Source organism: Excalfactoria chinensis, chromosome 2 (genome assembly GCF_039878825.1).
Source record: "Excalfactoria chinensis isolate bCotChi1 chromosome 2, bCotChi1.hap2, whole genome shotgun sequence".
In the NCBI taxonomy this organism is placed as follows: domain Eukaryota; kingdom Metazoa; phylum Chordata; class Aves; order Galliformes; family Phasianidae; genus Excalfactoria; species Excalfactoria chinensis.
This window is the reverse complement of record NC_092826.1, coordinates 139,449,220-139,571,115: the sequence shown is the minus strand read 5'-3', so window position 1 is coordinate 139,571,115 and position 121,896 is coordinate 139,449,220. Positions and strand designations below refer to the sequence as shown.

Genomic DNA, 121,896 nt, shown 5'->3' with positions numbered 1-121,896 from the left:
AAATCGGCCCAAACCATCTTGCTGAGGTGGGGGGAAGTACAGCTCTGCACATCAGTGATCTGCAAAGCACTGTCTTTCAGCACCTCTTACAACACTCAGCATGAAGGAGTTCTGTTGCCACTTGCACCTCATCAACAAGCAACCTGGTACAACACCGCATCCAGCTCAAAGGATATTCCTAAGGCACAAGCACAACAAAAACAAACCCAAATCTGCCCCTTCTTCACCCACAGGATGTGTCAAAATAATGAAATCGATGCCATAAAAAGTGAAGATTTAATGATTATTTCTTTTTAAACCGTGTTAAAGCAGAACACGCAACATCTTTTCCAGGCAGAATGACAAAAACAAGTTCAACTCTCTTGAAGAACAGCAGCTGATGAGTAGTGCAAATTGAACTAAATGAAACAACAAGCCGCAACTATTTATTAAGGAGGCATACAACACAGCTGGTTATTTAAAAGGAATCAACCACGTACGTAATACCCTAATAAATTACACTGGCCATTATTGAGTACAGCACTCTCTCCTTTCTGAGACTCTCACGCACGTAACACAAGCCTTCTCATCGACTTTGGCTGTTGTATCACCAGCAGTTATTTCTTTTAGCATTTAAACACCTAAATCATACTTGCAGATATTGCTGTTGGATCTACTGAACCGATCAGCTCTAAGCCCACCTCCTGCAGTGTGACACCAGCAGCATCAAACTTGCTATTAAATACATGAGTTTGAACAGCAAACAGGTAGAAGATGCTTCAGATGCCACATAGTACATTAAAATACAGACCCCGTTAATCTTTGCCTGTGTCATAAAATAAAAGGAAACTCTTCCCACATACAATGGAAGCAGCCTAATTGTGTGAAAAAACAATGTTCATTAGGTTATCACTGTGCATAAATGGGTGTTTTCAGCTGGTTGTATTTCATACAAGTGTGAAGTAACTTCCAGCTGGCAAGGACTGCGAGTTGACTGCATCCTTCCTAACCCTCTTCTGAGAGACTGCATGCAAATCATTGCCAAACGAGCATTAGAAAGGAAAACAAGCAGAGAGGGATTATAGCTCCACTTCCCCCCATTTCTCCGTGTTGCTCCTAACCCCATCTATTTCTGGTCTCTAAAAGCACAGACAGCACACGTCTTTTTGCACCCCTGATTACAGTATTGCTAACGAAGAAAAATAACGACCTTCCATTTTATATCACTTAAATTGATTGGGAGAGTGATTTTATCTTTTTTCTGGTGGCAGGGAACTGCTTCAGAAATAAACTCAGGCCTGTGGATGGCTGCAGCTAATTTCTGACCAAGCAAGTGGGAGAGAAACAAGGTGCAAAATCCTCTTAACCCACACACTGAATTCAGCCGAAGCTCCTGCTCTGGGTCCGTTCCTCAGCTTTAAGAGGGAGGAAAGCAACCCTGTTAATTCCACGTTTGTCAGCATAGAGAGAAACAAAATTAAGGTCAGGAACACACTTTTCTGGTGTTCCTTGATATCCAATGTTCAAAGCTGCTGGCCACAGCACCTGTGTCTTAAGTAGCCTAGTGCATTTCTTTTTACATAACATTAATTAAACATACACATTCCAAAGTCAACTGCTCCCATACATTCACCAGTGTGCAATATTCATTAATCTTGTCCAATGTCGTGCATGGTTTTTAAGAGTTCAATAATCCTGAAGTAGTTTTTCTGCCTCAGTGACACTAAAAAAATAATGTAGAATACCGTGGCCATAAAGTAGAATCAAATACATCATCAGAGCAGTAACGATACTAAGAGCAAGATCCTCAAAGCACCACTGTTTAGGGTTGCTCCAACGTGCAGCATTAACATCATCACTCCTGAACAGAATAAAACAAAGGCAGAACAGGTAAGAAAATAAGCTTTAAATAATGCATACAGGTTTAAGGTTGGTTGGTTGCATAACCTCTATAGCAGTTCAAACATGACAACAACAACAAACCCCAGCATCCTACATGAAGCCTAGAGCAACAGCTTTTGTGCTGTTAGGTAAATCAGCTCCAAAAGCTGCACTCCCGGGCAGAGTGGAATGAGGTTCGTGGTGGCGGTGAATGCCGACAGCTAATAAAACATCCCATCTAGGAAGAAAAAGCAACAAGAGCAGCTCAGGAACAATTCAATCCGACAAACACTTCTGAAAACAGCCCAACAAGACAAAAAGCACAAGCCCAAAGAGATGAGCCCAGACTGCCTCCCTGCATGTTGCTCCAAGGAAAGTAGAGACAAAGTAGTGCAAACTTCTTAGTGCTGGTTGCTATAAATCCCATCAGATTCATTCAATTTCCATAGGTGTCTGTGGAATCTGAAGAAAAGCAGGGATGCCAAACCTGCTACCAGAAGTGACATCCTAGCTCTAATGCAGGCCCTTCTTTGGAGAAACAGCAAGATCAAATCACAAGAGTCCGAATGCATTTGCAGTGCACAAAAATAACTTAAATTCTATCTTGCATTGGACTCTCAATCTGGGATTTTAAAACATGACAGATCCACTCTGCATTAAAAAAAACACCTAACTTAGCAATAACTGCGACTGGAGAGGGGACTTGGAAGCATCTTGTTTTGTTACGTGGAAGCAGATCTGCTTCACTGCTACTGCTCACTCAAGAAAAGTAAACTGCACAAGTCAGCCTGAGAAAAGAAACCAATTAAATCTCAGTACAGAAACAAAGCTTCACAAACGGGAAGAAAACAATATAAATAAGAAACAAATACAGACTCTGAAATGAAGACACCTCTCTGGGTTAAGCATGAGCTAATAGCCCAAAGCTTTACCCTCATTGAAGTCAGCAAACATGAGTATGATCAGTACCTAAAGCCAGGAGCATTGTTCTTATCCACACCAACAATTCAGTGCAACACGCACATATCCCATGCACTGTGACCCTCTGCAGTGATGGTGCACAGCACGACCAGCCTACCCCAGCTGTTAGCTGCAGTCCAATGCAGCCACACTGTGACTCTTTGTAAACAGTTAATTAAACAGCAGTGGAAAACAGAGGTGAGCATATTGTTATTTACTGCACTCAGAAACAGACTGCTGAAGGCACATGAACTACATTTTGAATCAGTGAAGAACACGTCCCTTGGGAGTAATGATTAATACACAGCAATACAATAAGACGGACCACGCTCTATACACACACTGCTACAACGTGCTTCTGCAGAACTGCAGTTGTTCTGTGAGCAGAAAGGCAGATCAAGGCTTCCCAGCACTGCCTTCCTATCAATACAGTAATCACAATTAAAAACTAGCCATGGACGGAAATACTGCAGACTCCACTTCTCCAGATGTGGGCCAAACCAGCCTATAAACCACTGACATATGGGTAACCATGAACACTATGGAACACAGATGCATCTTCATTTATACCTCTCAATAACTTTCCTTATGCTTAATTCACTTTTCATGCGAGGACTGCTCTCCACAGCCATTCATTACTATAGCAATAGCAAAGAGCCACGGCTGGTTAGTAGTCACACGTAAGAGATGGTGTTGCATTAAGACAATTGTGAAAGCACAAAAACTATTTATGTGCCACAAGAAGAAAACTGGAATTACTTATTCTGCCCTAATTCTCCCCCTGAACACTCACACAAACACAGCACTCCTGATTGTCTAAGCCACACAATAGACACGAGGTAACAGCAGTGCAATATGTGTCTTCCACACAGAAAACAAACCAGTTCAACAGCTTTGGTAACCTAGTCTAAAGCTAACTTTGTGTAAATACCTCGCAAACATCCCTCCCCCCCTAAGAAATCCCCATGTATACGTGTATATTTCTATAATAGCACACATATTTCCTGAGTAAATTGTTAAATCTGATTATTCAGAAGGTTTGGCCAAAGATCCAACTTTACATGACTAAAATTGAACTTTAAATAAACACTGAATAAACACATTAAAATAAATATGGAATGTTCCCATAGGTCTGTAGTATCACAAACACACGCTGTTAACACAGAGCATTTTTTAGTGAAGTGCACACTATGCTGTGTAGTTACTGGTTTATAACCCAGTGAGAAATCAATTAGTCTCATTACTAATCCTGCTGCTTATTCTCAAACATAGTAATAACCCACCTTCCTCAACTGAAAAACAACACAGGAGCATGGATAGCTCAGTGACAGGGTGCTACCCGATTACTGATCACTTTGGTACTGAAAAGAACTACCTAATGGTGCAAAACAAATCAACACCTGAATTAAATGCCTTTCAAATGACTCTGTCCCCCTCTTTTCTGTATGCTAGGTTATATCATTAACACAGGAAGGAGAATTAAGTTCCACCGCACTGGCTTCTCAGGTCATGGCTTGAATCAGAGCTGATATGTAGCTTTGGATAAGCAGACAAGGAAATGCTCAGCTATTGTTTAGTTCTTCTTCGTACAATTCTAATGTAGCAGAAATTGTAACACCAGCAATATCCCCATTGCATTAACACTGGTAAGGGATGCATCTCTCAACACCAGAATCACAGTAACAGAACTGTAGCGCCGATCAATTCTTGTAACCTCCTGGCTTTCTGATAACCTACAGAAAACACTGTCAGTGCAACATAGACCACTTCACCCTTCCCCCTTTATCCTCAGCCTTCTGCCTCCCTTTATTATTATTATCACTATTAGCCGTTATTCCAATATCCTCATGGGTTCCTCAGGTTTTTCTTCCCTGCTTCTTGTGCTGTCATACTCCGTGCTGTCAGATCCTTGTGTGCTTGTGTCTGCAGCACAAAGCTCTTGTGATGTCCCTTCAGCTTCATGCTTCACAGGGTTGCTCGGGGAGGGTTTTGGTAAAGCCATCTGTAATGCACACCATAACGCAGTGCGAGCCCTGCGTGTGGAAGCAGCCAGCTCTCTGATGGCAGCTGCCAGAGCCAGAACATCTGCAACAGAAAAATACATTCTAGGTAAAGCTACTACACAAGCCTGATAATATTAATAGATAGAAAAGCTATCTGAATTCATTTAACACCACTAGTACACAGCATTTTATCAAGAAACAGCTAATCTTGTATAGTTACTGTAACTGTTGAACTCCAACAGCTATTCTTCTCCTGCAACTGATAGATATAGCATCTCACATTAATAGCAACTGTAACTGCATCCAAAATTTACTGGAGTAACTACCCATCATCCCCGCAGTAGAATAATTGAGCCTATTTAACTGATGTTATCATGGGAGACTATCTGCAATGATATTAAGCATGATCAGTAAGTCTACCTACCACGGGGCAGCCAAATGAGCTCCATGCAATCCCTGGTGCCTGTTGCCTACCTGCTGGTGGCAATGACTCCCAGCTGAGCTCTGGCTATGTCATCAGCTTATAGATTTCATTATAGGACAACTACATTTCAGGATGTGACATCATTCAGAAGGTGGTTGACACCCACTTGAGAAAGTAAAACATTTTGACTCTTGATGGTTCAGTTTTCCCTTCTTGCAAGAAGGGCTATCTCAGACATTGCTGGATGCCAAAGAGCCGCACGCTGTCACCTTCACTGCAGTGACACGAATCCAGACACTGCAGAACAGTGCTGAGAAAGGATCTAACAGCAGTGAGGCTGAGGTACATTCCTCTAACAATGACATTGTGAGAGACAAGTGCTTTCTACCAAAAACATCATCTTCTTCCAGTCTGGAACCCAAATACCTAAAGATATCAGCCGTGCAATCATCATATTGAATAGCAGCTTCCAATTGTCCTCAACTCTTGGAAAGGAATGCAGTTCCTCCTAGTCGCATTGGTTTTGAAACATCGGTAATAGACAAAAATCTATGGAAGATCGTGCTGCTATGAACCGAGTGTGTTTCTTCCAATTAACACATCACTTTCAGGAAGCCAGATTTGCTCACCTCGTGGAAAACTGAGTATCTACAACATGCTGGTTTCCACAGCTTTGTATCATGGCTTATTTTCTAACAAGCACTTTCTTACAGCTATTTATAATAGAAAAGAGTTACAGTTTGTTAACTTCCTAGCAATTGATATGCTTTCAGAGTCACCATTAGAAAGCAGATTAATGGCAAATTTGTGAAGCAAGTCATCTAATTAAGAAGCAGTTGTGCTTGGTGACAGTAAAACTGCACATAAGCCTCTAGAGATGAACACATGCAAATTAATCTGGCTTTACTTCAACAGCAATTGGGAATTCAGGAGTGTAATTTCTGGTAGTTCCATGATTGAGTTAATGTGGACACTATGAAGTTGCACAGCATTCATTACTTTATAAGCTGAAAAGGAAGACTAGCCAAACAGCAGAATTAAACTTGTTTAAAAACATGCATATTTTGATTTATTGGACTATTTATTTTTCTATAATATCACCAAGCAGTTTTTATAGTTATATTTTAATTAGGAAGAGAACACTTCAAGGTGTTTGAAGTAGTAAAAGCAATGAAAAAATATCTTAACTTCTTTGCAGAAGATGCAATGAATTATTGCCACCATCTATTTCAAGCTACATATTTTCACAACTAAATCTTCCAAAAAGCTTTTGGAGCTGCAGGTATGGGAAGCACTTACCTTTCTCATTTCTATAGCGCAGCACTCCTTGTCTCTGTGGGTTAACAGCGTTAACAATCTCATCCTTACGCCGTGCCTGCGTTACGTGGATGGCTTCCATGTGGTGTTTCAAGGCAGCAGATACATTACTGTGCACAGGGACACCAAAAAGCATTTCCATTTTCCCTATTAAGGTGAGCATCTACCAGACACATTGAAAACACCAAGGTGACCACGTATTTGCGACTCTCTGTTAAACCAAAACAACAGAAAACAAAGAAGAACCAAAGTATTGAGTCTGGTGCTGTGACTCTGTTCTGGGAGACTCACCCTGGCCTGTTCTCGGAGCTGGTCTGCAATCAGACGATCCACTCGAGATGGGTTGGCAGGGAGATGAGACACAGGAGCGGTATTGGAGCTAGAAAGGCACCTTCCTGGAAAGCTCCTTGCAAGGTCAGCCTCGGTCTGAAGGGGAAATGGAAATAATATTGTAGTCTAAAATTACTATTAAAATCCATGACTTCATTTGCTTAAGAATTTTCAAACACAGTGGAAGAGCTTTGTACCTTTATTTCTGTCTGTGTTTACAACAAAATGTTCCCAAGTATCTCTCTAGGAACATAACCACCTGCTGTAGGATAGGAATACTTCCTTAATTCAGCTCTACTATAGAGGAAATGCTTTTAGGCAGCACTCAAAGCAGCACACCTAAATCACAGTTGTTCTTAAGTAACAGATCTCTAGAAGAGTGAGATTTATAGGGAAGGAAACACAGACTCACTGCCATTGAAGTTCAACACAGCTCTCTGGGAACTGCAGCAGCCAACTGATCAGACAAGCTGGAATTAAATGTGAGTTCCACTGGAGGAAGATTCTGTTGATCATCTTGAGAAATGCATGCGTGCTGAGAAACTTAAAATCTCCTCCCATGCACCTGTTTAAAGGTGAGCTTCACATACACTAATGAGCTGAACAGCACTGTCACAGAGGCCTCAGCACTGTCCTTGAACAGTTCAGACTGTTAGAACAGCTTCTTTTAATCCCTGCCAACCAGTGTCCTCCCAAACAATACCCACAAACAGCAACAAATGCAGCCCTGGCACGTTCCTATCAGGCAGCCAGGATGCAGTCATGCTCTCTGGGGAGAAAGTGTTTTGGCTGCAGGAATGCGAACCATGCGAAGGCAGCTGACTTGCAGGACCAAGAACAGCTTATACTCACTAATGAAGCCATCTGCAGGTGCTGTGCTTAACTACAAAACCCAAGCGTGTAGGCAAAGGAAACCACTAGGAGGAAAGTCAGGTCTCAGGCAAACACAAATGTGCTTGATGAGATGAAGACAAATTCAATCATCCCAAATGGTTTAAGTGAAATCCCAGTCCTGCACTGGCAGGCTGTATTTGTCACAGCAGAACACAGTGTGTTTCCAAGAACACTTTCCAGCAAACCAGAGCAAGAACCACCATCACCTTTCCTCACTCACAGTGCACTCCTTGAGAAGACTGAATGGGCAGGGAGAAATCTTGTTTAAGGGCATTAGTGAGCTAATGAGGCAGGCAGTTCTAGTTAGACCTCCAAAAGGCTACAAAAGAACTGTATGGTTGGTGGCTTGAGAATGGTAAAAAGTCCTAATGAAACAACAACTAATAGCTAATGTTCTTTTATTGACCATATGTGGAAAAAACAGCATCCACAGTAGTAAGCATCACTGGCCAAAGAACTGAAATACCACATGCATTGTAGCAAATATTGCAGGTTAATAGAGAAAAATGTTGTTAGCAGCTCTGAGTGGAAAGAGCCTTAGAAATCAAAGCTGGAAGACACGTATACGGTTTAAAAGCAGCCGTGCCAAACAATACAAACAGTATGTTCAAAGCAGATTTCTTTGGGATGGAAACATCTCCTCAAAAGAAGAGAAATGCCAAAGTACCCATTCCCTGTAAGGTGTTTAAAATGATCACTAGCATTGACATAAAGTTATTCTCAGTGATGCTTTACCTTTTTCCTCTCTTTCTCCAAAGCCCTCCACTGCTCATAACACTCCTCCAGTTGGGTGTGAAGCTCATTAGCAGGTCCACTGCGGCTCCTGGGAGGTCTGCACTTGTTAAATGGCATTGGAAATGTAAAGTATGGGGCAGTTATTTCCCCACAAAACAGATCACCGATGAAGGGATTCAAGTGGTTAAAATCATCGTAATGAAGAAGATCAACGAGTTCTGAGAATGGAAACGGTGAAGGAGGAAAACCGATGTTCTTTACCAATGAAAACAGATGGTGATTAAGTGGAGAAAAGCTGGGAGTTTGCTTAAAATCAGACATGAATGGGAAGGAAGAAAGAAAAGAAGGATTGATAAAATCTGACACGATCCTGCCATTCTGTTCGTGGCTCTTTTGGAGCACATTGAACTGCTGGCAGTTTGGGGTTGCATATCCAAAGTGAGGAATCCAGTTCCTTCTGCTTCTTCTAACATCTTTATTGCTGTTTTCCTGGGTTTGCTTGTTTTGAAACCTGTGGCACATTCCAGGGCCTTCACTTAAAGCATTCTGCTGTGTTAACCAGCTGGATGGAAAATTAACAGGGAACTTACATTGCTGCCACTCCTTACTTATCAAAGAATCATTCTGTGAGTGGCCAAAGGGGTTCATTTGCTTCCGGATGTCTGAGATGAAATTAGAAACTCCCAAATTGTTAGAAGTATTATTTGATATTTGTAACCTTCTATCTTTTCCCAACGGGAGGACTGGGGAGGTCTGTGAGTAATAAGAGGAATGTGTCATAGGATGATGGGGGGAAGAGCCCCCAGATGTGGTTGAAGCTCCAAGTGATGACTGTGTGCTCATAACCACTTCCTTTCCAAACACATCTGATGCATCTGTTGGACTTGCATTTTTCCCATCCAGCCACATGTGTCCACGGTACAACAAGTAATTCCCATTTTGTATATTTTTTACTGACAAATCAAACTCGGACGTTTTATGAGAGCGCTCTCCAGGACTAACGTGTTTCTTACATTCATTATGGTTATTATTATTAAAAACATCCCCTAAAGTAAAGCTCCGATGATCATTTTGCACATGGGTTTCCCGTGGTTTTCCATTTGTCACTGCAGAGCAACTTTCCTTTGTTGGTTGACTGAAAAAAGACAGCGATGGATGAACAGATGGCTGGGATTTCTGAGCAGCTGTAAAGTCTTCATAACTTTTAGAAAAGAAGTGGCTGTTCTGGGACACCTCATCCCAAGAGTCACCAACAGACTGATTAGAAAGACCAGGAGAATGTCTGGTTTGTTCATAAGCATCATTTGTCATCACATTGCCCCTTGCTCTCTCAGTTCTCCAGCACCCTTTCTGAACAACAGTGCCATCTTTAATTCTGTTCTGAGAAGAAGTGCTAAAGCTGGGACCGATTTTTTCAGAGTCTTCATTTAAGCTCAGCTGCTCGTAACTGTTCCAGTGCTGATCACAATCTGCACCTTGAAACACACACCCTACTTGGAGGATGGAATTATTGCTTTCCAAAGAGGAATTTTCAGGATAACCGTTTTTCAGAGCATCAGCAGGCTGAGAGCAGGGATCAGGTGGAGAAAGCCAAGACTTGATCAGATAAGGATCTTCTACACCTCTGTGCAACACCTCCATGTTGTGTGACTGGAGCAGCTGCTCCTGGTAGCAGCTCCGCATGCACGTCAAATCCTCATTGCCTACAGAGTGCTCAGATGAAAGCCCTGAGAATTCACCGTTGTTTGCTAAATCAGAAGCCCACGTTGGTGGAAACAATCTTGAAAGTGAATTCCTGCAACAGAATTAACAAACCTTCAGCAACAGTGCATTTTTAACACTGCAACAGTTCACATCCCAGGGTTACTTTCTCCCCTTGACACATTTCCCTTTACATTCTTGCCTAAGTGTACCCAGCTCTCCTTAAGAGTTTAAGGGGAAGAAATCCCTACTGCAGTTGAGTAAGTGCTAAATGCAACCTGACTGCCACTGTTGTTCTCTAGCTTCTATAGAACACACATTCAGAACTGTCGATTTTATAACTATTTTGCATGCGATGAATAACAGACAACTCTCTATTGATTATTTCTAAACATTCCCCCTCCATCCCACCCCACCACCCCTCCCCAATGCTGTGAGCCAATGGAAGACTGAAACTGCCGCATTCCTAACAGGTTACTTCTAGTTTAATAAAATACAGTTTTCACTTTTCAAGGGCATTTATGAGAAAGACCTTTATCTCTCCATTCTGTGCAATCATTCCCAACTTTTGGGTGACAAAAGGATGTAGAAGTGATACGTAACATAAGAATATTTAGAATGAACTTACCAGTCTGTAGCTGGTTCTGCCTTGTTTGGCTCCTCTAAGATGCTCGACACCAGCCCAACCATATCAGGGCCATTGCCAGAATAAGGAAGATTTATCTGTGCCCTGGAAAGTAACAACAGCAAAAGCATAGATAAGATTTTTTTAACCTGCTAAATAAAACATCCAAAAGGTAAAGCATTAATGTAACCTTTCACTCATATTAGCAGTGTCTCTTGAGTGTGCCAGTTTAATGTATTCTCAGCACATGCATACTAATTTCTTCCCGCATTTGTGAATTCTACAGCCTGAAACTAATAGAAAGCTTCCTTTAGTGTCCCTAATTTCTGGCTTCAATAATAATATTATTGGGATTCAATAATCCCATTTTTATCTGTTGCTTCAGGTGCAAACTGAGACCTTTACAGAGCTGCCTGCAGTGACATTTAACTTCATATCTGAAAGCAATTAAAACTTAACACGCTAATTAAGATGCTATATGTTGCTTCAGCAAACTTCACTCCAACTGTTCCTGTTCAGCCCATTCATTTCTGCCTCCCTGAAGCTCTCTCAGCCCTCCCTGTTGTCAGCTTATCCAAACAATTACACTGCTTGTTTCCCTACAGAATTATCCATGCTGGCATTGCAGATTAACAAAGACCAGGGCTATGAGATAAACAATTAGAACTGTCGCCTTGCTAATCTCCATAATGCAGATTAGTCACTGATGCCTCACTAGCTTTTAAGACCTCTCCACATTTTAACTTCTTTGTAACACTTGCACCTTCCTTAACCTTACAGCATCTCATGAACCTCTGCAGTTCCCTCTTTCCCAACATCAAACTTCCTCCTTCTTATTGTTAATTAATTAATAATAATAATAATAATAATAATATGAGGAACTATCGACTCTCTTGGATATAGAATGATAGAACATCTGAAATCAGAAAGACCCCACAAGGATCATGCAGTCCAACTCCTGGCTCCACAAAGGACTACCCAAACATCAAACCCTATGTCTGAGAGCAGGAGAGAGACCTTCAGAGAGATCTTGACACATTAGAGAGCTAAGCAATCACCAATTACATGAAGTTTAACAAGATCAAGCACTGGATTCTGCACCTGGGATGAGGCAGCCTTGACTCTATTGCAGGCCAGGGGAAAAGAAGCTGGAGAACAGCCCCACAGAAAGGGATCTGGGGGTTCTGGTTGGCAGCAAGTTGAATCTGAGCCACCAGTGTGTCGTAGGGCCAAAAGTGATCCCATTTCTCTCTGTGGGACATCAGACCCAGAACTGCTTGTCAGGTGATGTCCCAGCATGCTCTGTGCTGTGGCCTCACCTTGAGCAGCACTTTGTGCACCATAATGCAAGAAGGACATGAAGCTGTTAGGGAGCACCCAAAGGAGGGTTATGAAGATGGTGAAGGGTCTGGAGGGCAAAAGGAGTGAAGAGCAGCTGAGGGAACAGGGTTTGTTCAGGGCAGGGAAGAAGAGACTGCGGGGAGATCTCATAGCCCTACAGCTGCTCATAGGGAGCAGAGTGGCAGCACTGAGCTCTGCTTTCTGGTGACAGCTACAAGGACAAAGGAACCGTGGAGGTGTGTTGGGGTGGGTCAGGCAGGGATGAAGGAAACGTTCTGTCCCAGAGAGCAGTGGGCACAGCCCCAGGTTGCCAGGGCTCAGGAAACAATTGGGCAGTGCTCTCAGACATAGGATTTGATTTTGGAGTGCTCTGGTGTGGAGCCAGGGGTTGGACTCTATGATCCTTGTGGGTGCCTACCAAGTTGAGATATTTACTGGTTCTAAATAGTAGACAATCCAACACTGGAATTGTTAGCAGCAGCAGCATGGGTAGCAGGAACGGAAAGCTACCATGCCAATCTGCACCAGCCAACCAATCCTATAAACAAGGCAGTATTACATTGCCATCATGTGGTATCAGGAAAAAAAAAGATAGTGGGAAGCTTAATATTAAAGTATGTTTCATGCATTTCTTAAGCTGCAATAATTTCAACATTACAGTTTTAACTGCTGTACGCAATACAGCCATAAAGAATATATTTGAAGGGGAAAATTATATTTGGGGGTGACTGTAGTTTATGTAACTGTGAATAAATTGTTCCCTGTTTCTCACAATGCTTGTGTCATTCGTGACTATCTTTACTCCTTGATAAGGCTCAAAGTAATTATTTAGCATTTTCCAGTAATATAAATACATCAAGATTTCAGTGGTTACTACAGAGGACCTCATAAAAATCCAGTGGAGGACTGAAAAGGTAAAATAGCTTTGATGTTAAGACTGAGAATCCAAAGAAAGTGAAGATGGGAAGTCATTACAATTTAAATGGAAACCCAGCAATCCTCCCCTCTTCAGAAAGCACTTTAAATTAGACTGCTTTAATTGAGGGGGAAACTAAGACTTCCTCTCACAAAAGAACATTGATCTTTTATGCCAAGAAAACACAAACTACGTAATTTTAGCTGACATTTAAGGTCACTTTTTTATGCTTAATACATCGCTCACATTAACACGTGCTGCAAGTCAAAAACGACTTTGCATTCTGCCAGCATCGAGTGCATTACTTCGAGGGCACGTTAAGCAGGCTGGCAGACGTTCAAGAGCAGCACTGCACGCATTGATGCTGTCAGAGGGGTGCTGCTTCTACCTGACCTGCAGCTAACACTGTGCTGCTCACATCCCATGACACTGCACCATCAGCAGCGCCATTGAGAGCTGAAGCACTGAGGGAAGGGAGGCAGGGAAGGAAGGCTTGGCCTTTAAGATCTTTTCACAGTTTTCCCATTTAATTCCCTAAACATTATTCTTACAAACGTTTTAAGTTCATGTATTTATATACACGCACACAACCAGTGTGTATAAACGTACCGTGTTTCGGTGCAGTCTTGGAAAGGAGTTTTGGTGCCAACAACTTCCCCATGTGCTGAGCAGTCACTGTGCAGACAGGAAGATTCTAAAGGAGGTGAAGGGCTGGTAATTGCTCCAAATAATGGGGAAATTAATTGAGTGTCCATTCTTTGTTTCTTGCTATTTACCTGTGTAGAGGAAAGGGGAAAATAAATGTTAGATGTCTGGGATGACAGATGACCCCTGCTGGATCCATGTAAGCACAGGACATTCCTGTAAAGAACCCCTGATAGGCAGGGAGAAACATCTGTAAACTTTACAGAGAAAAACCTGGTTAAGAGAAGTTCCCTTTTCCCCTTCACTCCCCCAAAGCTGCATTAATGGCCCACTGATGTATGAATAGCAGTGCCTGGGGAAAAAAATAAAATGGAAGAAACTCTCAGTTTATATGATGAAATGACTGGAAGTCCCAATGTATTTATACACTAAGATCACTTCTGTGGCTGTGAGACCACCTGGAGGTTGTTTAGGTACCCTCAAATTCATCTGGATGTGTTAGTCAAGGATTTTCAACAAAAACAAGGGCTAAAAATAAAATAAAATACCAAAAAAATACCAAAAAAAGACATAGGGTGCACGGCAGTGCTCTAACAGCCCCTTCCAATAAGCAGCTTTGTCTGTCTGTCCAGCTCTTACTAGGGATAGAGACACAGAAGAGTGCAGCACTGGGAAGTTAATGGAAAAGAGTTAGCAGAGCTGCTGCTAGCACATGTGTGTGTACAGCTGGCAGCAGAAAGAACTCAGGATGCACCGTAAGAACACAGCTTCACCTGAGGTGGTGATGTTCAGAAGCCATACTGGACTCTGGCTACCTGGATGCTGAGGATAGAGAGCAAGATCTCTTCTAAGACTGAGGATAAAATAAACTTCACATCCTCCGTTGTAAACATGGCTGGAGAAGGCACAGCATGCTGGATTCTCCTTGTTTTGGTTTTTTGGGGGTATCTTTTTTACTAGCTTCAAAAAAAATAAAGAAAGAAAATGAGAACTGTTTCATCAGCATGGTCAAATTAGTCCTGGATCAAAATAACCACTTGCTAAATCCCCTTTGGAAACTGCACACAGATCTCAATCATGTACTTCAGATCCTGGAGTGCGTTAAAAACAGAATACAAAAGGAACAAAGCAATGCTGCAGTGACAAGTGTGCCTTGTTTGCAAACATTTAAACTGCTGTACCAAGCTCTCATTCTTCTGCTTCTAAGATAAAAGCAGCATTATTACTTGGAGCTATATTCATAGGGTCAGAATTGCCAACTCTGTGAGACAGCATTTGCTGTTGGAGCAGCATCTCCAAAGCCCTCAACAAGTGAAAAGAAACAAAAGCTTAAGGGAAATTTACACTGTCTGGATGAAGCTGTATGTGTTAAGTCTCTCTAGAGCCACTGACAGGCTTCCTTAAAAAGTCATTGGTAACCTAGAAGAACAAAAACTCAGGGCTGGTCATTACACTACCTCATACCTCATTGGTTTAAAAGAGAAAACAATTTCTCTCTCTCCTCCTACTATTACCCTATAGAGTCTGGACAGATTCTGTAACATTACACAGAAATACGCTATTAATATCTGTGTCAGTAAGCAGATATAAGAATCATTTCCTGTCCCATAGCACAACACTGCTCAGGTGACACAGCAGCTCCTATCTTTGCAGATGAGAAGTGTGGCATCCAAATTATCCCCTACAAAGGGCTGATGAGCAATACATAGGTGTCATTTCAGAAAGCAGAAGCACACCAAGGCCAAAATTGTAGTAATAACTGAGTGGCACCAGCAAATACACTGGGCTCTGGTCTTGCTTAGTCCTTGGGGAATCAACACACTGATAAATTATGCTCCTTGGCTTAAATACAAAATACTTTTGCATAGATTAAAAATAGGATCTGTAACGAATGGATTTGCCTATTATTTTCAGGGCCATTAGTCACTTCTAATACGAGCTGTGCAGGATGATGTGATTAAAGCTCAGCAGAAGAGGTACTTCATGTACCTTAGATACCGCCTCATCTGCTAGCACTTCCAAAACACTGGAGGTTTCTCTTTCTATCTAGTTCAACAAAATTCTTGAAGAACTGGGAAACAAACTCTGATCTGTGCTTTCCATACCAGCTAGGGGCATGCTGCAGTCAAAAAAGGTGTAAAGCAGTGTGCTGTCTCCTACAGCTTGCTTTATTTTCACAGTTCTTTGCTGAATTTCAGAGCCATACCCTCTTTAGTAGGCTCTGCAAAGGAAGGGCTGCCTGCAGAGCCACAGATGTGCTTCATTCAGAACTTCAACCTCAAACCAAATAAAACAATATACAAAATGCTGTCTCCAACAAAACCAAATAGCAACTCCTAACAGTCTCCCCTTGGATTCCTACTTCATTCTTTCCACCCTGCAAGTCATGAGAAACCACTGCTCCCACTAAATTAGACCATATCTAAACCCCCAGATAGGCCATCTCAGCAGATTCTTTTTCTCTCAAAGCATGACAAGATGCAGCTTCAGTACACTTCTGTAAAACAGAAGTATGTACACACTAAGCTCTCTCTCCCTCCAAGCCTAACTGAGCATACTCTTCCCCCTCCCCACTGCTCTTTAACACCATATCTAGCACTGCTATGAAGGCACATAGTGTCTTCAAATGCACACAGAGGGCTTTTAACTTCTGAGAAGCTCAGAGGGGTTAAACAAACTTGAGCATTCCCCAAAAACATTTGATCTAAATCAGGAAAAAAGCCCTTTTACAGCCACTTATCCTAAAACTGGAGGAACATGCTGTTACAGAGAATTGGTTACAGATGCTTTTTATAAACAGCAGTCGAACTTATTTGTGACGCCAGTAAGTGACAGCACTGCACAGTATTAGTACTTCTACACTGAGTGTATTTTCTGATTTATTAGCTAGACAAGCATTTCCTGTTTTTAGGAGCTCCACAGCCCAACTACCATTAAGTACACTCATTGGTTACCGAGGCTTTACGTTTTTGTTTCTCTCTTTTCTGCACTACCACCAAAACTCATTCATTTCACATAGCCAAAGGGTTTTTATCCAAAGTAATTCCCAGCAGTTGTTGTTCACACACAGTGAAGAACAGCCCTTGACAAGAGGCTCCCAGAGTCAGTCTGATTGAGCAAGTGCTGACTGCCCCAAAAGGGCTTAATCTCCTTCACAAGCACAAAGCAATAGTGAAATCTGCTCCAGCTGTAATACAGCATTTTCTCTTCTTTTTGTGTGCGTGTGCTTCTTTTTTTGCTGGCTTCATATGCACATATTCAATATTAGTTATAAGAAGCAACATAAAAGTGTTTGTTTCCTTAAGCAGACTCGCTTTTCAGACCCACCTGAGACTTGTAATGAGCACGTATAGTAGTTGGTTTGACCATGTCCTCCTTAGCAGCACCCAAGATCTCTTCTGTGATGTATGCAGCATTGCCATACAAGCAGAAATTCAGATTCTTAAGGGCAGATTTGACCTATTTAAAAACAATCAGAAAGAAAAGGGAAACAATTATCAGGTCTGTCAATGTCTTATTTGTTAGGCAGAAAACTCATTTGCGAGCACTACAGAATAATTTCCTACAAATCTGTTATTGAAAAGCAGCTTAGATGTGTGACTGTCGCATCGTGGTAAATTCTTAGACTCAAAAGTTTACTCTTCTAAAGTGATCAGATTATGTCAGACAATGCCCACATCCAATGGTGGCTGAATGGAACAACTAAGGATTTACCTAATCTCAAACGCATCCATGAATCTGCTACAACATCTCATTCAGCTCACGGAGAAGTTCCCACTCTTTCCCAAGGCCCTGCTGGAAACAGGCACTAGGAGCAGATGGATTTGTTCACCCACTGCTGACTGTATGTTTCCTTGGGATTCTTACAGCATTTCCATCTCCACGCAGCAGAGAAATGTGCTCAGACTGACAGCAAAGTCTGGCAGAGCTGTTCTGCAGAAGGTCTGCAGGTGCCTCGTGGAAGAGCAGAGCTTGCTGCTCTCACATGAGATGGTACAATAAAGAAGTCATACAGCAAGGAAAGGGGCTGCAGCAACACAACTCCTGGCCCTGCAGAAAGCCCTGTAACCCCTCTAAGTAGGAAGATTTCTCACCCTGTATTTAAGCTAAGCCAGACGGCTCAGCACTGAAGTGATTCAGGTGCATACAATTGCTCCCAGGCCCTTAGTTACACACGAACCCCGGTTTCCTTTCAGAAGAGATGCCTGGTAATATCTCAATACCACCTGCGATGGTTCGTTCAGTCAGTGTGCCTAAGCTGTTAATCTTGATTGAGCTTTTAACCTACTTGTGATTCATTTGCTGTTTTTCTGCCAAAGCAGACGGAATGAAGTGAATGATTTGGCTAATCACTGCACCTGTGGCACAACATAACCGTGTGGGACTCTCACAGGGCTGGTTGATGGCTGAAATCCCAAAGAGTCCATTTGCATCTCAAAACAGGCGCTACTCCGAGCCACAAAAAGCATTCAAAGCAGCGCAGGAGCCACATTAGGGTTCACAACCTGAATGTGCTCGGTTAGAGCTTTGCTAGAAGCGAGACTTTAAAGGAGCGCTGCCCATTTGTGTTTCGTTCAACTGACAGAGAACAAAAGTTTCTCACGGAGCACTTTAACACGACCTCAGCTTTTACACAGCTTTAAGTTGTGGGAGGTTATTTTTATTGTTGTTTTTTTTTTTTTCCCTCTGACATTGCCCCAAAACCACGAGCTGAAAGACCAACAGCCATAACCCAACACCTGATGGCAACAAGTTGTTCTGTTCGCAGGGAAAACCGATGACCCGCTTCATGTTCTCGCCCCATCCCATTTGATAGATGCCCAAAGCTTATCAGCAGAGTGACACGCTTCTAGACCCATATCTAGACCCACATAACCCACCATATCCTACAGAAATGCAATCCCACAACCCTTCATTGCCAGTGTAACATCAGCTCGTCTTCTCACGTTTCAAATCAGCACTTTTTTGTCAGTGTTAACACTACAAACTCCAAATGAACCTTGCCAACAGTGAGCACTACCATCCGCCTATGTACAGCCCTGCAACTAACCCAAAAGTGGCCAAAGTATATTAAAAATAAGATCACAACACATAGATGGCTTCCTTTCAAATACTGGTACTAATACATTCCCAGTGAACCTTTTCATTTATGAATACAAAACTTCAACTAAAGTTGGGAAATATTTGTCCAGATTCATTGGACTATTGGCTATAATTTAACCTCCTAAATGAAGATGCCTCCCCCACAGTGTTTTTAGTTCATTTTAAACAAGCATTTAATTAAGTCACTGACAATTTCAGCATTCTATCCAAAAAAAAAAAAGCCTTTGAAGTTATAAACCAACCGATGGGGCCAAATAGCATTCTTTAAATCAGCAGTACAGAGATTGGTATATGTCACGTATCATTAGAGATCTCTGTAGCTCCGTTCCATTACACTACCAAGATAGAAAGCTGCTTTTCCTACTTGGTCACTTCCCCAGCAATGTGAAATCCAAGCAATAAATAGACGTCTTCAAGTTTGCAGGCTTGAACAAATCAGGTCACAGTGCTGTCCAGCAGCTTTAAATTGTCTCTCAACAGAAATTAATGGGGGGGAACTATTACCTGTTTGTCAGTTTCTCCAAGTTTTTCAGTGTCTTCGAGTACAACAGCAAGAACCCACGAGTTTCCCAACCACTTTGCGAGGCTCACAACACCACCCTCACTAGGAAGCTCTGCAGGTCCACATTAAGAGACGTCTGTGTGTGGATTCTCACGTATTAATCACACGCAACCTCCTGCGAGGCTGAGCACTGCCGGACCGACACAAACGACCGCGCTTCAAACTGCAGCATCGTAGCAACCCGAGCAAACACTACGCTGCAAAAATCGCCTCGCTGGATCGTTTTCCAGCTCCCTTAAGGACACGTACCGCCTCTCCCGACCAACCAACACACACAGGAGCCTCACACGGCGGGGAAAAGCGGCTCCAGCCGAGTCAAGGCTGCACAGCCCCCACCCCCGAGGCGTGCGGCTGTAGGGCAGCAGGAATCCTCCCTTAGCAAGCACAGATTTCACACTGCCAAAGGCCCTGCTGCAGAAGTGAAAGAAACACCGAGCTTACATGTTTGGTCTTCTTGCTTTACAACCAGTCTGTGCCCATAGAACGTCTGATGTCACTGCAGGACCAGTATGTGGAAGTACTATGGGAATTGTAGTTTCCTCAGCTGTGCTGTAGCTGCACAGGATGGGACTCGGGGTCCTCTCCAGCAGCCTCCTTCTCCCAGAGGCTTGCAGGAACTGCTGGCAAATGGAGATTAACTCCTTTAGTTGGGAACTGTTTCTTAAATGGGAAACAAAGCGTTGTGGTTGTTTTAGTAGTTAAGCACCACCTTCTTCCCATAGAAAAAGGAGCTTCTAAGCAACCAGTTTCTGGTGATCGCTTCCCAGCTGTGAGCAGGAAGCACCACCCAGCAAGGAGATATTAATTGCTGCGGGGTGTAACGATGCTCTAATTGAACAAGAGGAGTTCTTATAACAAGCTCGTTGCCTCTTGTACCCCTGGGGGTTTTGTTTTCTCCACGTGGAAAGATAACTCACTTAAATGAGAGTTTCTGGCTCTGTTCACGATGCATCTGACACTTGGGTTCCTATTGGGCTCACTCAGCCCAATCCTAAAATGGTCTGGTTTGAAAAGGCCCACAGTGCTCATCCTGTTCCAGCCCCCTGCTATGTGCAGGTCACCAACCAGCAGCCCAGGCTGCCCAGAGCCACATCCAGCCTGGCCTTGAATGCCTGCAGGGATGGGGCATCCACAGCCTCCTTGGGCAACCTGTTCCAGTGCGTCACCACCCTCGGGGTGATAAACTTCCTCCTCATATCCAACCTTGTTTAAGCTTTAATAGTTTAAATTAAAGAATCCATGTCGACAACAGAAAAGGCTGTCAGAGCCTCTTTCATCTTTAAATGATAATAATAATAAAAGCTATTCTTGTGAGTTGATTGCCATAATACAAAAACAGATGGGTTGCTGGGATGTGTCATCCATCACCAGCCAAGCATTACTGCAAAGTCTTGAGGCTGAAATAAAAGGGGAAGCGTGGCGCCAGCAAGCTGCTAGCAAACCTTTCCAAAAACCTCAGTTTATCCTTCAGCCGACTTAAACCTAAAACCACACACTGCTCATCCTGGATAATAACACTGAGGAAGCTTCCCATGCTCCAAAATCCATCCCACAGAATATAAGAGAGCTCCCATGACAGCTACAAATGTTACAATAGAAAACCCTTCTGAGTTCATGAACAGCTTCATGCAGTCAGACTGAAAACCAGAGGTCTTAAATGGATGATAAATACACATCCATCGGCACAGCAGCAGCCTCATCTCGGCCCCACCGAGCTGTAGGGCTGAGGGGTGGGCGCTGCCCGCCGCCATTTTACCCTCCCCCATCCTCCCTCCCCCTTCCTTTTCCCGCCTCTTCAGCGCGCGTCTCCCTCAGAGCTGTGAGGAGAAGCCGCTGACCGAACGCACGGACAGCTTAAAGCAGCCTCGGATTATTGGTACTTCCCACTAAAAACACGTCTCCCCATCCCCTGCCTCAATGCTGTCCCGGGGTGAACCGTTCTAATTGCTGCAACTGAGAGGAGGGAAAAAAAAAAAGCGTCCCATTGATTTCAGCAGAACCCGGTGATTCCCACAGCTTTGCAGGTTAGAAGAGACTTCGATGCTTACAAAGCTTACGGGTATTAGATGATCTTAGTGGTCTTTTCCAACCTTAATGATTCTAAGATAATTTTTTAGTCAGAAATAACAGCCTGTCCCCTCTTAGCACTCATGGAGCCCCTCCTCACCCTACAGAGCCCAGAATCTTCTTCTGGGGCAGCAGGCAGGAAAAGCACCAAAAAGCAGTGAATTTGTACCATTAAAGTGCCCTATATCCGTGCAGCCATGCTCAGGTGTTTCTTGCAGCCTGAAGTTGGCTGGATATTTCAAAGCAAGCAGTTTGAGAAGGATATGGACAGCCTGCAGTGAGCCAATCCCTTCCTAGAGAGGCATCAGATCACACAGGCAGTGGCAATGAAGAGAAATAAATCCAGTGATTTATTTCTCAATATTTCCTTCTTCGTGCTGAAATCTATTGCTATTAGTCCCATCTCAACCTCTTAGCTTATGCAACCAACGGGGAAGGGCTGTGGTTAAACTCTTTGACTGGCTTCTGCCTGACGGCTTTTCCATTCAGCAGCTGATTTCTTCGTGCTTCGTTCGGCTGTGCCTCCACTGACTGAGATTTAGTGCTGCTTGTCCATAAGGAGCATGCCACTATGAGCGCAACCTGGCACAGCACAGCCGATAAGCTGACCTTCCAGCCCAAAGCAATGGAGCACCGCATTAAACAATGAGGCTGGAAGGAACCGGGATGCTCCCCAGACTTCCCTCCATGCCCCTCATCACCTCCATAAGTGGCCTACTAACCCCCAACACCAACCCAGGACCCAACCCAAAGGTGTGTTTTTTGTGGGGACATACACGTTTATTACCTGCACTCTGAAACAAACAAGCAAAACCCCAACAAAACAGTTGTTAGAAATCCCAAACCCATCAGATCAGCTTGGTGCAATGTAAAACTTCTCCCTGGTCAGCAACCAAACCCTACAACCCCGCCTGTTGTCTGTCCTCACAAGGCAAACAAGAGCTGGTCTCTCAGACAAGTCATTTAAATTACCAACCCAATAAACTTTTAATGAGATATTTCACAGGTTTCATTTCACAGCAAGACGAAGGAGTTTTAAACAACAAAAGCATTTTTCACAGATAATTCCTCTTCGCAGTAACAAAATGCACTCCGGATGGTTGTTTATTACAAGCACACATACAAGTGCTTTTTCAGTCACCTGCTCACTCGCTCATCACCCCCTTCTCACCAGCCATTACCAGATTAAACACAAGGGGTTTATCGCAATATAAAAATAAACTGACCTCCTATAAATTAACACAGGTTGAGGGGGTTAGTGAGCACAGAACCTGCCTGGCTTTGGGGAGCAGAGAGGGCTGCAGTGATTGCGGGAGCAGGAACAAACTGGAAGGCAGAAGAGCAGCAGGAGCGAGGAAATAAAAAGCAGCAAAGCAACAGTGAAGTCTTGGGCTGTTCTGAAAACCCACAGAGGTACGGATGGGTGAGAAAAGCTCAGTTAGGGAATGGCTTTTTCAGCCGTGCTGAAGTCTTCAGGACAGTTCAGATTAGGGTCCATTTACGGTCTGACTGCTTGGTGCACTTAAACGCCCTCACTGGGTGTTACCTTCCTTTGCAACTGCGTAACTAAAACAGCATCAAGAACCTTTCCTCGTGTGTTAACTGAGCACACATTGGGGCACAAACAGCTGAGATGCCAAGAAGCGTTGTTGGTAACTCAATCAGTAACGCCGTGTAACACATAGTAACAGATTGCTCAGCCAAGGACCAGTGCACCCATACAATAGTCAGGGCTGGGAGCGCCCTAAAGCACTGTTAAATATCACTTTCCTCCCTGATACAGTTGTCTGAGTGAATGAAGCACGCGTGGCCAAGGTGAGCAAGGGCAGAGGAGCTCAGCTGCTGCTGCTGGCTCTGAAGCAGGGCACTGGATGGGGACATTTGTGAGTCTGCCCACATTTCTCATCATGGGTGACATATTAAAAGCAGATCCAAAAGCAGAAGGAGGCAATTCCTATTCCTGGACGTAATAAGCAGTCGGAGTGTTGGGAAAGCACAGCCACCCAATCAGCAAGTTTAACGAGCAGCTCAACGCAACAAATAGTTTGCAAAGAACACTTCAGCCTGAGTTCAGATAGCAACGATGTATCCTATTCAAGGACAGTGCAGCATGCTCTCCAATAAAAACCCATAATACCACAGATGGGACGCCAAGAACAGAAGGTTTCAGTGCTTACAGTGGTGAAACCCTAACCCAGCAGCACCTGACATCCCCCCAATGAAAGTGGGGCTGTGCCTCCTGCGTACCCAGCCTTGAAAAGGTCACCCCACAATGTGTAACAGCCGTTTGGTGCCGGATGGCACTACTGCAGTTGAAGGCCATCCCTCATCAAACACCACAAACGGGAGGCAGTCACCTTCCCAGCCCTGTCACAACTAATATCTTCTCAATAAGGCAAGTGTGGACGCGGCGGTTCCTCATTTATTTGCTGGCAGACTTTGGCCACCACTCAGGTATACTCGCAGTGAGCTTCACTTTATCACCCGCTACGTTTAGGCAGAGCGGTTCATTTATATTAGCCAGCCTTAGCAAAGCTATGCCGAGTTCATCTCCTCCAGCCCGGAACTTGCCAGCTGACTTTCCTGATTCAGTCAAGATTTCAGCCCCCTCGGGAACGCTCTCCTGAGGAAGAGGAGCTGAAAACCTCACGGGCACCAAACGCTTGCGAATGACACCCATGTGGTGGGTCCTGGCTGTCAGCTCCTGCCCGACGTAACAGCCTTTGGTAAAGCTGACGCCGTTCATGTAGGCCAGGTTGGATTCCAGCGGAAGGGCTATTCCGGGAGGGAGATCTTTCACACCTTCAGGAATTCCTGGGGAGAGAAAGGAAATGCAATAAGATCTCTGTTATTCTTCCTCTATATTACAAAGCCAGAGGTGGGAAGAAGCAATGCAAAGTCAGGAGCTTGCCGGCACTCTGGTCTAGGTGTTTCCTTCCCTTGGTAACAAGGCAAACACAAGCGGTTTATTACTCCAACACAACCACCAGGACTCCAACCTCTCCAGCTGCCCTCAAAGCAGATAATTGTTGCTTTCATCACAAGGCAGAGCTACAGAGCATCAAACAGGACGTGGCTTTACCTTGCTTATACCTGTGCCTGTGGTAATCCCCAACGTCTTCAACACGGCTTCCAGGGATAATCTCTGCTAGATTTGCTCCTGCCTTTATAACCAGCCTCCAGCCCATCACTTCTGCCCTGGGGTCAGGAGTTAAAAGCAGAGCCCGGTCTGCGTACTGTGTGAGGGAGCCGCTGCTGTGCCCGGCCTGCTCCCCTGGGACCACGGCCCACAAGGACAGGTCGAGGCACGGACTGATGCTGACTTTCCTCCGGATCTTGTACAGCTGCAGGTGTCTCTGCACGGCGCCCAGCACGCTGCTGTCACACTCCAGCAGGATGTGCGGCTCCTCTTCTTCCCTCTCGTGGAGCCTGAAAGAAACCAACACCTACGAGGTCAGAGAAGCCAAACCCTGGATACAACGGAAGGATTTTTACAGTAAGAGTGCTTTAGAACCGGCACAGGCTGCCCACAGAGGCGGTGCTGCCCCCTCCCCACCCCGCACCCCCCAGCCCGGCCACGTTCCGGCCCGGCTCCTCCCCCGCTCTCACCTGTACACGATCAGGTCGTACAGGCAGCGGCCCTGCACGTTGAGCGCATGCGCGTACAGCGCTCGGGGAGGCCCCGCGCTTCCCTCCCCCGCCGCCACCAGCCGCGTCACGTCGTTGGTGAGCAGCCCCTGCAGGAAGACGGCCGCCTCGGCGCCCCGCACGCTCAGCAGCGCCCGGCACAGCGGGAAGCAACGCCAGGCGCCGGCCCCGCTCGCACCGCGTCCCCACAGCCGCCGCAGCCCGGGCAGGCCGGCCGCCGCCCTCACCAACATGGCGGCTGGCTGTCAGAGGGGCCCGCCGGCTGCCGCCGCTTCTGCCGCCATCTTGTGTGCGTGTCGGCGCCACCTCGCGGCGGGGAGGAGTGATGGGCGGCGCGCCCTGCTCTGCCTGGCCACGCCCCCTTCCTGCTGGCCACGCCCCTTCCTGCTGGCCACGCCCCCTTCCTGCTGGCCACGCCCCCTTCCTGCTGGCCACGCCCCCGCAGCAGAGCCCGGAGGGTCCGTGGTGGTGCTGGTGGGAGTGGCAAGAGGGGAAAAAAAGAGTGAAAATGGAAAAGAAACGGGAAGCCTTTGTTTGTATTCTGTGCGCCCCTGAGTCCACCCCAGCACTGCAGCTGGGGGCTGAGAGCGGAGCACGTGGAGAAAATCCATCCCTCCACTGAACTTATGTCTCTCAGTGGAGCGTTGGCTGGCAAGGGTGACAAGACGCAATGCTCCTGGCCAAGCCCTGTCCCAGAGAGGACTTAGAATCATTCAGATTGAAAAAGGCCTCTGAGATCCCACCCCGCCCCACCCCACCATCCCTGCTGCCCACATCCCTCAGTGCCACATCTCCATAGCTCTGGAACACCTCCAGGGATGGTGACCCACCACCTCCCTGGGCAGCCTGTGCCAATGTACTATTACTCTTGTGAGAATAAATTGTTCCTAATATCCAACCTGAACCTCCCCTGGCAGACCGTGAGGCCATCCCCTTTTGTTCTATCACTGTTACCTGGGTTCAGGGACTGACTCCCACCTTGCTACCAACTCCTTTCAGGTCGTAGCTTCCTCCAAACTGAACAATTCCAGTTCCCTCCCCATCGGTCTTGTGCTGCAGACCCTTCACAGCCCCGCTGCCCTTCTCTGGACATGCTCCAATGTCTTTCTTATAGCAGAACTGAGCGCGGCACTTGAGGTGCAGCCCCACCAGAGCTGAGCACAGAGGGACATCCCCCTAAACCTCCTGGGGAACATCACACCCAAGCAGACATGTTCGGATACCTCGGAAACAGCATAGCTGACTTTCTCCATCCTTTCTCTGGGGTGCACGAGCTGTCACCCACAAACTCTCATGAGATACAGTTGTTCAACCCCTTGCCCTGTGCATTAAATGCTCCACTGCCCTGGGCAGCCCATTCCGTGCCCATTGCCCTCTGGCAAAGAACCTTTCCCTCATCCCCACCTGACCCTCCCAATGCAGCTCCACGTGGGATGAAGGCTGCAGGGGTCAGTGCCACAGCAGCACCAAGCTAAGCTCAGTCACCAAAGTGCACTTCACTTTGACATCAACCCGGCAGCCAATAGCAAGGATGAATTCCCCCTATTTCCCAGACTTGCTTGTTTAAGGACACCTTGTTAATTAGCAATTTTTTTATCATGTTTTCTGTAGCACTCAGGCACTTCTGGCTGTTGACCTTCCCCATGGAAGGAAAAGGACTCTTCCAGCAGAGTCCTTTTCTTCTCTGCCTCTTGGTGGGAGCCAATGGAGTCCCGGAGACATCGCAACTGCCTGAGGAATGGAGAGAAATGCACCCAGAGGCTTTGCTGAAGCCACTTGGGACAGCGGTGGTGAGTGACTGTGCCTGTCCATCCGTGGCAGGAGCAGGGACTGAGGTCTGCTAGAAAACCGAGGTGTTAAGACCTGTGGAGACATGGCACTGAGGGACGTGGTTAAGTGGGCAAGATGGGGATAGGTTGTGGTTGGCCTTGGGGATCTCAGTGGTCTTTTCCAACCTGAATGACTCTGTGTTTCTGTGATTCTCTTGCAGGGCAGGCATTCTCAGACGGGTCCCCTCGTTTACTCTCTGCTGCAGCCGTAACTTCTCCCGAAGAAACTCAGCAAAGTTTCTTCACTTTTCAGAGCACAGGCTTTCCTCGGCAGCTTCAGCTCCATGCCTGAAGGAACTGCAGGCAGTGATTCATCAGCGAGACAACACATCCCAAACAACCAGAAGGTCAACTACTTCTTAAGGCAAAAATATTTTGCAGTGATTTATAGCTGTATGTGGGAAAATAGAGGTCTTATATGGCCAAAGCAGGCAAACAATAGATGGGGAAGAATTTCTTCTCATCAACACTCGTCCTCCTTCTCACAGAAACATCACACACTTTGCATACCGTAACAAAATGTAAGTTTTATTCCGTTTTATTAGTAATGGATGTGGGACAGCCGGTTGAAGAGTCGGGCTGATGTTTCGTTCTCTTTTGACCTAACTACAGTCCAGATGTAACATTTACACTGAGAAATACTTAAGAGAGATTCAACCTCATGCTCAAAGATTTTCTAGTACAAATACAGTTAGTACATAAAAAAAACGAACAGAAAGAATATCCCAGAAAACTTCATAACAGCACAGACTGGTTATGGCCTTGAGTTAAGTTCAAGTATTTTCCAGTGGAATGCAATGCAAGCAACAAGGTAATCTGGCTTTTACGTGGGACATTCCTGGCCCTGAATGGTAAGAACAGAAACTCAAGGGCGGGCACTTTATCCAGCAAAGCTTAGTGAGAGAATCAACATTTATGATTAGTTCAGCTACAGAGCTAAACCCGTCTGGAGCGTGAACCAAATGACTAACCTGCAGAAAAGAAAGCAAAGCATTAATTATACTACTGTCATTTCTTCCATGGCTGATGCTGCCCGTCGTCTGCTGGAAATTCCTCGAGCCGCCGGTTTGGTTTGTGGTGGGGCTTTTGCTTGTGGTTATGCATATTTTGCCTTCCTATCCTTTTCCTGCCCAAACAGACACAGTAAAGATGGGATTTCCCTTCCTACCCTGGAAGGGGTCACTGCTGCGGAGACGTCGGTGCCTTGGTGGTGGAGGTGACTCAGTGGAGCACACAACATCCTAACGGCTCCAAAGGGCGAGCAGTGGAAGGAAGGGGGAAGTGAGCAATTCAGTAGATCTAATTGTAATAATAAGCCTCCGTATTTTTAGGGCTATCTGACTCATGCTGGTGGCTGGAGGAACAGGGGCGGCTCCTTCTTGGTATGAGAGGAGTGAATGGGGGCCTGGCAGCCCACCACAAGATTCTGGCATCAAGCAGTCCTGCCAGGAGCGTGCCCTTGTGCTTCGGTCCCTGTCAAAAAGCTTGGAGGAAAGAAAAATGGGAAAGTGAGATCAGCCCTCGTTTGCAAAGCATTTTATGCAAGGAAGTTTTCAAGCCCTCCAGATGAGCAGGGCTGGCTGGGAGGACGGCAGAGCGAGCAGTTACCCTGCCTGATGAGGAGCTGGTATCGAACACCCAAGTGTCTGCCCCGGCTCTAGTGCTCATCAATACTGCAATTATTGACTCCCACTATGGAAAACAGTGTGTGCGTATTAAATGTGCTGGTGACACCAGCCTGGAGGAGGCTGCAAATCTGCTGCAGGACCGCCTGATCGTCCCTCTTGGCACGCTGGATCTGTGGCTTGGAAATGACAGGCTGGTGAACATACAGTTGCTTGGCTTACAGCAGAGCTAAAGGAGATAAGACAGTCTTCAAACACCCCAAATCTTCAGGGAATAATCCCTGGGCTCCGTGTACCTTCACTATAGCACTGCCAGCAGCACCCAGTCCCCCTGCATTGCCCGAGTGGGTGGGTGCCCATATGTAGAACAAGGAGCAGCACGGGCAGATATGTTTGTCCTACCACCATGCTGTGAACTTTTTGAGGCTTTCATGGGAAATTACAAAGCCTTACAAAGCATTCCTGCATGCAGCGTGTGTGTGATGCTACAGACCAGTGGTGCTGTATGATGCACCAAGCCTCCTGTGGGATGCAAACGCCCTTATCCAAAGAGAACAACTCCAGCAGCAAGGGCAGGCAGTGCTCCAGGAAGCGCCTTCTGCAGGATCGGGAACAAGCCTGGAGCTCTCTCCAGACTGTTACTCGAAGCCATAGCGAATATTTGCAGCTGGATACCTCATAGAACATTTCTTTGCATCTTTTAAAACCTACTACTTGCTACCAGCGCTGCTCTCCAGGGGCACTGCACAGCTTTCGTGTTGGCTGGGGAGAACTGGTGCCCTCTAGGCTTCCAGTAACTGATCTCAGGGTCATGAAAAAGAGCCCACCAAGAAGTAACGTGAAAGAAATAGTGGCATGAGGGCTTGTGTGCTGGCATGGCTATGAGGGAGAAGCTCAGCACGGGAATGATGCTGTGTTCTGTAAGGATTTACTTCTTCCTTGTAAAGTTTGATCTGGAAGGCTCTGCCTGCTTTGCCTCCATGACAGTGAATTGCCGCAAGCATCCCAAGAACATCTCAGCTCCAGGAGGAAACCACCCACCAAAGCACATCCAGCACCATTAGGAGCCCTGGAGCTTCTGCAACTGCAAGGAGACTGCCTTAAAATCAAGCAATGCCAACAAAATCTCTCCATAAACCGGGGAAAAACTTCTTACTGCTGCCCTGGTCCTGTCCCTCAGGTCTTCTGCTGAGTCCCATAGCAAGTGTATGGAAACCTGCCCGTTTCCCACTGACACCCCTTCTGGATCCAAGTTTTCCCAGGGGAAGTGGAAGGCTGTAAAATTACCAGAGGGTTGATATCACATTTATATATATATATCTATGCATCTATATTCACACCCACATGTTCATGTGTCCCTATATATACCGACATGTACACACACATGCGCATCGTATACACGCTATGCATAGGTCTGCTGGCTGCCACTATTTATAAGAGTTTGATTAGACAGAAAAACAAATCTGTCGACGCTGATCTTCCCACCTTTAATCAAGTTTAGCACGTGAAGAAGTCGACACCCTTTATGACTTTGTTTTCCTGGTTGCAAAAAGGCACTTTCTGATGATGTGAAGCAGCAGTTTGTTAAAAACACTGTAACTGCAATTGATTCCCATCTGTAGCAAGTGCTACGCAGGCACCAGTACAAGCAGCAACGTCACTGCCAGCTCACGCTGCGCAGTGTTTGTCCGTGTTTGCTTTTAGTTTCAGCTCAGAGTAAAAGATGAAAACCATCAGTGCTGTGCTATGCATGCACCTCCGCTGCCTTCGCTTCCAGTGCTGCCTGCTGTGCACTGAAAAAATCCGGCGAGACGTTAGCTGGGAGCGTGCCGTGAAAGTTCATCGACATATCGGTCACTTTCCTTTCTAATCAAGGGATCGGAAATTAATTCTGATTAAGGATATTTAGTAATGAAAGGCTGTCTGACTGCAGCACTGTGTGTGGGAGCTGCTCTCTGCTTCCATCACAGCGGGCTGTCCAGCCTTGGTGGGATGCAGCGGTCGCTGTCACTCACTGGAGGTTCCCGGCTGGAGAACGTGTTGGAAAGAGGAAGGAAATGTCTTTTGTTAGCGCACTGGAAGACAGTACTACATTGGTCTGAAATTTCTTTTCTCTCTTCCGTAGAAAAAAAAAAAAAAGTGTCTGTGCCCTGTGAAATAAACTCAAGACATACTGAAAACCAGAACCCTACATAACAGCCCACTTACGCTGCCCTTTCTGCTGCCAGACAAGCTATATCCACACAGACGTCTTTCCATCCTTACTGCTGGAGCTGCCTTTCTCCAAGGATGCCTTGGGCTTCGCACTTTGCTTCTCCTGGGCGGTGTTGGCCCTATTCTGTTCTACCACCGTGCCACCCGAGGCAGGGCTGCTGGTCCGCGAGGGCTGCGCGTTGCCCTGGCTGCTGCCATAGCTCTGAAATGCTATGTCCAGCTGCTCCTGGGCCACTCGTAGGTGCTTGTGGAGGGTGGACAAGTCTGCTGGGATGTTCTCATCTGGGCTGGTGCACTGCTGCTCCTGAGCAACGTTAGCCAAGTTCTGCTCGTGAGCCATCAGGCTGTTGGGGATCTTGGTGGACTTCTCCGATTTCACCACCAGGTTGTACTCGGGGGGGCAGGAGATGTTCTTAGGGTATGCGTAGTTGTAGGGGGGCTGCCTGAAGCTGTTGATTTTCCGGTTGCGGATGGCATCTCGGATGGTCCCGAAGCCCAGATGGAACATCTCACACATGTTCAGCAGCAAGCACAGACAGCTCACCACATACATCACCAGCAGGAAGATTGTCTTCTCTGTTGGCCTGGACACAAAGCAATCCACCGTGTGGGGACAAGGCAGTCTGTTGCAGACAAAATAAGCTTCTACCTCAAAACCATAGAGCAAGTACTGCCCTATTAAAAAACAAACTTCAAACGAAGCTCTGGTAAGCAGCTGGAAGACGTAGATTTTCATCAGTCCTTCCTGTTGGATTCGCCTCCTCCCATCGTGCTTTTGCTGCTCTTTGCTCTTGGGCTTGGCTTTGGCTTTCTCACTTTCTGCTGTGTCGTCGGAGATCATGGGCTCCTCTTCATCCGCCTCCATCGCATCCTCCATGTTGCGCACCGCCTGCCAGTTCAAAGCGAACTGCTTCTTCTTCTTGAAGCCCTTGAACTTCTTCTCCTCCTCCGCTGACCGGGCGATCCGGTGGATGGCGTAGCCCAGGTACATGACCGAAGGCGTGGATATCATGATGATCTGGAAGACCCAAAACCTAACGTGTGACAGCGGGGCGAAGGCATCGTAACAGACGTTGTCGCAGCCGGGCTGCTTGGTGTTGCAAGTGAACTTGCTTTGCTCATCAGAGTAGATGGATTCCCCACCGACCGCCGTCAGGACGATGCGGAAGACGATGAGCACGGTGAGCCAGACCTTCCCCACGAAGGTGGAGTGGTTGTGGATCTCTTCTAGCAGGCGGGTGAGAAAGCTCCAGCTCATGTTGGTCATAAGGGCTACTCAGTTATAACCTACAGGAAGAACGGGAAAAAAAAAAACCCACACAGCCGTAAGTTAACACCCCAACACCACGTTTTGTTGCCTGTTTCAAGATGGGAAGATCTCGGCTAACTAATAATGAATATAATACACAAAACGTGCTCAACTTGTGATAGCTGCTCGTTCACATGCCGTGGGCTCAGGCACCCGGGCTGAATGTGGGAGCAGGGGATGCTGCAATGTCTTTCATTACTGAACCTAGAAAAATGCAAAGAATCAAAAAAAAAAAAAAAAGAAAAGAATGGGAATATTTATATTTACAGGCTGATGTCCCTTTCAAGTCCCTTCTGAAAAACAAAGCAAAACAAATGCTTAAATCAAATGCAGACTCTTTTATAAATAAATCTTCAAAAGCTTTCAGAGAAAACCATGCATTCATTAGAAGACCTGGACAGCTGGAGAGGAAGAGGAACCATTTTGTGCTCAGCTTGCCTTGCAGTGGGGTCTCAGCCTGAGCTCCTTGCTGTAACTGGAGCACCTCAGGTATCATTAAAGGCAGGCAGTAATTGTACGGCTGGACTGGCAGACACCTGAGGGTGAGAGCAATGGGGAAAGCAGCTGGACACAAAGGGCATCGTGCTGGGGGACACTGGGCCCCCACCCTTGGGCAGCAGAGAATGGTCTCATCCTTTCTGTGCCCCTGCATCCCTCGTCTGCACCAGGCTCGTAACCTTCAATGAGAGCTCAACCTACAGCAAACCTACCCAAATCCCTGTGCTGCCCCCCAGCCCCTCTCATCTGCAGAGGTAAAAGCCAAGCAGGACAAATCATGCCAGAAGACACAAGTATGATCCTAGCTCAGCTTTGCAGCACTTTTACATGGAGACACCAAATCACACCCCAAGGTTTGCACTGGAGGCTTTGACCCCATGGAGTGGGCTTGGAGTGTGAATAACCACGAGCAACAGCACAGGAGCAAGATATGCAACGTGATTTGCTCTGCTCTCCACGTTTTGCTTTCCTGGAATGTTGTTTTGTTCCTGCTGCTTCTTAGAACGGGTGCCAAGCAGCTCTGGTTTGCAGGGCGCTCGCCTTGCTGCTGCCCTAAGAGGTAACAGTGCGGCCCAAGGCTCAAGATGCAGCGAAATTCTTCCACTGTCGAGGGCTCTTGAGAGCCGGCAGATGGAATTTTCTAACCCTGCTATTTCTAGATCAAACAAATCCTCTGCGAACCCAAACCTCTGAGTCTTCTCACACCAGAGGGGGACTGTGGGAGCACTCTGCAGATGGTGCTGAGGAACCTTCCTGTCCTGCAGCTGGGGAAACTGAGGCAAGGAGAAAGGAAGCAGCACGCCCCAGCTGGGAGGAGAGGTGAGAAGGTCTCCTCTCTCCCCTCAAGTTACCTGCTGAAGCTTTCCATGCTACAGGAACCAGAATCCCCATCTCCTGCCTCAGAAATGATGCCTTGGACCCAACAGTCAGTAATGCTGCTGCAGACACAGTGGTTCAACCACGGAATAATGTGGAAAGTGATCCCCACAGCACTATTCTTTATTTTTTGGAGTAATTTGGTTTAGAATCTATACTTTTAGACTGAATAGAAAGCTTTTTTATGACAAGGGTGGTGAAGCACTGGCACAGGTCACATGCAGAGGTGGTGGAGACACCCAAGGCTTGGGTAGTCAACACAGCCTGGTGGTCTCTGTGCCACCCATCGGCATCCCCGATCAGCTGTAAGCTTCACATTAAGCTTGTTCTTTGTCAGAGAGGGTAGTGACAGGACAGGAGATAATGGCTTTAAACTAAAGGTGGTAGGTTTAGGTTAGATAGTAGGAAAAAATCCTTCATGATGTGGGTGGTGAGGCACTGGCACTGCTGCCCAGAGCTGTGGATGTCCCTCTGGAGGCACTCAAGGCAAGGTGGGATGGGGTTTGGGGCAACCTGGCCTGGTGAGAGGTGTCCGTGCCCATGGGAGGGGCTGGAACTGGATGAGCTTTAAGGTCCTTTCCAACCCAAATTCTGTGATTCTATGATTCCATGGCACAGATCCCACAGCTCAGAGTTACCTCCCAGTGGCAGTTTTGCTGGGGCACTGAGGACCTGACAAAGGCAATGATGGATTTTGGAGCAAATATTCAAGTTCTGACTTAACGTTTGTTAACAAAGCACACACTGATTCCTCCAGGAAGCACATTTCAGACAGGAGCACCTGGCAACATTGGCTTAAACCCTTCACAATCCTCCCGCAACAGGGAGAGAAATCACAAACTAACAGAACAACCAGCAGGCCACTGCTCGGAGTTCACAATCTGTGGATACCAACTACCAGCCACAGGCTGTGCTCGGCCTGCTGCGCACATCTGGACAGGCAGCAACATCTGCAGGAAACAGCCCCCAGCTGCTCCTGCACTGCTGAGACCCTGCTGTGCCTCTGGGCATGACTGCACCTCAGTGGCCACGTTGTGCTCCCGTGTACCCACCCACGCAACAGCAGCTGAAGGAGACAAGGGAAGAATCCTCCTAGCAGCCCACTTGGGCAAGGACTGTGTGGGGCTGCAGCGCGTAGTGGATGGGGTCAGGGGGGTTTGTGTGGCTCAGTTACGTGCAGAGAGATCCCAGGGGGGACCCAGCATCCCCACAGCTTGGAACCCATTCATTCCAGCTGCACACATCAGGCTGACTGGCACTGGGCACCCGCTTCACTTCCAAAGAGCTACAAATAGAAGTTGGGATCTCTCAATGCGACAGCGGCGATCCGAGTGCCTGCGGCTCAGCCTTAGAAGAGTGGAAATCCCACGGAGCCAGCAATTAGCTCTTAGTTCCACCACCAAAAATCCTCTCTGTGCAACTGCAGACACAGCGGTTGGAACTGGGGAAAACTTTAAAACTTCGGTCTACAGGCAGAACGAGGAGAAAGAAAAGAGAAATAGGAAAGAAGTGTATATACCTAGCTAGTTAGACGTCCTTCCTTTCTATTCACTTCCCACCCAGCTGTTTAAACCAAAGGGAAAACAATGGAAAACGTACTCACGGAGACATGGTGCTGCTTGCCCTCCTCCACCAGCATTCCTGCGCCTTGCCCTAGATAAAGTCCTGCCGTGCTCACGCCATGCCCCGCTGGGACGCCGAGCTTCGGGGCAGGATTTAAGGCTCTGCAGACCCCGCCTCTGGGGCAGCCCAGCTCCCACCCCAGCCCCTTTCCTCGCTGGGTGTCCCCAAGCTTTAGGAGAAGGTGCTATATATACCGGGCAGGAAGGAGGCATCGGTTTTTAAATCCAAACAAACCGCCGGGTCTGGTTTTAGGAACGGTGCCTGGAATTTTGCTGCCGAGCTCTTGAGCGGACTGGAAGTAAATTAATAGCATCGACTAGCGGTGCTGGTAACAGATTTGTAAGACAGAGAGCATGACTAATAGGGAACATGTGGAAAACGCATTTTGGCAAAAGCTCCTTGGGTAGAGGGAAAAAAAAAAACAGAAAGAGGCAAGGCTCTGTAGTGAGAAGTGATCTGAAGGTCCCGCCTCGCTGCTTCCCCAGCGCATGGATGGGGACAGCTGGAGAAGAATTTTGGGGTACATTTTAGAGCTCTCTGGTCTCTTTGTGGAAAGAACAAGAATTAATAAGTGTGGGAATGTGCATGAAGCCTAAGGCAAGTGGAGAAGAGCCCCTGTCTCCTTGGGGCATCTCTCGTCCCTGCCCCATCCATGAGGACCCTTACTGTCACCAAGTGGGGACAGGGCTTCAGGCAGCTGCTGGGACAAAGTGGGGAGTTGAGGCAGAAAACCTCCCCAGGAGAGGGAAACAGCAGGAAGGATCAGACCCAGCCTTTGAGGGGTTAAAACACGTGAGGATTCACATTTTGATCAAAGGGGACATACGGTTTATCAGGAACCTTCATCCCAAGAGGATTCTGACCAAGCTGGATATTCCAAAGAGCCCAGTGGGGTGTGGGGTGGCAATTCCTGCTCACTGGAACATCTCAGACAAGCAGCATCAGCACGGAATCAAAAAGACTGGGAAAGATCTAAAAGATCATTGAGTCCAACCATCAACCCATCGGCACTAAGCCCACTAAGCATCTTCTGCACCTCTCCATGTTGGCAAAGCACTCCAGCCAAACCACTGTGTCCACAGATCTGGGTGTACTGTGGTAACAGTCAATTATAAACTAATTACCCTTATGCAGTGCTAAGCTAATTCACTGTTCAGAAGCAGCTGTCTCTGATAGGTAGGTGGAAAAAGCCTCACATTCAGGGAAGTAGAGGTGGACATACCCTTGAGGGATGGCTGTCGCAGTCAGAACAGGTCTGGGGAGGGATCTGGGGGGAAATAAGCTTCTAAAGACATTGAACAGTAATGGCCTGTGCTGAAAAGGCCCACAGTGCTCATCCAGTCCCAACCCCTGCTGTGTGCAGGGTCACCAACCACCAGCCCAGGCTGCCCAGAGCCACATCCAGCCTGGCCTTGAGTGCCTGCAGGGATGGGGCATCCACAGCCTTTCTGGGCAAAATAATCCTGCCTGCATGCTTCAGTGCTTAGCACACCTACAAAGCTCGCACTGCCAAAGGAGCTGGAGGGATACAGAGCTGGTTCCAGAGACTGCCAGATCTGTTGGATCTCCTCCCAGAATTCCTGGACATCTCCCATTGAGACCAGACCAAGAAGGATAAAATACTCAACCCTGCGTGATCCTTCACATCTGGGGACAGCATGGTGTGTCACCTGGCTGTCACCTCCATTCTCCCATCCCACTCCCACCACATTTCACACCTGCCTTTACAGGACTATGAGACCCACCAGACCTGAGGGATGGCTGCCAGCCTCTCCTTCCCACCGCAGGCAGGGGTGAGACCTCCAGCAGCTCCAGCTGTTGCAGGATGGAACTGTGGAGCAGCATTATTGGTTATTTAAAAATAACCAGCTGAGAACAACTTCCAGGCTCTGCAGGAGTGCAGGCAGTGGCTTCGAGATAAAAGACAGCTCAGCACAGTTCCAGTCCCACGGGTCACGCAGCCTCTCCAGACCTTTTGCAGGTTATTTATACACACAGCAGTCTCTTCTGGTGGACGTCTCCTTGGAGCATCCATGCTGCAAACAAGCTGGACATCATCTGCTCTTGCTCCAGGCTCTGGGGACCGCGTGGTTCCCATCACACCGACCCAACCCATCGCCTGGGGAAGGCTGAGCATTTCCTCCTGCCTGCTTTCATTGGCTTTTTTTTACCATTTGAGCAGGTTGTGCAAGGGCCAAAACCTTGGCTGCATGTATCCAGGGTAATAACAGAACGGCAGGGGTATGCACATTTATAAACAGCCCGTGTTTGCTTCCTTCCAAGGCAGACACTGGAGAGCAAACAGAGATTTTCTAGCCATAAATAAATGTTATGGGCTAAAAAAGCAATAGGAACCTTTTCACTTGCTGCGCAGCATCCAGAGCCCTGAGTTTCACTTAGTGCTTGGCATTGAGAACAGAAAACAAAGGGACAGGGGATGGATGCGACAAAAGCCTTCACACTTCTGGCTGCTGGGGGTCACCTCACCGACCTGGCACTAAAGGTATTCCTGACACGGTTCTTTTGACGCCCCATTGAAATGGATGTCATTAATTACATGGCTGTCATTAATTACGGTTCTATCAGGCTTGACATCTTCCTGCTATGTGATGAGTAGCAAACGTAGGTACCACATCCTGCCCAGCCCTGCCCAGCTCTGCACTGCGTTACGCCGAGTTCAGTTTCTCCTCTAATTCTCACCCTCTGGATTTTCATTTGATTTGTTCCAAGACTACACAAAGTGAAGAAATACGTTCAAATAACAAGCTTGCTTATTAAAAAAGAAGATCCATGAAGCAGCATCACTGTTTGGAGACTTATTTTATGGAACCTAGAGAGAAAAAGGGATCTGGAGCTCACGGCTCACAGTGAGCAATGGTGAGAGCCACAGACAGGCTCAGCTCTTGGCTCTGAAAGAGGAGGTGACACTTTAAAACAGAACAGCTAAATGGGGAAAATTAAAAAACAAGAGGGGAAAAAATGGGAAAAAGAAAGAAAAAAAAGAGTCAGGTTTAGATTTCATTCGTGTTTCTGGTTTGTCGGACTGCTCTTTGCTGCCCCACGCCTCCAGCAGAGGCAGGAACAGCGTTCAGCAGAGATCTCTGTCAGATATAAACATGTGCTTCGGGGAAGGGCAACCTCCGTGTCAGCGCTTCCTCCTCTGCTCTGCTTCATTTCTTCCTGCTATTATCTGCATTGTCTTCTGCTGGTCCTGGGCGAGCACTGCTGGGTGTGGAGGAGGAAGATGAAGAGGAGGAAGACGAGGAGGACTGCCCCATGCCTGCTGCCTGACTTACATCCAGCCCAGGTGGTGGGCTCTCACCTGTCCCCTTCCTAGGGGGGTGAAAATTGGTGCTTTCTCAAACACCACCAAGGCCAAAAAGACCACAGTGTTGTCCTCAGTCAGAAGAATCAGAATATTTCTACTCTTATTTAGCAGCATTAGTGATTAATAACTCTGACTTCACCATTTATGCCTTATATCCCACACAAAGTGGGCTTTACAGGCTCATTTTTGACGTAGAATCACAGAATGGGTTGGGTTGGAAGGGACCAATTCCAATCTCTGACACAACAGGAACGTTTCACTCTAGACCAGGATGCTTTGGGTGTTCTCTGAGTTGCTGGACTTATCAGGGCTCACATCGTAGGGATGCAGTCAAAACCTCAACAGTCTCACCATCAAGATGAACAGGCAGGATGAAACATGCCCATGCTAAAATCCGATCTATCACAGAACTCTGTGTGCACAACCCTGTTGCAGATATGGCACGTTACCCCCATCATCATCAGGTTCATTCTTCTGTGCTCTCAGCTCTGCATCCGTTTGGTGGCCAAGGTGGTGATGATGGCAGGGCCTGGTGATCTTAGAGGTCTCTTCCAACCCCAGTGATTCTGTGAGCAGGTACGATGCGTTGAGGGTTGGGCATGGTGACCTCAAAGATCTTTTCCAACCTTTGTGATTCTAAGGGTGGGAGCGGTGGGGATGGGTTGATGGTTGGACCTTAATGACTCGATGATTCTATAATCTCTTCATGTTATAACCTGGATGACAACACTGTGGTGGGTCTCTGCCCCTTGCAAGGACCAAACTGAGACAAAGAGCCCGTGAGGATTTTTGACTGTGTGACGAGAGGATATCTGAAAAGAAGGTGAAGGGTGATTTCTTCAAGGCACTCTGCAAATACAAACCCTTGTTCTCAATCACCAGTAAATTTGGAGCACGGTTTGGCATCAAAGATAAGTCAGAAAACAGAATTTCTATTAAATTTGCTCTGGTTGGTGATCAGAGGAAAAAAGCCAGATGTTAGCAGGATGAAGGATGTTCCTGCTGAAAAACACTGCAATGTTTCCCTGGGATTTCACTGAATCATAACTGCGGAAAGGTAAAAGCACTTCACTTTGAAAATGACAAGAAAAATCCAATAAAGGGAAATAACAATAAGATTTTAATCACAAAGCACAAAAGCCCAGAGGAAGCATTTAAGCTCAGGCTGGAGCACAGAAGCGATTTATTCCAGCCCTTCCCAGCTGCAATTTTCGCTGCAATGGAGACATTCCTCAGACCAATTTTGATGTTGATGAAATCCCATCTTTTTTTTCTGATGGAACCTTTTTATTTCCCTAAAGTTTTCAGGGCTGACATACAGAGAGGTGGCAAGAAATGGACCGCGATGGGGACACTGCCCATTATAGCATTCTTCTCTCCATCTGTTCTCGCTCCAAAACAAGCAGACCCAAGGCAGAGATCTGCTTCAACAGCCAGAGGTCTCTGCAAAGGCCAAAGCGAGCAATTATTCCCTTTATTTGCTTCCCTTTCCTGAAGCAGCCGGAGAAGCAAAGAGGAAAAGAAAAAAAACCCAAACCAACACATTTCCAACCCCACCCGATGTGCTGGGGCCAAACCTGGCGCTCGTGCTGGACCACGTCTCTCCCACCACCCCATCGTATCTCCTGTACCCCCATAACAGGAAGCAATAAAGCTCCCAGCCGGCATTCCCAGCACTGCCGGCGCAGCACTACGAACCTGGCCAGGCTTGACTTGCTGGAGACCTTCCTGAATTTGCAGAACAAATCCCCCAAAAAATCAAAAGAAACCAGAGGAAGTGGATCCCCAGGCAAACAGTGGCCGTGCAACAGTTCACGGCGCATCATCTCCGCCTGTCATCGCCCTCAGCTCCTCCCTTAGCGGTTCACTGAGCAGAGACGCACCGAGAGGAGAAAGGCCAGGGTGCATGGGAAAGATGAGGGAACTCTGGAAAAATTCAAACGGCACCAAAAACGGCCCCGTTTTTGGCTGTTCCAGAGAGCTGTTTTTTCTCCTAACACCTGTTCATGGGCAGGCGTTAAAGGGGAGCCTGGAAAAGCCCCAGGAAGAAGGAGGAGGAATAAGGGAAGCAATGAGCAGAGGTCTGTGCAGTGTCCTGCAGGATGAACCCAACCAGGCTTGGAATCGCAACTCAGCATTAATGGACATCTTAGAGATGGGGGATAAGGACAAAGTCCCAAAGGACATCTGAGAGATTGGAGACAAAGTCCCAGAGCAAGGGCAGAATGATGTGTCCTCTCTGACACCACGCAAGCAGACCAGGACATGCTTTACACACCTCCTCCTGCCTTCCTCACCTCCTCCTGCAGGTACTGAAAATACATCATTTTATTTGTGCATGGTGGGTTGCTGACCGTGAGAGTCTGACTGTTATTTAGCAGCCCCAATCAGAAAAATGATGGTGTTGCCTTCACCACCATATATACCTCTTCTGTTGGACACAGTGTAGGGACAAGTCTCACTGCAACCAAAGCCCCATACTACATATAGCAACTCTCAGGACAGTTCTCCCACCAGGACGTAGCTAGGTCCATATGGACTGGAGCAGCCCTATGTCCCTGCCAGAAAGTGGCAGCAATGAGAAATAGGTACAAAGGCATAAATGCTTCTTCACCACTCCAAAACCAGCTGCAGTTTGCCAAGTGCCAGCATTTACAACACAGAAAAGACATGAATTTTGCATGATGTCCCCCACCAACCTGTGCAGGAATGGGACCCACCTGGATGCAACCTCATGACCCCTTTTCCAGTACTTGTAAGATTTAAACACAGCTGAAACAGAGAACGAATAGAGTGTGGGTCTAAAACATGATCAACGTGGAGACAAACAGGTTGGACGCGCTCTTGCCAACTGTTCATAGATAACAGAGAAAACCAAAAGCAAAGAATAAAGGAAATGTTACTACTATAACAAAACTCCTACCCTTCTGGCCGGGTGTCGGCACGACTGGGGCAGTTTTCTACTCATCCAACCAGGATTTATTGTTGCACCAGTATCGCCAGTAAATATTTAAATGGACACTTAAGTAATTATACACAGAGATACTTAAGCAGTTGTATCTGCATGCAGAAAAGAGAAATATCAGAGAGAGATGCCCATAGGGGCAGTACGATACCTTCCCCAGCAGCCCTGGGGCTGGGAGCATCGGTGGAGAATGGCCGGTCAGATCCGAAGGGGAGCACGGAGTGGGAATGGCTGGGAGCCTTCCTGACCTTGTTTATATAGGTGGGCCCCCACCCTGCGTGAGGTTTTTTGCACTGAGCCCCACTGCCAAGAAGGCGGGACATGTGTCTTCGTCCCCAGAGCTCACAGGATGAGAGGGGTGTTGGATGGGGGTCCCCGCCTGGAGATACATGGTGAGGTGGAGAGGTGCCTTCAGGCTGGTGTCCAGGTGGGAATGGAGCCAGTCTCATCTGGCATTAGGCCATGCCTGAAGCTTTGATATTAAGAACTACATTACCACCATCAAACCTTACACCGCCTCCACCAAACTGCATCACCAAACCCCACTCAAACACCACTAAACCCAACCCGAACATCACAAAACCCTACGTCATCTCCACCAAGACCTACACCACTGAAGCCTACATCCCATCCTGTACACCCTCCACCCTATACCCAAACCCTGCAGCACCTCAACTCATGATTTCTAGGCTGGGACCACGGGCTGAGGGTTCGTTATGGCCCCATGCACAGGGCTAAGGCAGACCCCACACATTTGCCCCTACCAAAGGATGGACCAAGGTGGTCCCTGCTGCTGGCACCTCTTTACTCCACGTGGAGTCAGGTGGAAAGGAGCTGCAAAAGCTGAGCTGCAGCCTGATGCTCTCAGAGGATCCTCACGGGATGGCACCTTCATCACTGCAGCATCACCCTTCTGGACCCTCAGTAGGAGCATAAACCTCAGCACAGCCCCTAATGAGCAGATAGGGCTGTGAGGGCCATCGGTCCTGAGGTGCAGGCAGCCCCAGGGAAGCTGACTGCGTGCTGTCCTTCAATGAGTGCACACTCTGCTTTGCAGCAGGTCGCTCGGGGCAATGAGCGGCAATGAAAAGCCGGAGAGAAGAAAGGGCAATATTGAATCCAGCTGTGAAAACAAAGATTAAAACCCTCTGAGCCTACAACCTCCCTTGGCCAACGAGCGGGAGAAACGCGCCAGCATTAATTTCTGTCTCCTCATCCATCCAGCAGATGTTTTTTCATGAATGAGCACGTCAAGGCGGAAGGGGAAGAGGGGGAGATATGGGAGGAGGAGGAGGAGGAGGAGGACAGCCCTTCCTCACCTTTGACATAGGGAAGCCTCTGCACAGAGGCTGCAGGGCTGACCCAGCAATGCTTGGGGCTGACCTGCAAGCTGAAGCTTCTTTTGATCTCTTTGCTGATAGAACAGAATGCTCCCAAAGGTGGAAATGTTTCCAAGAAAGGTGAATGGGTGTGGGTTTTGGTGGAGCAATGAGCAGCAACGAGCCCACTGGTACTCTCAGCATCACTGGGGCTACACAAGGGTCACATCCCTGTACCAGGCACTTGTGTGGCTCCCAAGCAGGGATGTGCGATGCAGGTTTTCCTCTCTGCCAGATTGAGATGGAACACAGAGGATGCTACAGGCACAGTTAAACCCTCATTAACGCTAGAAGCCCATCCTGACATTCAGCAATTGGTATCCCAGTTTTCTGCTTGCATTTCATAGAATCACAGAATGGCCTGGCTTGCAAAGGCCCACAGTGCTCATCCAGTCCCAACCCCCTGCTGTGTGCAGGGTCACCAACCAGCAGCCCAGGCTGCCCAGAGCCACATCCAGACTGGCCTTGAATGCCTGCAGGGATGGGGCATCCACAGCTCTTAGAAACCAAGAAGCCAAGTCAAGGTCTCAGTTACCCTACAGGGAGCTACTGAGACACTCCTTACTGCTGGTTGGTCTCCTGTGCTGGTCACTAGCTGAGCACCTGGGGAACAGCATTTCAGTACTCCTGATCCCCACTGGAGACTTCCTGGAGTGAAGAGCTGCATTCAGTGAACTGGCCATGAGCAGAAACTGAGGAAAGAAGATGAAGTTGTGGGAGGATCTTCTCGAAAATTCACTCTTCCCACATCTGGCCCTTCCCCTCCCTTCCTCGTGACGGCTGGATTAGATGATCTTAGCGGTCTTTTCCAACCTTAATGACTCCATGATTCCTTGCAAGGCATCCTCCCTTTAGCCTCCAGACAGGAGTAATAAAGAAACCACAACACCATCTGTGTTTCCGAGGAAGCCTGAGGAGTGACAGCAGAAGTCGCTGCTATTTACTTCAGACACACAAACCAGAAACACCGACTGTGCTCGTGGATGGACAAGGCAGAGAGCTACAGGCCATGGGTGCAGCTGCAGGAGCTGAATCCCACAGCAGCATCCAGCCCGCTGAGCTGTGATGTACCCAGAGAGATTTGCACTGAGTGCAGTTCTTCTTCACTGGCTGACCAACCAAGTGTTTTATTTCTTTGGCTGGATCCCTTCTTTTCTGCTCTGGATTTAATTGTCCGGTTGTAACGGCCAAGAATTTCCAAAACCTGATGGAAAATTAAAGCACCAGCGCAGAAACAAAACCACCCCTGCCTTGGAGAAGGGCGCTTTCATTTCCTGCCAGCCGTCCTCTTTCAGGCACCGGGAGCAAAAAGCTTTGTGCCTTTCCAACCACTAAATCCCCCCCCTTTGGACCCATAACGGGGGCAGCTCAGCTACACCTAGTTCCAGCTATTGAAATGACGACAGCAGCCTTCATCCCACAGGAACTGACCCCTCTGCTGCAGCAGGGGCTGGTGGAAGTGTTGATGACATGTGAACATCGGTGACCGCGACGGCTTTCCAGTACTGTGTGCTGAAGCCAACGCAGAGACAGGGGTGGAGGGGTGCAAGCTCAGGGATGGGATGTGGCAATGCTCAACCCAATGGAGAAGTCAAGGCTTATGTGGAGGGGGAATCAGGCTTTGCTTTGGGGCAGTCCTATCAGTCTATCAGGCTGTAGGGTGGTTAGCCAGAACAGTCTGCGTGTCAGCATATCCAGTGCAGTCATGACAGAGAAATCCTGCAGTTGTTACACGATTGCTGGGCTTCATAGGGCCAAGAAATGGGGGGTCATCAAGGAGCAATGCAAACAGCCCTGTATGCAGCTCTCATAGAATCACAGCATGGCCTGGCTTGCAAAGGCCCACAGTGCTCATCCAGTTCCAACCCCCTGCTGTGTGCAGGGTCACCAACCAGCAGCCCAGGCTGCCCAGAGCCACATCCAGCCTGGCCTTGAATGCCTGCAGGGATGGGGCATCCACAGCCTCCTTGGGCAACCTGTTCCAGTGCGTCACCACCCTCTGGGTGAAAAACTTCCTCCTGAGATCCAACCTAAACCTCCCCGTCTCAGTTTCAAACCATTCCCCTTGTCCTGTCACACACACCCCCAGCCCATCACTGACCCCATCCATCCCAACACAAGTTTTCCTGCTTTTTGGGAGCTTTTACCTATAATTCTGCTAACTACCAATTCCAACATTTTTCATGCTTATCCCTGCAAATACCACAAAAGAAGAACAGGAGGACCTTGGGCTGTGCAATAGGCAGAGCTGGGTCAGATGTACATCCCTGGGCAGGTCTGTTTTGAAGAAGCAATTAGTGGCAGGGAAGAGGCAAACCCTGCATTCCTCAATGAAGGAATCCGGATGATGTCACCTCCTGTCCTGGCACAGGAGCATTCCTGCATGGGGCAGCCCCTTGTCCACACTACAAATATTTGTGTTGGCCTCTCTGCTGGGAGCTTCCCTTTACAAGGAATATCAGCAGGATGGGCTCTCCTGCTGGACGGCTCATTTCTGCCTCCGCACATTAACAAGGGCCACAGGTTAATAGAGGTTTCACACATACCAAAGTTTTATTGCTCCACTGAGCCAGTCTCAAACCAATTCACTCAGCTCTCCATTATCAGAGGCACGGAGCTGTGCCTCCAGCCCTGTGCATTTCTTTCCCTCCCTTCCTAGTGGGACACAGCAATATAAAGCACATCAGGACCTTTCCTAATCAACTGGCTGGGAATAAAGAGCCCTTCTCCCCAAATGGGGAGGTTCTGCAGGGGAAGGGCTGTAGGGGAGATGGGGCGAGTGGTGCATAGGCAGAACCACATGCTGCACAGTGGCTTCTCCCCTAGAAGGACTGATGTGAAAGCAGGAGGGGAAAAGTTCTTCCAGCAGAACAGCTGCTCCAGCCCCAGATCACACTGTTGTGTCCTCCAAGATGACCCTTAAGGACATATCAGGTGGGACCCTAAAGTGTCCTCTAAGATGCTCGGGTGGGATTTCATTGCCTGCATTTAGGTGCTGAGCCACCCTTTGGAGCTCAGCTAGGTCCAACAGGTGAGGTGTCGCCCTGCCTTCAGCAGAAGGGCTCTCACTCTACACCCTAAATCAGCTCTTTCCCTGCAGACTGCAGGTCTACCAGCAGTGCTCTGTTATTAAACTCCAGCTGTAAGAGGTATCAGCAAATACGTCAAGCTGTAGATAAACTACACCCCACCAACGTAAACACTCTGAGATGCTCGATATGAATCACTCAAACAAACTGCTGCTAAAGAAGCTGGCTAAAAAAGTGCTGTGACCTGCCTGGAGGCTCCAGGTCTGAGTTCAAAAGAGAGCTGCCAGTCCAAAGCTTGCAGCAGGGCAGCTGCAGGGAGCACAGCTTTCTTCTCATCCTCCCACCTTGGGTTCTCTGGGCAAGCTGTGCTCGAGGAGTATCAAATAAATCAGTTCCACACCCACACACATCCTGACCAGCATGTAAAAACCTCACATGTTTTTGCTGCTGGACATCTCTTGCAGAAAGCTGCCTGCTTTCCTCTGCTGCTCTCCTCGTCTCGCTGCCCTGAGGAGTGGGGATGTCACCTTTTTTTCCATCCATCTCCTTCCATTTCCTAGGGCAGCCATGCAGCAGCATCTAGAAATAAGCTTTTCTTGCACACAAGCCTCTCGTGGGCTCCTCAGTAGAATCAAAGAACTATTCAGGTTGGAAAAGACCACTGAGATCACCAACCCCAGCCACAGCCCCCCACCACCACACATACCCACTGCTCACATCCCCACTGTTCTTTAACACCTCCAGGGTTGGTGACCCCAGCACCTCCCTGGGCAGCCTGTGCCACTGCAGCACTGCTCTTCCTGAGAAGAAATTCCTCCTGATATCCAACCTGATAGCGTTCCCACTCATACAGAGGATCAAAGCGGGATCACAGCTACACAACGTGGACATCCCAGCACAGACTCATCCAACAGTCCTATCCTCCACTGTTGGCTACTGAAGCTTTCTCCAGGCTCAGAGAGAAACATCCTCACTCAAACCCTACAGCGCCCTGCAGAGCCAAGATGGAGATGTGTTGGTCCCACCCCAGAACACACCAAAAGAGCTGCAACGCAGACAACATCAACCCCAGGACGTCTGTCAGGCCAATGGGACAGACACAACTCCCAAAAGCACGAGGGCGTGCAGTCTGCATCTCACCAGGGGATGCGTGCTGGAGCTCCGCCGGCCCCATGGATCTCCTCATCTCTCCAGAAGGACGCTGGGCAGTTCTCCATGCCTTGCGCACAGCGGTGGAACGTGTCGTGCTCATCCAAATGCCGCGTCCATCCCGTGTGAACATCTAGGCTGGTTCAACCAGGAGCCAACCAGCTGACTTCTCCAGCAAAGATCTTCTGGATACAAAAAAGAGCCCAGCAAAGGAAGGGGGGAAAGTCCACACACTCCAACCTCCAGGCACCTGCTTCACCCTCGCTCACATCCAGGTGCTCCTGCTCTCTAACCAACACATGGAAAATGCTTTTGTCTGGGTTGCTGGTAGCCTGAGAGCTCCCACCTCCTGCTAAGCCAAGCCAAGCACCTCGCCCGCATTCAACAAAGCCCCATTGAATGTCAGCCTTTCTCTGGTGCCCTTGGAGAAGTGGCTACATCAGGGACAGGCTGCTCCTCCCCAGCACTGCATCGCCTTGGGGGCAGCGGGAGGGCTGTGTGAGCCAGCAGCCTGCCCAGAACAGAGCACTCACAGCCAGGATATCTCAAGTGGCTGAAAGCTGAAAGATCCCCCTGCCTGGGAGCAGTATTTCTGAGGGAATGCATTTGTTTCCTTTCTATCATCAACGTGGCATTGGGATGGGGAGCTGGTCTTGGAGGACATGAGCTTTGCAGTAGGTCCAGTCAACTGCTTCTGTCTATCGAAGAGGAGGAAATGGCTGAGCAGAGCAGCCAGCAGCACCGTTGTCCCCAGCAGGAAAAATGGGGTGATAAAAACGTGCCTGAAGGAATTGGGCTCAGGAACCAGCAGCAGGTTTCCAAAGCAGGTAGCGCCGGATGCATGGGTAAGGCCATTTCCCAGGTCTTAGTGGTTATCACTTAGTTTCCTATCACTAGTGGTTATCGTTGGATTTACCACATTAGGTGCCCAAAGATGTGGTCCTCAACGTCCTTCTCACCCCTGGTGAGGGATGGCAGCATCCCGCTCAGCCTGCAGGCTTGGATATTAGCAAGAACTTCTTTGAATGCGTGGTAATGCAGAGGCACGGGCTGCTCAGGGAGGTGGTGGGTCCTCCATCCCTGGAGGTGTTCAAGAACCATGGAGATGTGGCACTGGGGAACAGCCAGCAGGCAATAGCGGTGTTGGGTGAATGGTCAGACCCGGATGATCTTAGAGGACTTCTCCAGCCTTAATGGTTCTATGATTCTCTGTTAGGGTGCTGGCTCCCAGCTCTTCTGTTGCCTAAAATTCCCACCCTGCAGCTGCAACCTGCCCCTGGGCAGGAAGCACAGCAGGAACATCCCAGCCCTCCTGGTGGGAAGGAAGCAGGAGATGCTCGGGCAGCGATGCTCCAGCTCGGCCGCCCGCCACGGGCCGCGTTTCCGGGCCATGTTCCCAGGTTCCATCTGTTTACGTCCCGCTGGTGGGAGAGTTGTGTCAAGACAGAGCTAATCCTAGTGGAGAGGGGGATGCTGTCTGCGAATTCACCAGTAATACGGCCTCGCTGCCTATCCTGACCCTGTGGAGCAGCGTCTGGAAGGAGCAGAGGGTCTCTTGGTTTGTTTGGCCCATAGCAGAAGAAGCTGAGGGGACCCCTCATGGTGGCCTGTAGTTCCATAGCAGCCATCTCATGGCTAGACTCAGGGATCCTTGAGGGTCCCTTCCAATTCAGGACACCGTGTGGTTCTGAGAGAAGGGGACGGGTTTGCTGATGGGTCCAGCTGCTTCAGGGGAAGGTCCTACAGATGATGGTCCCGGTTCTCCTCAAGAAGTGCAGAGCAAAAGGAAAAGCTACAGCCAGAAAAAAAACTTCAACCTAACATCAAAAAAATCATTTTCTCCATGACAAACGCTGGCAGGGGGAGCTGGTGGGATCTCCACCCTCAGAAATAACTCGTTTGGACGGGGCCTTGGGCAATTCCATCCAACAAAGCTGGCCCTGCTCCGAGGCCTCCTGAGGAACCTTCAGCCCTTGTCAGCCTGGGATCTCACACATCACCCTCACCATTCACATCTGTCCCCTGCCCAACATCCCTCACACACACAGAGAGCTGGGCAGCCTCCCCGGGACACTGCTCTGCCCCAGAGGAGCAAGAAGGTGAACATCAGGAGAGGACACAAAGGTCGGGGGGACCCTTAAGTCATTGCCCAAAGGCTTGGCTTGCCCACACAGAGCCTTAGGGACAGCCCAGGGCTCTGGGGGCTGGCAGCATTGGGGTCCCAACCTCTGGGGAGAGCTGTGGGGATACGCTATTGTGCCAAAAAACGTCCCCAAACAACACTTGGCCCCTCTGCAGAGACAGGGAGACAGATAAATCACTCCAGCAAAGTTAGTAGTGAAACAGTAACTTCACTCCTTATGCCTTAATTTACAGGGGAGGAGCAAGACAGGGATCCTCATTTTCCTCCCGGTTTCCATACTATTCTGTTCTCTATGGGTTGTACAGACACGCAGCAGCCCTGCAGCCTTTTCTCTTTTTCTGGCAAGGAGGAGCAGAAACAACAGCAGTTTACATGGCTGGTCACCAAGATCTCCAAGCAACGAAACGGGTCAAAGGGAGCTGCTCAGCCTTAAAAACGACCCTTGTGCTGCTTGGATGAACCTCAGGTGGAAAAGCTCCAGACAAGCCATAAATTAAGGGTGAGTCGTGCTGGGGGAAGCGGAGCTTTGAGCGCGCATCGTGCCGTGCTCCACCTCCATTACAGGGGAAGGAGGGGTTTCCTTATGACATACACCGACAAACATCTGCTGGTATTTCTGTCTTGGAGAACACCCAAGGATTGTCTCAGAAATAGCTCGCGTACTTTGCAGGAGTTCCTTCCTCGGGACGCTTTCTAAGGAGGCTTTTGGTGGAAGTCACATTGCCCTCCTGTGGCACGGCAAGGGAGTCTGGGCAGAACGAGAAGGTGCCCGTGGGATTTTGAGTTAGGGTTAAAGGTTACCCCTTTGGGTTAAGGTTTAGTGCTACCACTCTGGGTTAGGGTTAAGGGCTACACATTTGAGATAGGGTTAATGGTTAATCATTACCCTTCTGGATGAGGGTGAAGAGTTACACTTGTGAGTGAGAGTTAAGGGTTAAGGGATACCCTTTGGGATTTGGATTTAGGTTTAAGAGTTATCTTTTTGTTGTTTGGATTTAGGGTTAAGGGTTACGCTTTTGGGTTAGGGTTCTACTCTCCTCCCCCCTGGTTGCTCAGGGCTGTTAGAGTTTGGGTAGCATGGTTGGGTTGCAGTTGGACTCAATGATCTTTAAGGACTTTTCCAACCTGTGCATTTCTATGGCTGAGGTCTGGACCCTTTGCTCACCCCCTGCCAGCACAGAACATGGTTTTTTCCTACTCAATATGGATTAAAAGAAGTTACTATGACTTCACATACCAACTTCTTTGGTAGAGATGAAATGGACATTTGGGGCTGGAAGGTAGAAATGTCTCCCCCCCCCCCCCAATCTGGGACCAGCAGGACTCAAGAGGGTCCTTCCAGCACTCAGGGAGCCCATCTGGACAGAAGTTGGTTGCAACCAAGTTCACTGTGCCCACCCCAACCACGTTCACTGTGATCATACCAGCGAGTTGGAGAGAGCAGGGATGTAGCTGAGGGTCACCCAACCAACCAAGGGGGAAGGTGGTCACTTCTTCACGAGGATGAAGACAAAAAAGGCTATGGAAATCACAACCGCATCTTTAAGCTGGGACTATCTGAGGATCTAGAGGCATTAATACGGGGTGACAACTGAGCTCACATCCTTTAAAAAGTAATAATAATACCACAACACAAAAGCACCTCACAGAGAGCATCATCCTCTCAATGGACCTTTTGTCCGTGAGTTAGAGGCAGCAGCTGTGAAACTGCAGCTTCTGCTGGGCTGAGCTCCATGCACCAGCTCCCATCAGTTCTGGGGCTGTAAGGAGCAACGACAAAGGTGGAGCAGCAAAGCAAGGAGGCTGCAGACTTGAGAGCTGGCTGTGCTGGGTCTCACAAACACAACCCAAGGGTTCAATAACAGGATTCAGTTTGGTATATGAGGAGCAGCACAGCTGCAGAGGGGATGAGGAAGAGTCGGGCTCTGTGCCTGAAGTTCATTGAGCGGCCTGAGCTGGGAGAGACCTCAAAGATCATCCAGTTCCAACCAACTGTATGAACGTGGAAGAGCAGATCCTGAGGCATCTCCTCTTCCCCTTCTAGTGGCCCTGGGATGCGGAAGAGATTTAGGATGGGGACCAGACAGAGCCCCAGAGCACAGCAATGCCCCCATCCACAAAGGGTTGTGTGTCCCCCCACCCCCAGAGCCTCCTCCTGATGTCAACAGCTCAAACTGGAGAGAAAAATGGGATCTCAGCTGCCCTTCATGCTGCCTCCCCACCCCTGAGAAGCAGAGCCTCCCACCAGAGCCCTTCCTCTCCTCGAGGAATGAATTCATTTCTTGTTCTCCTCAGTTCTTTATCACTTTCTTCTCTCTGTAAGCAGCCCAGGATAAGTCCAGCTGCAGACTGACCATGCCCAGGCAAACCCCACAGAGGCGCACAATGGATGGCACAAAGCATTTTATAGGCATCACTTCCACAGCTCCCACCAACACATGCCTTACAAAGGGAGGGATGAGGAGCGGAGCATCCTTTTGCCCCCATCCCAACGTCCCCTTCCCAACCCGCCGTCTCACAGCCGCCCGTACCTTTCACAGCCAGGAAAAGAGATGCGGATCCTCACCGCATAACCGCAGCCCTGCGGGTAAATCCCTGCTGCTCGGCAGCCTGCAGCCCTGCAACAAAGCCAAGGAGGAGGCGATTACCCCTGGGCATCTCTCTGCCAGGCACAATGCGGCCGCAGCCCGGCTGCTGCGCTCAATGCTGCCATTGTCCCCCCTCCGTGCATGTGGCGTGGATCCTGGGGGGGAAATAATACTCCAGGGGTGAAACAGTGGTTGGAGAAATGGGGCTGAGATGGGTGGAAGGGAGGGATGGTCCCTTTGGTGTTGGGAGGGATCCTTGTGGGATGCTGCATCCAAGGGGAGGGTCACACCACGAGGCAACCTGGATGGAGAGGGTTGCAGGAGAGATGGGGAAACCTTAAGGCTGAAGGCAGCTGTTGGTGTACGGGGAGGTGGGAAAGAAGCTCCTACCCCTCTCTGGTGTGAATTCCTCCTATATGACTGTGGTCAACAGGACAAGCTGAAAGCAAGGGGGATTGACAGAAGGGTTGGAAAAGACCCCTGAGATCACCGAGTCCAGCTGTCCCACTCATCATCACCATGCCCACTCATAGAGGTGTTAAGGCTGGAAAAGACCACTGAGACCATCCAGCCCAACCATACACCCATCCCCACCACAGCCCCCAGTGCCACATCTCCTGAACACCTCCATGCACAGTGTCCCCATCGCCACCCTGGGCAGCCCATTCCAATGCAATAACTCTCCCCTCTCCAAGAAGCATTTTTTCCTACTATCAGCAATAGAACCAGCAAAGAGCCCAAAGGTGCTAATAGACATCTGCTGGGGAAAAGATGCCTGCAATGAAACTGCTTTGCTTTTCACCGCTGAGACTTCAGAGCAGAGAGAAGCAGAAAATTCAGGTGCCTAATGCTGCTCTGGCTTGGCCACTCCACCTTTCCCAATGGAGTGGCTCCCGGGGGTCTCCTCATTGCGGGACAAAGTCTGGGTGAGCACCAGCATTTGGTCTTTTCCTCCACCTTTCCTTTTCATTTTTCCTCTCTAAATCACCTCCACGACCTCTGGCAGCCGAGATGGGGAATGAAAAAGCCAGAAAACATCCTGCTCCTCCCTCCTTTCATGCCTGGGAAGGAAGAAATGCAGAGCCAGGAGGGGGGACCTCATCCCCGCCTGCACCAGCATCCTGTTGTACCAGTTGCCACTGCACACAATCTGAATTGCAGATGGCTCCGGGCTATTTATGGTGGTGGAGCCACGTCCGGGATGAGCAGAATCACAGCTGCTATTGTCAGAAGCAGCAACACCCGTACTGAATTCCCTGCTTTTTTTGCTCGTTTTCATGCCTGAGCTCTAAGGAATCATGAACATTGTGCCTATGTGTGCTGCCCCGTGGATTGGTGCCCATCAATCCCCAGTGATGACACAGCATGACCCACTCATTAAGAACACCCAAATTCATCACAGTGGGGTTGCCCCCAGCCCTGCCTTCCTTCCAGCGCAGCAAGGGGACAAAGGGTCTCCCCTCCAGGAGCATCACACACCCTGGTACACCGTGCCTGGAGGAACAGCACCCCGGATAGAGAGTCCAGATGGGGTTGGTTCTCTCCCTAATAGGGTTAATTAGTGGTTGGGGTTTTCTGGTACCTACTTGCTCTCTGCAGATGGTGCCTCAGGGTGAGGTGGCAGCGGTCTGCATGCAGCACTCCCCTCACGGTCCTGCAGGAAGCACAGGCAGACATCAGCAGCACAGGTAGGGTCTGCATCCCCATGGGAGCTGCCACCCTTTGTATGGGTGCTGCTTTGCACCCAAACCACCCCACAATGCATCCAGGCAGCTCCCACCTGCTGCAAAGTCAGGGTGATCAGTCTCAGAACCACAACATCATTTAGGTTGCAAAAATCCTTCAAGGTTATCAAGCCTTTCCATGAACCTGACCCACTGAGTCCCACCACTACCTTAGTGCACAGCCCCAAAGCCCCGTGCCAGCACTACACCCATTGGCCTCAGCAGCAAAAGTTGAAGGCAAAGTGAACCTCAGACCGAACCAGGCACTGATGGGCAAAGCAAGAAGTCGTGATGCTTTCCACTTCCTTTTTTGCTTTCCTCCTTGCTTATTTTCTGCTACAGATGCCCAATTATTTCCCAGGATTGCTCAGCCCCCGGGGGCCCTTTTTGCAATCACATGGAAGTGAGCTTGAAAAAATCAGCACACTGCCTCCGAAAGCAGCGATGCCAAGAAAAGCTGCACAAGGACAGCACTGCAGCCCCATGGGTTCATGGAGGGGGGGATGTGATGATGGAAAGAGCCACGGGCGGGTGGGTGGGCTTTGGGCTAAATTGGGCTGCTCGCTGCTATCCTGCAGCGTGGCTCCAGCATGTCTTGGCTTCCCCTTGGCTGATTTGGGTTGGGACACCCAGAGCGGGCTCTGAGGCGCTGCCTGCCCTCGTGTGTCCCCACCATAGCAAAGTGTCACCACCCGGTCATTGCTGAGCAGCACCTCGGTGTTCTGTCCAAAGAGCGGAGGGGGATCACTGCCATCAGGCATCTTAAAGCTGCTGCCTATAAAGGGCCCTTTAAAACAGCACTGTAGTTGTATCCCTGTATCACCAGAGCCCTTGGGTGAGCAGGAAGGTGGGAAAAGCTGTCAGCTCACCTGGGCTGAGGGTCAGACCAGACGATCTTAGAGATATTTTAGAACCTTAATGATTCCATGGTTCTGCTGCTCCCCAGGCTTGGCCTTCTAAACACCCCCAGAGCGCCCGAGCTGCTCTTCTGGTAGGGAGAGCTTCTAACACAAAGCAACAGCAAAGCCAACAAAGAACTACTGAGAAAGAGCAACGCGGCTGGAGAACATCTCAGCCTTCCCTGGAGGGCAGCTGCTGTGCTCAGGGCGTGGAAAATGACTTCTGCAGATCAATCCCTGCTGTCTGACACCTCAGAGGGCAGAGCACGCAGAGGTGGCTGCCCCCTCCTGTCCTCTCCCCTTGGGCTGACTGTGGCTTTGGTAGCACATTGGGTACAACACAGCAGGTAGCCCCTGTTAGCAAAAGGTGACCTCGGGGTCCACATATCCCCAAATAGGAGAGGAGAATATCTGCCCCAAAACCCTGTATGTAGATTCGGGTCACTGTGCAAAGAGCTGGAATGGCTGCCATCAGCCTTGCAGGACCGGATGATCTCGGTGGCATTTTCCAACCTTAATGATGATGATTCTAATGACTCCAAGCTGCCACTGTGCCCGGCCACAGGGCTGTCCCTGCCCTCAGCATCCCTCCAGTCACAGCTCCGTCTGCAGCCAGTGCTCCCCAGATTGTCCCCCTTAGCTGTTCTCCCCATCCCCATCGCTCCCTCATCCCACAGCAACACACACATCACAGGAAGGGACACCGCAGCTCTTCCATCTGCTGGGATTGGACCCTTGGGGCACAGCGCACACCTCCAGAACGGGACACGAGCTGAGCACACGACACCCTCAGAACCCGTGCTTTAAGGACAGCAGGTCCTCCCCACAGCTGCGGGTGCAGAGATGCTCACCATGCCATGGCAATGCCTGCTCCCTTCCTTCACACACCACCATCCCGACGCCCACCCCATCGCTTCGCATCAGTGCGGGCATCCAGGCGTTCGCCGCTTCATTCCATCACACACAGAGGCAGCGATGGAAAGCAGGTCATCCAATACAGAGCACGTTATCGAGGACTCCCCTCCCCGTTACCACCACTGAAGAGCACAGCAGGAGGAGACACCCACAGCTGAACCGGTCCCGATGACTTTTTCCCCCCCCAGCCGAGCATCGCCTTTGTCATCTCCCCTCAATAGATGTTGCTTACCTCTCCCGCAGGCTCTGCTGGGGGCTGGCAGCCCGGCTCTGGGCACCGTGGGGCTGTGGGGCCGGCTGGGCACGCTGCTGGGCACGTCCATCTGGTGAGAGCCGGGCAGGTCCCACGCGATGGATGAGGACCCTCCGCACTGGGGAGAGCGCCGCGCACCTCCGCGTTCGGCAGCTCCGCAGCGTGGGGCCTCAGCGTTATTGCTGCTGTCATCTCTGCCATCTAGAGGGGAAAGCTCCCCATTGCAAACACCTCACGAAGCGTTATGGGATGGGAAAAGCCCGGTCTGTTGTCACAACTGAGATGCTCGGCACCAAGAGGGGCAAATGATAAATAGAATTGCCAGCTGTTACATTTCTAAGCATCCGGGAGTTACTACAAGGGCAGCCCAAGGACTGGATCATCGAATCATAGGATGGCCTGGTTTGCAAAGGCCCACAGTGCTCATCCAATTCCAACCCCCTGCTGTGTGCAGGTCACCAACCAGCAGCCCAGGCTGCCCAGAGCCACATCCAGCCTGGCCTTGAATGCCTGCAGGGATGGGGCATCCACAGCCTCCTTGGGCAACCTGTTCCAGTGCGTCACCACCCTCTGAGTGAAGAAGTCCCTCCTAAAAGGAGGTTCTGTACTACAGAGATTGTTTGAGGTCAGGTTCTGCCTTCTACCATCCGCAATGTGGACTGAATTTAGCACATTAGGAGACCTAATTGTTGAATTAGAAGCGTAGAGTTGAATTAGAAGCGTAAACATGCCCAGCTAAGACACGGTGTGCAAACAGGCCTGGCACTGCACATCAGCCTGCAGTTCCCTTATGGAGACAGCAGGAAGCAACCACCCGCAGGACATGAGCTCTGCAGGACCAAGCCCCAAATGTCTGCATGCTCCACAAGAGGCTTTGGGACAGCCAGGCTGCAAGCAGTTGTGCTGCATCCCTGCTCTCACCTCTCACTGACCCTGAAGGGCTTTGAGCACCCAATGAGGGTGTCTCTAAATGTCTCCTATTTGTAGCTAGAAGAGCAACCAAAAATCTACCTGCATCCAAAGTCGAATTGCTGCCGAACTAACAGAGGGAAGGAAGACCTCGCAATACTTCTCTCCTAGGAAAAAAGAATATCTGTGGATAGATCACATCCTGCAACAAATTCCCATCCCCTCTCAGCTTATTAACCAAATCCATCTGTTCACAAGCACTGCGGTTAAGAGCATCCAGGCTGTGCTGACGTGCTGCTCGGTGAGAGCAACAGACCCAGAACAGCACAGAGCCCGAGGAGGGCAGGCAGCAATGATCAGAGATGCCTGGAGGAGCTGTAGCAGATCCACAGTAGGAAGCAGAGGGAGGCCAACACTTGTGACTGTCAGCAAAGATGAGTGTCCATCTGCCCACACTGCTCAGCAGCTGCAGCTCCTGCCCAGCCTATTGCTTCCCAATTACCTGCCTGAGGTACAAACCTGGGTGAGCACGCAGCAAGCAGCCGGCCAACAGAAACACGAGCACGAGCAGGTTTTGTTTTCCTTCCTTTTAATAGAAATATCCTAGAGTAACTTGGGAGGAGGACGGGCCTAAAAGGGAATGTCTCCTGGAATGAAATGCTGTGATGCAGCTCGGGAATGACGTGATAAAGTTAAAACGTCCAGGCAGGCTCCGCTCAGGACTTCCTGGATTCTTGGGCCTTCTGGATTTCCTGTAAGAAGATGAGGAAAACAACTGAGCACCATCACTTTTGGGAAGGGATGGTTTCACAGCTGTGGAGAGCAGCAGATCACAGCAGGAGTGTGGTGGACCTCAGCAGAACAGCCCCACAGAATAAACCACAGAACCGAGTGCTCCTGTGTAAGCACTGGCCTTGGAACACAACAAGGTGTGACCAAAAGGCTCTTCACAACAGCAAACCCCTTCTGTGCTCTCCAGAGGTGCAGCCCTGTTCTGCCACCCGCTGAGCTGGGTCCATTTCCCACTCTTGGGCCACATCATTCAGCAGCTCAACCTGGATCAGCTGTAGGCAAACTTCTGTGGCTGGCTGTGGTCTGACTGCTCAGGCTGGCAGCCAAGCTTACCCAGGGAGAAGGCAGCAAAGCCCCCCAGGACTCACCTTCAGGAGCTGCTCCTTCAGTTCTGAATAGGCTTTTTCTAGATCATCATTAATAATGACCAAGTCAAAGAGGCCGGGCTCTTTACCTAGTGAAGGAGACAAGGACAGAGGGCTTACAGAAGAACAAGCTTCTTTTCCCTGTGTCATCTCTCATGCACGATCTGAGTTCCTGCAGCATTTTATTATCATTATTTCAGCCACCGCTTATGTGCTTCTCTGCTAAATGCCCTCAAGGAATTGCAATGGGAAATGATGCAGCACGATGCTTAGATCAAACCCAGCTAATGCCCAAACCCTGCCAGCGTTCCTTCGAGAAGAGAAGTCAGATGTTTGTGCAGAAAACAGCTCCTCCATCCCCAGTGCACCCCTCTCACTGGTCACTCTGCTCAGAGGCTCCCAGACTTACTAAGTTCCAAATCTACATGGGCTGCAGTCAAACGCTTCCGTAGACTTTCTTCTGTCTCAGTCTGTCGGTCACGCAGTCTTTTTTCCTAAACCCAATGATAAATGTGTTAAAGAAACGCCGTATCCCAAATGCTGCACGCAGGAAACACCCCCATCCCATCACCACAGCAGAGATATCTGCTGCTGTCAGCAACAGTGAGAGCGACACAACACTCTGCTGAAGGCTGGGGGTCTCAATTCCAGCCCAAACCTGTGGCCAAGTCAGGCCTGGACTCAGGATGTCTGACCCACAGCTCCAGTTCCCAGTCTCTTTTCCCCTGTATATTCATGCCCACGTTCCTCCCTGAACCATGGCAGGGATTCAATCCTCCCGGAGACAGAGTGACCACTGCTCTACAGGAGCACATGAGAAGGAAGGGGTGTAGGTTTATCAGTGCTGCAGAGAAACAGCCTCCTTAGGTCTAACTTCAATATTTGGAGCTTATAACCCAGCACAAGAAACCACACTGACACATGGGAACTGTGCAGGAGACACCCGAATAACAGGGCAAGACAAGGTTTATCATGGGGAGCCAGGCTGGGCAGAGTTAACAGTGTGCTTGGAAACCTCCCCCCCCCCCACTGCCCCAGCCCTTAAGAACATATCTCCCTTCAACAACAAGGGGGGAACCCCCATGGCTTCAGAGCAAGACGCCGATTACCTCTAACCGCTTAACAGCTAAGGAAGGCGGCCGCTCACCAGGACATCTATGGATGGAGGCTGCACAGAGATGTAGATGGGGTTCAGGTCTGTCTTCTTGATGTTCTTTACACCTTGGATGTCAATGTCCAGGATGCAGATCTGGTTCTTGGCCTGAACAGCCTGCACCGCAGCTTTACTAGAGACAGACCAAACAGGGGAGGGGTCAGAGCCTCCAGCATAGCAGTGAGGCTTGGGGCCATCCAGCTGTAGGCCTGTAAAGGGCTCCCACGTGCTCAAACTGCTGCAGGAGGGAAGAACGTCTGCTTTGCTCTTGATAAGCAGTTTCTCTTTCTTTTAAGTGTCCTTTGGGGACCTGGGGTAGTGCAGAGGGCAAAGCCCTGTTGAAGGGTGTGGAAATGGATAGCGTGACTATTCCATGAGGAATGGATAGTGATAGGACAAGGGGGAATGGTTTGAAACTGAGATGGGGAGGTTTAGGTTGGGTCTTAGGAGGAAGTTTTTCACTCAGAGGGTGGTGACGCACTGGAACAGGTTGCCCAAGGAGGCTGTGGATGCCCCATCCCTGCAGGCATTCAAGGCCAGGCTGGATGTGGCTCTGGGCAGCCTGGGCTGCTGGTTGGCAACCTTGCACACAGCAGGGGGTTGGAAATGGATGAGCATTGTGGTCCATTTCAAGCCAGGCCATTCTGTGATCTGTGATCATGGCTCAAGCACGGCCTATTGAGCTCCTCCCTTAGACAAATATAGGAGCAGTCTCAGCAAAGAACACATCAGAGAACTTTCCTTCCCCGACTTCCATGCCCACCCATCTCCTGAACGATGCCCACCAGGCCACTACTCAGGCAATATCTGTACAGTGCTGCTGCATGCAGGATTTCATCCAACACAGGGCTCAGCGGCACAACAGCAGTGAGCTCAGAGGTGGCCATGCAGAGGTTTGGAGGGAGCTGAATAAGGAGTGGCAGCAGAAATAAGGAGAAAATGTTGCCCTACGGCCAGCCCTAAACCTGTTCAATTCCCAGCCTGTCATCAGGGCACCTCTTTGGATCTCTCCTTGTGAACCAGCACCTGCAAAATCTGCTCTGTGATGGAAAGAGATTTGCACAGAGATGTGCTGAACACAGACCTGTCCCATCCTGTGCCCTAGGAATACAGCAAAGCTTTGGCCAAGGAGATCTCCTTACACCCAGCACTCCTTCCCCAGCTCTCTCCAGCGCTGCTCCCTGGTTATCAGTGCCCTGAGCTGCACGAGACAAAGCCTTCACCAGCACAAAGCACCCACGGGTGCCAGGCAGCAGATACTCAGAGCCACAGCACAGGTGTCTGCAGGGCTTGAGCAGAGCAAACTGCAGGAACACGGATGGAGAACCCTCAGCCTGCGGATGCTACAACCTCAGTACAACCTCCTGCAACCACAAGTAGAAAGGATGGAGGCAGCACGACCAGAAGGTGCCTCTCAGGGTGGCACATGGGGGTGGCTGGTGGCTCTCCTGATGCAATGGAGGTCCCACAGCACAGGCCACTTAAACCCCAGCAGGAAAGGGAAAGCTGCAACAATGCTGTGACACCAGCAACGTGCCCTGCGTGAATACAAAGATTTGCTACCTTGCCCAAAGGAGCAGCAGCAAAAGCCCAGACCTGAGCAGCATCCACAGCAAACCTACAAGACCTCTCCAGAAGAGCCCTTCTTTTGCTATAGGCTTCACCTGCTATCAATAGGAGTCCAGCAATTCCTGCTACAAGCAACTCACTAAGAGCCAACAACAGCCCTCAGCACAAGGTAGAGAACGCCATGCCTCCATGCTGACCAAAGCCTGTAATTTAAGGCAGCTTCCAAGAAGTCCGGGTTTCTGTGGGCTTATCGAACACGATCCCTCGACTCTATGAGGACTCAAAGAAATTAATTCAGGTATTAAATACCAATAGTGAGTAAGATTTAAGGAGCACAAAGGATTAGCAAAAACTTCAACTCCTCTGATAAGCAAAAGGGACTCTCCGATTAGCACATATCTCATCAGAAATATCCATAGGCACTCGTATGGGAAACACAGACTCGGATGGTTTTGATATATATATTTTGCTTTGCCAAGGGTTATTTAATGTTTTGGGTTAATTTCTGACCTGGGTTAACTTCAGTCTCCCACGCTGCACATTCTGTGTGCATATGCAGAAGGAGCTGAAGGAACACACACCCCTTATTCCTCTCTACTCCACCCAGGGTCAAGTAGCTTTTGACTCACGTTAGCCTTTTCCACTCATGTCTGATTGAATTCCATGGGAATCAGATGCAGAAAGGAGCCCTCTCAGCATCCACCCTGACGGAAGGGCACTGCCACCCCTTCAAACCACAGCGGACACCTGAGAACTGCCACCTCCTCCGCACCAAGCAGAGTGGATTAAGCAGGGCACACACGAAGGAAGGAAGCCTGTCCTACACACCATAAACCCTGGGATTAAGGAGTCTGAACTTGGCTTCTCCTTGGCTCTGGGTATTTGAGGTAAAGTGGAAGATGAGCTGTCAGGTTGGGTTTCTCTTGCCAAATGAGCAATGCTAAAAGCACCGAGGCCAAAGCAGAGACCGTCCTCATCTAGCAGCATCAGAAGGCCTGAAGCTCAGATCCTGAAAGACTGCCCAAGCTGTGGGGAAAGCAGTAATGACAGTGTATGGTGCATTCAAACAGCTCCCTCTCCTTTGAAGGAAGGCTGAGAGCTGGTGTTATTTGGTCTGGAGAAGACAAGGCTTAGGGAAGACCTCATTGTGGCCTTCCAGCACTTCAAGGCGGTTACTAAAACCCAAACCATGCTGATAATGAATGAGCCACATTAATGCAATGCAAAATCAGCAACCATTCCTTCAGAGCTGCACACTCCTTTTCAGGGCCTCAGGCTGATGCATCCCATAAGGAAACAAGCCTCAGGAGCTCACTCTGCTATCCCCAATGAATCCTCACAGCAGCACACTGAGCCCTCAAAGAAACACAGACCCTCCTGAAAGGTATTCCAGGTATCTGCTTTTCATTCAGCCAACTAAATCGCTCAGACGTACTGAACTTTCCTCCTCACCAAGTCCTTTGCTGTAGTGCCACAATTTCCTAACAATAATTACATAAGATATTTGACTTCTAATTAACATTGCAGCTTAATGTTTTATTGATCCTCAGCCCCGATGCCCAGAGCAATGCTATTTTAAAATCCACATAACTCTTTAAACACAGTCGAGGGTGGCATACAACATATCTACGTGTAATCAACTGCTTCACTAAAGAAGTACTCATACTTGCAATGCAATCACAGAATGGCCTGGGTTGAAAAGGCCCACAGTGTTCATCTCACTTCAATCCCCTGCTGTGTGCAGGGCCACCAACCAGCAGACCAGGTTGCCCAGAGCCACATCCAGCCTGGCCTTGAATGCCTGCAGGGATGGGGCATCCACAGCCTCCTTGGGCAACCTGTTCCAGTGCGTCACCACCCTCTGGGTGAGAATAACAGCCAATGGAGATGTCATCCCTTCCGCTCCTGGATTTACCACATTCAGATCAATAGGTAACATGGGATGTATGGACAGGAAGCATCCCTGGGTTAAACACCTGCTCCTCCAGCCCCACCTGGGCTCAGTGGTGATGATCTGAATGCATACCTCGTCCCATACATATTTCCTGAGAACTCCGCGTGCTCAATGAATTCACCAGCATCGATTTCTTTCTTCATTTCCTCTCTAGTCACAAAATGATAATCTGAAAATGGGGAAAAACACACAGAAATTAGCAGCTCGAAAGGTAAACTTCATGGCCAAAGAAGACATCTGCTTCAGACAACCTTGGCAGACAGTAGATATCTACCTCCTCATTAACACATGCAGCACTCCCTCTCTACCCCAACTGACCAGACACCTGCTCCAATGCTTCTGGAGCACCGTGTGGCCAGCCATGCTGCTGTGCACTCTTCTTCATGCTCCCTCCCCCTGCCTGGTACAGTGAGAAACTCCCCTGCGTGTTACAGGACCGTCAAGGCCAGTGATTTGAAAGCATTTATGATTAAAGACTAGAATGGGGAAAAGACAGAGAGTAAAAGATATAAAAGGGAAGATCAAATATGAAAGAACAGAATCGATTCTCAGACTTTTGTTGAAACATCTCCCTTTCACTTCATAAAGTGAAGCCTTTATAAAGTGAAGCCAGCTGCCTTTGGAAATTAAGTGCAAAACTCAATTGTTTGGTTCGGAAATACGACAACAAACCAGAAAAGCATCTTGTCAGCTGCACGCAAACTATTAACTCAGATAAAGGCACCTCATTAAGCAGGTGTGTTTCCCAGAACACTGTGCATTGGACGAGCTAACCAGAGATGCCTGGCACTTTGGAAAGGAGCATATAAACAGGAGGGGAAATGGCTGTTTGTGAGGGTGGGCAGCAATAGGACAAGGGGGAATGGTTTTAAACTAGACGGGGGGGTTAGGTTGGATATTAGGAAGAAGTTTTTCACCCAGAGGGTGGTAATACACTGGAACAGGTTGCCCAAGGAGGCTGTGGATGCCCCATCCCTGCAGGCATTCAAGGCCAGGCTGGATGTGGCTCTGGGCAGCCTGGGCTGCTGGTTGGTGACCCTGCACATAGTATGGGGTTGGAACTGGATGAGCACTGTGGGCCTTTTCAACCTAGGCCATTCTATGAAATCAAGCCACTCAGTGCTCACATACAGACTGCAGTGCTTAAAATGAGAGCCCCACACTGACACAGTGACCTAGACTTTCAAAGAAAGACAGTCTAGAAAAACAAGGAGCACATGCTCTGCCTCATTTAGCATTCCACTGCTTAATTCAATTGTAGCCTCTGAGGTCAAAACCAAAAGGTATATATGTTCAAATAGATCATTACTGAACACTCCCTCCTTCTGCCTACAGAAATGCACCCTATAAACATGAATGTAGGATCATAACTTACCTGCAGTTCCCACAGTAACTTAAGTGTTTTCAGAGCAATAATGAATCTGGTGGGACATGCCCAGTTACAACACACTCACCTTTGCCATTTACTTCTCCGGGTCTCGGCTGCCTCGTTGTATCTGCAAGCAAAAAACAGCCTTGAAAACTGCAGGCACAAGGACGTAGTAGTAAAAGACAAAAGAGCACCACACATGGAAATTAACTCAATCACACTGTAGCCAACCAAAAACGTTTCCCATTGAGCTACAGGCCTCCTGTGTAATCCTGGACACGGCACTTGGATCCCTGCCTTGGTGCAAGGGAATTAGCCATGTCCTACTTTGCAAAGTTATCTTCATTGGAAAAGATTAAGCAGCACCTACAGACAGGCTTAAAATAGCCAGGTTGAAGGAACAAGGGCAAAGTGCTGCACGGAGCAGGTGAATAAGTCAGACTGCCTGAAGCCTGTTGGAAGTCATTCAGACTTGTATTACTTTAAGAAGACACACTGCAAACCAAAAGCAATCTGATGGGCAACATGGAAGGCAATGCCAGTTATTTTATTCAGGACTGGCAAGAGTTAACCCAGTGCAGGAAGGCAACAGAGTGAATGAGCTGCCTATGCAGCCCAAACTGAGGGTAATCTTTAAGGTATCACAAAGGGAAAAGGAAACATTTGTCTCACAACCAGCAAGATGCCTAAGGAAAACTCCCTGCACTCTGCTGTGGCTTCAACAGCACGTAGTAACATTGGTGGCCACGGTGTTGCATTAATACCCTACAGCCCCTCTCAAAATGCCAAGGAGAGCAGCACATCCTTGACAAGACACCAAAATGCCCACAGATAGATGCAGGCAAAGAACAGAAGCCTGTCACATGGGACACAATAGAGGTACAGAACTGGGCTCTGGGCTTGTGGCCTCAAGATCCTCCATTGCCCTTCCACAGAGACAATCAGATACTCACGAGAGACGCTGAAGCCAAAGATGTTCTCATAATCTTTAAACAGTTTCTTTATCAAAGTGCTCTTCCCTGCGCCTGATGGGCCGCTCAGAACCACTGGTCTCGGTCCCTGCATGGCTACACAAACAAACAAACATACGGCTGGTTAGAAATAAGTAGAAAATACAGGTGTGGGCTCCCACTGGCATCTCAGATCCACAAGTCCCTGTCCCTTAACATTTGATACAAGTTTCTGGTGTGAAAATGTTACATTATGAGAAGTCAGAAGATGAGAGCTGATGGAAAACACTGAGGAGTGCAGGAACCACCAGGGAAATCCAAAGAACAATTACATCAGCACACCTGCCACAAACAGGCAGCTGTCAACTCTGCACAGAGGAAAAAGGGCACCAGCCTGGCTCTGGGGCCACCAGCAGTGCAGGAGGACAGTATCACCCTGCTTTGCTTCTGGTCCTGGTCTGCATGCATAACATAAGGGAAATAAACCTCAAATCCCTGCAGCAGTGCCTGGGGACACAGGAACCAGCAGGCCACAGCTGCACTCTGCAACACAAACTACAGCTTGAGGTGTGGCAACAAGCAAGAAGGGTTTGGCTCCCAGCAAAGAAATCAAGCAGCCTTGGGTTACATGGACCTCTCTGTAGTTGTTTCTTCAGACAGAAGGAAAAGACTGGGTGTTTTCATGCACTGCCCCTCTGGGGAGGGTTAATTATTAATATGTGAATGAGGAGGAAGTTTCTGTACTAGAGTGCAGGTTTTTCTCTAGGGGCTGCCATCCAGCAGCAGCAAATGGGCAGCTTCTAATGCAGAGGTGATGCTAAGAGCAGGATGAACCCAACAGGTCTATTTCTCCTACTTACAACCCTTTCTCTTCTACAAGCAGTGAAGCTCCCAAAAGGCATCTCGTTAGTCTGGCCCAAGGAGCGTTTAGCACACAGACAGCATAAAGCCTTCCCGTTTTAAATCAGATCATAGCAATATCATCCTGACCTTGCAAATCACTTTTCAAAGAGCCTTAAGCCACACGCAACCTCTTACAAAAGCAGCTGCTGCCAGGGATGGTGTGGCTGGCTTACGTGACTCTGCTGCCTACCTGACCCAAACCAGGTCCCTCCTTATCCCCTCTGTTATCTCACACACACCTATCAAGCAGCACTAAAGCCAGCAAATCATGAGCTCTCCGTGTTCCCTGCTATCCAAACCTGAACGAAAAGACAGATACACAAAGACTACACAGTCTGAGTGACATCTAATTCATACATGGCCATGAGTACACGCAAGTTCAATCATAAGCTGTCAAGGAACTGTTTTGTTGCTGCAGGATTAGACCCACCATACGTACATTGCCAAGCTGCTGAATGAGGCTCCATCACCCAAACAAAGAATTACAAATGATGAACAAATCTTTAACAAGTCCTCTTGGGTACAGACCTTTGCTGCTCTTCCCTGAGCCTCTGCTAGATTGTAAATAGATCAGCTTTTCCCTAACTGCTCAACACAGAAAGCAAACACCCTCCTGCATCACCTCACCAAACTCAATGCCCAGAGCAGGGAAGCAATGTTCTTGATGACTCTTCAGAAGCATCACTGTCTCTTCTTGTTCCCCCCACCCATAAACCAGCAGGAGAGCATCAATGAACCCTAAATTGCTGCTTGTGAAATGTTCCAGAAGAGAAATACCCCACCCAAGATACTGGTCTCCTCTCCTTCCCCTGGATACTTGTTATCATCTATCAGGCAAACAGGAACGTAAAGCTGCTCAAATCATTTGTTATTATTTTATCCAAGCCCAAGGAAACTGAAAAGGAGTAAGAGAAACGGGCACAGTACCCACTGAGTGCTGGCTTCCAATGCACCCCTACCTTTTGCTTTTGCTCCCTCTCAGCCAAGTCCAGCTCCTCGCAGTGGTGACAGGTTCTCAATGTGAGCGGGCAGGCAGAGAGCTGAGCTATTTGTGAGCTGCCTAATTACCAAGCTGCAGTTTTAAGACAGCCAATGGAAATTGCTCGCTGATCTTTAATCTCCTCTTGTGCTTTCTGCTCCACTCCCTGCTCTCCCGGCAGGTAAAGTCACGGGCAAACACTGTTAATAAGCTGATGGGTGCCAGCACTTGCTGACGTGGCTGTGGCACACATTGCCTTTGGGATTTTAACTTCTATAGCAAATGTTCTCCTTGATTGATGTGGCCTTCTATGATGGAGTGACGGCATCAGCAGACAAAGGAAGAGCATCTGATAATGTCCAGCTCCACTTGTGCAAGGCCTCTGACGTGGTCCCACACCAGGTTCTTACCTCTAAATTGGAGAAAGGTGGATTTGAAGGGTGGGCTATTAGGCAGATAAAGAATTGGTTGGATGGTCACAGTTAGAGGGCTGTTGTCAATGGCTCTACATCAAGGCAGAGCAGTGACCTGGCTTCATGTCCTCAGGCAATACCTGGCCTGGTCAGCCTCAACCTATCATTCAAGTTGTTGTGTTTCTACAAGCCTCCTTTAAACCTGCAACCTCCAAAATCCTCAGCAGACAGGACTAAGTTTCCTTAAAGTCTTGTATTGGAGGCTCTTGACCTCATAACTCACCCCTCCATCAGATGCTAAATCCCTCCAACACCCAGTTTTCTGGATGTTAAGAATCTTGCATCTGTGGTGTTATTGAACTGAAAGCCAGGGGTACCAGCCAGCTGCTGAGCTCCTGGTTTGCAATGGAGGCTGCTGGCACAAGGCTGTGAGAAGGAGGAAGGCTGCAGGTGAACCAGTCAAGGATGGCTGGGCAGGGAGCTGTGTCCCAAGGACCTGGATTCCTCTGTGTGACACACCTCCATGTTGTGCAGCCCCTCCCTTTACTTGACTCTTTTGATTCTCCCCAAAGAAATACTGAGAAGAGAGAAGTGAGAAGAGACACGTGTTACAATCACAAGCCTCACGTCTTTAAAAGGTAAACTTAAGGACTGACAGATGTTTACTCCTGCCTCCCTCCAAACGTACCCCATCCTTCTTTACTGGAGACCCCCGCAGCAAAACAAGCCAATTTACAGGATAAAACCCCTTTGCTCAGATTTTGGCACTTTCAGAGCTGTTGATTCCCAAACATGAAAGCACAAAGGATTTCTCCTTTAAGAGTGGTTTTGAACCCAACCTAACCACCATGGGTTCCCAAACCCACAGCAGTGTGGTTTTGCAGCTGCAGATGAAGGCCGCATAGATGCTGTTGTGCCACAAAATGATACAGGGGGGGCAGGGGGGGGAGGCAAACATGAAGCACATAGGAAACCATCCCAAAGGCAGGGAGCAAATCTCAGCCTGGTCCCGCTTGGTACAGCCACACTGAGTTTTACCTGGCAGGTGGCAAGCAGACCAGCAGGACAAAGGCCAGACAACACAAAGAGTTAAACACAAACAAAGCTGATTAGCAGAGAAGTCTTAAAGAGAAGGTAAAGCCCCCTACAAAGGAGAAAAGCAGCTTAAAGGACAGAGAGTTGGGAGCCCCAGCTAAAGTCTCCTGGATTAGGAATAAAATCCCATTCCCTATTTTTAGCATGTTCTCTACCAACTCCCAACTTCCCCTTTCTAACTTTTAGGACTGATTTCTTAACAACTGCTGGAGCCACTCATTAACCAGGAGCCACAGGAACTATGCAGAACAGAGCTCAGAGGAGAGACTACCTGAACGCCCTGTGGGTTGTTTGAATAAAAGGCATGGTTTGCTTTTACCCTTCCTCCAAACAGGCCTGCAGTGCCTTCGTTAATTCTATACAGGGATTTCTCTGACCTGCAGCTGGCAATTCCTTCCTCCTTCAAAGAGAAACACTGACAGGAGCTGAGCAGCCCCACGCAGCTGTGCCAGCAGCTGGCGGGCACACCGAGCAACATTCAACCTGCAAACCATTATCAAAAAGTGCTAATTTAGAACCACAGAATCGATCGGGTTGGAAAAGACCTTAAAGATCATCGAGTCCCAACTGCAGCCAAAGCATCCTGCCCTAATTAACAGCCCTCTGCTAAATCGCATCCCTGAGAAACACATCCAAAAAGGTTTTTAAACACACTCAAGGATGGGGACTCAACCACTTCCCTGAGTGGAGAAGGCCCTAAGAGAGGTGGACAGGGCCCTGAGAGAGGCGGAGAGGGCCCTGAAAGAGGCGGAGAGGGCCCTGAAAGAGGCGGAGAGGGCCCTGAAAGAGGCGGACAGGGCCCTAAGAGAGGCGGACAGGGCCCTAAGAGAGGCGGACAGGGCCCTGAAAGAGGTGGAGAGGGCCCTGAAAGAGGTGGAGAGGGCCCTAAGATTGGTGGAGAGGGCCCTAAGAGAGGTGGAGAAAGCCCTAAGAGAGGTGGAGAAAGCCCTAAGAGAGGCGGAGAGGGCCCTGAAAGGTACCAGAAGAAAGCAATAAAGTCTCCCTTCAGCCTCCTCTTCCCCAGACTAAACAGCCCCTGTTCCTTCACTCTCATAGGACACATTCTCCAGGCCCTTCTCCAGCCTTATTGCCAGTCTCATGACCTGCTCCAGCACCTCCATGTCCTTTCAATGTACTGAGGTGTCCCAAACGGAACACAGCACTCAAGGTGAGACCTCCCCCTTGTTGAGTGCAGGGCAGGATGACTTCCCTAGCGCTGCTCACCACAGCATTCCCGATCCAAGCCAGGATGCCATTGGCTTTCCTTGGCCACTCAGGCACGCTACCGGCTCACATTCAGCCCGCTGCCCATCAGCACACCGAGATCCCTTTCCACCAGGCAGCTTTCAGGCCTGCAGGGTCTGATGTGCAGCGTACGGCTGAGCTCTACGTGCTCTCCCCGACCCGAGGAGGCCTCAAACCCCCCCCACACCGCTCCCTGGGGATGCCGACTCCCTCCCCTCGCTCTCGTTGCCCTCTACCCGCCCGTTCCCCCACACGGGATCGCCCCCTCCCGCCGCTCACCCGCCGCTCGGGCGATGGTCCCGCACAGCCGCCTCCAGGTCATGAGGGGGGCGGTAGGAGGGGACGAGGGGGAGGGGGGAGGAGCGGAGCGCGGCGCAGGGGGTTCTCGTCAGCCCCTGATGACGTCACGCAGGGCGCCAGGCGGGAGGCCTTGCCGCTGGGTGAGGTCACGTGAGTGGGGCAAACCATAAGGGCAGAGTGAGGGGGGGGAGAGAGACGTGATTTGTCCGTGAGGAGGAAGCAGTGCGAGGGGTCGGAACAAGAGGAGGGTTGTAGGTTTGGGGCTCTGGTGGCGGGGACAGCGTTGTTATGGGTGGCGGGGGGAGCGTCAGCCTGCGCTGAACCACTGTGGGGTGTTGGGGGGGAGACTGCTTGGGGCCAAACCATTGCGGGGCGGGGGGTGCCATCTTGGGGGCAGGAACGCCGTGTGGGGCGGGCGCCATCTTGAATCCGGTGTGAGGGGGCGGTCGCCATCTTGAATCCGGTGTGAGGGGGCGGGCGCCATCTTGAATCCGGTGTGAGGGGTGGGCGCCATCTTGGGGCTGAGGGTTGGGGTCGTCCCCGAGCTCTGTTGTGGGGATGGCACCTCACACCATCCGTCCCCCGGTTCCGTTCTCAGCCCTCCTTGTCCCTAGGTTGTCCCCAAGAGGCAGCGCCGTGTCCCCTCGCACAGAGCACAATGGCGGCTGTGTGGAGAGCGCTGAGGTGAGAGCGATGCTCGGCCATTGGGAGCCCCAGTCTGGGGTTTGAAGAGCGGGTTCATCACCATGTTGGTTGGTTCTCACCAGTTCTCCCCCTGGAAAACACTATTAAGATCATCTCATCTGCCTTCCCCATATGTGCTGTGTCCTCCAGTCTGATTAATGTGCCCTTCAGGGTGTCTTGACCTCTGGCACAGGTTGCCCAAGGAGGCTGTGGATGCCCCATCCCTGCAGGCATTCAAGGCCAGGCTGGATGTGGCTCTGGGCAGCCTGGGCTACTGGTTGGTGACCCTACACATAGCAGGGGGTTGGAACTGGAAGATCATTATGGCCCTTTTCAACCCATGCCATTCTATGATTCCATGACCCTTACAGATCCCTTCCAGCTCAAATAACACTGCAGTTCCATGCCTGCTTTCCCTCTTGCAGCGCCCTGCAGCCCCGCTGCCTGCACACAGCCTGCAGCCACCACAACTCCAACCGCACCTCCATCACCCACCTCCGCCGCCAGGTGTTTGGCCGCCTCTACCCTCTGCTGCTGGTCCGCACCGACGGCTCCACCATCCACATCCGCTACAAGGAGCCCAAAAGGATCCTCATGGTAAGAAGCTCGGCCCCAACAACAAGAGATGAGGGCACTGGGGGCTGTGCCTTGCTTTGGGTGCTGCAGTTTCACCCTCTCCCATCCCTCCCCCTTGTAGCTGCCTGTGGATAGCAGCACGCTGCCTGAGGCGGAACGCAAGGCCCGGCTGAGGCGGCAGTTCCCCAGCAAGCTGAGGGCCAAGCAGGAGGAAACCTTGGAAGAGCTGGATTTGGAGAAATACAAGAAATTTTGGAAGAAATAAGGCACCGATTTGGGGTCACCTCCCACCAAGACTCCTTACCGAGCTGATAGACGCAGCTACACAAATAAAAAGCCATTTTGTTAAGAATTTATTAGGGTTTTTTTTGTTTTTCCGCTGGTTTTGCCTTATTTCATGCCTGCTTTGGGCCCCCCCCCCTCCTTCTTCTCCCTCTCCACAGTGCGGTGGTTCCGCCCTCCACCCCTCCGGGCCCGGTGGTACCGCCCGGGGCGGAGCTGCAACGCGCGGGCCCGTCGGCCCGGAGAGGTGCGTGCCGTTGTTGGGGGGGTTGGGAACGGGCCGGGCTTTGGGGGGTCTCGGGATCGGCCGTTTTTCCCTCCGCAGCTTCTGTGATCCCGGTGTGCGGACACAGCTTTGGGGTCGCGGTTTCCTTCCTCTCTCTCGTCGTACGCCCCCCCCCCCCCCCCCCCCTTGGGCTGTCCCAACGCATACAGACACCCATTGCCAGCCCAGGTAACCTCCCCAACCCACTCAGACCTCCATTGCCAAGCTATGTGTCCTCCCTCTAACCCGTGCAAGACCATTTCCAGCCTATATATCCCCAATGGGTCATGCAATCGCCTCCCTCCAACCCACTACGGATCTCATGGCCAGGCTTTGCAGCTCCCCCCTCCCCCAAACCCATTCAAACCCCCATCTCCAGACTCCAACCCCACTGGCCATGCAGCCCCCCTTCCCCCCCCCCCTCCAAAGCTGTGCACCCTCCTCCACCTCCAGACATTAGTAGAATCCACTCCACACTTTGCCCTCCCCCCCTATTCTTTACAAGACTCATCATGACCCCTGCTTGATACCTAAAGCCTCCTATGGCTTTAGATTGCAATGGGGAGCACCTCTGCCCCCTCTCCTCGTTGCACTGCAGGGGAGCCCTTCATCTCCCTCATCCCCCCCAATGCATTGCTGGGGGTGGCCCTGTACCTCCCCATTCCTCCCCCCATTGCCCTGTAGGGGCAGCCTGCTGTTCTGCCATGCTAACAGGGTCCATCCTTACAGCACCCCATCACCATGTTCGGCTCATCCCGAGGAGGGGTCCGGGGTGGCCAGGACCAGTTCAGCTGGGAGGATGTCAAAACAGACAAACAGCGTGAGAACTACTTGGGTAAGGCCTTCATTCCTCAACCCTGCGTGTGGGGTGAAGATATAAAGGACTGTGGGATAACGTGGGGCTGTTGTATCCCTGCAGGAAACTCTCTGATGGCGCCGGTGGGACGCTGGCAGAAGGGCAAGGACCTGACGTGGTACGCCAAGGGCAAGCAGGAGCCCACCCCGCTGTCCCGTGAGGAGGAGCTGGCGGCTGTACGCCTGGCTGAGCAGGAGGCCATGATGGCAGCACTGTGAGCACCCCCTACAAATCCCCTGTGACACCCCCCCCAAAAATAGACAGTCTGAACCACAACCCCCCCCCCCCAAAACCCACATCTGAAGGACAACGCATCATCACCACCAAGAGTTCATGATGTTGAACCAACTGAATGCCCTTTCATGATGAGGTTGTCCCTGTGGTTGACCAAAGGAAGCCAGTTGATGGTATCTTTTGGGATTCCAGTCGAGCTTTCTGTGCTGTTTCTCTCAGCACGGAGAAACACAGGCAGGCAAAACCATGGGGCGGTGGGTGAGCAGCAGGAGTACAGCCAGCGGGGCTGGCAACCACGCATTGCTGGTGCCCCTGTTATCTGTAATGTCTGCATCGGTGACTTGGATGTCAGACATGAATGTGTTCTGTGCAAGTTTGGTGCTGCTGACTGGGACGAGCTGCTGACTCTATTGAGAGGCCTTGTGGGGAGATCCAGATCTTTAGTGTTAGGGAAAGGCTCTGCCCCATTGAGCAGTGGGCATAGAACGGTGGGCATGATGGAACATTGGGCATGGAATGGTGGGCATAGAATGGTGGGCATGGAACATTGGGCATGATAGAATGGTGGGTGTGGAATGGTGGGCATAGAATGGTGGGCATGATGGAATAATGGGCATAGAATGGTGGGCATGGAACATTGGGCATGATGGAATGGTGGGCATGATGGAATGGTGGGCATGATGGAATGGTGGGCATAGAATGGTGGGCATGATTGAATGGTGGGCATGGAACATTGGGCATGATGGAATGGTGGGTGTGGAATGGTGGGCATAGAATGGTGGGCATGATTGAATGGTGGGCATGGAACATTGGGCATGGAACATTGGGCATGATGGAATGGTGGGCATGGTTGAATGGTGGGTATGGAACATTGGGCATGATGGAATGGTGGGCATGATTGAATGGTGGGCATGGAACATTGGGCATGATGGAACATTGGGCATGATGGAACATTGGGCATGATGGAACGGTGGGCATGATGGAATAATGGGCATGGAATGGTGGGCATGGAATATTGGGCATGATGGAACATTGGACATGATGGAATGGTGGTCATGGTTGAATGGTGGGCATGGAATATTGGTTATGGAAAGGTGGGCATGGAACACTGGGCATATGGAACATTGGGCATGGAACATTGGGCATGATGGATGGTGGGCATGGAATGGTGGGCATGGAACACTGGGCATGATGGAATGGTGGGCATAGAATGGTGGACATGATTGAATGGTGGGCATGGAACATTGGGCATGGAACATTGGACATGATGGAATGGTGGGCATGGAACATTGGCCATGATGGAACATTGGACATGATGGAACATTGGCCATGATGGAATGGTGGGCATGGAACATTGGGCATGATGGAACATTGGGCATGATGGAACATTGGGCATGATGGAATATTGGCCATGATGGAACACTGGGCATGGAACACTGGGCATGATGGAATGCTGGGTGTGGAATGGTGGTCTCTCCCACTCAGGAATGGGGTTTGGGTGGTGCTGTGCAGAGCCGGGGTTTGGACTTGAGGATCCTTATGGGTCCGTTCTGAGCGTGGCCATGCTGTGACTCCCTGCTTCTGTCACTCTAGGGGCTACAAGAACGTGAAGAGGCAGCCCACAGGCCTCAGCAAGGAGGTGAGGACATCTCCGCTGTCCCTGTAGGCCAGGACATCCCCCACGCTCTGTGTTTCTATGGGGTCTCAAATGTTTTACCCACAGGACCTGGCTGAGGTTTGCAAGCGGGACAACGCAGAGCGAGCCGAGGACGTGGACCGGGTGGTGGGTTTGGGCAGCTCCAGGTGAGCAACGAAACGCTGCGTTTCAGAGCAGCTGCTTAAAAACAAAACACAACCTTTATGTTGGGCTTTTAATTCTGTGGCCCATGGGTGTCATTTCTGCCCCCAGCGGCAGCGCCGGGCGGCTGATGCTCTCCAAGGAGGACAAGGAAGCGGCCAAGATGGGGCTGTCTGTCTTCACGGTACGTTGGGGTTGATCTGTGAGTGAATTTTAAAGGCAAAGGGACCTTTTAATTTGCCTGTGCCACTCAAAGCACTGGGCAGCCCCACGCATTCGCTGTGTGCTTTTCTCTCCCCGTGCTCCAGCACCAGAAGGTGTGCAGCAGTCCCGAGGCGTCAGGCTCCAAGAGGAAGCAGGACAAGGAGGAGAAGGAGGAGGAGAAGCGGTGAGTACCGCGATGTGTCTCACACTGCCCAGCCCTGGTTGGTGGGTCGGAACCAGCCGGGAATGGCCCTGCTTTTCCTGGCAGTATTGTGCTGTATTGAACAGTTTCACATCGCAGCTTGTTCTGCTTCAGCCTGAATCCCTATAAAGCTCTGAGTCACCCTCAGAACTCCTTTTACTGTTTCTCTTTGATTAAGGAGGCCTGGTGCAGGCCCAGCAGGGGTGTGTGTTGGGTACAGGAGGGGTTGGAGGGACTTACAGCACGGAGACCCATGGGTGCTGCCCTATTCTGCTCCCACAGGACTGAGAGCAGCAAGAAATCCAAAAAGGAGAAGAAGAAAAAGAAAAAGAAGAAACACAAGAAGGAGAAGAAGAAAGACAGACACCACAAACGGGATGCCACCCCCTCCTCCTCCTCCTCCTCCTCCTCTCCAGACCAGGACGACAGGTAATGGGCTCGGAGGGGTTGGCACACAGGCAGCAGGGCTGTTCCCACAGGCTGACACCATTCTGTCCCCGCAGACGCCACCGCAGGAAAGCCACGGACCGCCCTGCGACCCACCGACACCGCAGGGACACGGACTCCTCCCACAGCAGCGGAGCCTCGGGTAGGAGCCCGTCCTCTCGCCGCCGGAGGGCGCGGAGCCGCAGCAGGAACGGCCACCGGCATCCATCACCGCGCCATAAGGGCAGGAGGAGGAGCAGGAGCCGATCGCTTCCATCCCACAGGGCCAGACAGCGACACGATACGGATTCGGATGACTGAGTGAGGGGGTTTTGCTGGAAGGGGATGTTCCATAGGTTATATCTATATATTTTTTAAGGTCGTTATCTAAATTAAAGTCACAGCTTTACAACTGCCGGGGCTGGCGCTGGCTGTTGGGCACCAGCTGGTGTTACCATTTGGATGCTGTGTGTCGCATCCCCTCTGTGGGATCTATGGCCGTCGCCTTCACTTCCCCTGAGTTAAAGCTGGGGCAGCACTGGCAGCTCGCACTGCTGTTTGCCTCACCTGCGGGATGTGGAAAATCAGAATGGCACCATTAGAGAATGGGAGCGAAACAGCAGGTGCCCAGTGCTCACCCCATGGATCTGTCCTCTCCACACTGACCCCTTTGGGGTCCAGCGTACAGCCCTGACCTCTGACAGTCTTTAATATGGGGACACCTGGATGTGAGCCACCAGCGAGGCAGGAGGAAGCAGAGATGTCACAGCTGGGAGCTCTTATGGGGATGTAATTAGCAATATGGGTCCATGTGGAAAGGGGGACATCCCGAGCAGCTCCTGGCTCATAGGGCCGTCAGCACGGAGCACAAAGGGCCGCGTTGGTGTGAGTGGTGCTGCCGTTCCTCCCACCCAACACAGGGCTGTTCTGTGTGTCTTGGCAGACAAACGTGCCGGGGAATGGTGTCACTTTGCACTTGGGCAGTTTTCAGGGTCTTCTGTTAGCAGAAGGGCTGTGACACAGCACTGCCTGCAGCCCGCGTGGAACAAGGGCTGCATTCATGCAGCAGGATGAGCTGGAATAAAGCCCTTCTGTCCCGTTCCCCTCCCAGCTGTGGGCATGTGCTTAACCCAGCTGGTGCGGGCAGCAGACGTTGTGTGGATTCTTTTATTTCCCCTTGAGATGTTTGCTTTTGGGAGGGGCTGATGCCCAGCGTGACCATGGTGTGAATCCTCTTCATCTGAGGGGCTGCAGCCCCACATCCACACGCCATCCACACGAGTCCAGGCCTTCTCCATGAGCTCGCTGCTTTCAGGGTCACCTACTGCTCCTTTCTGGGGCCTGGGCAGTGACCTGTGCCTATTTCGTACCCCAATCCCGTATCCTAAGGTTTGACAAAGGCAGAAAGGGGTGTAAAGCAACCCTCACACAGGAGTCAATGTGTGGTGTCTATTGTTGGTTACAGTGCTGGAGCACAGCAGAGCATCTGCCTTCACACTGAGGTGTGGGAGGAGAGAGGAGCTGGGGGCTCTGCTCAGTGACAGCAGCAGCAAAGCTGGTCCTTCAGGTTCAGTTCCCTCCCAGGACAGGAATAAATAGATGCTGTGCACAGCTTGGCACGCACAGAGCCTGATTCAGAGCTTGAAAGTCAAGGTGAGACAAACAAACAGCTTGGAAAGAATAACCTGACTTACGGGAGTTTTGCAATCCTTTGTCACTGTTTGCTTAACACCGATTAAGACAAGCTTATTACCAAGACGAGCTCAGAGTGCAGCAGAGCCCAGGCGGCCTTTGCTGGGAGCCTTGAATAAACGCAAGTGCTGTCTGCAGCACCCTCAGCTGAAGGCGGCAGTGGGAAGCATCTCACTCTGAGCCTCTCCCTGTCCTAGAATGGAGCAGCAAGGAGTGAACCGCAGCTCCAAGCAGGACGTGAATGAGGTGGAGAGCGATGGGGCTACACATGAAGCCAACAGCCGCCCTGCAGGCAGAGCAGGGACCGTAAAGGGATGATAGAGACCAGCACGATAGCAGTGCAAGTTTCATGAAACTTTTTATTCAACAAGTATTTCATTATGATTTTGCCAAGATGATCAAATGAACAGCAAGGCATAAAAAACATGAAATAGTTAAGAGATTTTATTCTAATAGCTTTAATTACAGTGCTCGTTTGTCGAAATGAAAACTGAAAACAAGTATACAAAACAGTTGATTACTAATCGTGTATTGAAAGCAATAAAGGTTTCCACAACACTAAACAAACCAGTTCTGATAGTTCCTCAAGTTAAAGTTGAACAGCTCCAGCTTCTTCAGTGTTTATCAAAATACAAAAGAAAAGTAAAAGAGGTCTTTTTTTATTTCTGATGGCAAATCTGAACCTTGCAGTATGAGGGATGCCAAGGGTTTTCACACATATACAGATATGGGATCGAATACTTCTAGAGTGGAATGACTCCCTTAACTCTCATGCTCTTTGTATTCCCCTAGACACTATACAGGATGTTTGGTGTTTCTCATGGCAATTCTTACTTCAGTACTTTCCGACTATAGAGCTTTAGGACTTGGTGCAGGCTGTGCTTTCTGTGTTAAAGTTTGCCTTTCTGGAGTGGTTGACACACAAAAGTACAAAAACACTTTGGACAAATACAACAGGCTTAAAAAGGTGTGACTCCCCCAGAACCGATTCGAGTTCACACTGGATGCGATTCAATCTCACCCAAAACCAAAGGGCAGAGGTTTAGCGCGAGTCGGCCAACTCACCTAAACCAGCTCAGATCTCAAGAGCAAGTAGGAACAAACGTGGGCTACAGGAAGAGCCAGAGATCCCGTAGTTACAACCTGTGTTCAATGCAGCTCAACCTGGTCCCAACCGCTGCTTCACCGTTTGGAAAGAATCAGGAGCCAGCAGGTCGGGTCAGAGCTACAGGAGCAGAAGCTACAGCAAAACTTTGTGTCTTCAAGTGTTCTTTACTTTTCCTTGACTATTAAAAAAAAAAACCAACAATCATCATCATCATAATAATACAATGTTCAGGTTAAAAAACCAACCACCAAAATGGACCTCACAGATCTCACAACCCATCCGAGATAGAATTCAGCTCTACTGCACAAGGACCGCTGGCAACCCCTACGTTAAGCCACTCCATCCCTTCCAAGTACTAAACAGTGAGTTGATTCTTTACAATAAAAAAAGCTGAGTAATATTGCATAGGAGTACCAGAAACTGCCTCATTGGAAACAAAAACTATTTACATTAAATAAGAAACCTAACTGTTTTCTGGCTTGTATTTGCCACATTTACAGCATGATGCAATATATACTGTGACAAAAAAGAAATGAAAACAGCTTCCGGCACTCAATACCACAAAGTAGCACAGTTTGCCACATTAGAGTAAAGCGAAGGGCGAATAGGAGGAAATAAGAGGGAGGGGGGTGGAAAAAGAGGGAAGAGGAAGGTTTATGGTTTCATTTCTGGTTTCGGAGCTGATTGGACAACCAGTCCAGTCCTTCATAGAGCCCGTCTCCACTAGTGGCGCAGGTGGCCTGGATGTACCAGTTCCTGTGACGAAGAGAATGCAGTCCGAGTTTGTCTGTGATTTCTGCTGCATTCATGGCGTTGGGCAGGTCCTGCGGAGGAACAAGAGATGTTTTGCTCTCCTGTCAGCTAAGAAGCAACGCCCGCCCTTCCTGACCTATTAGTTCTGACTGACCATCAGCTTTAGATGGAGCAGCAAGTTGTGCCTCCTCCCAGTTCACCCACAGAAGCACCTTTCAGATACGAACACACAGACAGACACCTTCCTTTGGCGTACCTGTTTGTTAGCAAACACTAATAGAACAGCATCTCTAAGCTCATCTTCTGCCAGCATTCTCATCAGCTCTTCTCTGGCCTCGTTCACTCGTTCTCTGTCATTACTGTCAACCACAAAAATCAAACCTAGGAGAGAGCAGACAATAAGTAAAACAGCACGTGCTGTTTATATGCGGTCGCTGGACGTCAGAATGGAGCTGTGTTCTAAAGCCTGTGATGGAGGTGTTTGCACTCACCTTGTGTGTTCTGGAAATAATGGCGCCAGAGTGGTCTGATCTTATCCTGGCCACCTACATCCCACACCGTGAAGCTGATGTTCTTGTATTCTACTGTTTCCACGTTGAAACCTGAAACAGGTGGCAAAAATCTCAGTTAAATGGGGTACGGGTCAACTATGTTTATTTAATGTTCAGAGTCACTATTAAAAACATCACCTTGAAATTTAAGTCCGCTTTACGTAAGCAGCCTTACACTGAAGCCCTCTGAACAGCCAAACAGCCCAGCCCACGAGCACCCCGACCCCAAAGCAAGCAGGTGATATAAATACAAACGTCTTACCTATAGTAGGAATAGTAGTTACTATTTCACCGAGTTTAAGTTTGTACAAAATAGTCGTCTTCCCCGCAGCATCCAGACCAACCATCAGAATCCGCATTTCTTTTTTGCCAAAAAGGCCTTTGAAGAGGTTAGCAAAAATATTTCCCATCTTGAGATATTCTTTCACTGGCCAGTGAAGTCTGGAGAAAGAGATGATCACAGTTATCACTCGTGAGTCACCAAAGGCTGTTTTCACCACAAAGCACCGCTTTACCTGAGGTCCGGTTTTAAACGCGTGCTCATGTCTTCACTGTTCAGTTGTTCCTTCTTTTGAGAAGGAAACTGAGAGCCTGGATTGGATTCACTTCTACTCAGCACAGTTTCCTTCCTCCTGAAACCTCTGGGAGTGGGCAGTGACAATGCCACACAAAGCAGCACTCCATTCGCTGACACTGGAGAGAACTTCTTTACGGAACCAATGATGTCTCCAAACCTTCAATACCAGAAATGACGGCTACGTTGCAAGGGTTTCTCCCTTCATTTTGGACACTCAGAAGGGATCAACAGCTTCAAGAGCTCCTGCTGGGGGCACCACCATGAGGATCTCTAAGGTCCCTTCCAACTCGCACAATACTATGATACTCTTGGAAGGGGCTGCAGCCCCAGTGCTGCTCTTCCACAAGGCCCTGCCACCCCGACCTGCCATCACACACCTCAGCACTGCAATCACCACGAACCGTTATTCTGCCTGCATGAGATGAACAAAGCAGCCTGAAAGCTGTCGGATGTGGCTGGGGCTGTTACACGCTTCTGCTGTGGCTTTGTCTAGCAACGCTGATGTAAGTTTGAAACTAATAAATCAAGTCCAGCTGAAAAAACCAAGCTTAAGACAGCAAAAGCATCCAGAGCCAGGCCATGTAACGTTCAGGGGTTGGGTTTCCTGCAAACCTAGTCATAATTCAAGTATGAACTCTGAATCAGCTCTCAAAGCCGCTCTGTGCTTCACACTGCAGCTGCGTGTGCTTGAAACTCAATTCTCACAGGACACAGGCTTTCCAGAATTGCTCTTCAAGACGATTAAACAAGCTGTGAAGCTGCAGACCGAAGCCTTGCCCTACTGCTCAGCTCTGCCTGCCCTGCTCAGCACCAGGAGGCCCCAGCTGCCCCTCCCAGGAAGTGTGCTGGAAATGACTCTGAACCCCAGAGCTGAGCTTTGCCACGTGAACAGTCACATGTCCCTCACGGTGCAGAGTCCACACCAAAGTTCCTGCATGACCAGCAGCGCTTCTGAAGTTGTAACTCGTATCAGGCTGCTCATTTCACACACTGGAGCTCGATGCGAATAGAACTTTACAGCTCCGTCAGCCAGAAGGGCAGCCTGCGGATTAAAACCAAATGGAAGCTCTGCAAGTTCTATTCTTTCATCATTTCCTTCGAATCTCTGAGCTACTACCACGAATATTGAACTGCCACCTGAATCTATGGAACTTACATAAACAGGAAAGTTAATTAGGAAGTGGAGAAAACAGTCCTTGTTTACCCAGATCATTCACAGCAGGAAATGTCTCTCCCCAGCAGCTCTGGCTGGGATGGAGGCTGTGGGCCTTTCCTTTGTCTGCTGCCTGTGCTGACTCTACCTGCTGTTTTATCTGCAAAAGAAAGCCAGGGCTGAAGTGTTATATCAGACCAGAGCTCTTACAGTGCACCAACATTGAGCTTCTGCAGAAGAAGAGCCTTAAGCTCTGCAAGAGGATCCCTCCCCACCAGTAAAACTGGCTGTTAAATGCTTGGCACCAAAGGCAGCAATCAGGTAACAGAAGCAAACCTTCGCATTTACTCCACGCTCTGCCAAACACACTGTACAGCCTTGGCTCTGACAGTGGTGGATCCCACCAGATTTCCCTTCTGGCAGCTCACCAGTTCCAGGCTGCTTTATAGAACACAAGCTACCAGGAGAAGCCCACGTGCAGAACTCCCCCGTGCTGCTGCGGCTCCTACCAGAAAGCTGCTGGATGCTGCTGGGGCAGAAGAGGTGGCATCTGTCTGCATGTCCTTCCTCTAACAGCAGCTAGCAGGTCTGCCTGCTATCACAGGAAAGAGAAGCCTGCCCCATTCCTGCTCCCCTCCAGAGACCATCTCTGGCAGCACTGTGTAACATCACACTAAATGAACCAGAGCATCTTGCGTTCCTTCTTCCCTGCCTGTAAAATCCTTAACCAAACGAGCAGCAGGACCGTGCTGAGCCCCCCAGCAGCCAGGTGAGAAGCAGGACAGTGCCCAGCCCAAAACAGCCAGGTCTATGCTCCGGGCTGTGCCACCTGACAGCCCAAACCCCAGCACCATGCAGACAGTGCTGCCACAGCCTGGAACTGCTTCCCACAACTCTGCTGTCGCTCATTAACACAACTCAGCTGAGGGATCACGCGACTGCTTCCCAGTGTACTTCAGAGCTGAATCTGCTTAGTTCAATTCTCATTTCACTCCATTAGTCAGACCAGGACAACACACACATTCCAGCACAACTCCAGCTCTTCCAGAGGGAGGCCCAGCACTGCCCCCAACCACACCTGTGTGCCTGCACAGCTCTCATTCTTGCTCACCTTCACCCAGCCTGCTCCTCCAGAGGTGTGCAGCAGCAGAAACCTGCTGGGCAGGTTGAGGAAAGCTGTAATGTCATGGGTAAATAGCAGGAGAGAGATATTCTCTGGGTAAGGCTGCAATTCTGTTCCAAGGAAACCAGGTATTTTCAGCAGCCTGTTTTCTAGTAAGTGATATGGTTAGATAAGCCATTAGGAGGACAGGGAGCCTTTTACAGAAAGGCTTGGTGTAATGAGTTAAAAATGAATGAGCATCTGCCAGAGCAGGCAGACCAGTGCCTGTTAAAGCAATACAGCCTGTGAGTAACAAGCAGAATTCGCCTTTATTAATTGAAAGGGGTTAGATTAAGAGCTCTGAGGAGCGTCTCAAGACCAACCATCATTCAGCATTTAATCTTCTGCAGCACTCTGTATCTAACCACACATTAATGCATTTGAATGCCATTTCATTCAGAGCCCTTACCCTGAGAGGTCACATGCCTTCCCAGACGCACTGCTAGCTAAAGAGCCATCCCACAGCAGTACGACCACAGGGGCAGGCAGTGTATCGAGGAAAGCACAGCCATATCTCATAATACCTGCCTTAAACACAGCAGAAAAGACCAAAAGTAAAGGTTATTTAATTAGCAAAATGACATCTGTGCTATAGAAATACACTTATTTCCCTTCTGCATGACAACCCTTAGCACGCAAGGCTTCCAAAGAGGCTGAAGTAGGGCTCTGAACTTGGCAGGGGGTGCAACAGAAGTTGCTTCATGCAATCGCTCTGGCAATCTGTTCTCTCCCTTTGATATACAGCAGCAGCAATAAGGTCAGGCAAGAAAAGCTCAGTCCCAGCACAGGGCCACACAGAAGGCACCTGCAGCCTCTGAGCTGGGAACTTCCCCCAGCAGGTTCCCATCTTTCCTTCAATGCCTGTTTCAAACAGGGACCACCAGCATCCCTACCAACCTGACATCAGCACCAACTCCACCCCTAACTTAATTAAAAGAACAGCAAAATAAACCCAAATCAAACCCATAATTCCTAAACTGGAATTAACACAATCTGATTCTATCAGCCATAGGAAAACAAAAGCTGTTCGATTTGTTACTTAACAGAAATATGGAGCTGAAATCCAGCTCGTATCATCTTTATAGCACCTACACTGGAAGCTCAGCATCCAAAAACAGCACAGAATCATACACAAAAGATTCACCAAACCCACATGTAAATGAGAAGTGTGAAAACTCGTTTAAATCCAAGTAGAAATATGCTGCTGGTGTTACACACGAGACCAGGCAAAGAACTCCAACTCAAGTGCAAATCCAAGTTGGCAGCTTGTTCTTGACAATTTAAAGTGTGACTTCGAAGGGAAGGTGAGAAGCGATCCAGCAAAGCTTCCAACACTGCTAAAAGTGAGATGAATTCAGGCCCACAGTTCTTCACATCACCTCTCTGCAGGCACAGGCTGTAAGTACAGCTGTGCTCTTTGGAACCTGAAGCAATTTTCTCCCAGGTTAAGATGCAGTGTTATAGTTTTTACCAGCCTTCCACATGTGGTAACCTGAGTGAGAGATGACCAAGTACCAAGTTGAGGCCTCTGGCTGAAATTTAGCTCAGATCATTGGATTTGATTTACTGGAGACTTGAGAGCATCCTGGTGCTTCCTAAGCATAAAGCAAGCAGAAAATCCAGAAGCAGTTGACATGTCAGTTGATGGAAACCCAACAGACATCTCCCCACTTGGCACTGGTGGTACAGACATCCCCAGCAATCACTGCCTGGTTATTTGCCTCCCAAAGCAGCTGAGAAATACTTGCACAAAGCATCATGTAAAAGACAAGATGCAGTTACATAACTGCGGTGCCTTGTGAAGAGGCGCAGCTGGATGTGGTCTGCAGAGGTTTGAGGAAACCAAGTGAAAGGCACCCAAGCACACCGAGTACCCGATGCAGATGGAGGACATGCCAGACAGAAACGAGGTAATGAAAATCCAATGCAGGCTGCTCCTGATGCAGCACCTTCAATCATAAGTAGGCTGAACATCTTGCTGCCTGTACACATTACCCAGATATAGCACTTCCCAAATGTTGTACCAGTCTCTTGAGAGCACCGGGCTCAGAGTGGCAGGAAAACAGAAAATAACTGCATTTCTAAGCTCAAGGCAAGGGCAAAGGAAAGGAAAGATGGAAGGTTTCCTTTGGGGTGATGAATACTTCCTCGATACCACAAGGACTCAATCCTAAGAAAACAGGCAGATAAACAGGGGAAAAAAAGCCAACAAAACAGCATCAAGCAAAGAGCTGCAGGCTGCTCAGCTCCATACTCAAAACATCAACCAGCCCTGGCCTCACTCTCACCTTGATGTAGACGCAGCCACTCCTACTTCAAAGCCAAATCTCTATTTTAAGCACCTGCACGAAACCACATGTAACTCTAAAATGTATTTTTTTCCAATGTATCGGTTTGTACATCTGGTCCGAATGATGTTTTCTTTAAGGGACAGGCAGGGCGAGCACAGGAGGGGCCACAGTTGATGGTTTTAGGAGTTATTCATGGCTTCCCCGCAGGCTGCTCAGGAAATAAAGCAGTGCCAACCATTCCTAACACCCAGATCTGACTGACTGCACACATCTACCTGTTAGATGTGGGCTCACTGCTGGGGGAACACAGCATTGAGAAAGCACTTCTTTCCAATCAGGCTCTGAGCAGCTTTTCAAGGCTGAACTATTCACACATTTAAAAACCTCCAGTTCTAAGCCAAAGAACCTGTTATTCATTCCTACCAGCTGGGCACCAAGTCAACGTTTACACTCATATTAGAAATGGCAAGAAGTCATTGGAGAGCTTCAGTAATGAAACTGGCTTTTGGTTTAAGGAAAACGACAAAGCAGAGCCTACACAGCTATAACTGGGTACAAGACCAGGGTATGAATAAGAGCTTCGTTAGGCTTGAGTTTAATGAGAATTGAAACATCAGCAGAGCTATTACCATAGGCCTTCAATGTTTGCATGCGTTCGAAACAAGAAACAGAAATGGATACTTGCAAGCATAAAGAGAAATATGCTGAACAACAGGGGAAAAAAAAACAGCTGCTGGGGTAGGAAGCTGATTATAAACCTCTTTACTCATCAATTAAAAAAGGGAATAAGCAGCGCCTCTAATAAAAGCTCTGCAGCATTCCAGTAGCAAAGCTCTGGCAAAGAGATTTCTACAAATGAATCAGAACTGTTTCCTTCTAAGAAAAAAAATGGACTCGTTTTTCACCAGCTTCATCCGCTGTAAGGAAATGAAACTGATTCCTATGAAGGCTGATGAGCTCCTCCTTCTTTCACCAATTAATATAATCAATAGCTCACCTGATATCTGTGCCTCGGTATGGTGTGTGAGCGTTGCTTAAACCAGGTTTTCCAACACGTATAACTGGAGTACTAGAATTAATAGGACTGGAATGCAACCCCCTGTCCTCCCTCACTGTGTTTGCTTTGAATAACCACAGCTCCAGGCCTGCCCCTTGGACTGACTAACACTGGGAGCTGCCACAGCACTTCTGCCCCAACCCTTTTCAGACCCTGTGTTATATTTCACAACCAGTCAACTTCAAAAAGCCAAGCAAAAGCCTCCAACTGCTGGGGAGAGATTTACCTTCTGTTATTTGTGTGTTTTACTCCCAATTCCAAGCTCTCAGTGGTATGCTCCAGCAACTATCAAATACTCCATAGGCTACCATGGCAGTGAATGCTGTTCCGAGCACGGATGACATCTGCTTGAGTCATTTTTCCACCTTCTGTCGTAGTAGAAGGGACATCAAACACAGCAAACCAATAGAGCTAAAGAGGTTCAAGCGAGGCAAGCTACCTCACACCCTTTCACCCAATGTAATTGCACCAACAGAGCAAGCAGTCCAACAGGGTTCTGGAGCACAGGGTGTATTTTTAATACAAGAAACCCAAAGTATTGTACCAACCTCCCAAACTTGGGTTTCAAAGAATCCCTTTCTTTCTATACCTGTAAGATTAGGAGTACTTGTATTGACAAGTCGATTACAAAACCCATGAAGCAATCCTCCGGTCCTGCTGGAGTTCCTTTCTCCTACAAAAGTGTTTCAAATCAGTTGGAAAAACACTAACAACCACATCGCCAAACGACCTTGAGCAATTCACTTTGACTCGGGATTTCTTTGCCTGAAAAACAAGGCCTAACAGAACGTGGTGTTGCAGAGGGGGCGCGTTGCAGCCCTACAGCTTGCAAAACAAAGTTCAAAGTATGCGATAAATCGCTCACATTTTCAGTTATTGACAAAGCTGCGTTTCAAAACAAGGCGTCTGGGATAGAACTCTAATCAACCCGCGGAATTTACTCTGGCAAATAAAAAGACCTAGCAGCAAAGAAGCAAGGTCAATGGCAAACACAACCTTCTGGTGGCTTTATGGCCCCAGTAAAATTTGTAGCCACTCTGTCAATGGGTATTTCCTTCAGAAAGAGGGTCCCGTTGCCAGCCTATCGTTTCATAAGATGGAGGTTACCAGCCTGAAGTATCACCTTAACCACTCACAGAGACGTGACAGCGTGTTTTCGGACTGAACGTAATAGACTCCCACTGGGGGGCTGCTGTGCCAAGGAAAACTGATCTCGCAGGGCACTAGACAGGAGAATTAGATAAGAAACTGAGCCCGCGATGGGCTGAAGCTGAACTTCTTCCCCAACCCGAAGCCCCTCTTAGAGCCCAAGGCTTACAGATATAGGGCTCCCCAGCAGGGCACTACAAGAGCGCTGGGCTAACCAGAAAACCAGGCAACCTCCCTTTGCAGCCCTTCCGCGGGTGGGGCCGAGGCCGGAATGGATTTGGGGAAGAGAAGGCCCATCCCGCCTCACTCCCAGCAGGGGGAAGGGAGCGGCGCTCCCCCCTCCCCCCTCACGTCTGTCCCCGTGAACGATCCGCCCCCCCACCCCCAACCCCCCCCCCAATCTCGAACCCCCCCCTGCTTTAAACCAACGAACGGAGGCGGATGGGACAGCACCGCGGCCTCCTCCCCGCCGGCAGCACGGCAGGAAGGGACAAAGGCAGCCGGGAAGCAGCAGGCCCCGAGCCTCCCCTCAGCGCTGGGCCGCCGCGCCTCCCCGCCGCCCGCGGGCCTCGGCCTCCCCCGCTCCACCCAGCAGCCGTAGGCGAGAGACGAGAAGGAAAAAGGGACAGAAAGAAGGCAATGGAGACCCACCGGTGTCAGCTGCTGCCCCGGGCAGTGGGTCTGACTGTCCTCGGGTTGTCCCGTTCGGAGCCGGCTCCCCCCGCGCCTCTCAGCCGCTCTCCGCCCAGGCACACAAGATGGCGGCGCTCCGGGGCCACGTCAGTGCCAGCGCGCGGAGCAGCATGGGTAACCGAAGAGGCAAGGGGGCGGGGCTTGGAGCAAACCCCGCCCACTTTGTGACCACGCCCAATCGTGACCACGCCCCTCTCCGTATGGAGTTTGATTGACATGTCTTCCTTTCCGCTTTGGGTTACTTGAAGGTATCCATGTGCTATCCAGGTTTAACTCCTGAGTACTGCCTTTATAAGCACAGGCAGCCATAAAAATGGCTTATTCTGGCTTCCCCCACATTGCTCATAAGATGGGAGTACTTCGAAGCCCTCCATCCACCAAACAGGGCTCTAAGTGCCTGCCAGCCGAATGCATCATTGCCATAGACTGGAATCTGAAATGCAAACTGTGTCTGCCCTTCAGCATCCTTCCTTTCCTTACCCTGCAGCTGCAATGAAGAGCAAACCCATTTCCTCTGTTCCCACATTGGGTTGGTTTTAGCTTGCCCACCTAACAGTGTTCCACAAACAGCTCTTCCCATGTGCATAAACCGAAGTGATGATAAAGGATGTAAACACCTCATGCCAAACCATTGAGGAACAGCCCGTATTTCCCAGCCCATATAAAATACTGCCAGTCTTTGTGGTCTCACATCTGACCCATCCCATGTGTTCACTCGGCTCAGAATGCTTTCAGCAAAGCATCCCCTGGGTGATGCTTCTGCTCGACGAGCACTTATTGGCAAAGGACATGGAGAAAGACCCAGGAAAATCAGTGTTGGAAGAGGAAAATAGAGATGGAAGGGACCTGCAAAGGTCATCCAGTCCTCAATGAAGAGGGGCTCTGTGACTCAATCAGGTTGCCCAGGCCCTACTCCAGCCTGGCCTTGAAAGTCTCCAGTGTTTGAATCCCTCCTTCTCCCCATATTTCCTGCCAAGTTCTGCTGTTGGGAACTTCTGGCACTTATATGTCTCAGAATCATCCCCTGAGAACAAAACCCCATTGTATCCCATTGGCCAAGAGTACTGGCTGGTGTCACAGTGTGATCCCCATGTCTGGTTGCTGAACCAGATCAGGAAGGTGCTCTGCACTAAAAATAACCCGCCTCTTCTCTCTCTATCCCCCACACGTTCTGTTATTTTTAACCCAGAGCAGCTCTTTGCTTTGACTCAGTGCACGGAGGAGCTGCTCATCCTATTGCTTTCTCCTTATCCCTGCAAAACTCTGGCTGGCGTAGGGTCAATCCAAGCAGGGTATGTGGCTTTAGGGGTTTGATTCCCTCATCTCAGCCACAGAATCATAGAATCATATAGAATCATGGCCTGGGTTGCAAAGGCCCATAATGCTCTCCCAGTTCCAACCCCCTGCTGTGTGCAGGGTCACCAACCAGCAGCCCAGGCTGCCCAGAGCCACATCCAGCCTGGCCTTGAATGCCTGCAGGGATGGGGCATCCACAGCCTCCTTGGGCAACCTGTTCTGGTGCAACACCACCCTCTGGGTGATAAACTTCCTCCTAATATCTAAGATAAACCTACCATGTCTCAGTTATGCATGCACAAACCCATTGCTTTGCAGAGAGCAGAGGTGATGCTGTGTGCACGGAGCCAGCAGTCAACGTGTCCCCATCTGAGTCATGGCTGCTGTGATGCAAGATGAGCACGCTGCCCAGTGACTCATGGCATTTGGAGAAGGAAGTAGGCTTCCTTCTGCAGCTGGGAGGGCAGATGTATGGACACCTTATTTTTCTGTTGAAAGAGAGTTCAGGGTAAAAGACAACATAGGATTCACTGGGGCTGTGTGGTGTGGACACTGGGTGCTCTTGGGGTGGCTTTTTGCTATTCGAATGCCTTCATGCTGCTGAGCTTTCCTCCTTGTTGGCAGCCTTGGGTGACCAATCTGCTGAGCTATGAGCTATGAGCTATGAGCTATGAGCTATGAGCTATGAGCTATGAGCTATGTCCTGGCTTTTTGGGGTGGGGGGGGGCTGGCAGACACTGGGTTTATTGCTGCATTAGTTTGTGCTGCTCTGCAGGGCTGTGTTAGCAGGTCAGCGTTGTCTCACCTCTGAGTCTCTCACACTGGGGTGAGAATAACAGTTACACATGAGCTGAGATATTCTCCCCCCTCCTCCCTTCCCTCCCCACCAGCTGTTTGCTACATTATCTACAGAGAAAAGCAGCAATTATTCCTTGCTTTTGGGGTTTCTGGGATCACCTATTGATGGTTTGAAAAGCAAGACTTCCAGTCTTTGCTGTATAACCTGGAAGATCTACCATGTTTTACCACCCTGGAGGGTGAAAATGAGGATAAAAGCAAGCTAAAGTCGACAAGCAGGAAATAAAAAGAACAAGTTTTTCCATGGCAGAATGACCCACGTTCCCAAGTGGGGCTGAAGCACAGAGAGCAATGAAAGCGGATCAGCCTATGACACCAACTCCCTTGGGATGGTGGGCAAGTGACTGCAGCTCTCTCTGCCTCGCTTTTTTTTCTCCTTAACTCAGAAATAGCTGCATTTCGTGACTCAGGGACGCGCAATGTTACACGCTGGGGAGCAGAGCGTTGTATAACGTTAGGGCTGCTATTATTTAGCACTGCTGCAGACACCTTTGGATAGTTGTAGAGCGGGAGCATCAGTAAGGTTGGAAAAGAACACAGAGATCACCAAGCCCAACCCTACCCATCATCAGCATGACCACTAAACCACATCCCCCAGTGCCACATCTCCGTGTTGCTTGAACATTGGTTCTTGAAGGTGCTTGAACAAGTTGGTTCTTCTGCTGTCATTTATCCATCCCACCTCCCTTAACTCTTACAGGACAGGTGTCCCTGCTGAGCAGGTCCTTCAGGTCTTCCTCTAGCTATTGGAGATAGAGGGGAGTGATTCACTTATCCTATTCCATATACCAGCCTCAGTGGGCCTCAATCACCAACCGTAAAGCATCTCTACCGTTACATCTCCATCAACCACCCATGGCTCCAGAGATGTCTGTGATCACTCAGCCCTCCTGGGGCTATAAGTGTCCCAGTGTCATTTAAACCTCGTGTACTTAATTTACTCAGTGTTCAGGTGGAAAAACAAACACCAGAGCGATGCTTTGCCTGAGAAAAGCTTTGTGATCTGCTCAGCCTACCCCTGCAACTCAAATGTCTGTGCTCAGGTGGTGTTTGTTGGGTGCACCTTCTCCACAGACCACATTCAAAATGGATATGCTACCATTAATGTGGAGTACATCTGATAGCATTTTGGGCTGCAGGGGCTCGAGTCCGGATAAAGGCATTGGTTGGTACCACGAGCAGTCTCTTCCTCCACTTTCTCCAATTTTGGGTTTACGCTGTGGGCAGCATTTTAATGCTGAAACTGATGTGCCAGTGGAGCAGAGACACGTGCTGGTGGTGATGCAGCTGGAGATGAGGCTTCATCAAGCATCCCAATCCATGGAGCTCAGGTCATAGAATCAGAATCCTAAAATCACAGAGTCATCATCTTGGATTCCTAGAGTCCTAGAAACAGGGAATGGTTTGGATTGGAAGGAACCATCTCATCTCAATCCCTGCCATGGGCAGAGACACCAGACCAGGTTGTCCGAAGTCTCATCCAACCTGGCCTTCAGCATCTCCAGAGATGGGGCATCCACAGCTTCTCTGGGCAGCAGTGCCAGTGCCTCACTGTCCTCATAGCATAAAAACTATTCCTAATGCCTAATCTAAATCTACCTTCTTTTAGCTTAAAAACATTACCGCTTGTGCTATCACTACATGCCCTTGTAAATAGTCCCTCTCCAGCTTTCCTCTAGGCTCACATGTAGGAGGATGGTATAACATCTCCCCAGAGCCTTTTCTTCCTCAAGCTGAACAAGAAACAGTGCTCTCAGCCTGTCTCCATTGGAGAGGCCTTCCAGTACTCTACTCATTTTCCCTCCTCTGGGCTGCTTAAACACCGTTGTCTCTCATCTTAGGGTATCCTTGGCACCACCCCAGTGCTACCAGGTCTTCCAAACCAGAAGCATGATAGATCCATGGGGTTACTTTCAGGAGTATGGACTGATGGTCCAACACTGCTTGGGCTTACTCTGTTCACTTTAACTTTACGGACAAACCTGGGGCGTTGACACTGAGTTTAATGGGCAGTTCTTCCAATGAAGTCTTGTGGGGTGTGCTGAGTTGGGTCTGATCTCTGGGATCAGTTTAGTATATGGGATAGGCAGTGGAGCAATGCCAGAGAATCTTCCTTTGAGTTATCCTATCCCTAGCCCATCAGCGACTGCCAGGTCTTTACCTGGTTCTCTCATGGATGGGAGATGCTGTCCAAAGGCAAAGACAAAAGACAAGGAAAATCAAAATATCCCATTAGAATCATAGAATCATGGAATTACCCAGGTTGGAAAAGACCTCGAAGATCATCAAGTCCAACCATAGCCTAACCATAGTACCCTAACTCTAACCTTTATTCAGTTTTAGGGTGCTCCATTAGGGAAAGCTGTCTTTCCACCACCATGGTGTTACCCTGCTGGGTAGGTTTTGATGTCCTTTAATGACCATGCAGAGAAAAACAAGATTTAAAATGCTCGGCTGAAATATTTCACCTGTAGCAGCACATTGCCCTGAAATTCCTCGGTCTGCTAGTAAGACTAATTGCACCTCTGCAGCACCAATATTGTGTTCTGCCACCCCTGGCTTTTTCCAATATGGTTCCCAGTTAATTAGCTGTAACTTAGGACAGTACCCCAGCTTTTCATATGAAGTCTCTTGGCTACAGAGACCCACAAGAAGAGGTATCAAGGTTATTATCAGGTTGTTTTGTTGTTTTTTTTTCCTGGATGGGAATGAAGTTTCGGCCGTTCTCTATCATCAAAACCTCATTACGTTGTGCAGTCATTAATTGACCTGCCCAAACCTGACAACTTGCGTCAAAGGGGAAGACAGCAGTCACCCTGGGACCCGCCAATCAATGTCACAGCCATCCCGGGCCCATGCTGAACTTTGACCACCCTCAATAATGGCAGTGATTGTTTGGGTTGGGAGGAGAAAGATGGAAGCCAGCCTAATTATAACATCAATGTCAGGCCACATACCCCCACTGGACACCTGCATGATGAAGAAAAAAACAGACAGTGGCTGTTGGGGTCCAGCTTGTGTGAAACTACTCAAGGTGTCCTGGCTTCTTTGGGTTTTTTTGGGCCTACAAACTCCACCTTGAAGAGTTTTGTTCATCCAGGAGACGTTCTGTAGGAGTGTGGAGATACGCATCGAGAAGCAACTGTGACTATAATGATGGTAGGAGTAAGGAATGCCAATATCCAAGGGAAATCCTGGGCTGCCTGTAGCCAGGTTTGCCAAACAGAGGCAGTCAGTGTTGGTGTGAGGAGGAAGAACCACAGAGAAGGTGTTGGGGATAGAAAAAAGGTATGGTATAGAAATGTGTTTAAAAGGTGGCCTCAATCAATGCGGGTTGGGATCATTTAATATCATTTAGCCTGCCTACAAGGTGGCCATTCACAGCCAGGTTCATTCCCTGCTCCTTTTTACAGCTGTTGCAGAGGAACACTGACCCGAGGTTGTGATCCATCCACCAGATACCTGAGATGACTGCTGGACCTACAGAGGAGCATTCAGTTGGTGATGCCTTTGTTTCATCAGATCTCTTGCGTGGCAGGAGAAAGGTGAGTAGGGATGGAGGTGAGAAAGGTCCTGAGCTGATAAAATGCAAAGATCAGATGAGAACTGGGGGATTTTGTAGCTGTTCCCAGGAAAGCTTCAATCCAGACCTCACAGCCACAGTGTCCTCTCCTCCATGGAAGAAGCTTGCTTATTCCCTATGCACATTTTGGGTCTCAACCTCCTGCATTGCCAGACAGGTCCCAAAAGCATCACCAGGTTTTCCTCCTGGTGGATGGCTTGTCTTGACCTGGACCCTGCATTGTAATAGGTCCTCATGTGGTTTTTAAGCTTTGTTATAGAGCTGGGGATCTTCCTCACTTCTTGCCCCAGCCATGTGGAGATCAAGATCTGTGAGGTTGGTGCCCATGTGATGGGCTCACATGTGAGACAGGTCATGAGTTTTTCCTCCAGCCCGAGGTGAATCTGCTGAAGTCAAAGATGGTTTGACCTCGATGTGGAGCTGGGCTTGCAATGCAGAGAAACAAGCAAACAAACAGCTGCTCCCAAGGTCCCATTTGCTAAAATTCAAGTGTAAATTAAGCTCAGCTCTTGGCCTGTATGGCCCAGTAGTGCTTGTGCACTTCCATTTAACTGCAGATGAAGGCATTCTTGCTTAAGGATGCTGTCAGTGCTAAAAGTTCACAGAGCTCCATGGAGTTCATGCAGTGGAAATCCCAACAAGGATCCTTGGTCTACCTGACCATCCAGGTTGCCCAAGGAGGCTGTGGATGCCCCATCCCTGCAGGCAATCAAAGCCAGGCTGGATGTGGCTCAGGGCAGCCTGATCTGGTGGCTGGTGACCCTGCACATAGCAGGGGGTTTGAAACTAGATGATCTTTGAGACCTTTTTCAACCCAGGCCATTCTATGATTCTATGACCCTGGCAAAAGAGATTGGAGGTTGGAGAGCATCTGCTTGGCCTGCTCTGGAGTGACTGCCATGTCCATGGGCAGCCCAGTGTAGTGCCTGTGAGCATCACATGTTTAGTGGGCACGGTGGTGATGGGATGACAGTTGGACAAGGTGATCACAGTGATCTTTTCCAACCTTTATGACTCTGTGATCACAGATGAGGGTACCGAGAGGTCTTCTTAGGGCATCATCTGCAAGGACGCCACATTGGAGTGCAACAGCAGAGCAAAAACTGGATCTACCAGCTCCTAAACAAGGACTGGCCAAGGGATAACCTCACACTCCAGATCCTCATTTGTCTTTTTCATTCCCTTCAGGATGCAAGGGAAAAACCTGTGCCCACCCCATGCTATGATGCAGTCTGGCCTCCATGTTTTCACCATCCCTTGGGCGAACGTTCATTTATTTCAGTTATCCCTTTACATTTGCAGCATATGCCCTGCACTTATCTCTAGGGAAACAGCTGCGATTTATCCTGCACAGTTAGATTGCAATTAACATTTAAGCCCATACCCGTGATGTGGTTACAAAGGCAATATAATGAATCAGCCTTTTAATAAGCTCCGTAACCTTTGAAAACTCACTTGGGTGGGAGCTGGGCACACACGTGTGCCAGCAGATAACGCGTGGCTGATGCTGGCACTGTTGAAATCACTCCACCACTTCCCTGATCTGCTGAGCAGCACCCGAGGAGCACGTGCTGCTCACTAAATTAGAGCTGGTGATGTGAAAATAAACCAAAATAGAGGCCGATTTCCTTTCTGCGATACTGTAGGCATTGATGCAAGCTGGGTGTGTAGGATTGCTCCTGGGGTTAGCTTATGGTGTTTTGATGGAAAGGCTGAAGGGACGACCTTCTCCTTGCCATCATATTGGAAAATGAGGAAAAATAATTGAGATTTTGGGGTGCAGGGCAGCAATCCCAAACTGATTGCAGCCAGGGTTCAAGGTCTGAAGCGCTGCATCTCTGGAACTTGAGCTACCCAAGGAGAAGTTGCCAAATGGGTTGTGAATTGCTAGAGGTCAGCAGGTTTGGAAATGACTCCAGGAGAATGCAGGTGGCATGGAGCACGGTGGGGACTTCACAGAAGGTGTTGGCAGAGCCCATTATGGGCTTGATCTCCACACATGGCTTTAGTGTGACGGGGCAGAGCTCTGGGACAGGTCACTTGGATGGCAAACAGGGATGAAAGTTGAGAGGAAGGTCACCAGATTGAATGGTGGCTCAGGCAGAGAAGATTTAAGTTGCACATAGCAGGGGGTTGGAACGGGATGAGCATTGTGGGCTTTAGCAACCCAGGACATTCTATGATTCTATGATTGATTCTCCTTGGTTGTAGACCATGAGGTGCCCATCAGAGGAGCTGTGGGGCAGCTGCAAGGTCCTAATTCTGAGTCATGCTGGATGAGCAATCTCCCTGTTGGCTCCTCTGCCTGCAGCTACTCCATTCATCACCACCAGTAAGAAACTGGGCCCTGAGCCCCCTTTTTTTTTTTCTAGGGGACAAACTACAGTAGTGAGTTTCCTGATTGCCATTCCTCCATCAGCTGTTCTAAGATGTGTCAAAATAAAGAGCTTTTCCCAGCATATGCCCTCACAGCATCCCCTAAACCAAAAGCCATCATTCTGACTTCATCCCTGGTACCCCAGTAAGACCCTCTCTTGGTTTTGGACTCCTGGAGGGTCTAATCCTCTAATTCTCGAGTCTTACTGGATGGTCCCCAGGTCTTAATGAGGTCCCTAATGGATTTTTGAGTCCTTCTCACTGGTGATAGGTGACAGGATGAGGGGAAATGGCCTCACGTTGCACCAGAGGAGGTTCAGGTTGGATATCAGGAAAAACTTCTTTACAGAAAGGGTTGTTAAGCACTGGAATGGGCTGCCCAGGAAGGTGGTTGAGTCTCCATCTCTGGATGTATTTAAGAACCATTTGGATGTGGTGCTCAGGGACGTGCTTTATGGAGGGCTGTTAGTGTAGGATGGTTGGGATGTGGTTGGACTCGATGATCTTTGGGGTCTTTCCCAACTTGAGCAATTCTATGATTGATTCTATAACTGCGAAGGCAATTTCAAACGCAGATGCTGTTTTATTTTTTACTTACTTATTTTTGCTGCTGGTTCAATGGGAGGTTTCCTACAGCAGATGGCAGCAGTGGCTTTGTGAAAGGCACCGGGGCCCCGATGATGCTCAGCATCACCTTCACCCTCCCCTCTGCCCAAGGATAGGGACAAACACCCCCGCCTGAACCAACCAGCATGGAAACCTTCCCATTTTTCGGGAGCAGAACATCAGAACCCGATTGCTCAGCTGCGTGGATTTACTGGTGTCTAATAGAGAGGTTAAGCATCCTTCCCCTCTCTTGGGGTCCCAGTGCGTGCATCTGTACTCCTCCAAACATCATGTTTTAGGAAGCGTGTAGGACTTTATGCTGGAGCTGAATGACCTCAGGCAGCTTGATCCTGCGATTCCCACTGGAGAATCAATCTCTTAATTGGTTTGTGCTTCGTAATAACTGTGTTTCTCCTCCCCACTCTTTTTTATTTTATTTTATTTTATTTTATTTTATTTTATTTTATTTTATTTTATTTTATTTTATTTTATTTTATTTTATTTTATTTTATTTTATTTTATTTTATTTTATTTTATTTTATTTTATTTTATTTCTGACTTATTTTCCGAAGTCGGGGATGCCTGGCATGGAGTCTATCTTGTTTACCCTCCACAGCTATAGGATTATCTATCCAACTATTCCCATTCCATTCAGGGCTGGAAAAATACCCTTCCCAAACACTGCATGGGGTTTCTGCCTGGTGCCACTATGGGACAAGCAATGCACCCAGAGCCACAAGGATGAGATATCAGTGGCAGAGACCCTCCTGATTCTGATACAGGGGACATGGGTGTGTTCTGTTGAGCATCCCTCCTTGGGGACAGGGCACAGCACTTCTGCTGTGATTAATTTGGGCTTCTACACAACTACCATTAGCACGAACAGATCCCCAGAACCACTCTGTAAAACCCAAATGATAGATACGAAGGGAAGGATTGATTTGTATCTAATTTTTCCTTAACGCATATGTATTTATAAGCATATATTTGCATGCATCAGTGGCAAACAGCTCTGCAGCTGGTGCACGAGCTCAGCTTTGTCCTGCTGGAGCCTGGGTGGTCCACCCAGCATCGGCGAGTGAAAAGGGCTCTCTGAAGCACTGCAGTGCTTTATGGCAATAACTGCAGGGAGTTATTCTCCCCAGTAATAAGTCCATGACCGGTGGAAGGGCATTAAGGTAGCGCTTCGTAGCTCCAATTATCTTGGCCGCTTGAACAAAAAAAGCAGATTGTGTCACTGGACAAAAGGCGTTTTCTATGTAACTTCTTGTCTCGAAGCATTCAGAGTGTGTAATGCTGATATAAACACCCCAGAGCTGAGCTATCTCGTGTTGTGGTCAAACCTCCCCAGATAACTATTTGTTGGGGAATTGCATTCAGTCGAGGGAAGCCAAAAGCGCATTCAACCCATTACGTTGTAGCCTGGTTGGATGCAATGGATAGAGACTGTGATCTCCACCAAAATCTCCACCAGCATGGAAGCAGGGATGCAAGGAGGTGTGTGGGCTCTGCCCTCAGCATGGCAGCCTACAGTCTGTGTTTCTGGACCTTATCTGCTGTTCCCTCCAACCCTCCTCTCACTGTAAGGAGCTGTTGGATCATGAGGGGGGTTGTATGGCCATGAGGGTCCAGTTGAAGGGCCACTGCCAGTTGAGGGGACTTTTCCAACACTAGATGGAGCAGTGGCCCTGGACATGAAAGAGCGAAACCATCCTGCTCTTCTTGAAGTCACTCCTTTCCTGCATTTGGACCAGGAAGAGAATTCAGGGCAGAACAAGCCTTTTTCAGCACATAGGTCTGATTGCCAGCCTGGTGGCCCTTGGTGTCCTGCAGTGGGGACCTTCCCTCCAGGGCCCCATCCAACTTGGCCTTGAACACCTCCAAAGATGGAGCATCCATAGCCTCCCTGGGCAGCTGTTCCAGAACCTCACCACTCCTTTCCTCAATGTTTCATGCTGTTGTATGTTTGCCATCTGTGGGCTGTGTCTCATCTGGTTGATATGTTGTACTGGTGTGAATTAGCAGTGAGCCTTCATATCAGCCTTTTGGGAGCTAGTATACCAGGCAGGCACACAGAGGCATTCTGTGGTGCAGCAGGGAAGGTGTTTTGATGGTAACAAACATCCATGTCAGCTCCATAAGACCATGAGCGACCTTATAATGTCCATCTACACCCATTGCCTTCACTATCTGCTAAAGGGGAGGGCTTAGAACTGAGTTGGCTCCAGATCTTATGCAGGGTGACCAGCTGTGGTTCTCTGTGTGTAGTGGGCTCAGCCTTGAGTCTGCTCTGCTGGGCTCTGGACCCTTGGTTGTTGTACTTGAATTCAGCTCCTGTATGTCTTTGGATTCAAGAAAGTGCCCAGCTCCCAGTGAGGCAGCTCAGCCAAGTTCCTTCTCTTTGATGAGGTGGATGCCAGCACCAATATGGCTTTAGGGATCTTCATGTGAAATCACTGCAGGAACGTTTCAAGACCTTGTGGCTGTATCCTGAACAATTCCCAGTGAAGACTAGTGCAAACTGAGCCCCAAGGCCTTCAACTGCTGCCCACCAGATCCTACAGGAGATGGAGCTGCATGTTCCTCCTCCTGCTAGACTTCCTCATGAAGGTAGATGTGGCTCTGGCTGTTCTGGCCTGACCCTATACCTAAAGCCTTCCTCTGGCACTGAGAAGCAAGTTGGGGTCACCAGACCTTGTAGGCTTCACCACTGCACCTTAAGCATGTTGATGAAGTGTACGGCCCTTAACAGCATCACAATTTCCTCCTTTCCCTAAATCTTCAGCCATGGGATTCATGTGCTGGGGCAGCAAGAGCCTGGGTGCTCGTGTTTATTCATAGAACCATAGACCCATAGAATCATAGGGTAATAGAACCATACAGCCATACAGTCATACAATCCTATAATCAAGCACAGAAGTGGCTTGCATTGGAAGGGACTTTACAGATCATAATGGCAGGCTTCAAAACCTGCCCTGCATCTCCCCGGTGCAAGGAAGGTGGCTTAGCTCAGTGATGACCAAATCCCAAATACCTGAGTCTTGAGTCACGGCGCGCGAAGGAAACGTGCATAAACAAGCAGCAAGCCAGGAAACTCCACTGTGGCAATGGACAAAGGTAAAAGTCAGTGGCTTGGTATGTCTGCACGGTAGCAATAAAGCCCAAGGTAGCAGGTTTCAGCTGATAATCACAGCACCTCAGGCTGTGCTCTCATGAATGAGGCCAGGGCACATTTAGGCAGTGCTGCTGAGGAACACCCAGGCTGACAGAGCTGTGGGCTGGGACAGTAGGAAAAGGCACAGTGCTGCCCTGAGATCAGATGGGGAGGAAATAGGAGCAAAGTCTACCCTCCCAGAGGTCAGTGCTTGGGGAAACTGAGGCAGGGTGGTGGTGACTTGTGTTTCTTGGCAGAGCTGGGCTGCTCCCATCTCCCATTCTTTTTGCATTGCTTTAGCTGTGAATAGACTCTTCCCCACACCCCTGAGCCCTTGCCATGACCCTGAGCTCTCTTCCCTCTGCCAGACTAATGCAGAAAATAAACAGCCCCAAAGCTTGGCTGTCAGGGCTGAATTCCAGCAGGGTTTTTTTTCCATCCCACCCTTCCAAATTTCCCCTCCAGCCTGAGGCATGAAGGCGAACAAGTCTAACCCAACCGCCACCTAAAGAAGATCAGTTATCCCCCCATAAACTTACAGCCCCAGATCAGGAGGGGACATGCAGGAACACTCATTTGGTGCCTCAGTTTCCCCTTATATGGAATGAGATTTCTGAAGCTGCCTTCTTCAAGGATGCTCTGAATGTAGTTATGGCATTGTTGGTTTATTTCTGCTGAGTGTCACAGGACAGCAAGGAGAGCACTTCATCCTTCCAAAGATGGAGGAGGGAATCAAGCAAGCGTTGGAAAATGGATGGAGACCAATGAACCTGGGGAGGATGGAGAATTGGTAGAATCATAGAATCATGTATTTACTAAGATTGGAAAAGACCAATGAGGTAGTGGACAGTGATAGGACAAGGGGGAATGGTGTTAAACTGAGACAGGGGAGGTTTAGGTTGGATCTTAGGAGGAAGTTTTTCCCCCAGAGGGTGGTAATACACTGGAACAGGTTGCCCAAGGAGGCTGTGTATGCCCCATCCCTGCAGGCATTCAAGGCCAGGCTGGATGTGGCTCTGGGCTGCTGGTTGGTGACCCTGCACATAGCAGGGGCTTGGAACTGGATGAGCATTGTGGTCCTTTTCAGCCCATGCCATTCTATGATCTATGATCACTGAGCCCAACCATCAACCCATCACCACAATGCCCATTAAACCACATCCCTCAGTACCATAGTGATCATCGCTTGTGCCTCATAGCTCTGGGACAGCCCAGTGGCATGGGATAAAGGCTGCTTTTCCAGCTCACTTCAATGTCAGGACTTTATCTCACAGTGGCAAGCCCTGACTGGGCACAATTGCTGCAGTGTGAGTACCTGGCTGGCTGGAAAGCAGCTGCCGAGTGATGGGTGCATGTCGAGTTTGCATTTCTGGCTGGAATGCTGCTTATCACTGCCCTGGCATTTCCCATTTCTCTTGTGCCACACTTCAAGCACAAGAGGCACATTGTCACCATTCCTTCAGATGGAAGGTGGGGGGAACACAGGGGTGGGGAAACACCATTCCCTGCCCGCACCTCCGTCTCTATAAATCAAGTGGAGTTGGACGGCTCCCCGGTCAAGTATGAGCATTTGAGCTGTGATGTGAAGTCATTTCAGTAATGCGCGCTCAGGAATGCACCTTATCTGATTTCCATCCCATAGTTTCTTTTCCCAGTTCTGCAAATGGAGGCTCTGTGTCCTCCTCAGTCCCACTGGAGAGCGTGGGCACAGTGCAAGTATCTACACTGAGGTCAGCATGGGGACCCCATGTAGCCAATGGCATTTGGATGCTAAACAGCTTCACAGTCTGGACAGAGGACATAAAAATTGCCCCGGGAGCTAAAATATTCATGTATATGGATAGATTCCCTTCTGGATTATTGTGGAGGGGGGAGAGTTCCATGCTGGATTTCTTTTGAAAAAGAGCTTTTCCTCCACTAGAACAGGAGGGGGCTGGTGGCCTGGGGAAGCACGCCTGGAATGTGACAAGCCTGTTCTCCTGCTTGTTTGTGTAAACGAGTTGGGTCTATTCCCTTCATCTCCAAGTGCATGCTTTAAGCCTCCTTGCAAAGCAAATTTACTTTGAGAGCACGTGGATGCCAGCACAGGGGAGACACGGGCTGGCAATAATAGTATGATGATAAGAATAATTAATAATATAAATCATTAAGAAGAATAACGTCTCTATTATTTATTTATTCAGTTAATCCAGAAGTGATGAGTGGTGAACAAGCTCTGCATCCAACACTTCCCACCTTCACGTCCATAGTTCTTCCTGCCTGTCTTTATGAGACCATCAGGACATTTCCAGATGGGAATTTCTTGATAAGATTCAGGTTGGACATTAGGAACAATTTCTTAGAAAGAGTGGTGATGCATTGGCACAAGATGCACAGGGAGGTGGTGGGATCAATGGCCATGGAGGTGTTCAAGAGCCATGGAGATGTGGCACTGAGAGACGTGGTCAGTGGTGTTGGTGATGATGGGTTGACAGTTGGACTTGGGGATCCTAGTGGCGTCGGAAAACCACAATGTCTGCCACTTCCAGCCTCAGTTATAGAAGTTATTGACAGTAGTTTCTCAGTAATTGCGATAGTGGTGATGATGATAATGATTTGTGGACATTTACAACAGTCCTGAGAATGTCACTCTCCCAAGTGGTGACCAAAGATCCCCAGATGTACAGATGCTCCAAGACCATCTCTCGACTGTGACAGACAAAACCCATGTGCATCCTCAATGTCTTGCCTTGCTACCACGAGAGGCAGCCAGCTCCATTTCTCCTCCATTCCTCATGACACCTGGCTGTCAAACTGCTTTGTTGCTGCTGGGCAGGCTGGCATGCAGCTTTGGCATCCCCTTATCAACATCCTCTCAAGCAGAATATTAGATGAAGTTGTGCAGGTGAAGACAGACGTGTTGAAAAGCAGCTTCTGTCTCCAAACGGTGCAAGGTTGTGTAATTATCTTATGCTTACAGGTACCAATGCAGCCAATGGCAGCTTACTTGTAACAGTTCAGTTAGTACCCCCATCTCTTGTACTCAGATCTCATGGACAGCCTAGAGGCACTCAGCAGGCTGAAGATGACAGAGAAGGAGATGCTGTAAGAGGGCCAGACCCCCAGATCTGCAATGCTACCACTGCCATCCACAGTAATGGTTACGTTACAGGGCCATGGAGCAGGATCCAAGAGTACATGCTACATAGTGAGTTGTGGGAGATCTGCTATAGCTCTGGTGTCTTGCTTCAGGGTGCATTTGGGGTTCCCATTGACCTAAAGACCTGTTTTGACTTGGTTTATGCCTTGTCTTGGTCCCCATGGGACTGTTGGACCTGCTTAGCTTGATCTCATTTTTTCCTTTGGCTTCTTATATGTGCACTGTCTGAGGGGAGATAAACTGTTCAACTTCTGCTTTTTGAAAAGAAATGAGGGCAGTTTTGGCCGCTTGTGGCAGTAAATGACAATTAAGCCTATAATGAGATGAAACATATAAGGAAGAGCTATTCTGATTGAATCTGTTGTCATTGTAAGCTCCAGACCTGCTCTTCTTCTTTACCTCATAGACAAATGTTCACAATTAGAAAACAAAAATAGTTCCTACTGTCAGCTTTGGCAAAGATGATCCTGTTGGTTCTTCTGGCCTTGCATCCCTCTCTCTGTATTCTCTGTGCCAATGGAAGTGGTGCAGAGGTTGATTCAGCTGTACCTGGAGAACAGCCTTCCTGCATCCTGACAACTCCCAAGACATCAAACCTACTTTGTTGCACACTGAGGTGTGGGTGGAAGGATCTCCTGAATCTAGGAGAAGTGTGTGCCCTGAAAGAGGAACAGGTTCTCATCCCACCCCATCCTTCTCTACCCCATCTTACTCCCTTGTATTGACCAAGACTGCATTGAGGGGTAAGAAATCAACATTTCCAAACCAAAAATGTGGCCATAAATTCAATTCTTTCATCTTCTTACCCTTCAATAGAGGGAAACAATCTCTCTCTCTGGCCATGGTCAGTGGAGAATGGCACCAAGGCACTTCTCCAAGGCAACTTGTTTCACCCAATCTCTGAATTCCCTCCTGGAGATGCTTCTTTCTTGGATAACCAGACTCCCAACAGATGTGGTCCTCTATGGGACTGATTGGACTTGATGATCCTTAAAGGTCTCTTCCAACTCAAACTGTTCCACGATTCTCTGATTCTGGGTCAAGCAGTCAGATCCAGCACTTGCCCCTCTCCAATGGAATTTTGCCTGTCGGCCGAGGCCTCTCCAGGCCCCAGATGTGGTGTTAAATGCTCTGAAGCATGTCAGGCTTCCAGTTCCATGTCGGGACACGTCTGAGGCATTAAGCTCCGAATGCCACGTGAAGATCAGGAACATTTTTGTGGCAAGCTGCCATCTTTCCCCATATCGTTTACCCCTGAGTGACAAACCCTGGCTCTGAAATGCCTCTAATGCTTTGCGGTGCTGTGGCTTCTCTCATGCAATGGTCTCTGAGCGCAGTGCAGACATTATCTAATTACGTCCCTCCCTGAAGCAAAATGAGGCAATTCCTGCCATTTTCAGCATGCTTGCGTTGCGTCACATGGAGCCAACCCAGGCAGACAGATTATCCCCAGTGCTGGTGATACTTGAGTCTGCTGCTCTGCTTTGCCTCCTCAAATGACAGGCAGAAAGGAAACAATGGATTCATGGATCGCGTATACCTGCATGCATGCATGCTTGAACAACTGCAACCAGTTTGAAAGTAAGGAAGAGTTTTTCGATGCATCTTTGCTCAGGAGCTCATTTCACTAAGGCAAAACTCCTTCAGACTGCATTCACTGAGTCGGAGAATCACAGAATTATAGGGGCTGGAAGAGACCTCTGGAGTCCAGTCCTCTGCTAAAGCACGTTCCCTATAGTAGGTTGCATGGGAAAGTGTCTATATAGTGAGGTTTAATTGTCCTGAAAATCAAATTGTCTCCACTGGTGTCAGTGGGAGCCCAAGAAGACATCTATGTAAGCACAATTTGGATGCCTTAATTTGCCTGCTGACTTTGATTCCTAACATTAGGTAGGATCCGTCCCACCACAGCTGTGATGAACAGCAGTAGGACCACACTCCAGGTCTCCACCAGAGTGTCTGTATCCATTTTCTTCATGCACAGAGACAGATCCCAGCTACATGGGATCTGCACAGGGTGGAAAATACTACACTGTTGTGTGGTCTGGGGTTATTTTTCACCGACTCAGTGGGCGAAACTCTCAACTTAAAACCAGGAGTCGAATTTTCCTTCCTCTTCTTCTTTTCCCTGACACTTTTTGGCCAAAGCACCCAGGTCATTTACTGATGCAGATCAGATGGATTAAGTCAATGATTTAATGCCACTTGAGTGCCAAGAAGTAAGTATTCAGCAGTGAAAAAAATATGAACATGCCAGTGAATCCAGCACTAAGTACAACTTAAAGTCTTACAGCATCTTGCTTGACACTCATGGGGCCAGCCAGGTTCCCGTTCCCTTGGTAGGATCCCCCATAAGGATGAGGACGGTCTTTATTTTCCACCCCTTTCTTAGTTCCCACTCCTTTCAGGGGATAGTGCGGGCTGCATGGGCATCTTCCAGCTTGAACAGCGTAGGAAATAATGATGGTAGACAGTACAAAAGCACTGCAAAAATGATTAACGCTCTTTCTATTTCTGCAAGAAAAGGTTGATCTAGTCCATAGCAGAAATATTGCAGTGGGCTCTTCTGATAGGGACCTCAGGATGGGCATCTCCCAAAACAAATCCAAGAGAGATCAGCTTCCCTTTGGACAAACCAGTGTGGCAGACCTTGAAAAGGGGGTACTACAGATTCAAAGCTGAGTGGAAGAAAAGGGCCGGGCAGCCCCGTGCTGCTATGAGATGGAGAGCATTGGGTGGCTGAAGGTGATAGCTACTAAAAAATGTATCACAACACCAGGGTTAAAAAAAAGCAACCCAAAGAGGAAAGGAAAATAAATGGTGTGTCGAGTTCCCAACTTGCTCTTGGCACGTTTTTCTTTGGCAGTGTATCTTGTGTGCTATTTGTTCTTTTTGGGGAGAGTCCCTCACAGAGCAGTTGAGCGCCCTTCATGGTCCGGACTGTAATTAGCCACTCGTCTCTCCCTGCAGGCATCTGGATGGGCTTCCCCAGCATGTTGTATATCCATGGGTAGGGTACACAGGGGAGGCTGGCAGCCTCTGGGCTTCACAGGGGGAAGACTCTGCATCAGCTTAATCAGAGGTAACGGAGTTGGCCCATCTTCTTTCCTCCTTTTATTTTTTTGTTTGCCTTTTTGTTTGGCTTCGTGATAAGTTGCTGAATGCATGAAGTGATGTGAGTTGGTTTGATGTCATTAATCTGTTTAAAAATATAGATCCGGTGTTTGCACGTTTCCCCTCCATCTCTCTCGACAGATTGCTGGCTCTCGGCTCCAGTAATCTTCCTAGCCAGCAAACTCCCCCTGCTGGCACCAGTGCCTCCCATTTTCTCCCAGCTGTGAATCTACAATATAATCCAGCTTTCCCCAGCAGCACTGTTGTCTTCACGGGAACAGCACTGTGCAGTGATTTTACACAGTTGCTGCAGGGCATGAACATCCTGGGGAGGCTGCAGGGTCCCGTCCCTAACAAGGCAGTAGGTGATGGGCAACACAACACGGGCAAGCCACTGAGAGCAGGGCTCTGCCAAGTGGCCACTCTTGGCTTGGTGACACCAATGTGGTTCCCTGATTGCTCTTCATTTCCCAGCAAGGACACAGGTCATGCACAACAAGGCTGGGTGCACTTATTCACAAGGAAAATTATTACCGGGATTGAATAACGGGAACTGGCATCTGCCCAAAAGGGAACGAGAGAAACTTTCTGGACAGATTCTGCCCTCTCTAGTGCTGGGATCTTATCAGGGCCGGACTATGCTGAGGAAGGATGTTTATCCATTCAGGCACTTTTTGTTGAAGAGATTTGTCCTCCATCAACAAAAAACCCCATACTCGTGTGGAGAGCTTCCTCTGTGCTGTGGCAAATGTACTTGACAGCGTGTACCTAAGCCTGGCTCTGAAAGCAGCCACTGTACTAAAGTGTTTGCTTGGCTTCAGAAATGTTGAGAGAGGGAATTTCTCTTTAGGAAGCTTGAAAACGTTGGTTCTGAGCTCACTCTGTGCTTGATCCAAAGCCTCTTGAAGTCAATGCAATGCTATCGTGGGTTTTGAGTCAGGGTCCAAGCCCACAGACTCATATCTGAGCAGGAAAAGAACTGATAGCGGATGTCTCTGAATGAAGAGAGCTATTGTTTCCAAAGTCCCTCACTGAAATGCAACAGGGAAATGGAGAGCTGATGCTTCTGCCCTACTCCAAGCACTGGAAATGTTATCTTCTGCATGTCCATCTATAGTGATGCCCAGTTAGCACTGGAGCCTGCTGAAACTGCATTCTCTGTTCTACAGGGCTAACGTCCATCCACAAAGAGATACTTTTCAATAATTCTGACACTGCCATTTCTGCTGACATGCAGATGTTTTATCCACCTCTACAAAGCTTCAGCAGTTTGTGTTCAGAGTGATGAATGTGCTTTTCCTCTCAGGCACTGCAGGAATATGAAGCTGGTGCGGAGGGTTGGGTGCCGATACCCAACCAAGGTGACCCTTAGGTCTCATGGAAAAGACAGGAACGGGTGGCAACATCCAGAAGAGCATGAGAAAGACTTGGTCTGAATACAGAATAGCTGTGGGAGCACCTAAGCTCATGAATGAGCAAGGAGAGCCCCAACTGCAAAAGACAGTCAGGAGAGCATCAAGCTGCAGCGTGCACTTTGTTCTGGGTTCTGTCTGATTCTAATGGAGGTCAGACTGACAGTTTCCATTAGAAGATCCATTTCCAATATCTTGAGACTCTTCTGAGTACTGTGTGGGGTCAGGGGTTGGACTCCACAATCCAAGTGGTTCACTTCCAACTCAGGATATTCTGTGATTTTATGATAAGTTTTATGTACCTCCAAAGATGGAGGTAGATCCGATCTACTGTTCGAACACCCTCACAAACAAAAACGCTTATTCTTACATTTAACGGAATCTATTAATTATATTATGTTGAAGACCCACCAGGATCTTTGAGCTCAGCCTCATTTCCAGTGCTCCTTCATAGTCTGCTTCTCAAAGGTCTGAATTAAAGTCCAAACACACACCCCATGTCTCTGGATATGGTGTGCAGACCTGACCCTGCCCTATGGTTGGTCCCACCTGACCTACCCCTACAGATGGGAATCGTAGAATCATAGAATAGCCTGGGTTGAAAAGGACCACAGTGCTCATCCAGTTCCAACCCCCTGTGTGTGCAGGGTCACCAACCAGCAGCCCAGGCTGCCCAGAGCCACATCCAGCCTGGCCTTGAATGCCTGCAGGGATGGGGCATCCACAGCCTCCTTGGGCAACCTGTTCAGTGCGTCACCACCCTCTGGGTGAAAAACCCCTTCCTAAGATCCAACCTAAACCTCTCCTTTCTTAGTTTAAAAACATTTCTCTGTGTCCTATTGCTATCCACCTTCATAGCAGTGAATAAGATAGGCCACCTTCCAAGCACCATCCAAACATCCCACCGACACACGCTGCATCTAATTTGTGTGGTGAGACATGGCCTGAAACAGGCTTCCTAATATGGAGAAGGATATGGGGGCTCACCTGGTGACTCCCTGCTACCGCCCGGGCTGCAGGCTTTAGCCCCATGGCCCAGAGGCAGAGGGCCATGCACTGGGCTGACAATGGGCTTCTTGTTGGGCTGAGGTGTTCAGCAGGACCCCGAGGTAAAGGGGAGACTCCCTTTTACTGCTTCTTGCTTAATAACAGGTTTGAGGATATTAATTACCTTCATTAGGGCTGGCCAAACCTGTTTGGCTTGGAGCTGGGAGTTGGTGGGGACCAGCTCTCTCAGCTCTTTTCTGCTCTCAGGTCTCATGATGTTCCCCAAAGAGTGAGGTCTGTCCTGTTTCAAATGTAATTAAAAGGCTTTTGAGAGGCTTTTAGACCCTGCAGCTTTCCAAGCAAGGAGCCTTCTTCTTCTGAGAGCAACTGCTTTGCACCAACAAGAAACGTGCCTTTCTCTTACTTCCATCCCCCAAACAAGAACAGATGATTTTAGCAATGCAGAGAGGCATCGGGCACTTTCTCAGCCTCTGGCTCAAGGCTGTCCTTAGAAGACTTGTGATTGCAAAAGATCTCATTCTAGGGATTATAAATCCCCTTTGGGAACATAGAGGGTGGGTTTGTAGGTGAACAACCTGGCCCAGCCACGAGGCCAGCAGCACAGGTGAAGTTTCCTGCCTCAGTTTCCCAGCTGTGAAATGAACCATGTCTTGTCCAGTCATCACTTTTACTGGAACGCGGGTAAGTATTACTGCCGGTAATATTTAGCTGGGGCCTGGGGTATCACAAGCAGTAAAGTTTGCTGACTCAGTTGTTCAAAGTTTTCCCAGACAGGTGACTTTTGGGGGAATTCCATGCCAGTGCAAGGTGGGTGAGGCATTGCTTTCGGACAGGTGCGTGGCTTCCCTCCTGGTTTCCTTGTCCATCTCTCTCCCATTACTGATGGTGTTTGCTGATGACCCGTTGTCGTGATTCACCCTTCTTTTTTTCTTCTGCTGAGCTCACCTCAGATTGACCTCTGAACAATGACTTATGCACTTACTGGTCACTTTCCCATGGCTGCGGTTCAACCTGTCATTTCTCTTACTGGAAACCTTGGGCTGCCCATGGAAACACTGTCTGTGCCTCCCAAGCATAGTCCTGTGTGGCCTCCCATGAGTGGATGGCATGTCACTGCAGTCCCTAATGTCCTCCATAGCCCTGAGGGATGACAACACCCACACCAGATCCCTCCTGACTCATTATTTTCAAATAACAATCATTGCTCTCTTTCTCTATGTCCTGTACTGTTCTACCTGTACTCCTCAGCTCCAAAGCCTCCATCTCATCTTGAGAAAGCACGGGGACAAGCTGTGGGTCACCCTTCTTTAAGAGGTGTAACAGAGGACATCAACCAGATGAAGGCATCCTCCAATGACTGTACAGTGAGTCTGAAGGTGTTCATGGAACATCTTGGGTAGGTTTGATTCCATGTAGAGGTGGCTTTGGGTCATTCTGCATGCCTAGAGTTGACTTTGTGTCATCACTGCCAGGATCTAAGGGAGAGATAAGGCTGAGTTTATACAGGAGCCTATAGGCACTCAGCACGTCCATCCTCCTCTCTCTTCCATAGAACTCCTTCTGGAGGGGGTCCAGCGGTGCTGGGGTACCCACAACAGTGGCATGGGCACTGGGGCTGGACTGGTGCAGTGTCTGTTATCACACTTACTCTTTTCCCCTGCACCCCAAAGGTCGGATTGTCGGATTTTGGTGGAACATTCTGTTGTCTATAAAATGTAGATAGAAAATATGCAGTCACAGACTGTACTGACTGGAGACACCTTGGTGTCCTTTCCAGACCTGCCTTCATTATTCCAGTGATTTCACTTCCTGCAGGGTCTTATTTTTGCATGAGGGCTGTTCTCTGGAAACTCTGGAAACGTGACATTACAGCCCAGGATGAAGACTGATATCTTATCCATGTCTGTGAGAGACGTTAAAGAATGCTGTACTGTAATCACTGACAACTTGTGTACAGTGGTGTAATGATAAAACCTCCTAATGATAAACTCCTCTTCAGTGACATAAACCCATGCCATTGGCCAACAGCTCCCTTCCTACCTTTGCTCTTTGGTGTCTCCTAAAGCTGGGATGCAGACACAGCCCCAGGCTGTGTAAGGACAACAATCTACCAGGCTCCTCCATGGTGAGAAGCTGGAAGTGGGATTTGGGATCCTTCCTGGAGATCTTTTCCAGCCTTAACAGTTCTCTGCTTCTATGAGTGGGCATGGTGGTGATGGCTGGATGTGATGACTTTGGAGGTCTTTTCTAGCCTTGTCCCTGGTTCCTTCTCTAGCAACATCTCTGACCTCTTCCAGGAAACATCTCCTGTGCTTTGGCTCAACCCAAGAGTAAAAAAATGTTTCGAGCACCTCAGCTTGTGACCTTTCTATAACTATTTAAATGAGTGTATTGACTTGTTCTGTGAATTATAAACTCCATTAACCCTCTAGTGACTCCTCCACGCTTGATGAGAATGGCTCTGATACAGGAGTTACCTAATGTGCCAAAATCTCTTCAAGCTCATAGGAACGAGCAGCTTAATCCTTCCTGTAGCTCTGGTTCAAAATACCCATTTCACTAACAGAAGCCAACAGCTTCTGGCTAGAAATCCAGAATCAGCAGCTTCACCACCCAGCAGCACTGTAACCTGCTTTTACAAATGCTTCCATAGCTTTCAGTATATAAGAAATAAATGCGCTGTGCCTTTAATTTTGCCCTGTGAAGGTTTTCTTCTTAACAAAAAAACAACACAAAAGCCCAAACCGACTGCACTCCAGCAAACACCTGTACTGCCACTGAAAGGCCTTTTGCTAATATATTTTTCCTGCTGTTCTTGATCACACCTGTCTAGCTTTGGGCAAAATAAAATATTCACATAGCTGCCAGGAGTGAAGTTCTTTCCTGGCTTGAGCTACTGTGCGTAAAGATCTCCAAAGAAATGTCAGATCGCTTTATTGAATCCTACTGAAAACTTGTTTGACAGTAGCGTGCAGAAAGGATCAGGACCTCTCCGTGATTGCCAGTGAGTTGAAAAGAACGCTTGTTTTGAAGGCTTAATTAATGTATTTATTTTTGTCTTTTAGGAGGGGGAATAGTTTTATTTTTACAGTGATGAAGAAAGGTTCTCCTGTGAAGAAAGGTTGAGGGAACTGGGTTTGTTTAGCTTGGAGAAGAGAAGGCTGTGGGGAGACCTCGTTGTGGCCTTTCAGTACTTGAAGGGAGTATATAGACAGGAGGGGGAATGGCTGTTTGTGAGGGTGGATAGTGATAGGACAAGGGGGAATGGTTTGAAACTGAGACAGGGGAGGTTTAGGTTGGATCTTAGGAGGAGGTTTATCACCCCGAAGGTGGTGATACACTGGAACAGGTTGCCCAAGGAGGCTGTGGATGCCCCATCCCTGCAGGCATTCAAGGCCAGGCTGGATGTGGCTCTGGGCAGCCTGGGCTGCTGGTTGGTGACCCTGCACATAGCAGGGGGTTGGAACTGGAAGATCATTATGGCCCTTTGCAAACCAGGCCATTCTATGAGTCTATAATATTTGCATTGCAAACTCCGCATGGAGAGCTCTCTGTGCAAACTGTGTGTCCATTTCCATAGGTGCATGAACTCACGCTGCACACATGAGGAGGGCTGGAGCTACAGCTGGATTGCAGCCACCCCTGGGAAGGGCCAGCCAGCAGCACACACAGCGCAGCAGCACGGGCCAGGACGTAGATTAATATGCAATTTTTCAGGTGCTCTGAGCTTTACATGGGAGTAAAAAGCACCTTTATGCAGCAGGCTTCTGCCTCATGCAGGTCATAACCCTATGGGTTATAGACAATTCCACCCTCTGCATACCATGTCTTACAGCTCCGGCTGTTTCCTGTGAGTGGAAACAAATGCCTATTGTAGTGCAGAAAATAATTAGGAGCAGGTGAAAGCATATTTTTAATGATCTTCTGACCAAACTGATATTTAATTTAAAATAGGAACATTTTCCTCTACGCATCTTTGCCTGTTGCTCCCAGATGTTAATGATGGTTTGTCAGTCCTGCATCTACTATGTGAAGTACGTGCTCTACAGAATGAGACCTAGTGCTAACCTTTGCCATGGGATCTTGGGGGTGCTTCTTCAACAATTCCATCATTTTGAAAGGAGTAACTTGGAATTCCTGCTATGACCAAATTACTGCCTTTGGGTTGGGGGACGCAGCTGTAGAGGCACTGGGACCTCATTTCTATTTGAGCTTCCATTCTTCTGTGGTCATTTCCCTGCTAAATACCATGAGACTTTTGGGAAACCCAAAGACATCAGACGTAGCTGCTCAGAAAATGCAGAGGGGAATATTGTCTTCCTTGGTTTGAACTGAAGTCCATCCAACTGCTGAGGGAGTTGGCTGTTGTAGTTGTTAAGTCAATCTCCATGATATGTGAAAAGTCCTGATGGTCAGGAGAAGTCTGATGACTGGGGAAAAGGCAATGTCACATCTGTTTGTAAGAAGGGTAGAAAGGATAACCCAAAAAACTGCTCTTTAGCCAGGTCTGTTGTGATACGACAAGGGGAAATGTTTTCAAACTAAAAGAGGAAAGATTTATATTGGTTATAAGGAAAAGCTTAGCCTTCACTGGTACAGGCTGCTCAGAGAGGTGCCGATGCCTCATCCCTGGAGGCATCCAAGGTCAGGGGATGGGGCTGTGAGCACCTGATGGAGCTGTGGGTGTACCTGTGCACTGCAGGTTAGTCGGGTTAGTTGACCTCTAAATGTCCCTTCCAACTCAGCCAATTCTATGATTCCTTGAAGATACACCAGAGAAGTTGCCACCTTGTTGTTGTGCAGATGCTCAAAGTTAAGAGGTTTGGATCATTCCCAAGCTCTTTATCTCCTGGCAGAGCTTTTAATCTGCCCCAAGGAGACCCATTTCTGACAATGAAGGAAAGACAGCATCATTGGTTACGTCCGTGTTCTTGGTGAAGTTAAGGCGGTCAAGTGGCTAACTCTATTTGTATTGTACACATGGACACCAACTTTGACATACATTTTGACTAGAGTTCAGGTGCCTCAAAATACCTTTCTGCAGTGCGTAATGAAACAGCCCAAAGCAAAGGTGCTTTCCCTTTGTTATAGAAGGAGCCAGACTGATTGACAGAAGAAGGAAGAAGTGCTGGTTGAGGCAATGGCTTCATCTTTGTGACATCAATAGCAGAATGCATAGTTGTTGATGAGCGTGATGTTTGCTTTCCATCTCCTCTAGACATCATGTTTCACAGCTGAAGGAATGACCAAATGCTTCCTTGGGCTTTCCAACAGTGCACTTTCAGTTAACCAACATCCTAAGCAAAGCCTCCTTGTAAAACTAGCATGGAGCCATCCATGGCTTCATCTTAGAAGGGGCTCCATGAAGCATTAGTGTCCAGACACAGATGAAATGAACAGATGTAAGACCCATCTCATGTTTACAGGATCTCATGAAGCATCACTTTGTGAGAATTGATTAGAAATCCAACACAAACTCCATCCCTACATGCTAGTGACAAAAGGGTGGTTGGCACCTATGCCGTTCTTTTTGGAGCTGCAACTAGGGAAGGAGCAATGGACAATTTTCCTGATGGTTGAAAACCTGGATCTGGGGGTACGTAACATCAGCCCAAGAATTTGTTAGTTCATTCAGGAGGTACGTCCACCAACAGGAGCTGCTAAGATTTAGTTGGCTGGTAGAGCTTTCCAAAGAGACCTCCTCTCTCACAGTATTTGTGTCTACTGGATCTCATCCATAAACATCTTCATTAACACAGCTGTTTACCCAGGGATGTGCCAGTGCATGCAGAATCTGATCCTAACATGCCCTGGTGTGCTCATGCTGGTGAAGCTCTGCTCCATACAAACTCATGCAAAGCCTGTGGAAACACTCTCTTGGCTTCTTGCTGCACCCTCACATCTGCCCATGCATGCATGCCTACCTATGCCCATGCATGCACATGGCTATGGATTCTGTTCCTATGTTAGACTTTCCACTGAGACCCAGCATATCTGGAGGTCCAGGCTTGGTAGGGGGTAACAAGGAAACCGGGGTAATGAGTATTTTTTTGTCTACACTAGGGTAGAGTATATGCTCAAACCTCTTTTATGTTATGACAGCCCATAATCACCACACCGTAAAGGGGAACAGACCTCTTTGGTTGCAAGTCAGAGCTTGGGAAGCCCTAATTGTTCATTAGGTTGCAGTGTCCCTTTCTCCCCATAGCTCTAAGTGGAACTTGGTGCAAACAGGGTCCAAACATGGGATGAGAACTCACTTGTCCATTCTTAGAGGTGAATAAACTCAGGGGGTTCTCAAGCTGGATCTACAGGTTGCTCTATGAAGGTGACAGTGTTCTTGTGTCTCCAAAATACTTATATGATGCTGCACAAAAGACTCAGTCTCTGTATGTTAGTTCCCCATCAGCAAATCTTCACCGTTCTGCACTTTAGACAGAGAATTGTTCTGTCAATGGGATAAAGGGGCAATGGCCTATTCTGCACATTGCCAGCACCATGTCATCTCCTGACAGCAAACTCTGAGGCTATGGAGCTTCACCACTCAGTAATCACTGCTAAATGAGCAAAGGGGCAGGAAGGCCGCTGAACTCATAACAGGCGTGTTTAAATCAAGCAAAGAAAAATCAGAGGCCAAAAATTGAGGCGCTTTGATCCTTGATTTTATGTCAAGAGAGACGAAAGAAGAACACTAAGTCTTTTTACTTTTTACCAGCTGCTGCTTGAAACAAAATAATTGGATAATTAAAAGGCCCTGCCTTATGTCAATTTTATTTAGGTGCCTTGATCCACTGATGGAATGTGTCATTGATAGAAGGTTTAAGAGCTCATTAGAAAAATCCCTGAGATAAACTCTGGGCTCAGCCCCTTCAAAGGGCCGTCAGCTAGAGGGGTAGCAGGAAGGTATCCCAGTGTGGCCCAGCATGAAGGTGAGAAACTGTCCTAGGCAGCAACTGTAGAGTAATAGTCTATGCCCTTAGCACAGACCATGCTAAACACCCTGTGTCCTCCCTCACCACAACAACAGCTGATTTGGGCCTGAAGGAACCAATTTGCCTTCTGTGATGGTGTGATGCTTCTCTCCTTGGCAAGGTGATGAGATTTTGGTGGGTTGTGACCATAACATCACAAGACGTGATGACCACGAACACTTGATGTGGCGATATCTTGAAACCCCTTGAAAAATGTATTTGCCTTCTCAGCCTTCCCCAGCCAGCATTGCCTGATGTTGAATGCTGAGGGTAGGAATAAAGACCCTATACAAAACACTGTGGTGAGCCCTTCTCATCTCTTGGCTCTCTAACCCCAGTGCCTTCTCACATGACCCAGTTATCCCCTGTAAGTATGCCATCACCAGTTTTAGAAGCAGAGATGAGTTGGGCTCTCTTGCAAAGTGATTCAGGAGCCCTACAGAAAACCCCTTGGTCTGCCAACATGCCTGCAAGACGGGATGGTCTGAGACCTGCCAGCTTTGTGCCACTGTGAGTTCTGCACACATTTCTGCATACAGGTGAGTGAAGAAATAAGAACCTCATTTATGCACATACAGCATCATTGTGCTGCATACAATGTGCATATGTGCACACAAATAAAAATGGCATGTACATGCAGCATATGTGTAACTGTGGCCATTAAGGACCCCTTCCACTTCAAATGACTCTGTGAATTGGATTCTATGGCTCTCATAAAAAGATGGAGACCAACTTCTTACATGGTCTGATAGTGATATGAGAAGGGGGAATAGTTTTATGCTGTGTGAATCCTAGAAGGCTGCGATCCTCATAGCAGTGGGTGGTAGAAACCGCAGGGTGTAAGTGATGCATTCTGCTTTATTTGGTTTGAGACTGATTTACAGGCACTTGTGCAGCTTAATTGGCTTCACCAAACCCGCCGTGGCTTTGCGCTGCTGAGGCTGAGAGTGGGGCTTGGCTCTGATCTCCTGCTTCCTGACTTCTCCCTGGAACGATCTGTGCACTGCTCTGACATGTGAAGAGATTATGGTGTTGGCTTCGGAGCTGATTACTCTGCATGATATCTACATGATAAATATCTATATAAATAGCTTTCCGGAGCAGATTTCATTAGGCATTCCTCAAGAAGAGTCGAGGCCTGCTGAGGAACAGCCACCACCTAGCAGCCTCTTAGCCCCTCCACCTCCTGGGCACCCCCTCAACCCCAGACTGCTTGTGCCTGGTGTGTGGGGTCGTAGGGTGAGGAATGGCCATGGGGCAATGCTGCTCCTCAGGCTCTGCCACCTTGCATGGTGTAATCCCAATGTATTGGAGATGTTCCTACTATCCAACTGTGGGTTCTTCTCATGTTAGGTGCACGTTATCATGTCAGTCTGCCATCCCTCTACTATGTATGGGATGCCCCATTCTGGGAGGTGTTCAAGGCTGGGTTGGATGGGGCACTGGGCATCCTGATCTGGTGCCTGATTCAGTGGTTGGCAGACCTGCCCTCAACGTGGGGGCTGATCTTTGAGATCCCTTCCAACCCAAGCCATTCTATAATTCCACGATCTTCAGGAGGGACTGAAATGGGTGGCGTCTTCCCACATGATTCAATTCATATTCATATTCAACACACGAAAAGTGTCCATCTATGCCATGAACTCTACATAACTCTACATAACTCTACATAACTCTACATAAACCTAAAAACCAGTCTGTGATTTGGTGGCAGACAAAACAGGAAGGCAAGTGGCAGGTGACTCTTTCTCAACAGACATGCATGACCAAATCTGCACACCTGTAATGTTGTGTTAAGAAGACTTCGCTGGTTCCACTGGAAGTGGATAGGTACAATGGAGTAAGTGTATATAGATTCATGCTCTGTAAGGAGTAGGCAGGTAAATGGGAAGAATGTGGTAAAAACCTTCAACTGAAAGGATGGGAGGACTCCCATGTGAAAACCACAGTTTTTACAGAAATAATTAAGTCTCCAGTCAGGTCATGAACGATTCCCACTTATGGTGGCTGCATGGGTGCCTAGTTGGACTGGATGTGACTCAGGTAATGATGCTTCCATGGTCCTCAGAGGACAGGCTTCCTCGTCATCCTCTGCCTCAGTTTAGGGACAGAGTTTAAAAGGCCAGAGGGAAGGACTGTGGTTACTCTCCCAGGCTTCCTGTGTAAGACAAGCGGGGCAGAACACTGAACAAGTTACAGCTTAAACTGGAAAATATGTTAAGTAAAACATTTGGCTTTCCTTTTAAAATGCACATTATGTGAAGTATTGTAGTCTCTGCTAAGTTACTACAACAGACAGTAAACTTCAGTAGTGAAGTATATGACACTTTTGGTGTTAAATTATGACTAGGTTTTGATTTATGACATTCAAATCATCCTGTATGATTGTATGACAGGCTAAATAGTTCTCTACTATTGAACTTTCATTCCAGAGATTGGTACTCCTGAGCTCTGGTCAATTTAACTATCGTCTTCCTGTTCACTGAGTTGATGAACCAAACTTCTTGCTGAAAGGGCTTCCGACCTCACAAATCTTCAACAATTCCTCTTCAATTGAGCAACATCCTTTTGGGGTTATGTCTCCTGGAAGAAAAGCAGTGCCCTCTTTGTAGCCTGGGTTGAAAAGCTTGAAGGGGAAGTTTTACCTGCACCCACTTTCAGCCTATCTGGGACAGCAGGAGGACCTGGTCTGTGTGTGTCCTTTTGCTCCTTTGGAGTAGAAAATTGGGTTATTTGGTGCCTCTTCCACACAGCTCTGGTAGCCTGCTTTGGATCCTGCCTAGCAAGAGCACCCAAGATCTCATCAAAAATCACTGAACCTTTTAGCAACCAAACCCAACTGCAAGGCAGCCAGGTTGCCTGCTGTAATGCCAATGTTTTTTTTCCAACACTGCTGTTTCCCAGCTGGGGGAATGTGGTCAAATTCTTTGCTTCTGCACATCTGCCTCTACATTTAACCCTATCTGCTTGAGCCTAGCTTACCCAGTGAACCTTTTTCCTCCATATCATTGACCTCAGCACTTTATTACGTGCTGATCCTGTAGACCTTGTGCAGTCACCAGCCACCAGCAATAATTACTATCATTTTTTTGTTCAGTCCCTAGAGAAAACGTTAAAATGAGCTCTGAGGTACTGTTCCCTGTGGGACCTGACTAGGAACACACCCATCTGGCGATGATCCCTTGTTTAGCGTTATGCTTCGAGACCTACGTTAGCCAGTTTTTAATCTCTTTAATGTGTGCCATATTTGGTACTTGAGCTCCTTAATCAAAATAGCATACAGTACCCAGGCAATTGCCTTGAGGAAAAGCTAAGTAAAATTACATCAGCACTCTTCCCCTTATTAACCACGCTTGTGCTGTTATCAGAAAATACATCAAATTAATTTGACAAGATCTATTTTTCATAAACCCAAGTTGATTGGCAGCAATTATATTACCTTGCTTTGATTCCATAATAAACAAATCTCATATTAGCTATTCCATTATTTTTTTTTTCTGAGATAAATGGCAGGCTGACAGCCTGGAACCCGTGGTGTCCTGTATCCACACTTAAAACTCCAGCAGAACATTAATTTTCTTCTGGTCCTCTAGAACTTCCCTAGGGTTAAAAGAATTTTGAAGAGGCTCTAGTCCTTTCTTGGCCAGCTCTTTAAGAGCTCCTGGCTGTAAATGATCTGAATCTGCAGATTTATTAATGGCTAGCTGTGGGAGATGCTGATTACCATCTCCCTTGCTTATGGTTAGAGCTGCAAATGGGATCATCAGCAGTGTGGTAGAAGTAGCTGGTGCAGCTTTTACCCCAAATGCAGAACTGAAGTATTTATTGAACACGCGTGGCTTTTCTCAGTTATTACCCATGGATCTGCCATTCCCCCAGAGGAATAAATTAATGCTCTCATCAGGCTTTCTTTTGTTCTGTGTACAGGAAAAACACCTTCTCTTCAACTTTGCTGACTACAAATATATTTTATATATGTCCTTTATTTCCCTTCTTGATTTTCTCTACTTCTGAGTGTTAGCTCTAACAAAATTGTCTTTTTTTCTCCTTGCATTATGCCAGTTTTATTTTAGTGTGACAACACGTTTTTTATTCCTTATCTTAACCATCTGCTTTTATTTCCTTTTTTAATCTAGCCTTAAGAAAAACTAGTATGGTCTCTTCCTTTGTCGATAAGATTTGTTGGTTTTAAATCAATAAGTGGAAACACTCCTGAATAGTTCACCTATTAACACATGCTCTTGAAGCTACTACTACTTGACCACTAGGATCATAGAATCATAGAATCATAGCATGGCTTGGGTTGGAAGGGACCTCAAGGATCATTGCAGAGCTGCCAGCCTCCACATTTAATACTAGACCAGGCTGTCCAGGACCCCATCCATCCTGGCCTTCAACACCTCCAGGGATGGGGCATCCACAGCCTCTCTGGGTGTTCCAGCACTTCACCACCCTCCATGAATAACTTCACCCTGTTATCCAATCTAAATCTTCCCTCCCCCAACTTAAAACCATTTCCCCTTGTCCTGCTGTTATCTACCCTTGTAAAGAGTTGAGTCCCCTCCTGTTTATAGGCTCCCTTTAGGTACTGGAAAGCTGCAATGAGGTCACCCCTCAGCCTTTTCTTCTCCAGGCTGAACAATCCCAGATCCTTCAGCTTGTCTTCTTAGGGCTTATCACCCTATGAGCCTATGATTTTATTTATTTATTTATTTATTTATTTATTTATTTTTGTTGTTGATGTTAATCTCCTCACTTAAAGGTGGTAAAGATAACAATATTCCCTCTTCTGGTTAAAATATGTTTCCTCGTTGGACTTCAACACCAGACTCAAGTATCTGAGTTGCCCAGGTGGTGAAGTCGCCATCCATCGAGTTATTTAGGAAGAATACTGATCTGGTGCTTAGGGATATGGCTTAGTGGTGGATATGGTAGTAAGCTGGATGGTTGGACTTGATGATCTGAAGGATCTTTTCCAACGTCAACTCTTCCATAATTCTATGGTCTACATTTAGATGTTTATGCCACACAAAATTAATGCTGTGGAGATCCAGTCACTGGAGCCTACAGAGCGATCTGGACAACCAGACATGTGGATGAATTGCATGGGATCTCCAAGATCTACTTGTACAAGGTCCCAGCTGAACTACTTGTATGGTGGATACATGATGCCTTGTAGGATTGCTGTCACCTGCGGAGACTTCAGTGCCCTTCACAGCCACAGCCTGAGGACATCTCATGTGACATTAATCAACTGACCCACACCATGGTCTGCAGTGTGGACCCAGACACGTAATGCACATGGAGACATCCTGCATGCTGGCAATTGGGTCTGGAAATGTGTCCCGTCTCTTGTTCAGAAGTTCTGTCATATTTTAATTCATAAGTATTGAAAAAAAAAACATTGATGAACTTCTGGAACTTGTTACTAGAGGAGATTTTAAAGCAGATAGTATCATCACAGTGAAAAAAGGTTAGGCAAATCTGTGGGCATCAGGTCTACCCATAGATAGAAGGAGCCAGTGGAGGTACATCTGCCAGCATTCCCATGTGATGGCTGTGGATGCTGGAGCAGTACGAGGGGATTGACTGCAGAAAGTGGCCTCCTTGCAGAGCATCTGCTGTTGCTGTGGTAACAGAGAAGATACTGAGCTACACCAACTGCTGGTCTGACTCAGTAAAACAACGCAGTTTTATTTTCTTGTGGCATTTCTCAACGTGAAAGTGAAGTTCTTGCTTTGCAACTATTTTGCCTGACATAAATAGTTTCCCCCTTAATTCCAATATCCAAAAAAAATTGCTTTACATGTTTCTCTGAAGACCCCGAGCCCAGCATGGATGCATCTCCAGCACTCCCACATATGTTGGCTTGGCTGAGCTACATACAACTCAGGTCCCCTTGTCACTGGAAATGACCAATGTGCTTTCCACAGTCCCTTCCTCTCCCTCCTCCCTGTGAGGTTACCGGCCCTACAGAGGGATGCCTTACCAGGACTCCGATCTTGATTCTGAAAAAAACATATTTTATACCCTGGTTTTCTTAGTGTAAACTGATATTGGCAGAAGTTTAGGTCAATATGTTGGGCCAGTCCCCAGAGACTCCAGATAAGAGGCAAACACTACACTCTTCTGCTTCCTGTAGCATTGAGAGAGAGGCCGGGCTTGATCTAATCTTTCTGTTTGCATTATAAGCATGCCTAGAGGCCTTGCTGTGCTAAGTCCCACAGATTGACCTAATGAACGACAAACCTGTTGGCCAAAATGTATCTGTTGGCCAAAGGACCTGGAAAATATGAATGGAACAAAAGGCACAGAGAGCATCTCATGCAGGATCAGTTGATGGTGGCTGGGAAAATACATGCAACTCTTGGTGAACTGCTTTGAGATCAAGGACATGGCATATGTGCATTAGGAGGTGTGAGATAGGGAAGTGGCTTCAGCCTACTGACACCCTACTGACAAAGTCCAAGCCTTCTGGTGGCTTTGGACTTTGTCAGTAGGGTGTTCTCATGGCATTTGAGAGTGACCTGGTGAGCTCCCCAGCACTCTGGTCCCCTCCAGATGTTTTTCATCCAGTAAACCCCAACGCTTTCAAACTGGACTCTTATGGCTCAGCGTCATGAATGATCAGCAGCAAATTCGACCTTGAGACTCCTCATGAGGGCACTGGAAACACTGCAGGGAAAGCATGGCTTATTTAATTAGTTAAATAAGGCCCTGAGAGCTGGGTGTTGAAAGCTCTCTTATTTAATTGCACTCATTTCTCTCACTCATATCTCCTCACGGTGCATGCCCCACCTGCTTTAGTCATCATGAGCTAACTGGCGAAGATGGACATTTCCCAGTCACCAAGACGAGCTGGTGGGAATGGGATAGGAAAGGGCAATGAACTCGTCAGAGCTGCACCCATGTTTCAAGTCTAACCAAGCTGTGGTGACATGGGGTGTAACTTATTTTGAGTTGTTTTTTTTCTTTCAATAATTGCTCTCACTGAGAAATCTAATTGGAAGTGACTGTTGTAATGGGCTGGAAGCCATGCTGGAAGGATGCTGTGGAGCACACAGCCTTTCAGAGGAGAGGTTTGCAGGCTGGATGCAGAAGGTGTGATCCCAGCTGGGGCCAGAGCCCAGCAGAGGGCACTTGCTGAATGCAACAGGCTGAGTCCTCGGGCCACAGCTTTAATTACGGGCTGT

General features: G+C 48.6%; 7 protein-coding genes across 20 annotated transcripts; 2 read left to right on the top strand and 5 right to left on the bottom strand.

Annotated features, from left to right (window-relative positions):
- Nucleotides 1-255: 255 nt before the first annotated feature.
- On the bottom strand, nt 256-20,034 carry LOC140249115 (uncharacterized). 4 transcript variants are annotated; one of them, XM_072330415.1, is made up of 8 exons: nt 19,858-20,034; nt 17,079-17,210; nt 13,716-13,882; nt 10,853-10,954; nt 8,524-10,318; nt 6,856-6,990; nt 6,547-6,727; nt 256-4,905 (listed from the first exon to the last, which is right to left on the bottom strand). In XM_072330415.1, the coding sequence occupies exons 2-8, from the start codon at nt 17,118-17,120 to the stop codon at nt 4,652-4,654; spliced, it is 2,676 nt and encodes an 891-aa protein (XP_072186516.1). In that variant the 5' UTR covers nt 17,121-17,210; nt 19,858-20,034; the 3' UTR covers nt 256-4,651. The 4 variants fall into 4 exon arrangements, with proteins under 4 accessions (XP_072186516.1, XP_072186517.1, XP_072186519.1 ...); XM_072330416.1 differs by lacking the exon at nt 19,858-20,034 and adding an exon at nt 19,359-19,805 and having other exon boundaries at nt 3,801-4,905; XM_072330418.1 differs by lacking the exon at nt 19,858-20,034 and adding an exon at nt 17,619-17,632 and having other exon boundaries at nt 3,801-4,905.
- A 1,760-nt stretch (nt 20,035-21,794) lies between these two features.
- IBA57 (iron-sulfur cluster assembly factor IBA57) lies at nt 21,795-25,491 on the bottom strand. 2 transcript variants are annotated; one of them, XM_072328495.1, is made up of 3 exons: nt 25,093-25,462; nt 24,566-24,912; nt 21,795-24,297 (listed from the first exon to the last, which is right to left on the bottom strand). In XM_072328495.1, exons 1-3 carry the CDS (start codon nt 25,362-25,364, stop codon nt 23,906-23,908), a joined length of 1,011 nt encoding a protein of 336 aa, XP_072184596.1. In that variant the 5' UTR covers nt 25,365-25,462; the 3' UTR covers nt 21,795-23,905. The 2 variants fall into 2 exon arrangements, with proteins under 2 accessions (XP_072184596.1, XP_072184597.1); XM_072328496.1 differs by having other exon boundaries at nt 21,817-24,297; nt 25,359-25,491.
- Nucleotides 25,492-27,468: 1,977 nt separating this feature from the next.
- On the bottom strand, nt 27,469-55,658 carry GJC2 (gap junction protein gamma 2). Of its 4 annotated transcripts, XM_072329213.1 has the most exons (4): nt 55,457-55,658; nt 53,273-53,340; nt 51,630-51,716; nt 27,469-32,086 (listed from the first exon to the last, which is right to left on the bottom strand). In XM_072329213.1, exon 4 carries the CDS (start codon nt 32,064-32,066, stop codon nt 30,819-30,821), a length of 1,248 nt encoding a protein of 415 aa, XP_072185314.1. In that variant the 5' UTR covers nt 32,067-32,086; nt 51,630-51,716; nt 53,273-53,340; nt 55,457-55,658; the 3' UTR covers nt 27,469-30,818. The 4 variants fall into 4 exon arrangements, with proteins under 4 accessions (XP_072185314.1, XP_072185315.1, XP_072185316.1 ...); XM_072329214.1 differs by lacking the exon at nt 53,273-53,340; XM_072329215.1 differs by lacking the exons at nt 51,630-51,716; nt 53,273-53,340; nt 55,457-55,658 and adding an exon at nt 35,086-35,223.
- Nucleotides 55,659-56,965: 1,307 nt separating this feature from the next.
- GUK1 (guanylate kinase 1) lies at nt 56,966-70,893 on the bottom strand. 3 transcript variants are annotated; one of them, XM_072330406.1, is made up of 9 exons: nt 69,453-69,561; nt 66,401-66,832; nt 64,542-64,655; nt 63,674-63,715; nt 62,292-62,388; nt 58,691-58,829; nt 57,953-58,037; nt 57,547-57,632; nt 56,966-57,138 (listed from the first exon to the last, which is right to left on the bottom strand). In XM_072330406.1, the coding sequence occupies exons 3-9, from the start codon at nt 64,651-64,653 to the stop codon at nt 57,103-57,105; spliced, it is 597 nt and encodes a 198-aa protein (XP_072186507.1). In that variant the 5' UTR covers nt 64,654-64,655; nt 66,401-66,832; nt 69,453-69,561; the 3' UTR covers nt 56,966-57,102. The 3 variants fall into 3 exon arrangements, with proteins under 3 accessions (XP_072186507.1, XP_072186508.1, XP_072186506.1); XM_072330407.1 differs by lacking the exons at nt 66,401-66,832; nt 69,453-69,561 and adding an exon at nt 70,653-70,893; XM_072330405.1 differs by lacking the exon at nt 66,401-66,832 and having other exon boundaries at nt 69,453-69,587.
- On the top strand, nt 69,467-71,106 carry MRPL55 (mitochondrial ribosomal protein L55). Of its 5 annotated transcripts, none has more exons than XM_072330409.1 (4): nt 69,467-69,623; nt 70,088-70,157; nt 70,583-70,754; nt 70,855-71,106. In XM_072330409.1, exons 1-4 carry the CDS (start codon nt 69,467-69,469, stop codon nt 70,996-70,998), a joined length of 543 nt encoding a protein of 180 aa, XP_072186510.1. In that variant the 3' UTR covers nt 70,999-71,106. The 5 variants fall into 5 exon arrangements, with proteins under 5 accessions (XP_072186510.1, XP_072186509.1, XP_072186513.1 ...); XM_072330408.1 differs by having other exon boundaries at nt 69,467-69,613; nt 70,072-70,157; nt 70,855-71,105; XM_072330412.1 differs by having other exon boundaries at nt 69,543-69,613; nt 70,855-71,102.
- Nucleotides 71,014-77,038, top strand: C2H1orf35 (chromosome 2 C1orf35 homolog). The gene is made up of 9 exons (XM_072330404.1): nt 71,014-71,262; nt 72,010-72,115; nt 72,200-72,350; nt 73,964-74,009; nt 74,094-74,173; nt 74,280-74,352; nt 74,477-74,556; nt 74,857-75,003; nt 75,078-77,038. Exons 1-9 carry the CDS (start codon nt 71,131-71,133, stop codon nt 75,319-75,321), a joined length of 1,059 nt encoding a protein of 352 aa, XP_072186505.1. The 5' UTR covers nt 71,014-71,130; the 3' UTR covers nt 75,322-77,038.
- ARF1 (ARF GTPase 1) lies at nt 77,032-87,306 on the bottom strand. The gene is made up of 5 exons (XM_072330414.1): nt 87,145-87,306; nt 79,367-79,545; nt 79,045-79,155; nt 78,810-78,934; nt 77,032-78,624 (listed from the first exon to the last, which is right to left on the bottom strand). Exons 2-5 carry the CDS (start codon nt 79,512-79,514, stop codon nt 78,463-78,465), a joined length of 546 nt encoding a protein of 181 aa, XP_072186515.1. The 5' UTR covers nt 79,515-79,545; nt 87,145-87,306; the 3' UTR covers nt 77,032-78,462.
- Nucleotides 87,307-121,896: the final 34,590 nt, after the last annotated feature.

What these genes read in the sequence shown, in the direction of transcription:
- LOC140249115 (XM_072330415.1), bottom strand. Translation starts at nt 17,120, where the DNA reads ATGGTCAAACCAACTACTATACGTGCTCATTACAAGTCTCAG. An exon ending in TGGAGAAAGAGAGGAAAAAG is followed by an intron (nt 6,991 to 8,523) that starts GTAAAGCATCAC and finishes TTTCCCCTTCAG; the next exon opens with ACCGAGGCTGACCTTGCAAG. An exon ending in GCGCTATAGAAATGAGAAAG is followed by an intron (nt 4,906 to 6,546) that starts GTAAGTGCTTCC and finishes TTTCTGTTGCAG; the next exon opens with ATGTTCTGGCTCTGGCAGCT.
- IBA57 (XM_072328495.1), bottom strand. Translation starts at nt 25,364, where the DNA reads ATGTTGGTGAGGGCGGCGGCCGGCCTGCCCGGGCTGCGGCGGCTGTGG. An exon ending in TACGACCTGATCGTGTACAG is followed by an intron (nt 24,913 to 25,092) that starts GTGAGAGCGGGG and finishes GGTTTCTTTCAG; the next exon opens with GCTCCACGAGAGGGAAGAAG. An exon ending in CAGGCACAGGTATAAGCAAG is followed by an intron (nt 24,298 to 24,565) that starts GTAAAGCCACGT and finishes TTCTCTCCCCAG; the next exon opens with GAATTCCTGAAGGTGTGAAA.
- GJC2 (XM_072329213.1), bottom strand. Translation starts at nt 32,066, where the DNA reads ATGACCAACATGAGCTGGAGCTTTCTCACCCGCCTGCTAGAAGAGATC.
- MRPL55 (XM_072330408.1), top strand. Translation starts at nt 69,467, where the DNA reads ATGGTCCCGCACAGCCGCCTCCAGGTCATGAGGGGGGCGGTAGGAGGG. An exon ending in GCGGGAGGCCTTGCCGCTGG is followed by an intron (nt 69,614 to 70,071) that starts GTGAGGTCACGT and finishes TTCCGTTCTCAG; the next exon opens with CCCTCCTTGTCCCTAGGTTG. An exon ending in GCTGTGTGGAGAGCGCTGAG is followed by an intron (nt 70,158 to 70,582) that starts GTGAGAGCGATG and finishes TCCCTCTTGCAG; the next exon opens with CGCCCTGCAGCCCCGCTGCC.
- GUK1 (XM_072330405.1), bottom strand. Translation starts at nt 69,495, where the DNA reads ATGACCTGGAGGCGGCTGTGCGGGACCATCGCCCGAGCGGCGG. An exon ending in CGGAGAAGTAAATGGCAAAG is followed by an intron (nt 62,389 to 63,673) that starts GTGAGTGTGTTG and finishes CCCCATTTTCAG; the next exon opens with ATTATCATTTTGTGACTAGA. An exon ending in TGAAGGAGCAGCTCCTGAAG is followed by an intron (nt 57,139 to 57,546) that starts GTGAGTCCTGGG and finishes ATCTTCTTACAG; the next exon opens with GAAATCCAGAAGGCCCAAGA.
- C2H1orf35 (XM_072330404.1), top strand. Translation starts at nt 71,131, where the DNA reads ATGCCTGCTTTGGGCCCCCCCCCCTCCTTCTTCTCCCTCTCCACAGTG. An exon ending in GAGGCCATGATGGCAGCACT is followed by an intron (nt 72,351 to 73,963) that starts GTGAGCACCCCC and finishes CTGTCACTCTAG; the next exon opens with GGGCTACAAGAACGTGAAGA. An exon ending in TCTCCAGACCAGGACGACAG is followed by an intron (nt 75,004 to 75,077) that starts GTAATGGGCTCG and finishes CTGTCCCCGCAG; the next exon opens with ACGCCACCGCAGGAAAGCCA.
- ARF1 (XM_072330414.1), bottom strand. Translation starts at nt 79,514, where the DNA reads ATGGGAAATATTTTTGCTAACCTCTTCAAAGGCCTTTTTGGCAAAAAA. An exon ending in AACTACTATTCCTACTATAG is followed by an intron (nt 79,156 to 79,366) that starts GTAAGACGTTTG and finishes CACCTGTTTCAG; the next exon opens with GTTTCAACGTGGAAACAGTA. An exon ending in TTATTTCCAGAACACACAAG is followed by an intron (nt 78,935 to 79,044) that starts GTGAGTGCAAAC and finishes GCTCTCTCCTAG; the next exon opens with GTTTGATTTTTGTGGTTGAC.